Here is a 144,179-nt window from a genome sequence, read left to right on the forward strand (position 1 = left end):
AATATTTTGCAGTTTATTTATATTTTAAGCCAAAATCAGACAAATGTTTATGTTAAATTAAATAGCAAAAATTTACCCTAGGAACCGTTTAATTTTTTTTTTAGATTTATTAATAAAATACCAAAACCAAAGCATTAGCCGAATCCATTTTGTAAGAGCGGCTTCGTATCACTACAACAAGTTATCGTAGATAATGTTATATGTCCACTTATAGTTTGTATAGTAGAATGTATGAATTGTATATAGGTTTGTATACCGGGTGTAGAATTGGTTTACGAGACATAGGATTTTACATGTAAAAATAAGGAGATCCAATTATTGGCTCCCCTAATAATTTTATGGCAAAATGGTTAAAATGAAAGTTAGAGAGAATTAAAAGTACTGTCTAATTCCACTCTTTGTTTTTTTCTAACATCTTGTGGTACTGAAAGAAAAGCAAGAAAAGAGTTAAGACAAAAATACTAAAAAGCAGTACTAGCAATGAAATTTGACTTCTAAAATTATTTGTCGGGTGGTTTCACTATTATTTAATTTTCTTTTGATCTGCCCTTCAAATGAACTCGTACAGGACTACAGGACGAATGAAAAGGTATCTTCCATTAAATGTTCAAACTTCTCTCCAATTCTTCGAATTGTTTCTATGGCTGAAATTAGTCAGTCTGGGAAACCTGAAGCAAATGTTGCTTGGAAGTTTCTTAAAGAAGATCCTCCATAATACCATCTAAAGAAAGAAATAAAATTTCATGCATAATAGTACTTTTTAGGATTTTTGTGTTAACTCTTTTCTTGCCTTTCTTTCAGTACCAGAAGATGTTAGAATAAAACTAAGATTGAAATTAGACAGTAATTTTAATTCTCTCTAACTTTCATTTTAACAATTTTGCCATAAAATTGTTAGGGGAGCCAATAATTGAGACTCTTTATTTTTACATGTAAAATCCTATGTCTCGTAAACCAATTCTACACCCGGTATATTATGTACATACAGGATGTTTGATAAAAAAACGCCTCAACCCATAACTTTTTTATTTATTATCCGATTTCAATGAACAAAAAAACCGAAGATAGAAACAGGTCAGTCGTATAAAACATAAACTAAAGAATAATGTGTGGTACACTCTCATTGTATGCACATTTTTTTAGGATTATATGATAACCCTGTTAAGATATTAATTAAAACAAAACAAGAAAAAATTTTTTGTGCAAATTTATAGTTCTTTGTATTCAGTTAAAAGAAGATTTTCTTTTGATAAGGTTAGTGCATTTGTTTTGGTAAAAATTAAAAGATTTGCTCAAAATAATCCCTTATTCTCAAGAATTATTTTAGCAATGTTGCTCATTTATTCAAAACAAAAGCCAACAGGATCACTACTTGACTCTGTTTTGAATACAAACAATAACATGGCTAGAATAATTCTTGAGAATAAGGGTTTATTTTGAGCAATCTGTTTCATTTTCACCAAAACAAATGCACTAACATTATTTAAAAAAAAATCCTTCTTCAAATGAATATAAAAAGGTACAAATTTGTACAAAAAACTTTTTCTTGTCTTGTTTTAATTAATAGATATTAATTAAAACAAGACGACAAGAAAAGGGTTATCATAGAATCCTAAAAAAATATACAATATACAATTAATTAACGTTTTTTAAGACTTGACCCAAACAAACAAGAAAAAAGTTATTCAATATTCGTGCTCTGTCAGTTTTCAGGTATTCGGCCTGTTTTGCATCACTTGGTTAACGCCTCGTGCTTCAAATTTCGACCTCATACCCGAAAAGTGATCTGACAGCGCTATTCACATTAAAATAACTATTACGTCAAATTATTTCTACCCTATTCTGTGGTATAAAGTAGAAGTATAAGAAATGTGCTGGCGCATCTCGCCTTGTCGTTTCCAGAGAAGCTTCTTGCGAGTTTAAACTTACAGCTTTTACAATAAATTAGTAATCGGTAGCTCGGTGGCCGCATAGCTGTCGGAGACAGTGCTCCGAGGTCGCGGTCCCGGCGCTAGTGGGTTCGAATCCCACCGAAGGGGGAGGATTTTTTCGAAGGAAGGAAACTCCGCCGGGCCATGGATGTGTGTGTATGTCTAGTAGGGGCTGACGGTAGGGTGGTCGAAGGAAGAGCGACACTCTCCCGACACCACCGCGAGGTCAGCAGGGTTCAAATCCCAGGCCGGATGGGCCTCCCATGGATGTCGTGTGTTGTGGTATTCGTGTTGTGTCGTCCAGAAAAAGGAGAGGAGAAGGGTGGGCGTGGGTAGCCGGGGAAAGTACCCCGGAGCCCCGCCGCACCACAAAGGAAAAAATGAGAAACCAAGCCGACCGTAAAAGGTACCTGATAGGCCTGTTAGGTGAAAGGGGAAAGGCAAAAAAAAAAAATAAAAATAAATTAGTAATCATTAAATTCATTAATCAGTGTCTCTGAATTGGTTGTATTGCAGTGTGTGTGTGTGTGTGTAGCCAATTGCCATATGATAAACTGCGATGGCAGATAAAAGTTTACCAGGGCCGAATGTTCAAGTTCCGCTGTTTCATTCTTCCTCGAAGTCGGATAGAGCAGTTGACACGTGACAGCCTAAAAACGGCGCAAGCAAGGTAGAATTTGGTTATTTGAGAAAAAAATTTCGAACACTAAAAGTGCCGAAGAATTAACTAAAAATGAGAAATTATGGGTTTTTATATTTTCGCTGTAATAAAGTCAAGAGTCGGTCAATTCAATGTTCAGCCGCACTTTATTTATTGTTTGTTGCATCTAGCGACAACATAAAATTATTGTCTGGGTCTGAGAAATTAAAACTGCTCATTATTGGTAAATCAAAAAATCCTCGTTGCTTTAAAAACATAAAATCTCTTGTGTGGATTACGAGAGTAACAAAAAAGCTTGGGTGACGAGTGAAATTTATGAAAAATTGCTTTTAAAGTTAGACAAACTCTTTGCGGCTCAGAGAAGAAACATTTTACTGTTTGTGGATAACTGTCCTGCTCTTCCCCCTGCCATACAACATAGGCTGAAAAACATTAAACTTGTCCACTTTCCCCCTAATATGACCTCCATATTACAGCCAATGGACCAGGGCATTATCCAAAATTTGAAACACTATTACAGGAAGCGGGTTGTAAAAAAATGTTTGACAGATATGGAGCAAAATGTCCCTACGAATGTTACATTACTTGATGCAATTCGAGACCTCAGCAAAACATGGACTCTTAACGTGAAAGAACAAACAATCGTCAATTGTTTCCGGAAAGCCGCTTTCTTAAAAATGATTCACAAGATGTGGAATATTGGGATGAGGATGATGTTCTTCCACTGTCTGAATTAAAAGGCTTGTGGGACTCGTATAAAACTTTAACAAATATGAACCATGTAGCATTTGAAGATTATGTTCATGTCGATGACGCTGTTTGCACCATGAAATACCCCACAGAAGAAGACATTTTGGAAAGTGTCATTGACAGTCGTATCTCTAGTGGTGCTGGTATGTATTTTAGCAGCTAATCGCTTCCAACCTTGAATTTATTGGAATTTTTGTAGAATCAGTAGAATTAAAAATGATGACGACGACGATGAAGCGGAACAGGATGTACCAACCTTTGCAGACGTTTCTACTGTACTGGAAAAAATAAGAACATTTAATGAGTCTAGGAACAATGTTCCAGAGCGAATTCACAAATCACTCATTTCCATTGAAGATTTCGCTGAAACGGAAAGGTGGTCCAATACCACTCAAAAAAAAAAAAATTACCGAATATTTTCAAAGAAACATAATATACATTTTTGTAATTTGCCTCCATTTTGATTCTCTAATAGACATATTAACGAACGCGACGTCATCATCTGGGATGTCCTTACAGCCATTAATTGACGGAACATTTTACGAAAATTTTTAGGTTGGCAAAGCTTGATTCGTCATGCGTGTCAGTTTAAATTACAAAATGTGCAAAGAATTATTTATCAGGATTCATCAAGCAACAAATTCGCGACCGTATTTTTGCGAATTTCACGTATTTCAGCGGGCGTACATGAAAGATTATCTTTCATATTCGTGTTTTGTGGCAGAATTTGGATAAAACAAAAGGCGACTTTGAAAACTTGATCAAATTTTCACTTTTAAAATTAAGACATTACCAACCGCCACGAAAATCCCTAAATCGAGGAAAGTAAACATTTTTGTTTAAAAACGGCTTAAAAAGAGCAAATTACAAAAAATTGTATAAAAAACATGTTTCATAAGACTTTGAAGCACTCATTCTTTAAAATAACTCGTGACTACACCACTCGTTTTTTAATCTTTTGAATTCGTGCTTCAAGACTGATCTTATGAAACTTGTCTTTTAATATACTATTATGCTATGTATTCGATCAATCTTGATGCAATGCAAAATAAACTCCGTTAAAAAACTGTTTCCCTTAACGTATGGCGTAGCTTTATTGAATGCCAAATCATAGATGTCAAACGTCATTTTCTTATTCAGCGAACAAACAGTGATGTGAATTATTTCTTTTGCAAAGGGCAGTTATTTTTTAGAACTAACCAACGAGTCCTCCTGTTTGATGCGACAATTTAGCTTTTACTTTAAATTGATTGTACACCTGGAGGTGAAAAAGTAGAATAATTGTAGAAGAGTAGAATTTTATGGTCGTCTTGTTTCCAAGAGAGGAAACACGTTCATGACATTTTTGGTACCTGCTATCCTTATTAACAAGAAACAATTTTTGTAAATTAATTACTACAAATGTAAAGGTGCTAAAATAGTTACACTTTCCTCATCCGAGGATATATTGCAGTAATTTTATGTTTTCCTTGCCACATCTTGATGAAGAAAATGGAATTTCACCCGTACCAGATAAAAGTAATAAATGTACCCCCGGTGATCGGAGAAAAGCTAGAATTAATGACGAAGAGGCACTCAGGCAACAATATCAGCGGTGAGATCCATCTTTTGGCCACTGTCAACAGGCTAAAGAAACAGAAAGTGTACTCAACGATGGAGAGTTTGTGCAACAGCAGCCATCCAAATTCACCCAACTCACTCCACTTTAACAACTGCATTGCAAAGTAAGAGTCCATAACTCCTAAACGGAGGAAAATTGATCGAATTCCTACCACTGGCGGAATTGAAATAACTAGTGATTCGTTGAAACAGATTGTTGAGAAGAATGAAGATGGCAATGACAAATATGAGATGTCCGCGAAACATGTTGCCAGTCAATTGAGAAGAGAACACTTCCCATTAGAAGTTTCATTACTTTTTCAGGAAGAATTTCAACAACGTATAACTCGTGAAAGATCGCATCTAACATCCTTACAAAACAGTGGACAGAACAGAAGCAACAAAAGCAAGAAAACTCACACATGTGGCAGGAGACTACCTTTCGCAATACTCTTCCGACATAGTTCAGCAAGTATTATCTGATATTGATCAGTTTTGAAAGTCGTGAAGAAACATTTGAATTAATGACCAATAAAGAAATTCTCTTTTTTTTTAAATAAAGCATTATTTTTATATCATCACACCATCCATCAACCTTTCAAGAGAAATAGGTACTCATTTTTATGTAGTCTTCAAGAATTTCATAAACTGCCAATGGTACTTCTGGTAAAATTTTGAAATTGTACATTTTGGTATTTTGTACAAAAACAGCAGAGAAATGAAACTATCATCACTGGCTACGTATCGCAGTGTTACTTCCAATTTAGTTTTTGGAGATAACAACTGTTTCCGATTTTGTGATTTTTGGTGTTACTAAACTCACTAGTTCCTCAAACTGTGCAAGCGACAATCTCATAAAATGTTTGTAGGATTCAGAGTTTTCAGATGCTAGCTCGGTAAGCAGTCGGGAAAAACCATCCATATTCGCTTTTTCTTAGTCTTTTTGTTAGAGTTTATAACAAAATAAGCAATAAGAATACTACTAGCGCCACCTTGTGTGTAAACTATGTAGTGTAAGACCCTTCTTTACCTCTACAAAAAATATAGTTAGTCTGTTGCAAGCCATCATGAAGTTTCATTAGGTTATGGGCCCAGACCCGCAAATAAATCAAGTTTTTTCGAAGTTTATAATAGTGCACAGTCCACAAAATGTCGGGCAATTACTCAGTAAATGTGCCAAAGTTAAGGGGGCGCGAGAACTACGACGATTGGGCTTTTGCCGTGGAAAATTTTCTTATCTTGGAAGGCGTCGATTTGTCTAGCGAGCAAGCGCTAGACGAACAGAATGACAGAAAAGCCAGAGCGAAGATGATCATGACCATCGACCCATCCCTTTATGTGCATATTAAAGGTGAAATCACAGTGCGAAGTGTGTGGAATAAATTGAAGTCATTGTTTGACGACTCCGGCTTCACACGCAAGATTAGCTTACTGAGGAATTTAATATCAATTCGCTTGGAGACTTGTGATTCCATGACTAGTTACATCACGCAGCTAGTAGAAACAGCACAGAAGTTGAAAGGTACTGGTTTCGAGATAAATGATGAGTGGATTGGTTCCTTGATGTTGGCGGGACTTCCAGAGAAATTTAGTCCTATGATCATGGCAATTGAACATTCAGGGATGAAGATAAGTGCAGATGCTATTAAAACAAAGTTATTGGACATGGGTACAGATTTTGAGGTTAAATCGGAAGGCGCATTCATCGCCAGAAATTCTCACAAACGTTTTGGCGGCAACAGTAAGAATTATTATCATTCGAAGCAGCATGGCGGCAGTAATGGCGGTAACGAAACGCAAAGTCAACCATCTGTCGGTACGGATGTCAACAAAACAGCAAAAATAATTCGTTGCTACAAATGTAAACAGAACAAAAACCAATGTTCTGCAGAGAAAGGTAAGATGAACGCATTCAGTGCAGTATTTTTGTCTGGTGAATTTAGTCAAAACGACTGGTACGTTGATTCCGGCGCGAGTACACATTTAGTGTCAAATGCAAATATGTTAACAAATGTTTCATACCCACCGAAAACTAAAGAGATTATTGTAGCTAATCGAACAAGTATACAAGTTGTATGTTCGGGAGATTTGAAAATTACGACTGCAGTCGGAAACGAACAGCACGAAGTAAGAGTGGACAATGTTTTGTATGTACCTAACCTCACTACGAATTTGCTCTCAGTGAGTAGGATCATCGCGAACGGTAATAGGGTGATATTTAATGAACAGGGATGCTTTATTTACAACTCGCAGAATGTTTGCATTGGTGAAGCAAGGTTAGAAAATGAGGTCTACAGATTAAATATTGTTAAGTCTCAGCATGTGCTAGCGGCGTCAGTGAAAACATCCAGTACGACATGGCACAGACGACTAGGTCATATAAATGCGAATGACCTATGCAAGATGAAAAATGGAGCAGTCGAAGGTGTGACATTTCCAGATAAAAATGGTCAAATCGACAAATCCAGCTGTACAGTTTGCTGCGAGGGCAAGCAGACAAGGCTACCTTTCCCTTTAAGCGCAAGCAAAAGTCAGGAAGTACTGGAATTGGTACATACAGATCTATGTGGGCCAATGGAGAACAAGTCACTTGGTATGGCCAGATATTTTTTGATATTTGTGGATGACTACAGCCGAATGTGTTTTGTATACTTCCTACAGTCAAAGCATCAAACATTCAAGTACTTCAAGGAATTCAAGAAGTTGGTTGAGAACCAGAAATCAAAGAAAATAAAGAACGTAAGATCAGATAATGGAGGCGAGTTCTGTTCAACTGAAATGGAGGACTACTTGAAGCGATGTGGTATAGTGCATCAGAAAACAAATGGATATACGCCAGAACAAAATGGGGTATCAGAAAGATACAACAGGTCTATTGTGGAGAAAGCTCGCTGTCTGCTGTTTGATGCTCATTTACCAAAAAGTTTTTGGGCAGAAGCTGTAAATACAACCGTGTATATGAAGAATAGGTCACCAGCAGCAGGACTAGATTCTAACTCTACACCCTACGAAATGTGGACGGGCAGAAAGCCAAATGTAAGTCATTTGAGAATTTTTGGAAGCCCAGTAATGGTCCATATCCCAAAGGAAAAACGAAGAAAATGGGATAAGAAAGCAGGCAAGATGTATCTAGTTGGTTATTCTGACAATATCAAAGGTTATCGGTTGTATGATCCAGAGTCACGAAAAATCATTGTTGCCAGAGATGTTGTGGTCATGGAAAATGTGAGTGACAATTCAACAACAGCTACTTTGGTAGAAGACAAAGAGCAGCCTGAACCTGAAGAGGTAAGCGAGTTAGATAGCACAGATGTTGAAGATAATGTGAATGATGTGACATATATTCCCAGTGAGATGACAAGTGAGTTTGAAGACAGTTTGAATGAGTCCTCGGCTTCGATTGATACAACTGCTATTGCACAGCTAGACACTTCGAATGTTCCGGAGAAACGTGTTAAGCGAAAACCTAACTATTATGGTTATACAAACATGTGTGTGGAAGAAGTAACAGGTGAAGAGATTTCTTTCACTGAGGCAGTGACTGGACCCGAGAAAGTGGAATGGCAATGCGCAATGAGGGAGGAGTTGAAGTCTTTTAGTGAAAATGACACTTGGGAGCTGGTGGATAGACCAAAGGATGGCACAGTGGTAAAGAACAGGTGGGTGTTCAAAAAGAAATATGACAGTGATGGTGAAGTGCGTTACAGGGCAAGATTAGTTGCTAAGGGTTTTACGCAGAAAGAAGGCGTGGACTTTACTGAAACCTTTTCTCCAGTGCTGAGATATTCTACGCTAAGACTATTGTTTGCCTTAAGCGTTCAACTGAATCTTAATATGAACCACCTTGATGTGCCTGCAGCGTTTTTAAATGGTTATTTAAAAGAAAATGTATTTATGGAAATTCCAGAATGTTCTTCTGGTAATTCTTCTATTAATTGTAAGAATAAGGTGTATAAATTGAAAAGAGCAATCTATGGTCTCAAGCAGTCGGCTAGGGCCTGGTATACTAGAGTGGAAGAATGTTTGTTAAACTTAGATTAGAAAAAGTCCAAATATGAACCTTGTCTCTTTGTAAAATGTGATAATGATGTTAAAATAGTTGTTGCTTTATTTGTAGATGATTTTTTTTGTGTTTTATAATTGCCTGAGTTCTTATAAACAGTTAAAGACTGAACTTGTGAATAAATTTAAAATAAAAGATTTAGGCCAGATCAAACAGTGTCTAGGAATGAGAGTAAATGTTCAACAACACTGTATTACTGTTGACCAGGCGCAATTTGTAAATAGTATTTTGGATAAGTTCAATATGTCAAATTGTCATACTTCAGATACTCCAATGGAGAACAACTTAAAGTTGGAAAAAGATATGAATAATAATTGTGATCAAAAATATCCATATCAGCAGTTGATAGGGAGTCTTATGTACCTTTCTGTATTGACTAGACCGGATATTGCTTATAGTGTGAGTTATCTAAGTCAGTATAACAATTGTTATAAAGAATGTCATTGGAAGCATTTAAAAAGATTGTTAAGATATTTGCAGAAAACTAAACACTATGGTCTAGTATATAAGAAAAGCGATCGTCCTTTACATGGTTTTGTAGATGCGGACTGGGCGTCATGTACCTTAAATAGAAGGTCATATACTGGGTTCTGTTTCATAATGTCGGGATGTGTCATAACATATGAATCGAGGAAGCAAAAAACAGTAGCCTTATCCAGCACAGAGGCCGAGTATAAGGCACTATCGGAAGCCTGCAAAGAGGCTATTTATTTGCAGAAATTATTATCTGATATGTTAGCAAAAAATGTGTGTATGCCAATATGTCTGTATAGTGATAGTCAGAGTTCACTTAAGTTGGCGGTTAATCCGTTGTTCCACAAGCGCACAAAACATATAGATGTGCGACATCACTTTGTGCGTGAATGTGTGTTTGATGATAAAGTTAAACTTGAATATGTACCAACCTCCAATATGCCAGCTGATTTGTTAACAAAAGGGCTTTGTGTCAATAAGCATTATAAGTTTTTAAGTTTATTGGGTATATCGGAAGTGTGATTTTGTGTTTAGAGTGTTTTATGTCTATTTTTGTAAAAATGGTAGTTAGTTTATTTTGTTACGAGGGGGTGTTAGAGTTTATAACAAAATAAGCAATAAGAATACTACTAGCGCCACCTTGTGTGTAAACTATGCAGTGTAAGACCCTTCTTTACCTCTACAAAAAATATAGTTAGTCTGTTGCAAGCCATCATGAAGTTTCATTACTTTTTAGTGTTTAACATTTTAATTAAATTTTCTGCAAATATACGTAGAGTGCATTTTTGTAAAATGTAGTGGGGGGCACGGAATTTCGCACACCAATTTGTATGTCATTAAAAAAAAACTATCTAGTCTTAAGCTTTATGGTCATTATAATCAATCATGATATATGTGATCATGACTGATGTTTCACCTAAACTGTCACAAAACTGCCGCCAGTATCTCATTTTAATAAAATTATGTCAGTGAAATGTCCAATGTGTGCGAAATTCCGTGCTCGCCACTGTACACACCATAAAACTGCGCTAGAAACCCAATTTGGTCTGACCTTGCAAATCTAGTCAGCTGCTGACACTTCAGTGGCGTCTCTTGTTGTCGCGTCCATTTTAGTTTTCTTTTGCCTTGATTCCTCGTGTTTTCCTTTGTCGATTTGCGTTGTTGTTATCTAGTACTTCATTGATTTTTCAATACAAACCTATTATTATATTATAACCTATTGAGATTATCTTACGTACGTTTTGACGACGCATCGGTTATAAGATTTGACGTCATAACTGACGTCATATCCGTTACCGGCGGTATCTCATCTGTGACCGTGTTATAGAGCTGTGTATGTATATCTATCCTTGTCTCAGAAACTCGAAAACTGCACCTTGCACGTTGTACGTGAGCAGTTTGTTGTTTGAGGTTAGAGTGTAGAAACTATCGTAGTGAAAAATGAGTGAAAGCAGCGAATTAATAGAGTTGCAACTGAATCATAAGGGTGAAGTGTTTACATGTCTTGTGGACATACACACGGCAAATTCGCACAAATAACTATTATTGAAAGTTGGCTATTGTATGCAAATAGCGAACCCGTGTGCAATGAAACTGGTTAGCCAATCAGATACCTTCTAGCCTGTGCGCAATGAAATGATTGCACACAGTTGTAGTAACCATGGCCACCAATGTATGTTTTGTCCGCAGCTCTGTCGAATAATATTTGAAGTTTGAAGGGATGCCGAATATCGTATTAGCGTTTTTTTTTTGTGGTCGTCGGAAAAATATCGTGTACACCATGTGTTGAAAATTCGATTTCACACTCGTTTGTTTAAGCCACGCGCCTACGGCTTGTGGCTCAATTCTGCAAACTCGTGTGAAATCTTTCATTTTCAACTCTTGATATACAATATACTATTATTACTCATCGAATTATACGTTGCTTGGCAATTGAGGGAAGGTACTCAATTTTCTCATAAAGAGAAAATTAGATCAAGCTCTATTGGTCAATTTGATTAATTCATAACTAAAAAGCTTTTGCATCCTGAATATTTTTCTAAACGTTTTTTACCTTCATTACCATCAAGGAGTATACAGTTTCAATTTGATCCGCGAGTTCTGGGACACCCTGTATATTCATAGCTCTCATACTCAGAAATATGACTGGGGTGATGAAAATAATCGCAGCTTGAAAGGTCCCATTTCTAAAGGAAAAAGGCTTATTATAGTGCAGGCCGGTGGTGAAGTAAGCTTTGTGCAAGATGCTCAAGTCAGGTATGAATGCAAACAAATATTTTCTTTAATACACAGTCATCCTTTTTTTGTTAGGTAGTAAGTCTGGTGACTACCATGATGACATGAACAATGTTAATTTCGAGAGATGGTTGCGCACACAATTGATCCCAAATCTTCCGCCCAATTCAGTGCTCGTTTTGGACAACGCTTCTTACCATAATATTGTGGACGAGAAAAACCTACAACCGCGTCGAAGAAGTGTGAAATGATAGAATTCTTAGTTAAGAAAAAAATTGCTCATAAACCTAAACAAACAAAACCGGAATTATATAAGCTGATTAAAGAAAACAAAACTAAGTATCCAGATTATCGATTTGATAAAATTTTAAAAGAATATGGCCACGAAATATTAAGGTTGCCTCCATATACATAGTCCAGAATTCAATCCAATTGAAAAAATCTGGGATATTGTCAAAAACTGGGTTGCAACCAATAACACCACATTCACATTGAAGCATGTGGAGGAGTTGGCTAGAAAAAAATTTGCTGAAGTTTCTGATGATGTTTGCAAAAATACATGCAGAAATGTTGATGCAGAAAAAATATTTATTGAAAAAGGACACATTTTTGATACAGTCATAGATAATTTGTCATTCACCGTGAATACCGGGTTGTCTGATGAATCGGAAGATGAAGAAATCTCCAATGATGAGTTTAACATATCTGGGATAGTTCCGTTCGATTCTGATTCCGAGTAAGTAATTGTTAAAAATAAGGTAATAAAATTTTGAGTTTCAACAGTGTTGTTTTTTTATTAGCATTATAGGTGGCTGTGAAATTTTTCCCGGAAGACATAGATATACCATCTGAGCAACAATTACGGTTTGAGCTGGCAATAAATTCTGGTGACTTTTATGTCATGATCCAACGATAAAACCATTTTATAAATATTATTTATAAAAGATTACAAAAACCAAGACAGTTATTGTTGCTCACTCTGTAGTTCAATATAAAATTTTATTTACACTGACACTAGTAATAGTGCACTTTAAAAATTACCCTGAAACACCAAACTTTAATTCATGAACTTGCCTACGCGTTTCCACAGCGAAGCTGCCATTATCAAGACGATAATTTAACTGATAAAGAAGATTATCAAATATTAAGAAATGCACCGTATTTCAAAAATACCCTGTATAACGTAGACGACACGGATCTCACGGTGGTTAAATTTCACAGGTAATTGTTTTTTAAAAAGAGTATCAGTCGAAAATCTAACCTCGATATTGCTTCACTCAAAGGACATTGAGAATATGATTTTGCAGGTTTCCAATTAAGAGGACTAACATACTGGAATTATGGACAAAAGCTATACATTTTAAGCCCTCACTATCTACAGTTATTTGCAGTGAGCATTTCACTTCAAATGATTATACAAATTCCTTAACAAATTCAATGAAGATATGGAAGAAGGATGCTGTGCCAAGTGTTTTTAATTTCCCAAAACATCTTCAGAAGCAAATTTCAATAAGAAAACCATTTATTCTTCAGATTGAGATACCTAGGTACAGTTGCTAGTGTACTTTTATGTTTAACACATTTTTTTAGGAACCTTATGGAAATCTGTGATACATCTTACTTCTTGTAGTAATAGAAAACATGATACCCATCATACAAATGAAAAAACTACCAGACAAGTTGGTACTCAGACAACTGGTAATGTTTATTTTTCAAAATCTGCAACGCACCTAAGAATGAAAAAAAGGCTAAAAAAATTAAAACAAACGGTTAAACGACGCAACGTAAAAATTAACAACATGCATGATTTGGTGAAACAATTGCAATCTTATAACAATTCGTCCAATAACATTACGGAAGTTTTAAGAAATAATTTTGAAGGTTTTCCTTTAGAATTATTTCAAAATGAAGCCACCAATTCACAGATTACAAGTAATCGACAACGATATTCCCAACAAATGAAGGAATTTCCTCTTACTTTATATTTTTATTCACCAAAGGCATTTAATTTTGTGCGTAGCAAACTTTCCTTACCTCATAGCAGCACCATATGAAAATGGCTATCATCTGTCAACTGCGAAGTTCGTTTTCTCAGTGAAGTGTTGAATTTTTAAAAACACAGTCCCACAATGACTATTTAAAAGATGTCCTCATATCTGATTCGATGGAAATACACAAACAACTTGTTTATGATAAGCAAAGTGATAAACATTATGGATATGTAGATTTAGGTGGTATTGCTAACAATGAAACCTATTTAAAATCTCAAACAGGGGAGATTACTGTTAATGGACATATCACAAAATTTACAGTATGATGCTGCATCAGATCGAATTCTTGGATTTGAAGAATTAGTTGCTGGTGATGTTTCTGATAAATATGCAAATCGTGCCTTGGTTTTCATGTGCCATGGGCTAGTGCGACAATGGAAACAGCCTGTAGCGTATTATTTCTCAAATAATGGCTGCAGTTCAATAGAAATCACAAGGTATCTGCATGAGGTTCTCTTTGCTGCGAAACACGTTGCTCAGTTGGATATTGTTGCTTCAATATGCGATATGGGAAGCAGTAATGTGAAAGCAATGAAAGAAATGGGTGTATCAGTGGAGCAGCCTTTTTTTGTATTTGAGGAAAAGGAAACTTGCGTAATGTATGATCCTCCTCATTTACTTAAACGCACTATGGCATTATTTAGAGAACACAACCTGTTTTTACCTGTGGATGTGTCAGGGAAAATTGAAATTATGCAAGCGAAGTTTTCTGATGTGGTAGAGGCTTATCAAGTGGACCAACAGACTCCATTGATCTTCAGAGCCATGCATAAAATAAAAGATGTCCACCTACAGCCGAAATTACAGCACACAATGAAAGTCAGTCTTGCTGCTCAAGTGATGAGTAGAACAGTGGCTGCTTTTCTCTACAGTTTACTGAGCACAGGTACCATAGATCAGAGGGGTACTTATTCATATTGAAGTATAATTTCTGTTTTCAGGTAAAATGGAACAGAGAGTACTTGCTACTGCAACTTTCATACAACAGGTGGATCAGTTGTTTGACAGTTTCAATGGGTCTCGCCTTACTCCTGTTCAAGGCAAAGAACTGAAGTGCTGCATCACTGAAAACTCCACTCATATGCAGTATTGGAGAGAGGCATATAAAATGATGAAAAGTTGGAATTTCCGACGATTAACTAAACCAGGCAAGGTGAGGCGGGTGGGCTGGTTGGTATCGCTGAAGGCCATTCAGAAGATATGGGAGTACCTCCAATCTAAGAACATCAGTTCTCTCCGCCCTAGGTCGCTCAACCAAGATCCACTTGAGAACCTCTTCGGAGCAATCAGAGCTGGATGTGGCTGCAATGACAACCCAACAACGTCCCAATTTGTTGGAAGCCTAAAGACTCAAATTTTGAACAATCTGACAAAACAGAGTATGTCAGGAACAAACTGCCAGGCAGATGATGGCATGCTTTTATGTAATTTGAGATCTTTTTTAAGTGTAGGACTTGAAAGAGAGCTACTTTCCAAAGAAAAACAAATTGTCATAGCTGGAGTAGCACCACTAGATCCTGCAACTGAAGATGTTGAGTTAGATGCTGCAGGTGATGTCGATGATGACATCTCAAATGCTGTAGCTCTTGGCCACACTGGGATATTTTCAGTGGCATATGTGAGTGGCTTTATAGCCAAAAGGCTCACACAAACAATAGACTGTGTCACCTGCAAGGGCATGCTGTGTAGTTCCCCAGAAGAGTTGTACAATTTATTTATTACTTACAAGGAATGGTCAGAGGACCACCCAAGGCTAACATACCCTTCTGAAAACTTGGTAGTGGCGGTTGGAAAGGCCATTACGCTGCTGGAAAGCATACTGCCACGGCTGCGTGGACAGCCAGATGTGGGAAAGAAGGCTGCCGAGGAAATCAAGGACAAATTAAATGCCTCAGTCCTATTTTGTGATAGGCATCAAGAAGTATTCCTACCTCATTTAATTAAAGGGGTGTACCGTGTTGGAATTCCCTGGTGGTGCAAGAGGAAGAATGCCGAAATAAAATTGGATCGAAAAGAAAAGATCCTTAAAAAGAAAACTGCTCAACAAAAGAAGGTGCAAAAATTTGAACACAAGTAGTGCATTACTGTACTGTACCTGTCCTGAAAATATAATCACCAATATTATTTCTATATGAATTGTTTATACCTTTCCATTATAAATACAAATTAGTGTATTAATTAAAAAGGTTTCTTTTAAATTTCCCACGTTTTTGCTTCGTGGCGCCCTCTACGTTCACCTTACATTACGATCGGTCAGTTCATTAATGCGGATTGAAATTCACTACCTACTTGCCCGTCTCAAGTTGTCTCTGCTACATGTGACAAGAGTCTAGCGATCAAACCGTGAGGAGCCGAAGATTACGCCCGAGTGTTTACGAAACGATTCGAATTCTAACTAAACTCATTCATGGCGGTTTTGCTGTACTTTCAAAAAATATTTCTTCTCAAAATATAAATAAATATCATTTAAAAGCCTCCTCCAATAAAACTACATATTTAATTTTTTTAATTAAGATACCCATGTTTAACAACGAACATTAAAGCAAAAAGTGAATTACCCACCCAAGCCAAGGCGGGAAATTGAAGATAATCTCGACTGCTTTCTTGGCAACTGTATAAACACAAAAAAAAAAAGTACAATGCAGAACAGAAAAGTTATTCAGTTTTCCGCCTTCGATTATTACCGACGATCAGTATCGAATGTATTAACTTCTGTGATTTTGTGAACTACTAAGTTCAACAATTTGTTACTTATTAAATTTAAAGGTTGGTACGTTTTCTAGATTATTCATTCAAAAAATAATTAAAATTAGAATATTTTTCTCGAATAGCTTACAATGGACGATAAAACAACTTGCAAATGCTCAGTTTGCGAGAAAATATTATCTAAAAAATCAAATTTCCAAAGGCATTATAATAATATACACCAAGAAACAAAGTTACAAGAAATATTTATTTGTCACCATTGCGAAAAACAATTTAAGAGTAAATTTAATTTAATCAGACATTTTTCAACATGTTGAAAATATAGTGAAAGCAGATTCCAAGTGTCCAAAAGAGTTAAATGTGCGTTGTGTAATTATGAAAATTCTCGTCAGACTCTATTGCAGCATTATAATGAACAACACGGTGTAAACATATTCACAGGGTATATGGATTTTAGCAATTTTCACGAATTCGAAAAATGGAAAAATGAAACCGAAAAGTCCAATACTTCTAAATATATTAGATACGCTTCAAAAAAATCTGAAAGTAAAACTCATTACTATTATCGATGTCATCGTGATGGATTTTTTAAAAGTAGTGGGAAAAATATTAGACATCTTAAAATTATGGGTAGTAATAAAATTAATGCTTTTTGCCCATCCAGAATGGATGTTACTATAAACAATACAGATGGAGAAGTTTCAGCTAAGTTTGTAAAAACTCACGTTGGTCATCAAGTGGATTTGGGTAAAATTCCATTAACAAAATTGGAAAGAAATAAGCTTGCCACAAAAATTAGCCAGAAAATTCCTTTTGATGACATTATTAACGAAATCAGGGATACTGTCACAGAAGAAAAAATGGAAATAATGCATTTGTTGACACGGAAAGATCTTTTCAACATAGAGAAGTTATATAATTTAAATAATTCTGTGAGACACTCTAGTGATTATGTCAGTGTTGAGGCCTGGATCTCAGAAATTCAAATGTCTGCGATTCTGTAATAAGATTCTACAAGGAACAAGGACAATTAGATAGCCCATATTGTGAACTACGGACAGAAGATTTTCTTCTAATAATTATGAATGACGCGCAGTTGGAAACTTTAAAAAAATATGGTAGTGACTGTATTTGCATTGCAGTACTCACGGATTAAATGCATACAATTTTGTATTAACCACGCTTATGGTTCTAGAAGAATTGCTTGTTTATTTGCATTCAGTAATCGATCCGACAATGTTGTTTTTAAAATTGTTTTTACAGTACTAAGACAAGCTTTAGCAACTCCTCGAGTATTCATGTCAGATATGGCAGAAAATTTCTATATTGCGTTGTCTGATGTAATAGTCCAGTCAATAGAGACATAAAAATGGCTCCACCTTGCAAAAGGTACAGAAAAGTTTATACTTGGCAGGTATCTTCTATTAGGCATATTATTATTATTATTTGGTATGTTGGTTAACAGGTTGTACACCCAAACAAAAACCAACAGTAAACAGCGTTATACAATGCAACAGCTCAAAAAGCGACTGCGTACCCGTTACGGGAAACGCTCAATTAAACCTCTGAAATGCAGGTAATCAATCTCTTAAATTGTCCATAACTAATCACAAAAATATCGCACTCACTACAGCTGCTATTGAACAATGTGCAGGCAGTATAAAGAGGGGAACGATGCAGTATATTAGTAACTGCTCGCGGAACATAAAAAAAACGACCAGATCTAAGATTTGCCAGAGGCACATTGAAATAAATTTGGGATAACAAGAAGGGAGAATTAATAAAGCCGTGTATGATCTTATATAGAAATATCAGAAAGCTATCATTACGTCTCATATTGAGAAAACGCAGATTTGCCATATCATAAAGAACAGAATTAGGAGTACCTCTTGGAGGAAATTCCGCAATTAACTTGAACAGAAGATACTTGGCAAACTTCCTCTGAACCGACTCCAAAGCATCAACACCTCTTCGATAGATCGGCGACCATACAATTGAACAGTACTCCAATTTAGATCTGACCAAGGTAAAATAAAGTGCCCTTAAGCAACTCTCAGACCTGAATCGTTTGCACGATCGAAAGATGAAACCTAAAGTTTTGACTGATGATGCCACAATAATATCAACATGTTCATTGAAGGTGAATTGAGCATCAAATGTAACGCCTAAATCCTTGAAAGTGAAACACCTAGTCAATATTATTATTAATATTGCCGAGTTTGCGACCTTGGGGGGTTGTCGCTCACCCCGCCATACTGGACAATAGGGGTGGAAAATCACATTTCTGAGATTATTTCATTATCCGTGCGAGATACGTCTATCTAAGTTAGTATAAAAAATGTAGAGCGTACAATTCTCTACATTTTTTGTTCTTTATGTTTTTTTGTCAGATCAATAGTTTCGTAGTTACAGCCTGTGGAAATCGAGAATTTGTATTATATTTGTACTTTTTATTCTTTTCCACACCACCACAGAGGTAGAGCAATAGGGTGCATTTTTTTGTTACGTAGTGTCTCCGGTGGGCATAGTCTACGATGCAGTAGAAATTTACTGTTTTACTCTTTTTGATCTCTTTGTAACGTAGACGGATCCAAATGATCTGGATCGATCGGTTTAGATGAGCTGAATTCATCAGAGTTTATGAATTCGAGAATTCCTCTTGAGAATTTTCCTCTTGTTCCTCAGGGTCATCATCATCATCATCAGGATCATTTGGCGTTTACCTGTTTCATTAGTATACACGTTGGAGTCCGATATTCCCGTAGACGGACAAACAATAAATGCTAGATTTCTACAGGCTGTAACTACGAAACTATTGATCTGACAAAAAAAAACGTAAAGAACAAAAATTGTAGAGAATTGTATGTTCTACATTTTTTGTAAGTAGTTAGATACACGTATCTCGCACGGATAATGAACTAATCAGAGACGTTCCAGAATCTGAAGATCAAGACGAACAAATACCTGAAATCAATGAATTTCTATTTTGGCAAACGCCAGATGATCTTGATGATGATGATGATGACCCTGAGGAACAAGAGGAAAATTCTCAAGAGGAATTCCCGAATTCATAAACTCTGATGAATTCAGCTCATCTATACCGTTCGATCCAGATCATTAGGGTCCGTCCACGCTACAAAGAGATCAAAAAGAGTAAAACAGTAAACTTCTACTGCATCGTGGACTATGCCCACTGGGGACACCACATAAAAAAAAAACGCACCCTATTGCTCTACCTCTGTGGTGGTGTGGAAAAGAATAAAAAATACAAAAATAAATGAAATTCTCGATTTCTACACGCTGTAACTACGAAACTATTGATCTGACAAAAAAACATAAACAAAAAATGTAGAGAATTGCATGCTCTACATTTTCTATAATAACTTAGATAGAGGTATCTCGCACGGATAATGAAATAATCGCAAAAATGTGATTTTGCACCCCTATTCTCAAGAATGGCGGGGCGAGCGGCAAAACCCCAAGGTCGCAAACTCAACGACATTCATAATATCCCTGATAGAAGATACCTGCCAAGTATAAACTTAATTGACCTTAAACAGAAACAAACAAACATCTAAAATGTAACGCAAATATTGAAATTATCCCCCGCCAACTTTTGGCACTGTACACCGCGCTCAATAATGTCAGGGCTGATTTGTTCCATTTCAGCGCGAATTCTCTGTCATAAATCTTCTAAATTGTTTGGTCTGTTAAAGTAAACCCTTGATTTTAAATAACCACATAGAAAAAAAAATAAGTACATTAAAAATTAAATTAAATTTTTGAAATAAAATTTGTCCTTTTCTCAAAAAAATTGTTATGTAAGGTACCAATTTTTTCCATTCATCGTTTAGGTAGTAGGAAGGTCTATCAGATAGAGAAGAAAAAAGTGGGGGTTGTCATTTAAGAAAATTGGTGATGACGTCATAGCTCAAAAATGGATGACGTCATGAACAAGTGAAGTAACTTAGAATAAGCATTATTAAAAACAAAAATTGACCTGTTTCAGCGTTTTCCGCAAATGTCATTAGTTTTGAAGTTACTGAATTTATTCCATAAGTAATTTCCACACTGTATATAAAACTGAATGTCTGTTTGCATATTTTGTATGCAAATCTACAATTTTACTCCGATCTTGATGAAATTTTGTACACTTGATCTTCAAAACAAGAAGAACTTTACTGTCTACTTTAATTTTACAAAAACCAACCCCTACTACCATTTTCAACCCTGTTAAGAAAAAAAGACAGTTTTTTCGAGATGGAAATACCCTCACCTTCGCCGCTTCATCCCTATTTCATCCTCTGAGTATATCGTCACCTTCGCCGCTTGACACCCACAAAAAGCAACCCCTATTATCATTTTTAAGCCTGTTAAGCACAAAAAAAGTTTTTTCGAGTCGGAAATCGAGTTGCATTATATGTTCAGGTGTCATAGTTACATTTGGTTGTTTATAAAAGTAGCAATTTCGCAAAATGTGTTTGAATGATTGTGCTTTACCGGAAGATGTCTTAAATGAAGCAGAACAAGCTTCAAATAGCTTAATACCGGAAAAATCAAAAGGCAGGTATCTGAAATCAAACGAGACAATCAAACAATAGGAGGATCTAAATAAGGTTACAACTGAAAATAAAAGTGTTATGTTGGCGCATTTTCATGAATTGGTAAGTGATCATAGTGTTGGTTTCTTATCGTATTGATCTTTTTGTTTATACAGGGTGTAACAGAAATAGGTGCATTAATTTTAACTGGTAATAGAACTCGTCGAAAGGAACAACTTTTCTATCTACCATTTTGCCGAAAAACGATGTTTAATTCCAAAAAAAATTGGAGAGATTTTTCACTAAAATAGCCCTACGCCACTAAATACTGCAATGGCTAATTGAGATCAGCGCTAATATGAAAAAAACGTCAATTTTCATCCAGAAAACGTGTTTTAACGCCGAAATCGAAATTCAAACAAATCTACCCGTATAGCAAAAAATCCACTTCGTAAGAATCTGGTTGTTTCACGTTTTTAGGTAGCTTAGTTTTGGAGATATGAACGGTTTTAGGAAAATCTTTCCTACTTTTTTAAGCCATTACACAACGTTTTTCGCAAAAATGGCACAGAGAAAAGTTGTTCCTTTTGATGAGTTCTATTACCAGTTAAAATTAATGCACTTATTTCTGTTACTCCCTGTATAGTCGAAGAAAAAAGTAGTCTACAGTGTAACGAAGTTACTAAGAAACGCTCCCGGTGGCGGAAAAATTCCGTTCTTTCTCCGAGCCGGTGCAGAAAATTAGCGCGGAGCCAACTGCATTAACCGCGTCGACCGAATCCGCCCCGGAACCCGTGTTTCTTCCGGCCGACAGCACCCAGACTCCGCGCTGAGCCGAGCTCCCCCACCGCCCCAGCCGCGAGTCGCCGGCCGCGCGCAGCCCCACCGTGGCAATAAAAGGACCGCGCCGAGCCTGCAGAGCTCATTCCGATTCCGATCCTCTTTCCGCTTCTACCCTAGCTCCAGCACCGACTCCGACTCCGCTTCCGACCTAACCGACAACCCGCTTTCTCCTTTCTTCCTGGTCCGTTCCCTCCCATTGCGAGGGAACCCCGGCTTTCCCGCTTTCTCCTCTCTTCCTGGCCCGTTCCTCCCATTGCGAGGGAACCCCGGCTTTCCCGCTTTCTCCTCTCTTCCTGGCCCGTTCCCTCCCATTGCGAGGGAACCCCGGCTTTCCCGCTTTCTCCTCTCTTCCTGGCCCGTTCCCTCCCATTGCGAGGGAACCCCGGCTTTCCTGCTTTCTCCTCTCTTCCTGGCCCGTTCCCTCCCATTGCGAGGGAACCCCGGCTTTCCTGCTTTCTCCCTTTTCTACCTGGCCCGTTCCCTCCCATTGCGAGGGAACCCCGGCCTTCCCGCTTTCTCCTTTTTTCCCGGCCCGTTCTTTCCCACTGTGAGGGAACCCCGGCCATCCCGCTTCCTTTCACCCTCCTTTCTCCGACCGGAACAGGAAGAGCCAGCAGCGTCCAGGTCCGACCGGAACGGGAAGAGCCAGCAGCGTCCAGGTCCGACCGGGAAGACAGTAAGTACGAGCCGCGCCCTCCTCCGACACCCGCCCGGAACACTCCTCCAGGTCACGGACACCGTCCCCGAAAGGTTCCGGCGCCACCAGGTACCAACACCCCCTTTTTGTACATAGTGTAAATAAAGGCCCCCTTGTTGCGACACCTGTTTGTTTTGCTACCCCTTTTCCGCGCCCTGACAGCCGACCCCCGGACACCGTACGCTCCGCAAAGCTACCCCGGCCGTGTGGCGTCCCACCACAGCCGCAAGAAGGGACTGGCGCTCGAGGCATACCGCGACCGACCCGAACGGCGTCAAATCCCGTGACGTCACTGCCGCAAGTGTTCGTCACAACAGTAAAGTTTTAATTATTCGTCGTAAAAAGACAAACTTCATATTGAAATTACTGCGTTTATCACAATAGATGAAAGTAGAAACATAATTTTAAAACATTCTGAAATTTGCGGGCAAAGCCGCGGGTAAAAGCTAGTAGATCCATAAAGGTATTAAAAAAAAGTTAGTTTTTTTCAAATAATTAAAGTTTATAATTATTTTTAGGCAAAATATCTGCTAAAATGAGTGAATTGAGAAAGAGGCATAAAAATATAGACAAAATTAATGACACACCGATTATTGAAGAACAGGAAAGCAGCTGGATTGTACGTTCTTCAAGAGGTGATGATTTTTACACAATTGAAAATAGTGGAGTAACGATAGACAAAATTACGGTGTTATTTCGGAACCGGTAGCAAGAGGTCCGATTGTCATCATTTTTTTTTGTTAATGTCATGAATACAATATACTAAAACCTTTATAAGTTAAAAATTGACGCTCATAACGGGACACTCGAAAACAAAAAAAAATCCGAAAACTTGATTTGCATTTATTTTGGTGGTTAAAAAACTGAAATAAACTATTCTGACAATACTTTTTGAAATTATATATCTGACTTTGTTATGAGAACTCTTCAAATGATAATTGTGACGGGTATTGGTAAAAATATACAAGAAATATACAAGAAAGTAAAAATTCACAAATTTATTAAAAGTAGATAAACCGTGAGATCATTTAAATTTATACTTAGAGCAAGCTATGACTTTAAAATTATACTGGCAACACCACTGACACTTTGATTTGAATTGTCAAAGTGACGCTTCAAAATTCAATAGAAATTATGAAACGGCGAGTTAACAGTTGTATCCAAGCCGGATGTTCGATACAACTGTTAACTCGCAGTTGGATATTTTTTGTTGAATTTTGAAACGTCACTTTGACAAACCAAATCAAGATGTCAGCGATGTTGCCAATATAATTTTCAAGTCATAAATTTAAATGATCTCACGGTATAATAAAAATTAAATGTTTTCATCTGAAATAGTTGGTGGGCAATTGCTACACGTTTCCCCATTACCGGTGATGTCTTCATGATTTCAATGATACCAAATTTTTCCTTAATGTTTGAAAGGACTCTCAGTGAAAAATTATGTAAATTTATGTAGTGGTTATTGAATTAAAACGAAATATTTACCTGTTTCATTAAAAAAATTGAAATTTTTACAGAATGTTCTGCAGCGAGACACAATCATTCCTGAATTTTTTGAGAATTTTAGATCGATTAGAATTGGGTGTTTTCACTCGGGCGGTAAAAGAAAATTAAAGGGGCTACTAGTTTTTGAATTATGTTATTTCGAAAGTGGCCAATGGGGGTTTCTCTATTCGCAGGTGAAAGGTATATTCACTACTGCTACTCAGTTGATAGACAATGAAAATTTTCTTCAATAATGTTTTCATTATTTATTTTTATGATGAACACACAATTTCCTCGGAAACTAAAAATCTTAAGAAAATAAGCTGTTTCCTTAATTGAGAACATTTCTGCGATTGGTCACTTCTAATAATTCATAATTCGAGAACTATTGACCCTTTTAATTTTATTTTAACATTTTCGCTATTAGTTTCAAAAAAGGAACTTGTATGCAAAATCTGTCGCATCAGTTCTAGTCTGGGACACCTGTATATTCTTTTTTGTACCGTATATGCATTATTGCAATAAATTGTGTTTATCTATTTTTTTGCTTTAATGTTAATAGGTCGGTATGTTAGTTAACATCGGTATCGAACTTTAAACATATAAATAAATATATATTGAAGGGGGCTTTTAAATGATATTTAAATTTCTATTTTGAGTAGAAACAAAACATAAAGTTTATTAGTAGTACATACTTCATTTCATTCTTAAAATTCGGAACGTTTCGGAAACAGTCGAGCGTAATCGGGGGCTCCTCACGGTTTGATCGCTGACTCTTGTCTACGTGTGGCGGCATTGAGTTCGGGAGCAAGAGAGAAAGATATCGTGCGGCGTCAGCGGTGATACAAACTGGTCCCATCCCGTATTTACTTCTTGTCAAAACAAAAGTCACCTCGGATAATTGAGTCTTGCAATTTCTAATTAAAAGTGTTTAGTGGGATGTACGTATAATTTTTGTAACATAACAACACCGGACATCGGTGAAGTGAAGACAAGACAATACAAACTTATTGTAGGTAAGTAATCCTAATGTATAAATCATTCATAACAAATCAGTAATTAATTTAACTTATATTACTGTTTTAGAAGGTTTGCAAATTTAGATTTTTTTGTTAAGTATATTATTATATAGTTGTAGTATATTTCAATAAATTTCTGTTGCTTATATTAAGTAACTATTCAAGGTCTGAATCTGAAATCTGAACAAAGGATACCTACTGACAATTACGTACGCGAAATAAGACTTCTAATGTAATTTTTTTAAGTTCTTGAATAAAAAATTGTGAGAATGAGTGATGGAAGAAAGCGACTCAGTGGAGCTGTGTATAGAAAAAACGCCAAAATGAAAAAAGAAGAACAAGAACAGGTTATCAGTAAAACGATGAAAATTGACAGTTTTCTTAAAAGTGGAAGGAGAAGCAGAATTGTAAGATCAGGAACTTCAACCACATGCAGTGACACTACAATCTGAAAAAGATGAAACGAATTTCAACTCTGCGGCCCAACAACTGGGGTCTGTAATTGAACAATCTGCTTTAGAAAAAACGGATATGTATGTTTTTGACAAAGAGGCGGCAGAGGAATCATCAATAAGTATAACAATTGAAGATGCGTCTCTGTATCACACGTCAAGTACAAGTAATGACCAAGTGCAAACAACAGTAAATCTAAATAAAGATCCAGCTTTATGGAAAATTAACGATACTTTAAGGGAGATTATCGCAAGGTACGGCTTCGATCAAAACAAGTCTTGCGACTTCTCTAAAAGTGAAAAAATATATGCTGATCAGCGTCGTTTTTTGCCAGTGAGTATATTTCAAAGGAAAATGAAAAATAATGAAGTGAAAGACCGAAATTGGCTAGTCTATTCTGAAAGTAAAAAATCTGTATTTTGCGGTGCCTGTTTGACATTCGGTCCATTGCAATATAGAACTCAGTTCGAGAACGAAGGATTTAATGACTGGAAAAATGCAAACACCGAGTAGCTCAGCAAGAAAACTCTGCCCGTCATAAATCAAGTATCTTTAGTTTGAAAGCTAGAAGTGAGATTGATGGCCGACTTAACAATTTACTGCAGGTCCAGATCGATGAAGAAATTACTTATTGGAGAAATGTTCTGAAGAGAGTTGTTGCCGTATTGAAGCGACTGTGTTCAAGAGGCCTCGCTTTCAGAGGAAAAAATGAAAAGTTCGGTGATCCGCATAACGGAAATTATTGTATGATTTTGGAACTGCTAGCGGAATTCGATCCTTTTTTAGCTCGTCACACTGAACGATTTGGGAATCAAGGATCAGGGAGTACCAGTTACTTATCAAAGACAATTTGCGATGAGTTTATTCTCTTGATGAGACATAAAATCTTAAAACAAATTGGAACGAGATAAGAAGGGCGAAATATTTTTCCCTAATCGTCGATTCAACACCAGATATAGCACATGTGGATCAACTTACCCTTGTCATTAGATACGTTTTGGAAACAGGCGAACCGTGTGAAAGATTTCTCGAATTTTTGTCGTCAGTGGGACTTTACTTACTGGGAACGCAAAAGTAAAGTAAATTTACAAACTATTTATCTTCTTTTGGCAACCATTTATCAAAAATTAGTACAAGTATTCTTATATAGTTTAATATTTGTGATGAGAATACCAATTGTTTAGAAACTGTGCAGTCATTTTTAGAATCCAATGATGTTAAATATCAGTATCTTGCTTACTAGAAATTCGTATGCTGCTGTATGTAAGTATTTATTGATTTCATGGATTACATTATTTAGAAGCTCAGAAAATTTACTAAACTGGTTTAGTATAAATGTTATTAGTTTAGAAAATTTACTGGACAGGTTTAGAATGAATGTAATCAGTTCTTAATTTTTCATAAGATATAAAGTTCATTCACGTTGGATTTTCCCTGTCAAATTGTTGTCATGTTGCCAACCTGCACCTCTTTTACTAGTAATTTCCACATTATCGTGTTAGAGCGATTTGACATCTTTAATTTTGAATCTTAGTTTGACATGTGAATAAAGTCACAGATTTTTTCATAATAGTAGTTTATTTGACGAGTTTGAGTGTAAATTGGACCTTTTTGGGCACGAGTGGGTCATTTTAAAACGCGAGTGAAACGAGCGTTTTAAAGGCCAACGAGTGCCAAAAAAGGCCCAATTTACACACGAACGAGTTGAATACAACGTTTTTTTGTTCGACGAGCCCCTTAAAGGCTCCAAATCGCTTAAAACCTTTAAAATTAGCTTGACGTTTAGTTTTGACAAGTTGTGACATTTATCAAAATCCGTTCACATAGGAGAAAATTCTCAAATTCTGACAGTGTCGAACAAAAAGATTCTATTCCTATCCTGTGCCTGGTTAATTTTACCATGGCGGAAAGAAAAAAGGTTTTATTAACAGCTAATTTGAAAATTGCCTTAATTAAGGCAAGAACTAAAACATGCCTATCTCGACCTAACCTCTACAGTCTACGCATGACATTAGCCCGTATTGGCGACATACATAACTAAAATATTATTGAAGTAAATATCACACTGCCAAAAAATCAAATAATTTGACCTTGACGAGTAAAATCCAACGTGAATGAACTTTAGATTATTTTAAAAACAAAGAATCATTTTTTAGTCTTTTAATTCTAAAATACTTTCTTTCACCTTCTTTTGTCTGTATAGGGTATCGAAATGCAGAGGTCAGAAGGGGCGGCAAAATTTGAATAGCCTACTGGCGGCAAATGTGTTAATCCGCCACTGTATCAAACATTATTTTATTAAAGAAAATCATTCATTATACACCCAGTAACCCTAACACATAAATACGTTAATAATGCATTTTGAAAGTCATTTTCATATCGCTCCTGGGATCGAATCATTAGAAAACCGCACTTGCAGCATTGGTAATTCCGTGGTTATTTTCTTGCATTTCAAGAAAATCGCCTTTAAAGTTTTCATCGGTCATTAAAGACATTCTTTCTTTTCTTTCTTTTTGCAACAAATTTCACAAAACTTCTGATAGTATTTTTGTTGTTTATCTTAACACCATGACGACGTAGGTATAAAAGGCCCACCGCCTTTCATTACAAATTTTTTATAAACATAAATAACAATTAAAAAACGAAATTTAAAGGCTGAAGGTGGAAATAAAAGTTTGTATGCAACTCGCTTAGTAATTAATCTTTACTGGGCTTACTGGCTTATGGAGACTCGTTCCTTACGTCACACGTCCCACAAGTGCCAGCGCGCCCGTAAAGATTAATTTACTAAGCCCGTCACATAAATAACTATTGCATGTCTACAACCCAACAAACCGTTTTCTGATTAAACTAATAGTTTAGCCAGGAGAGCAGCGTTCCATACCCTTGCCTAACCCTCTATAATATTTTCTTTCAATATAATAAATAAAAAAATACATATGGTTTTTTTGTTTAACATGATACAAATGTTTAAATAAAGCCACTTTCTTTATTATTCTGGAAGATATTTGTATACTCCGTCCAGCGAGAGATTGGGAGATTTTAAAGGGGATAAATTAAACTAGCACCAAAATATTAATTTGTGACCAAACCGAAGACCCTAACTAACTAACTTAATCCCATAAATTTATTTTTATCTCGAATTAACTAAACTGTCTCCTTACATTTGTCTTCAAATTAACAGCAATCTAATTGCTCAATAAATAGTTGAGCACCTTCTATATGCCGCCCAAAATCAGTTTTGTTCTTAAATCATATACATTTGCACTAAAATAACCAATGTGTCCCTAAAATTAGTGATTTGTCACCAAATAACATATTCACGGCACTTTTTCCAGCACGTGATAACGATGTATATTTTATTCTGCAGTCGTCACCAGTATGGTAGCAGCAAATAATTTGCCAAGTTATCAAAAAATAGAAAGTGCTGATCATTTTATAGTTTTGATTCGCAAATTTAATGAAAAATGCACTGGAGAACGGGTGGGGACAACACCAACGCGTGCGTAGTACTTTATCATTCAGCTGACACCCGTTTACATCTGTTTTGAGCTGCAAATGCTGCAATATTTCGTTGTTACAAATTAAGCTTGTGTGTTTCTTTTGTCTCTGACTGTTTCTAATCTAAAACATGGAATCAAGCAGTTGTGAAGGTGTCGCAATTCCATCGACAAGTTCAGTAGCCGTGCAAAATGAAGTGCCTTTACTTTCTTCGGGCGAAGAGGGCGACTTGGAGGATGAGGCGGTTATGCTGCCAAAGAAAAAACGGTCAGACAATAAAGTGTGGATATTTGTGGAAAAGTTTGAGAGTATAAGGGATGCCGAAAAAGCCATCAAAACAGCAAATACATGGTCATCTTTGCGTAAGCATGAAGTAGAGGAAGGTATGAAAAAATATTATAGATGTAACAAAGTTAAACGTAAAGGACCTCAATGTGCGGCGCAGATTTACTTGCTTTTTGACGCAGCTTCGGATGCCGTTTTAATGTATCGTACAGACAGTGATCACGATCACGAATCAAAAACGCACTCTAATTATGGGTTGAGTCCTAAAGTCAAAGAAGAAATAAATAAATTATTTGACTTGCATCTCAGACCAAAAGCCATAATGAGTGCTTTAGCTAAAGTTGAAGGCATTAAACTGCCAAAAATGTCCCAATTACGAAATTACCTATATGACCAACGTCGCTCTAAATATGGGAAGCCAACCATTAGTCTCGGTGAACTAGAGGCTTGGTTCTCGTCGCATTCAACTGTTCCTGAAGATGACGATGAAGTTTATGTCCTTAGGTATGAGATTGAAGAAAATGATTCACCTAAATTTCGATTTGCGCTATCAACAAAATTTCTGTTGCAATTAGCTTGTGGTGTGAAAATAATTCATGCAGATGCCACATACAAGTTGGTGTGGCAGGGATTTCCAGTGTTTGTCATTGGAAGTACAGACAAAGATAAAAAATTCCACCCGTTTTGTTTAGGAGTGGCAACTTCTGAGGAAAAAGACGATTTCAAAATGTTATTTGAGGCACTAAAAACTAATATTTCAAGTGTATTCTCATGCAGTCTACAACCAGATGTTTTGGTTTGTGATGCGTCCGAAGCTATCCAGAATGCCTTTGTAGAAATTTTTGGTGCGGAAGTCACGGTGAGGATGTGCTGGGCCCACGCCAAACGAAAGATCCCAGCCCGCGTGGAACAAGTCACAAGAAAGGAGGTCCAGAAACAACTATTGGATGATGTAGATTCTCTGCAAGCAGCTACTGATCCTGAAATATTTAGCTTGGCGGCAAAAGCATTTCTGCTAAAATGGCACAGTGAGACAGATTTCATAAAATATTTTGAAGAACAATGGCTTATTCAGAACCGTAATTGGTATTTGGGAGTTAATCTAGGATCGCCGGCAACGAACAATGCCCTAGAATCGTTCAATAGAGTCATAAAAGACGAACACACTCTTCGTGAACGTTTTCCGATATCACGTTTTTTGGTCGTTGCTACCGAGATGGTAAATCATTGGTCTACGCAATATTCGAGTACCTCAGCTGAAAATAGAGTTTTTGCAACAACGCCAACGCTTGCCCTAAGAGAGTGGACTCGATCCTACCAATGGGCTAAATTGCAAAAAAAAGTTGTGTTGACACGTAGCGATGATGTTTTTAAGTACTATGACGTACCTGGTGGAAAGGCTGAAACAATCGAAGAATTTCAAAACAAATGGACAAACTTTAACGAGTACAAGAAACAATTGTTCAGCAAGTGGGAAGTGGCCTTGCCCCTAAATAGTAACTGGACAGATGGAAAATGTGACTGCCTTATGTTTTATAAACACTATATGTGCAAACATGTTATGGGATTAGCAATACGTCTCAAACTTACAAGTCCGCCACTTGAAGCCAAAAATGTGCCCATTGGCCAGAAAAGAAAGAGGGGACGCCCTACCAAATCTAAGCCGGCACTTATTATACAATAATAATAATTTAATTTTGTCATTTGTATCACTTATATTTTATTACAAATATATTTTGTATTTTGCTATAAGTAAGTATACTTAGTATTTGTTGCTTTCAGTACTGCCCTAATTTAAGGACCCTTAATAAATGACTTATAATAATATAAATTAAATAGGGGACGCTTCAAACTATTTTTTGATGTTTGATTTCTTCTTCTGATGACGAAACACATAAACCAAGGTTCATGTTCAAATAGTTTAATAATTACAATTTGGTGATAGATTATAGATATTCTGCAGGCACAGTCATTTGTTGAGTAACCAATTACATTTAGTGATGACCGGAAATAAATAATCTGATATTCGCATTGAAATAGTTTGGTGTACACAATTTGGTGACAGATTAGATATTTTTGAGACACATTAGATTATTTAGCAACCAATCATATTTAGTGGTGGCCGTAAATTAATAATCAGATATTCGTATTGAAATAGTTTGGTGCACCCACTTTGGTGACAGATTAGTTATTCTGGAAAGAAACTAGATTATCTTGTGGCTGAAAGGAGCTTAATTTGGTGCTTGATTAAATTATACCCGATTTTAAATTGTAGACTTGTAACCCAACACTACAAAATGCACTAGAATACATTAATTAGAGCATAAATTCAGAGGAAAAATTGTTACTACATACTTGAAGGTAAATAAATAAATAAATAAATAAATAAATAAATAAACAAATAATTTACGCTAGGTAGTACTTTCTCTGGGTAGAATTTAGGGATTTTTTTGTCAACCAATCTCTCGCTGGACAAACTATATTATTATAGTACAGGCCTGCCAAGATAGCGTGTCACTTGGCTGATGGATGCGTAGTGTACTGAAATCCCCCCCCTCCCCCCACAAGCGGAGCGTACTTGTTTGTTGTGTCTCGAGGTGTTTAGATCGTGTAATAGTAGATTACATACCGAGGTGGGAAGTGTTTTATTCCTGTCGAGAGCTAAGATAGTTTACCAAGGCGTAGCCGAGGTGAACTGATGCTCGAGACAGGAATGAAACACATTCCCACCGAGGTTTGTATACTATTTTATTCGGAATCATTACATTTTTAGCAAATAAACAATTAATTTGATGCAGTTTCATTTCTACTGTTTTTCGACTTTCAGTAAGTACGCCACTGTAAAAACCTTATAATAGGGCGGAAAGTGACCAATTACTGACCAAGAGAGGGAAGTAAAGATAAAAAGGAATGGTTAACTTTCCGCCCTCGTATAAGGTTAGGAATGTGCATATTACAATACGATTCCGAATAAAATCATAAACAGAGTAAAACGCTTCAAGCTTCAAGTGGATAGCATGTCCGAGCTGTTTAGCAGATTTGCTTAATTGAGTGTACCGTACCTACAACCCTCTCGCTTCCTCTATTGCGCATTTCAGCTGCCACGGTTTCTTGATCGCCCTGCACATATTCGGTACATGCCTACATATAATTTGGCGTACTGTTTGAAGTAATCTCCGAAAGTCCGATTTTAAGGTTAAGAAATCCACAAGGTGAAGAGTGAACCAAAGCAGAAACGATGGATTCGTCGAGAATAATTCACGGTGGACTCTTGGAAGGGAAAACAAACTGGAATACGCGGAAATACAAAATTTCCGCCTGTCGGAGAAGAGTCTCCGGAGTGATGGATGTTGTCCAAGGCAGGTCAGTGGCACTTAATGCAGTATCAGAAGGTGCTATCGCTGCCCAGACAGCGACGTATAGTGCTTGTATCTTCCTAAGGAATTCTGATTTAAGCCCTAAATAAACTGAACAAAGACCCTACTTAAAGAAATTTATTGTCATATTGTGCCTGTCAATCACTAGACGGTCTACGACAAATATTTTGAGTACTACCCCAAGTAATTCTTTTCTCCGAGACCGCCTAGTGATTGACAGGTACAATATCACAGTAAATTTCTTTAAGTAGGGTTTTTGTTCGGTTTATTTATGACTTAAGTCAGAATTCCTTAGGAAGATACAAGCACTATACAAAAGTGCATTGGAAGCATTCAACAAAGCAGACAGCAATATTTTGAATAATTTTTGTTACTATTTACATATGATTTTATGTGAATGTCGCTTCCAGCACTGTAAAAGTGTTAGAATAGGTATTTACATATTTCAAACAATATTTTTTGTTCGGATTCTTTGTTTATTATTTTACTTATGATAATTTTATACATTTCTCAAAGCCCAGGATCTGAAAAAATTAAGGTTAAAAAAATTTAGATCAAAACTTTTAATGGAAATTGTTGACACTAAAATTTGGAGGTAATACAACATTGTTGTCCGCCAATCAGATATTTCTTAGTTTTTCAACGGACCAAACAGTTCAGTCTTCTATAGGGGTATCAAAAATAACAGACGATAATGAACGCGATAAAGATCTCGTTGCTGATGAATGTGTTTCTCAGAGGTGGTTCGAATTGAGCAACATTACACTCTTGGAAAAGTTGAAGGCAATAAAAGTGTGGGTGTTAATGATTGCAGGAAAAAAACTTTTAAAAGAAGTCTTCCCGAGCAAATTAAAGTAAATGGTTTATTTAATTCATTAAATACATTGATGCAGCATACTTACGCTTTTAAGAGAAACAAGAAAGCAAGAAAAAAAAGATGTACATTCAGTGATGAGGATGTTAGTTTAAAAAAATTCATGAGGCATTTAGAAAGGCTTCACGCCAGTGGAAAAGAGGTAATAGAATTTTTTCCCTACGGTTAGAAATGTAGGCTGTGGATACCTCATTTGAGGTGAGAAAATTCAACTTTCTCGCTAAGGTAAGAAAGTTATCATGAAATGGTTATGGTAAAACTGTACCAAAATACAAATGTCAAAAGTGTCAAAAGTGAAATAAGTTATTGATAAATGAAAACCAATTCAATAAAGCAAGTTGGTAGATCAATCATATAAACTGGAAAATAAACAGATAAGCTAGGTAGGTAGATTACTTTACCCTGTTCATATCAAATTTTCGAACAAACGTCAAATCTTCAAATGCGATGACAAGTTAATTAAACAAATAACCCAGCCTACTATTCAATTCTCAAAATTTTCGTTTTAATCAGGAATATAACCATCTTTTTTTGACTTTTTTCAACAAAGTTGTGCCGGTAGGGAAAAAATAGTATTCAAACCTTGTTAAGAAAGTGCCCTTGCAGACCTTAGGCACTTGCGGTCTGCAAGAAAGCACTTTCTTATCTTACTATTTTTAAATACTCTAAAGGGAGTAAAGATAGGCGTCACGCACTTGCTTTATTTCGGAATGACACAAATTTTGAATTGTATATAACTGGTACTTCGCGGCCATACCGAAGTACTACTAAGCAGTTGTTGGAGGATACAGAATACTATCCGTGCCCCCATTGCAAAGTCCTATTGCGAAAAGATTATTTAAAGAGGCATGCGAGTTATATTAAGAAAATATATACACTATCATATAATTATACATAAACATGTATAATCGTATCACTATAACAACGTTAGTTGCCAGTAAAGCTTGTAACAAGCTACCCCCAGTTTTAGAGGAAATAATAAAAAACGTATACTCCTATGTAAGTGGCAGTTCAAAACGATCTGAACAACTAAGAGAAATTCAAAATTATTTTCAAGAAAGACATCTGAAAATGTTAAAACTTTCTGGCACTAGATGGCTAGCCACCCATCAATGTGTAGAATGGCTACTCTTAAACTGGGACGCTTTAGTTGCATATTTCAACATCGCTGCATTTGAAGATAATTTGGATTCAAATAGAGCCATTCTTGAACAGCTACAAAGTGTTGATTATAAGTTCTACTTTTTATTTTTAAAGTTTGTTCTGAACTAAATGAATCAATTTAACGCTTTATTTCAAAGTAGGCAGCCACTAATTTTCACTTTAAAAAAGAAAGGGAAACTTTATTTCTAAAAATCGAACAAAACTTCTTGTCGTTTTAAAAATTGATTACTTAAAAAACAATATGTTGCATCTCACGAATTATTTACCTTTCAATGAAATATTTGTGGGATTTGAATGCAGAAATTTATTGGAGACTTTGCAGCCAGAAAATTAAAAATAAATGATCTTAAATATCTCAGCATTTTATGTGTCAATGTGCGAAGAAATATTAAATCGCTTACCAATAGGCGATACTTGATTTGCAGAAATTGCGTATTTTGCACCCTCTATTGTTTTAGAAGTGGATAAGCGTAATCACAATTTACAACGCATTTGTGCTTTGAATGGAGAAACGTATCCTTCCAATTTGATGAGGTAAAAAAGAAAACACTTTTGAAATTAAATCCTGTTGAATTTTGGTTGGAATTAAAAAATGTAAAAGATTTTATTCACAATCGGTTAGTAACGTACAGCTTTTCTAACCTCTTAAAGGTTAGAAAGTGACCGATTACTCATGTACACATCAACCGGTCAGTAATGGTGAAAACAGGAGTCAGTAATGACTAATGAGTCGTAAGCGCTCAGTAATGAAACCCATAACTGACCTGTGGTGGCGCTACTGTCGCACCAATCGCGAAAATCTGTGTACAGTTGTGGAATTAAAATTTCGGGCACTATTTTTCTGTCACTTCAAAAAGTTCACTGTAAACTACCTTTTATTGTCATCATGACTAACATTTGACAATTAAACTTTTCTGTCGGTGACGCAGTCAGTTTGAATTTTCGCAAAGCCAAAAATATGCCAAGAGTTACTCTTTTCAATAAAGTAAGGGTGATACTTGATAACACTTACTGAAAATGGAATGTCGCAGAGACAGATTGCCGAAATTTTAAATTTACCCAAAAGCTCCGTAAATTCAATAATGCAAAAGTATAGACAAAGGGGAACGGTAGAGCGACAACCAGGTTCTGGGAGACATCGGATTTCTACCATAGAGGAAGACGAAGCCCTGGTTAACACGGTACGGCTAAATCCCTTCACAACTGCCATCAGTGCAGTAGCTGTTACTAACTTCCCCGGCTGCGTTAGGACGGCGCGTAAGCGTATAAGAAGCAGTGGTCTTAAAAATTACGTTGCTGCGAAAAAATTAAGACTTACGCCACACCACAAAGAGGCAAGCGTAGGATGGGCGTTGCAACATATCCTATATGACAGTGATTTTTGGAATAGAATGATATTTTCCGATGAGAAAGTTTTCCAATCGTTTTCAAATGGCCGTTTAAGAGTGTATAGGCCACGCAATTCGCGTTTTGAAGACCCATATATTCAGGAAACAGATAAAAGTGGTCATTTTTCTGTAAATATATGGGCTTGGATCTCTGCAGGTAGTCCTGGAGTAATGCTGCATGTAGTAGAACGCTTAACAAGTGACGTTTATATTAGGATTCTTGAAGATGTGATGATCCCGTCAGTGACGAGAATTATCCCCAACAATTTTATTTTTCAGCAGGAGAACTGTTCTGCCCATACCGCACGTAGAGTGCGAGCATGGATCGAGAATCATAATATAAACGTCCTTGACTGGCCCAGTCGCAGTCCGGACCTCAATCCGATAGAGAATATGTGGGGACTACTGATCCAGAATTTGCAACAACAACGTTTGGTGTTTCGGAACCGGGAAGAACTGTTGACTGCGATTAATAATACATGGCAAGCATTACCGCAAGGCTACCACAGAGATCTTTCCCTGTCTATGCCAAAACGTATTGCAAAGGTGATAGAATGGCGCTATGACAAAACACTAAAATTAATTGTTAAAATTGTTGATTAAACGATTTGTCTGTCTTAGGAAATTTATTAATTGAATTAAGTCATCGCTTTGATCTGTTACCTAACCGTTATTAGGTATGCCACAAATCACTATTTTTGAAAGTAAATAAGTCAAAATGACATAAACATGACAAGAGTAAAAAATGAGGTTATTAATGTAAAGGTTGTTTTAGAGTTTACATTATGAAAATGACACTATTGCCCGAAATTTTTATCCGCAACTGTACGTTTTTCTGGTATCGCAATTTGCTTTTCTCATGTAAAAGTGGACGAGATATTTTTCGGTGTACTATGTCTCATGCACGTTTCCTATTTTTGTTATACTGTCTGCGGTTTCATAGCGCCCAAACAAGACAAGAAAGAGTTGCAACTAATAAGCTAGCTCCAATTTCTGATATTTTTGAAGTTTTTGTCAAGGACATTATATTCCTAATCCTAACATGACTATATATGAAATGTTAGTTCCATTCGGGGGAAGGTGTTCATTCAGGATGTACATCCCGAGCAAACCCGCTAAATATGGGGTGAAGATTCAGATACTAGCAGATAGTCAAACACATTACATGCTAAATGCTGTATACTGTAAAAGCTTTAGTATGAGCAGACAAAACAACTCTCTCGCATCCGACTCAAGTTGTGCTCCGTATGGTAAAGTCAGTGGAAAACACCAACAGAAATATAACGGGGAACAATTGGTACACATCGATGGAGTTGGTTGATCAACTTAAAAAAAAGGCCTGGCCCATGTACTTCTGTTCACGGAAAAAGCATACAAGTCTTGAGAGAGATTTTTGCGATTTTTTGGTTGTGTAAATTTACTTGATGTTTGTTTCCATGTTTACCCATATTAAGTTATCAGGTAAGAATTTACAAACGAATTTTGATTATAGCAGACTTAAAATAACCCACAATAAACCTTGAAAATAAAGAATAAAACCTATAATGTTGATAACAGTAACATTAGAGGGGGCATTAAGTACACTTTTATTAACTGAAATCGAATTATTTCAATTACCTGCCACTGACAATGACAGTGACATCAGATAATAGTAAATCTGATTTACATAAGCAAAATGTAAGTGTATGCTTTTTCAATGAACAGAAGTGTAGGTACAGTAAAGAAAAATAAGAGAATGATTCCTCAAGAGTTTCTCCCCAACAGAAAACGTCCCATCGATTCATCAGAATTTGGATTCCAATCGGACAAAACCATTGTTTCCTACGTGCCAAAGAAAGCGAAGTCGGTTATATTGATATCCAGCATGCACGATGATAACACTGTTGATGAAGATACCAAAAAGCCTGAAATAATTTTATATTATAATAGCAGGTGTAGATGCTTTGGACGGAAAGTGCGCAAACTACTCTACATCTCGTCGATCTAGGCGTTGGCCTATGGCATTTTTCACTGTATTTTGAATATTTCTAGGGTAAATAGCCGTGTTATTTACCAATTGGCAAAATGTGTAGAAATATCGCGGTACAATTTCTTGAAACAACTGGGAATGGCATTGTATACCCCACATATGAGGCAAAGAATCTATAACAAAAATGTGCCACGCAAACTTCGCTCTCTGGGCGCAGATATCCTTGGGGTTATGGTTCATGATAATCCTCAACCAGGACAAGCCATAGAAAACGCCAAACGTAAGAGATATGCAATTTGCCCAGCAAAAAAAGACCGCAAAACGAGTACCTGCTGTGCGGTGTGTAATTTGCCCATTTGTTTGCAATGTGCCGTCAAAGTGTGCGAAAATTGCAAATAGGCCTTTCCTTGTAAAAAATGTGTTCTAAATATGTTAATTTAACATTATGTTGTGTTCAATATAAAAAAATTGTATTGAGATTATGGTTTTAAATTTTTTTTGTAAAGGGTCATGGTGACCCGTCAGTCAGTAGTATGACATCTGACATAGGATAAAGATATCCTTTAGTTCAACATATTGAATAACTTTCATAATCATAAATTAAAAATCAAAATTTTTGCACTGTGCGAGGAGTCACTGCTGATTTACTACATAAAGCTGGTCTTTTTTCAATTTCTTCAATTCTAATAACGAGTCATTAATTAAGAAATAAGGGTAATGTGAAGGCGGAGAAGACTGCAAAAAAAAGGGATTGCAAAGGTGGTTTAAAAAAACGTGTCGGAGCAATAAAGGGAAAGTTTAAAAAAACAAAAATTTAAACTTTATGAGGGGCCTTAATAGAATTTGAAAGTTCATTGGAATTCATGGTCTTTTTTCACTTTTGGTAATGAACAAAAATAACGAATAATAATTATTAACTGTTATTGTCATAGTTCACAGTAGCGCGTTCCGACTGCGTCTTTACCTTAGCTTTAACGCATAAAAATATGTGTAAAGGAATCTAGTTTAATTCTGAATTATAGATATTTAAATAATAAAGCACGTCTCATTTTTGCTGGAATATGTCCTACTTTTGTTGGTATCTTAATAAATCTTACGCGATATTCATTAAATACATATGAGATTTGACATAGGTTTAAAATATCCTTTGGTTCAATATATTTTATTACTTTCATAATAATAAATTAAAAATCAAAATTTTTGCACTGCAGAGAGCCACTGCACGCATAATATGTGTGGATCACCGACCGAATAGTCGGTGAATGTGCGCACTCGCATTGTACACCATGCTCTATCAATAGTTGGCCAACTTTCTTATTGAAAGGTAATTCCAACTATTTTTCGATCAATCTGTCGGCCGACTACAATCGCTTTAGTGTGCGCACTCACATAAGTCCTCATACTTATTAAGCAACCAACTAAACTGTCGGCCGATGAAAAGTCTGTAGTGTGGCCCTAGCCATAACAAAAGTTGCTAGTGTGTGGGAGCCCTTAGGAAACAAAAGTATCAAAAATTAAAAAAATCTGAATTCGACGATATTAATCACTTAATCAGTATTAGATAATTATAATGCCGAACTTAACGCCAGAACAGAAAGCGGTAATCACCACAAGGTTGAGGGATGGAGTATCAGTACGTGCAATTGCTGCCGAATTGAACACAAATAAAAATACAGTGCTAAAAACACAACCTAACTTTTTGTAGACCAATCGTCAAGTTAAATCAAGTTGTAATCTGAGACACATACGCAGGGCCGTGGCGTGCTATGATGCAGAGAGGCGGCCGCATCAGGCCGCACTGTAAGGGGGCGGCATAAACAACAAAATCAAAATACAATTTGAATCATTCAACAATTAATAGCTATTTGTGTATTAAGAGCGCAAAGTGATACATTGTCGATTGAGAGCAGCAGCTATAGGTCAATTTTTTGATATTTTCGTGAAAAACGCTAAAGAATCTTATACAGTTGGGGCTCTAACGTGTGTTGATGAAATGTTAGTGGGTTTTCGGGGCAGGTGCGCATTCAAAATGTATATTCCATCAAAGCCAGAAATGTATGGCATAAAAGTTATGGCTTTGACAGATGCTAGAACCAATTACTTTTACAACGCTTATACAGGTGTCCCAAAAAAAAGTCCATAGCTCCCTTATTTATCGGAGGATTTTAATTATCTATACACCAAATCAAATGGTTGTTAGTAGGCTACAAAACGGCTTAATAAATTCACGTATAGCTCCAAGGGCTTCAAGACTAAACTGTCGAAAAAAAATTTTTCAAATGGGATTACATACTTTTTTTTAGTAATTCTGATTGAGATTTTAATTCTGAAAACAACAATGTGTCACAAGTATAACTTCACATAAAAAAAATAACACTAACTTTTGAAACAAATGACGAGTACCAAGCGAAAGCTATCAAAATGCATTGCGTTACAATGTAATAACCAAATTAAGGTAGCTGGAAAAACAAATGACAAATAATAACATGTGAGATTGCGCAAATATGCCGCCAATGTTTAGCGCAAAACATAAAACATACGAGGATAGTAGCGTTTTTTTTATTTATTTTTTTTGTGAATTTTTGGTATTTAAGTGTATATTTGTTGCTGTAACTGTAAATTTGTCAGATTGTGTAAGGATGTTAGCAGGAACTATACAAAAAGTTAAAACTTACAGACAATCTGGATATGATCAACTGAAAATTGCTGCTAATGAGATTGCAGAAAATCTTCAATGCAGTACCGAATTTCCTGCCAAAACTGAAGTTAGAGCCAGAAGGAAAAAACGTCAATTTGACTATGAAGAAACTGATGAACCCTTAACAGAGGAAAATAAATTTAAAGTAAACTTTTTCATTTATATTCTGGACATTACTCTTAATTCTCTAAATGAACGATTCACGCTTTTGGAAACTCATAACAAAAATGTTCAGTTTTTATATGACATTTTAAAACTCAAAGATATAAATGACAAAACACTAGAATATTATTGTACCAATTACCAAGTCAAAGAAAACTTACAAATCTCTCACTAATTTCTACTGAATCTATATTGGCTGCCACCCTAGACTATACATCACTAATTGACGAATCACCGGACCAGCATGAGACACCATCAACGTCATTCGTTTCAGTATCCAATAATCCCATTTCTGAATCATTAACTAATAGAAAAATACATGCAAAATGTGTACGCCTGGAAAATCTATCCACTACTTCCAAAATATATATATAAAAAAAAAAAGGTTGAGATTTAAAAAAAAAACAGCACGTAGGTACTAGCAAAAATCGGGCTACGCAATATCGTGAACGATTAAAAATGGCCATAAATTTTGACATTAAATTATGAAGTAAAGTTTTAGGAAATGATGCAATTAATTTTTGTTTGACGCAACTAAAGAAACGTAATGTGCAAGCAAAAGGGCGTAGATACACCACAGACGAGAACATTTTTGCATCGGCACTATTTAAACAATCCGGAAGAGCATATTCTAAATTAAGACAAATATTCGGACTACCAACTCGAAAAACAATGATGGGAATGTTGAATAAAGTTTTCATTTTCCTCGTCGGGCACCAAAGCCTCTTTCATTGCCTCTCTATTAAAACAATTAATTAAGGAAGTTCAAAATTGCGGATTAAAAATTATAGCGACTATATGTGACAAATATACAAAAAAAAACAAATGGAAATAAGAAGAATTATTGTTGAAAATGATGAAATTGTCCCATTATTATTTGACCCACCCCACATGATTAAAGGAGTTAGAAACAACTTAATTACAAAGAACTTGATTTGGGATTGGAAAGGACATGGGAAATATCCTTTCGAAAGCACGGCAATTTTAAAAGTTATTAATGGTAGGTATGTAAAAAAAAAAACATTTTTTATTTGTTACTCAATTGTAAACGTCATTTTTTCACTACTAGTCTCAGAAGGCGTCATTATTGACTCTCGAACCGACCCCAGAAGTAGAATTTCTCTCCCAAGGTTAATAATAATTTTCATTATTAACCAAGGTCAATAATGAACAGCCGTCACCTAGCAACGAAAGATTTTCTTTGATTTTATTGGTTAACGTAGACAGTAGATTTTCAATTTTCATAGCAACCGTTGAAAAATGAGAACTCGGATCGTCGCATCGGACAAACAAATTTAATTAATAATTATTATTAGAAAGGGTTTTAACGGATCTAGTAGTGAAAAAAATAGTATATAAACCACGCTAGAGAAGACAATTTTAAGCCTCGCTTCTTTATAAACTACCTCGGGTTAAAAAAATGTCTTCTCTACCTTGGCGTATAATATACTATTATCGGAACTAAGTATTTAACTAATCATCTAATAAGTAATATTAAAATATCAGAGATTGTTCAATCAAATTATGACGGGAACGAGACCCAGATTTCAACAACAATTAAAGAATGGCTTAAGAATGCCAGCACCCGTACAAAATACGTAAAGAAACATTAATTATTTTTTTATTTGTTTGTTAATGACGTTTTATTTTTTATTTGTTTGCTAATGAGAATGACGTTTTATTTTTGTAATTTTCATTTTTGTTGAATAAATTTGTACAATATAACTTTGCGTTTCTGTACACACTGTACATTATTAAAAACGTGTAAATGACGTTTAGGATTATTACACTGTTTTTCTTTTGGTTTTCTTCTTTTGCCAATTGTATTTCACTATTTCTAAAAACTATTTCATATTTACGTCACTTTGACATTTAGTGAAATACAATTGACATAAGGGGAAAACCAAAAGAAAAACACTGTATTAATGCGCGTTTTACAAGACGTTAAAAAAAAGTATTCGTGACGTCAGATTTTTTTTTTGTGCGTGTTAATGACGTTTATCAGTGACTTTTAATAGACAATTAGCGAAATCACGTTACGTACGATGTACCGTGACGTGAGAACGTAGAAACGTACAATTTCACGTTACACGTTCACGTTTCTGCGTCACGGTATGGGTTGTTTGCGAAAAAACCAACGCAAGCGTTGAGCGTCAAACTTACGTTTTCACGTCACGTTGGCAATTGTTTCAACAAAAATTTGACGCTACCCTTAGAATCATACGTTTTTCGTGCGTTTGGATGTTTCATCGTTCGTAACAAAATGGAAAGTTGCAAAATAGCTGGTTCCAGTTGTTCAAACAACCAAAAAGTAAGTTTTATAACAAATATGAAAAGAAAGGTAGCTCGGTGGCCGCATGGCTGTCGGAGACAGTGCTCCGAGGTCGCGGTCCCGGCGCTAGTGGGTTCGAATCCCACCGAAGGGGAGGATTTTTTCGAAGGAAGGAAACTCCGCCGGGCCATGGATGTGTGTGTATGTCTAGTAGGGGCTGACGGTAGGGTGGTGGAAGGAAGAGAGACACTCTTCCGACACCACCGCGAGGTCAGCAGGGTTCAAATCCCAGACCGGATGGCCTCCCATGGATGTTGTGTGTTGTGATATTCGTGTTGTGTCGTCCAGAAAAAAGGAGAGGAGAGAGGGTGGGCGTAGGTGGCCGGGGAAAGTAGCCGGGGAAAGTACCCCGGAGCCCCGCCGCACCACAAAGGAAAAAGAAACCAAGCCGACCGTAAAAGGTACCTGATAGGCCTGTTAGGTGAAAGGGGAAAGGCAAAAAAAAAAAAAAACAAAAAAAAAAAAAACAAATATGAAAAGCGCTTTATGTTCACCATTGAAAGAGATAAATATCCTAGAATCTGCCATTGGTGTAAATCCCTTCCAGCTGGGTAAAGCTAAATGGGCAGACGTGTGTGAAGACTTAAGGAAAAAATATGGGTACATGGTATCACCCAGAACTCTTCGTGATAGAGTAGATACTCTGGTAAAAAAGTTCAAACACGATGAACTAAAAGCCAAAACGGGAACAGAAGAGCAGCGATCAAAGAGAGGAATTCTGCTAACAGAAATCATCGCAATGATTGAATGCGAAGAAGCACCTATTAACACCGAATTCGGTGCCAGTGAAAGAAGTGATGACCAAGAGGATCATCGTCAGGGATCTACTGCCAGTGCCATCAGCACTAATAAAAGAACCAGTGAAAGAGCGGCGGCTGATCAAGAGCGAGAAGTGGTATTCAGGCAGATTTATACCGACGCACCACCCGATCCAAATTCTGCACGGAGAAAACGTGCCAAGACCGGAGAAGAAAACCTCGTAGCAATTTAGTTACGACATGACACGGAACTTGAAAACCGTCGATTTGAATTAGATGCCGAAATAAAACGGACTGAATTAAGAAACGAAAGCAGAAGAACTGAAATGGACTTAGCCAGAGAAAAACGATTAGCGGAAGAAGCGATGAACACGCAAGAAATTTTGCGTGGGACGCAGCAAACCATGCAGATGGTTATGAAGATGTTTCCAAAAAATAATTAAATTTTATACGTACATAGGTAGTTTTAATAATTTATTTATTATAAAATTAATTAAGCAACTAAATTATAATTTGTATTATTACATTTGCAAATAAAGCTGATACATTCAGGCTTTTAACAAATTTCTATGGCGTTAAATATAATTCTAGATCTGGAGGATTACAACAAAAAAAAAGTTGAAACGACTTCTTCGCAAGCATGTATGGCAGTTTGTCAAAATAGCTGCGACCACATACTGTTCCTTTATATTTTGCATATATAACTTTTGATTTTTTTTGAAATCTAAAAATGCAAAGTTGAATAATTTTTCCGAAACCATACTCCACGCTAACACGGAGTGATGACATATCAGAATTAAATTCTCTTTGAGGAGTTAGAGGAGTGTGAATTGAATTTCTGAAGCCAGTTTTTATAAATTTCTGATTGGCGTAACCTGGATCGCCATAAAAAGCAAACCACGTACCGTCCTGCTTGACAAACTTTGTTTCCAGCTCCTGTAGTAATCCCGTAATGTGTAAGATTGCGGAATCATGTCGTTTTCCATTGACAGGACCATCCAAACGACCAATAATTCCATTGGGGAACATTACCGATTGATATTTAAGAACGTGTGTTTTCTTGTAACCGCTGTACTGTAGACGCTGATTATACTTTGGTCTGCATATACATCGTGCTGTACCGTCTATAAACCCAACAATATTAGGATAGGCACAACCTGATGCATTAATTAAATCGGCAAATCTTCGCAGACAGTCTGTTGTCAGCCACTGGTGACTGCAAAGACAGTAGACAAGATGTCGATACTTGATCTGGTAAGACAGTTTGCAATCCTGGAAAGCACCGTTAGGTCCCTATTAAACATACTCTCGAGTTCACATAATCGATTCGGATAACAAAACAAACAACTTTTCCGGACACGATTACGGTTTCTCCCATTCCGATTGCGCTTGCGGTGCACTATAAACACATCGGGCAAAACCACTTGTTTTAACTTTTTAGTGTTGCGGTCACCGTCTCCGATTACGTTTGCAGAGTAACTATAAATCAGGCTTAACGAAACCCATAACTGACCTGTGGTGGCGCTACTGTCGCACCAATCGCGAAAATCTCTGTACATTTTTCTGGTATCGTAATATGCTTTTTTCAGGTGGGTTTTTATTTATTCTTTATTATTATAATATTGCTTGTTTTATTAAATGATTGATTGTGAATAAAATAGTATACAAACCTCGGCGAAAGTCCATTCCTATGTCTCCAGAACTAGTTCACCTCGAGGGCGAGCCTCTCGGTAAACTATTGTTCTCTCGACAGGAATGGAACACTTTCCTCCTCGGTATGTAATTACTATTACCTACCCTCTCTAAAAATAGACGACAGTCCAGGTAACATCTTTTGCTCCTTATCACTGTGCGTTTAGTGCTCTTTGTAAGCCGACTGAATTTTTTTAAACATTGTGGAATTTTAGAGTTATATCTTGGGGGCCTTTGTGAACTATTGTAAAAACGTAAGTAATATTTGTTTATATATTTTGCATGCTAATAGATGTAGGTAATTGTCCATGTCATAAATTTTGCTCCATTTAGATAATTTTTTCTTTCAAACTGCCGTTGAAACCTAGAGATCTACAGGATGTCCCAGAACTGGCTCCCCAGAGAAAACAGGTATGTACCGACAACAAAAGAGACTCTAAATTGACTAAAATAAATTTTCTGCTAGCTCAAATTACCGAGTTACAAAGTTTTTAATTTCACCAATCCGGGAAGCTCGTCCTCAGGTATTACTAAAAAATCCGATCAGTTGCTAAACAACAACAAAAAATCTCTGATATCGCACAAATCAATGAAATGTTTGGGCAACTGGAATTTTGACGTTTTCCGATATAAAAATTCGTTGACGTTTATCTGTCATCGACACAAGACTTGACAATTGCAAAATTCGAAATAAAACAATAAAAATGGCGATTCCAAAAAGAACCATTTATTTAAATAGGTAACAATGTTAAAGCAGATGTTCGAAATGACCACCATTCATTTATATGCACAATTGTGCTCTACGTAACAAACTTCTTGTAGTAGCGTTAGTTATCATTTCTTCAGTAACTGAAACAAAAGCCTCCTGAATTCGAACTCTCAGATCAGCCTCTGAATTTATGGGCCGCCGATAAATGATTCAGATCTGGAGACCTGGCAGGCCAATGATGCGGTCCTCCTCGACCGATTCAGCGCTGTGGATATGGGCAGGGGACGATTGCGCCGATATGACCTGCTATAATCCGGGGTCTCTCAAACTACCTGTAATCCACAGGTACGATTGCGCCGGTACTAAATTTAATCCCTTAACGGGAAGGGTAATTAGGAAGGTACCTGTACCTGTTTGCAAATAAAGTAGGGGTAGTTGGGAATATTCGGATGTTTTACTAAAATCATTAGTTTCGTCCAAGAATATTGAAGTGATCGCTGGAATAAACGCTAGAATGGAGAACATGCTTAGTGAACGTGGCAAGATTCTTGTAATTTTCGAAAATTTTAAATTCCGTAATTGTGGAAGCACGGAAAAAGGTGTTGTATATATATTTTTTTTTTGTAAATAAATGGTTTGTTGAGAATCTTTTATATTATTTGGTTTTCATAATTGCTTTTAAACATCGTTGGGGCCCACCATTACCTACTACCTGTATTTTATTGAGGGGCTTACAGAATCAGGGGTGCGGCGCAATCGTGCCATCGGCTTAAAACAACTCAGGTAATACCGGCGCAATCGTCCTATAGCGGTGGATATTGGTTATCCAAAATTTCCTGAACGTTTCTGCTAAAATGTTTGAACCAGTCATTTATGCGATAAGCAAGATGTACAATTTCAAGTAAATCAGGTAGCTCCGCTCCAATGAACTGAGCATATCTTGCCCCCGTTAATCTCGCGGGGAATTCAAACGGTCTAATCTAGAGCCGGGGATTCGGAATTTTAATAAATGGAAGGATCCACCACGCTTATACTTGCCAAACGATCGCCCAATAGCCCAGTCCACAAATTAACAGAAAACCTATGTTGAAAACCTCTGAGAAATTATTCTCTTGGATTTTCCTCTGCCCAGATATGAAGGTTGTGATAATTGGAACAACCTTACCGGCAAAATAGCGACTCATCAGAAAACAGTATCCGTGACAAGAAGTGTGAAGCATCGTTTTGGTTTATTAACCATAGATAAAAGTCTCGCCTAATTGGATAATCCTCTGGCAGAAGATGTTGTACTCGTGTATAGTGGTATGGATGCCTCCTATTATCAGCTAGAACTCTCTGCACCGAACTCTTGGATAAACCCATTTCACGAGAAACTGTTCGAATACTCCGGGTGCCGTCTTCCTCAAAGACATTCAATACGGCTTCCTCGTGTTCGACAGTCCTTACATTTCTTGGAGCACCCCTAACTTCTTCTTCGAACTGGTTGCATCTGACCCGTTTCTCGACCCCGGGCGATTAATTTCAGGATTGTTTTGTCTTTGTGGAAATTGTCACGGTACAACCTTACTGCTTCACGTGCATTGTTCCCACATCGCGCAAAAGTAAGAATCATATCTACGTACTCAGAGGAAGAATACATGTTAAATGATACACTTGAATTAAATATCGCAGCGAAATTCTATAACAAATGTCAAACTGACGTAAACAATCATTCTAATAAATGTAGTGGACCAAATCAAATGGACAGAATTATAGAGGTTTACGGATAAAAAGGAAATCTAGGCAACGCAAAATTGCGATTATTCCACCTTAATGATGCTCAACTCTAATTGGTCAACTTCAGAATGTCTTTTCTCGGTTATCATTTGAGATAGGACTTTTTTTCTTCAAAATACATGTTAATATATTCGCCCTAAAGCTCCCTTTTTTCTCTGGGGAGCCAGTTCTGGGACACCTGTACAAATAGATCGCTGGGCGTATCCGTCTATATAGTTGTTATTTTTGTTCTTACAAAAAAAAATTCAGTTCACATTTTAACGACAAAATGACAACTAGACCATTCAAAACATTGGAGGAAGCCGTTGAGTATTTGTATTCGGAACAAATTGAAGCTGACGTCTTGGCTCTGCCACCAGAAGTTGACAAACTGACTGATGAAGACAACGTAGACGATGGTGATTTGGATGTACCTCTTGTTACCGATATATCCGGCTACGTGGAAATCAATATCCAGTCTTCTGATGATGACTTTGACAGTGAAGACGACTTGCCGCTATCGACATTTTCAATTTCTGTAGCCGGTCCTTCGACGTTATCAGGAGTTACCCCAACCAGAAAGAAGCGACGAAATTAAAAAATTACTAATGTGCCCAAGTGGACCAAAATGGAGCCAAATTATGCAGCACGTTCGAAGGGAGACATGGCCAAAACAAACTCGAACCATGTGCGATCTACACTGGCAGGTTTTCGCCCGTTAATATTTTTGAAGAAATATTTGACAAAGATTTGTATGAGTGGACAGTTCAGGAAACAATTCGATATGCAACGACACAAAAGAATAAACATCGGTATTCTGTGAGCGTGACGAGCTCAAAATATTTATTGGTTTTTTATTATTTACTGGGTACCAAACTTTGCCTAGTGAAAGGGACTACTGGTCTGAAGAAGAAGATTTGGGAGTGCCTCTGGTTCGGAATGCGATGAGCCGAAACGCTTACTTGGAACTAAACTCGCTTATCCATTTTACTGATAATGCGATGGCGGAGCAGAATATGACAAGACTTTCAAGATAAAACCATTAGTCGATAAAGTCAATAATAATTTTCGGAAATGGGGTATATTCCACGAAAATTTATCAATAGATGAAATGACAGTAAGATATTATGGACACAATTCCCTAAAGCAATTTATTCACGCAAAACCCATTAGATTTGGGTATAAGCTTTGGGCAATGTGCGGAGACGATGGATACTGCTACAACTTTTCATTGTATTGTGGCAAAGATACAACCACAGCTGCTACTGCTGATCCTCTTTGAACAAGTGTTGTAACGAAAATGTTATCCGTTGTCAACGAGTCACTTCGTTTATTTTGATAATTTTTTTAGTAGCCACGGATTTTTTTCCAGGCTGAATTCGTTAGGATTTCATGCCACTGGAACTATCCGTGAAAACAGAACGCAAAAATGCCACATAAAGCCGACGAAAGAAATGGAAAAGTTAAGCAGAGGTTCGTACGACTATCAGTTTGATGAAAACAATAAAAAAATTATAGTGAAATGCAATGACAATAAATGCGTGTTGCTAGCTACCAATTTCGACACTGTGGAACCACCAGCTTCCGTTCAACGGTGGAGTAGGGAACAAAAAGAAAGAGTATTGGACCCTCAGCCAAATGTTGTTTATAATTATAGTACGTACAGTCGATGGACAAATAAAACTGGGACAAAAATGACAATCACATAAGTTAAAATTTACAAATTTGCATCGTTTAATTACGGCTTTATCACAAATAGGTTAACTTTGGTATGACATATTGTATAGACACTGACAAATATATTGACAATTCAATGGTCTGATTTACACAGATTAAATTTTAAGTGTCCCAGTTTTATTTGTCCACCGACCGTACATGGGAGGTGTGGACCAACATAAGTGGCTGCTTGAAAAATACTCAATTGCAGTCAAAGGGAAAAAGTGGCATTGATGTTTGGTGACACGCGTTATTGACATGGCAGTGGTAAACGCGTATTTATTATACAGGCATATCAACGGAAAAAAGTCTATGAGTCTAAAAGATTTTAGACGAGAGAACGCCGTTTACTATTTAAAACTAGGCCATGGACAGCGGGTGATGAAAAAGCGACGTCTCAGAAGACGTCCGATTTGACAACACTGGACATTTTTTAGAAAGAAGGGAAAACAAGCGAAGATGCCAGTACGTAAATTGTAGAAGCAGACCTTTGACATTCTGTAAAAAATGCAATGTCTCTTTATGCCGAGACTGTTTTATGAAATTTCACCAAAAACAATAAAATTATGTATCTATAAATTTTGTTCAATTTGATTTTTTAATAAATATTTTCAAATATAAACAATACAGGGTGATTTACGAGGAATAATGAGCCTGACCAAATTCTTGATGCAACCAACATTACATTTTCGCAGCATACTTTGCAAAACTTAAAAAAAAAATTATAATTTGGATCCACGATGCCGATCAATCATTAACATTGTCACTTTTTGACAAACGTTACAAATTTATTACAAACTGCAAAATGTTCACTTATTCGAATGATGAGAAGACCGACATGATTTTAGTTTATGGAGAATGTTTGAAGAATGCATCTCTTGCTGCCCGTGTTTATGCCCAGCGATACCCTGAAAGGAGAGTGCCTTCTGACATGATTTTTAAAAGATTGGAGGGTCAATTGAGAGCTAATTGGCCTCCCGTTAAGTTATCAAAGCAAAGGGTAGCCACGGATGAGGAACACGAAATAGCAGTGCTTCAAATTTTTGAAGAGGAACCACATGTTTCCATAATTGCGAATGAAAATAAGTTTCATCCTTATCATATTACATTGGTCCAAGGGCTTAAAGAAACAGATTACCCTAAAAGACTGAATTTTTGTCGATTCGTTCGGGAACAAATCATATTGGATCAAACTTTTTTGGAAAATGTGCTCTTCAGTGATGAAGCATCTTTTAACAACAATGGGGGTGTAAACAAGCATAATTGTCACTATTATGCCCAGAATAATCCGCGCTGGATTCGCGAAGGACACTTCCAGACGGTTTATTCTACAAATGCTTGGTGTGGAATATTGGGGAACAAAATTATAGCACCATATTGTTTTCGCGAAAGACTAAATGGTCTAGTGTATTTAGATTTTCTGCAAAACATTCTGCCAATTTTGTTGGAGGAGATAGATTTACACAGAAGACAAAACATGTGGTTCCAGCAGGATGGCGCGCCCCCTCATTTCCACAGAGATATGAGACGCTATTTAGACACTGTGTATGCGAATAAGTGGATAGGTAGGGGTTCGATTAATCCTTGGCCCCCGAGAAGTCCTGACATGACTCCACTAGATTACTTTTTATGGGGAACAGTCAAAGAGCGTGTCTACCAAACACCTATCAACAGTAGAGAAGATCTCGAACATCGGATAACCCTCGCTTGTAGATCTATAACGCCAGCGATGCTTATGAGAGTGAGAGGATCTTTCCGGAATCGCATTGACGCTTGTGAAAGAAGTGGTGGGCAGCATTTTGAACATCTCCTTAATTAATTCACTTAATATTTATGTTCTGTTCGTTATTAAAAGCTTTTTGCGTTGGTATTTCAGTTACTTCTGTCTATGTCAAAAAATGACAATGATAATTCGGTCTTAAACAGCCAGAATAATGACATAACCTTACTTGACACAATTGCATCTACCTTGGAAAAGTTTCCTAATTTAATTATTGTGGGAGATTTCAATTTTCCCAACATTAACTGGTCTTCAAAAACTAGCGCGACAACTTCGAACACAGAACAGATATTTGTAGATTTTTTGTCAGAAAATAGTTTTTCTCAATTAGTCAATGAACCCACTAGGTACCGAACTTGTCAAAATCCATCTTTATTAGATCTGTGGTAAGCGGCGTTCCGCAGGGCTCTGTTTTAGGACCGATTCTGTTTTTGCTGTATACATGTGATTTATTACGTAGTATTGAAAACTGTTATTCCGCATATGCGGATGATATGTGGAGTAAAAAATGGCAGATTCCTCTAAATACGTCAAAATGTTGTGTATTACATTGTGGCATAAACAATCCTAAATTGGTTTATTTCATAAACGGAAGCGAATTGTTGGTTAAGAAATCTCATACCGATTTAGGAGTGATTGTTACAGATACATTAAGTTGGTCTGAACAGTGCTTAGCTGCTGCGGGTAGGGCAAGGAGGGTGTTGTATTTGCTTAAACACGTGTTTGACAATCCTTCACCAGATCTGGTATCCAAACTCTATACAACATACCGGGTGTCCCAGAACTGCCACATGATATTTTAATAACGTATTCTGGAGTGAAAATTAAGACTAAATTTGAAAGAATAAATGTGGAGGGCCGTAGGGTATTTAAATGGTAAACTATTGAAATTAACCAATCTTGTGAAGCTTTTTTCAACCTGTTTTAAGGTATATTAAGTAATCCGACTAGTTGCTAGGAAACAACTTACATTTACATTTTTCAAAATTCTTATAAATTTAGCTGGTCCACTGTACTTGACAGAAATGAAGTGTCAATGTGACATTATTTTTATAGTAGCTGCGTTGAGGCAGGCCACCCTAAGATCAAAGCGTAAATGTTGAGCTGACAAACGTTAATACACTCCTTAAAACTAGGGAAAAATATTGAGGTTCATGTTTGATTGGAATAATACCTTAACAAAAGCTGGTTTTTAAGCAGTGTAAAACAGAAAAGCAATATTGTTTTGTTTTTTTGGAATTAAAAAAAAGTTTAATAAACAATCAAAAACCATAACAGTTAACAATTCGTAGATACTCTTATAATAATTGCTCAAAATGACCTCCACGAATTTGAATACAAAGGCGTGCTCGTCTTATTAAGCTTGCTTGGGCGCCTTGAATCATTTGAGGTGTAATTGTTGCCAAAGCTTCATGCAATCTATCATCCAGTTGTTCTAAACAGTTCACCGGTTCACGATAAACATAGTTTTTCATGTCACCCCACAAAAAATAGTCTAAAGGTGTGAGATCAGGCGACCTAGCCGGCCAATTTATTGGCCCGCCACGTCCACGTCCTATCCAAGAATCAGGATATCTTCTATCAAGGACTTGTTGAGTTTGCCTTGTATAATGCACCGGAGCACCATCATGTTGAAACCAGGGATGTGCCAAGAATTGCTATGGTACATCGTCTAGAAGATCAGGCAATTCATCATTAAGAAAATTGGCATAGACTTCACCATTTAATCTTGGAGGAAATTAAAACGGACTAACCTGAAACTCTACAGTCGATATTTTATCTGATAATCGTTTGTTTATCAACACTTGCCAATGAATCTCCTAAAATCCCAGCCCACAGCTTGATGCTAAACCGATGTTGAAATGCATTAACATGAATTGCAGGTGGATTTTCGTCTGCCCATACCTACATGATAATTATGAATGTTGAATGTTCCGTTTCTTGAGAAAAAACATTCATCCGTAAATAAAATACTTTTTACAAAGTTGGGATTTGCTTCATGTTGTTGCAGTAACCATTCACAGAACTGCACTCTGAGAGGAAGATCTTCAGGCAAGAGATTCTGTACACGCGTATAATGATAAGCGTGTTGTCGATTATCCTTTAGAATCCGCTGTGTTGTGCTTTTTGAAATGTCAAACATACTAGCGACGCTTCTAATATTTAACGTTCCGTCTTCCTCAAAAGCCTGAAGAACAGCCTCTTCATTTTGTGGAGTGCGAGCCTCTCGTGTAACACCACCAACTCCTTTAATTTGAGGTACTAAATTCCCCGAATTCCTAGCCCGATTTACCAAACGCAAAAATACATTTGCAGCGTACGTGCAGTGTAAGCTTCTACGGCTGCGTAAGCACTTTCACCACATGCTCCATAAACTATGAGCATATCATAGTACTCTGCAGCGGCAAACATTTTCAAAACTGTTCACTTTTCGATTTTAAGAAAAAATATTACTGTCAAAATGACATTAAGAAATGTCACAATGTATTTATTATTCGATTACAGCGGACCAAATAATTCAAAGAATTTTATCGTATTATTAAAATCCATGGAAATGAAACAAAGTAATGAGCTTACCTAATAAAGCAATTAACAAAAGTCTTATGATTGGTCAGCGAAAAGCGCTTACAGTATAGATACTATAGGACCCTCGACATTCTTTCTTTCAATTTTAGTCTTGATTTTCACTCCAGAATACACTATTAAAATATCATGCGGCAGTTCTGGGACACCCGGTATATCCGACCTCACCTTGAGTTTGCTATTCCTGTATGGAGACCAAACTTGATCAAGGACAAGAACATTTTAGACAGGGTGCAACACGAAGTGACAAGATGGAATCCAGATTAAAGGAAACTGAACTATGAGCTCCGACTAGAAATACTTTCATTGCCTCCTTTATGCAGGAGACAAGACAGAGCTGACTTAATTCAAATGTTCAGAATTACACATCAATTGTTTCCGGGCTGTATGGGTGACTTCCTTGAATTTGCTCTCGATCAGAGACTTCGTGGCCACGACTATAAAACCCAAAAGGAATTTTTTAAAGGTGTGGTAAGACAGTCTTTCTTAACAAATCGAACATTCACCTTGTGGAACGGACTCTCTCCTGAAACTGTCAATGTATCCACTGTCCACGCTTTTAAGAGGATGTTGGACAGAAATTAATTTACATCTGCGTCTTAAATTAAGCCTTTTGCGTTATAGGTTTATCCTCCGCAAATATTCTTTTTTTTTTAATAATAATAATAATAATGGGAACGAAGACTAAATAAACGCATTAACAATATCAGACGAGATTTAGGTAGAATAACTCAATATTTAAAGGGTATAAATTCTAATCATCTAAATAACTGTATTCAATCGATTTTAAATAAAAACAGAATACATTGTTTAAAATATAACGAATATAATTAAACATTAATAGAAATTAAAGACACTTTATTACAGAAATTGAATATTTATTCTAAACGATTAAAAAGATATAAAAATAATAAACAACGGAAATTTGAAAACAAACTATTTAGAAATAATGAGAAGTTGTTTTACAAAAATTTAGCAGATAATACAACTCAAGATAATAATGGTATACCAAATATAAATGAAATTAAAGAATTCTGGTCAAAAATATGGTCAAATGAAGTTCAATTTAATAATCAGGCAGAATGGATTCCTAATTTAGAAAATGAGATACCAGATAGTAATAATCCACATCATATTCAAATTAGCCTTGAAATTTTAGTTAAAAATATTAATAGTTCACATAATTGGAAATCCCCTGGAGGTGACCAAATTCATAACTTTTGGTTAAAAAAATTTACTTGTATTCATAAATGCTTACTTGATCACTTTAACGGATTTATTAGAGAACCTAACACATTTCCAGAGTTTTTGGCCCATGGTATAACATATCTGAAACCAAAAGATTCCGATACTAAAAATCCATCAAAATATAGGCCAATCACATGTCTGCCTACAATTTATAAACTTATGACATCTTGCATTAAAGTAATAATTTACGAACATTGTCAAAAATTAAATATACTTAATGAAGAACAAAAAGGTTGTGTTAAGGAGTGTTTTGGTTGTAAAGAACAACTCATAATAGATACGGTAATAATGGAACAAGCTAGAAAAAATAATAGAAATATTTATACCGCATTCATAGACTACAAAAAAGCCTATGATTCAGTACCACATTCATGGTTAATTAAAATTCTTAAAATTTATAAAATTAATTTGGATTTGATTAACTTTTTATCCCATGTTATGACATTTTGGAGAACTACTTTAAATTTATCAATAAACAATACTAAATTAAACTCCGAGCCTATTCAAATTAAACGGGGAATTTATCAAGGAGATTCTTTAAGTCCTTTATGGTTTTGTCTAGCCATTAATCCTTTGACAAATCTATTAAATAGCACTGGATATGCTTTCAATATTAGACTTAATAATACCACACTATCCAAATTAAATCACCTTCTTTATATGGATGACATAAAACTTTATGCATCTAAAAAGAATCACATTTTATCTTTACTAACAATAACTGAAAATTTCTCAAATGATATTGGCATGAGTTTTGGTATTGATAAGTGTAAAACGCAATCAATATGTCGCGGTCATTACGAAAATTTAGAATATATAACTCAAGAAGGAGAAATCATTAAAAATTTAAATAAAGGAGAATTTTATAAATATTTAGGTATTAATCAATCAAATCATATTCAACATTCAATTATAAAAGAAAATTTAGAAAAACAATTTTATTTAAGAATTCAATCTATTTTAAAATCAAAATTAAACGGTAATAATTTAATAAAAGCAGTTAATACATATGCTGTTCCATTGTTGACTTATTCTTTTGGTGTTATAAAATGGTCCAAAACTAATTTACAGAATATAAATATTCAAACTAGAGTTCTCTTTACAAAATTTTGTAAACATCACCCCAAATCTGCTATTGAAAGATTTAATTTACCACGCGAAAATGGTGGTAGGGGTTTCTCAAATCTAGAAATTCTACAACATAATCAAATTGCTTCACTAAAAAATTATTTTCTCAATAGAGCTCGTGATAACACTTTTTTTAATGCTTTGGTTTCAGCGGATAAAGGTTACACACCTTTAAATTTAAGCGATAAAATAATTTCAGATATTGTTGAGCCAAATATACCTGACACTATAGCAAATATAAAACAAAAGTCTTTACATGGGAGATATTTTAAAGAACTAGAACAACCAGAAATTAATATTCAAGCTTCTCATGCATGGCTTAAAAAATCAAATATTCATCCTGAGACTGAGGGTTTTATATTTGCAATACAAGATCGTGTTATAAATACAAGAAATTATAAAAAACACATATGCGGATTACAATCGATCATTGATAAATGTAGGATTTGCGGAACTGAAGGGGAAACCATTGAACACATCATTTCTTCTTGCACCGTTTTGGCTCAAAGCGAATATAAAAAACGTCATGATATATTCGCAAAAATTATACACATGAATTTAGCAGTTAAATTCAACTTATTAAAGGATACACAACCACATTATATTTATAAACCAGAAAGTTGTTTGGAAAATGACGATTACAAATTATATTTTGATCGTACAGTTTTAACCGACATTCATATTCAGCATAACAGACCAGACATTACTATTTTAAATAAACAACAAAAGCAAGCATATCTTTTAGATATAGCTGTTCCAAATTCACACAATATAACACAGACATACCGGGTGTAGAATTGGTTTACGAGACATAGGATTTTACATGTAAAAATAAAGAGTTTCAATTATTGGCTCCCCTAACAATTTTATGGCAAAATAGTTAAAATGAAAGTCAGAGAGAATTAAAATTACTGTCTGATTTCAATCTTAGTTTTATTCTAACATCTTGTGGTACTGAAAGAAAGGCAAGAAAAAAGTTAACACAAAAATACTAAAAAGTACTTCTAGGCATGAATTTCTAATTCTTTCTTTAAATGGTATTATGGAGGATCTTCTTTAAGAAATTTCCAAGCAACATTTGCTTCAGGTTTCCCAGACCGAACAATTTCAGCCATAGAAACAATTCGAAGAATTGGAACATTTAATGGAAGATACCTTTTCATTCGTCCTGTAGTCCTGTACGAGTTCATTTGAAGGGCAGATCAAAAGAAAATTAAATATGTAATAGTGGAACCACCCGACAAATAATTTTAGAAGTCAAATTTCATTGCTAGTACTGCTTTTTAGTATTTTTGTCTTAACTCCTTTCTTGCTTTTCTTTCAGTACCACAAGATGTTAGAAAAAAACAAAGAGTGGAATTAGACAGTACTTTTAATTCTCTCTAACTTTCATTTTAACCATTTTGTCATAAAATTATTAGGGGAGCCAATAATTGGATCTCCTTATTTTTACATGTAAAATCCTATGTCTCGTAAACCAATTCTACACCCGGTATAATACAAAAATTAATAAATATTTAGAACTCTCCGTTGCTATGAGAAATCTTTGGTGTTTAGAAAAAATTTCGATTTTACCATTTATAATTTCAGCAACAGGAATAGTACCGCAATCTCTTTTTAAAAATTTAAAAATTTTGGACTTAGACAACAAATTGGTGGTTGAAATTCAAAAAGGTATATTATTATACTCATGTCATATCGTGAGGAAATTCCTTAACATTGACACAGAACATAAAACACAAAAAAGTCAAAATGTGGAGGCGAGACGCCGGTAATTATGTTGATAAGCACTGCACTATTACTTGATAGTATTATCCGTAATAGTGTATGTACTCCGGCAAAATTGCCGTGCCGCCGGGTGGAGGTGGGATACGAATAAAAAAAAATAATAATAATAATGATTGATAGCCATCGTGGATCCAAATTGTAATTTTTTAAAAAAGTTTCGCAAAGTAAGTGCGGAAATGTATTGTTGGTTGCATCGACAATTTGGTTAGGCTCATTATTCCTCGTAAATCACCCTGTATAATTAGATAATTACAATTCAACAAAATCAAAATTTTGGTTTTTTTTTTAACAATAAATCAAACATTAAACCCTCATCCGCCCGGAGGAGGCGAATTGTCTCCCAGAACGGCACAGGTGGTTTTTCCAAGAGGTGAGTTGTCTCCCAACAAGAGGCGAATTGTCTCCCACTTAAATTAACCCTATGCGGTGATAATCTTCGTATTTCTAGGTGAAGATATTTATTAAGTATTATTTCCAAATTCAATGCAAGTTTCTTTGTTTCGCTAACAAATATTTTTCTAAGTATTTATAGATAATCGATATCCTCATTAATTTTCAAAAAGACACTTCCGAATATATCAAACAAAAATTAATAAACATAAAAATAGTACCTAATGGAAGTTATAGTTTCTTTGATTTTGTGAAAAAGATGTCCTATTATTTCCGTTATAATGAACAAATAAATATTACTTATAAATATTTGGAGTACCTACATTTTTATATGTATATTTGTATTCTTGAAGTTGTTTTTTTTTTATTATAATTATAACTTTGAATATACAGCGTGTTATCTAGAATTTTTATTTGTTTGTTCCTCCTTAAAAATTATCTATCAGCTATTTCAATGCATCCAAGTGCAATTAGTGTACCTAGTCGTAATCCTAATGCCTTTACCTGAAGCACCGGAGACAACTCGCCTCTAACCCTTTTGCAAGACTTAGGCCCGTATTCATAGTCAGATCTCAAGCATTTGCTTGAGACCTTCTTGGTCAAGACGATCTTATTGCTTGAGATGATCTTATTCGGACCGCACATTCATAGTCATAAAATAAGATCATCTTCACCAAGACGATCTTGTTCAAGTTCATCTTATATCAAATAAGACCGTCTTGAATAAGACGGCAAATAAGATCATCTTATTTATATTTCGGGCAAGATCGTAATTTGAACCAATAATATTTCTTCTAATAAAATTATTATACCGGTATCTACAGATACACAAAATAAGTTGTTATAATTTTGTGCAAAAAGTGGTGTTTGGTGGTGTCATTATTATATCATTGTAAAATGTTTTCTCACTGTGGCAGCAAAGGTACTCGCCATTATACCTCCATGGAAAAAAAAATATTTTTAGAAATACTGAAACGATTCGAAATTGTTGAAAATAAAAAGAGCGATGGTGTTACGTTGCATCAAAAAGAAGAGGCTTGGAAAGATATTGCTGAAGAGTACAACAACAGCCGTGATGTGTTGGAAAATGTAAATTAAATATAATTACTTAGGTACCACTTTCGATTTTTTATAAACATTTGTAGAGGACAGTAATGCAGTTGAAAAAGCTGTGGTCAAATTTGAAACATACCCAAAGGGAAGCTATGACCAAAGAGCGGCAAAGTCGTTTAATGACTGGAGGCGGTCCTGCATCACCACCTGCACAACTTGATCCCGATATTGCAGCAATTGCGCCCGATTTAATGGTAACGGCACCTACATTGTTTTCGTCTAATATGTCGGAATCTGAACTTCTAGGTATTTTCAGTAAATTTTTCTTTTAAATATTATTTCTATTAAAGATACTTATATTGAATTACATAGAGGCAAGTGAACATATAGAGGAAGAAATTTATAGACTGACGGATAAAACGGATAAGGACGGAGAAAAAGTGACGAAAAATAATGAAGAACCAGAACAAAATACGGATGAAGAAATGCATGTTACAAAAATACGTATGTTTAACAACTACAATAATAACTAACTAAATTTAATAAATTTACAGAAAAGAAAAAGAATTCATCATCGACAGATAACTGTCTTAAAAAAAGGAGACTAGAAGAACTGACGCAGCACGAAAAAAAAAAGATTGACCTAAGAATAGATGAAGAAAAAAAGTTGGCAAAATTTCGGTACGAAAAGGAGATGGAAATTTGGGATTTGAAAAAACAACATTTGGTTAAATTGCAACAAATAGAAATCAGAGAAGCTGAAGCAAAAGCTACATTGGCAGAACTAATGTTAAAAAAATTTACTGAACCGAATTTATAGCTTAAATTAAATTACTTTGTAAATTTATATTTTTGAATAGGTAGTTTTTATTTTCTTTGGTGACTTAGATATTTTCAGTTTTTAAAATTTGTAATTTTACTTGTTATTGTTAATTTATTTTAATGGAATAAATTAAATCTGTGGCGGTCGTGAAAAAGTAGGTAAGTCGAAAATGTCAATTTTTCAGGGCAATGATTCAAAATTCCACATCATTCCTAAAATCCTGTAATTAAATAGAAACTTCTTTCTACCTGTACTTCCTTTCAATATAAGTAAATTTTAAACTGTGAAAATCTGAATTATTTAACTCCATGATTTATTATTAAGGTGTAAACATCGTTAACTCATTTTTGAAATTATTTGACTTACCTACTTTTTCACGACCGCCACAGAAATATAAACAGACAAAAATACACACCAACTCTAATTATTATCATTGAACAAACGTTCTATAAGAGCTCGGCGCATAGCTAAGCCTTCTGCCGGTTGCCACCGAGGTGGATCTACCGGAACTTCCTCCTCAACCTGTTGCATTTCATCTTCAGGAAGATCGTGGTCAATTACTATTGATAAGTTATGCAAAACAGTACACGCTACAATTATTGCCGTGGTACATACTAATTTGTTTCCAAGACCTCGTGATAAACAAGGAAATCTTCGTTTCCAGATGCCAAATGCCCTTTCTACTATTTGTCTAGTTCTTCTTTGAACTACATTATATTGTTCTTCTGAAGGATTGCGAGGATTTAAGACCGGTGTTAAAAGAAATGGCAAACATGGATACCCGCTATCACCCACAAGCGTTCCCGTTAAAACCCCAGTATTGTATCTTATAAATATTCTTGAATTTCTAAAAATTCTGCTATCATGCTCACTTCCAGCCCATTCAGGAACGATATCCATAAACTCCATCCGGGGTCCCACCACAGCTTGAACATTGAAAGAAAAATAACCCTTCCTGTTTCTATATACCTCGGCATGTCTTTGGAAGACAGTATTGGTTAATCTGACGTGCGTACAGTCAATGGCCCCGTCAATGCCTGGAAGACCAACTACTTGTCTTCCCCTAACCCCTAGGGCACGGAATAATCGTCTGTTCTCTGCTACTGCCTCGTTACTCCTAGGCATCCTAACATGTTCATGCATGAGGCTAGCAAGCAGAGTAGAGACTCGAAAGACAACTCGAGACACAGTTGGTTGCGACAGACTCATAAGATCACCAACAACAGTCTGCAGAAAATAGTACTTTGTAAAAATATTACAACAATTAGAAAACATTAACCTGAAAACTGGCTGTGGCGAAAAATCTTAAGCAAAGCAACAATTGCATAACTGGCTGTACTGGTAATCCCCGGTTGTTGTTTTTTGCCAGAGCATTTTGTATCAAAGGTAATATTCCGTGTAATACAGCATCCTTGCTAAATCGGTACCTTCGTTTGAATTCAACGTCTCGGTAAAATTCGAGTGGATTTAAAGCATCTCTAATGTAGCGCTTCGGAATATGATGTACACGGACTTCTGCATCGTCTTCTTCGCTATCTTCCGGAGAGTTTAATAAGAGCGGGTAATATATGTCAGCCATAATTACTAGTGACAGTTAAAGATTTTCCTGACAAATTCTTGAATAAGAACGTCTCAAGTCCACATCAGACTTGACTTGATCGAGATCGTCTTATTTGCCAAATAAGATCGCATATAAGAATGCTTATTTGACTATGAATATGATGTGTCTTGAGACGCGTCTTATTTCAAATAAGAACGGACTGTGAATCTGAAATAAGTCTATCTTCAAATAAGATTTGCTTCGTCAAGATGATCTTATTCATTTGAAAATAAGACCGTCTTGTTTGACGACTATGAATATGAAATGTCATCTTAAGCATTCAAATAAGATCGTCTTGATGAAGCAATTGCTTAAGACCTGACTATAAATACGGGCCTTAGGGCCAATTTCATAATAAAATTAAAGTGTCTTTAAATTTTTAAAGTCCCTTTATGTATAAGAAACAGTTTCATAATCGTAGGCTTTATTTTAATGGCGCGTTAACGTACCTTTAACTTAAAGTGACATTGTAGTGCCTTTAAATAATTTAAAGGAACTTTAAGTAAGCACACTGTGGAGCAAACATGACAGTTCGCCGTCTTGGATGTGCAGTCTGCAGTGTTAAAATTTGTGATTAGTATAAAAAGTATGGACGTAATGAACAATTCATCAAGTTCATCATCATCAGAAGATGAAGAATTTTTGTTTGTCAGAAGAACGAAAGTCTACAGACAAAGGAAAAATTACTTTGAACACTATGATGATCTCGATTTCTTTGACAGATTTCGGATTAGGTACAAAAGCAACTGGATGGCTTTGTTACATCAAATCAAAATTTGCTAATTTCTTCTAGCAATAACAATTCTTCCTCTTTTCTATAATTATTAGAGCGCATTCTCTTGGCTTTTGGTTCACTAGCCATAATTATTGAAAAATATAAATAGAAAAACGCAAAAACCCGCAAAACCGACAATGTGGCCAACAATAACCACACAATAACACAAAACAGAACCTTACTTTCTCACGTGGTTAACACGAAACAAAGACGCGTAGAAGTGGATACAGTAACAACGGAAGATTCAGGCATACCAACATAATGCTCGACGGTTGTCGGAATCGATAAAGGTTACTTTAGTTAAAAAATGCTGCTATCGTTTTATGAAATGCATTTCACTTTAGTGCTTACTTAAAGTGGACTTTATTTTAAAGTTCACTTTAACAAACAGGCCGTTAAATAAAAATATAGATCGGTAATCTTGCATTTTACGTTGGCAAATGTGCGCACGCGTAAAACGTCAGCTGTACAGCGAAAATGTCATTGTTGTCAGTTCTCTTGTCAAATCAGTTAGTTAGGTAGTTCGGTTAGTTCTACATGTACGAGTACGATATAGTATTGAGCTGTTCCTGTTAGTGATCTTTGCCTACTTTATTTAATATCAAGTATAATAACATGGCAATTCGCGGTCCAGCCGCTTCGGTTCAAATTGTTGAACCCTAATTTATTTTAAATGCGGTAGTAATTCCCAATGAAAATTGGAATCTTTACAATTTGCATTTTAACGGTGAATTAACAATTCTTCAATGGTTGGCAAAGCGTCGACTTATCAGAAATTCTTCGCTTTGCCCAACATGTCACATTCAAATGTCGTTTATTAAAAGAAATGACAACTGATAAATGGCGGTGGCAATGTCGGCTGTGCAAAGCATCAGCCAGTGTTCGAAAAAATTATTTTTTTTCGCATAGTCATTTGTCACTGCGACTAATTATTATTATTCTGATTTACTGCTGGGTAATGGATTTTTCACAAAATATCATTGCACATGAAGCAGAAATAGGACAGGGAATTATAACCATACTATGGTAGACTGGGCTTCTTTTTGCCGTGAAATATGCGAACAGCATTTAATGGATCACCCGATGGAGATTGGGGATTTAGATCAGAATGGCATGTCCCTCACTGTGGAAATAGATGAATCAAAAATTTTTCACAGGAAATACAACAGGGCAATGGAGGGAAGGACACAGGGTTTTCGGGGGCATTGAAAGGAACTCCGGAAAATGCTTCCTGGTAGAAGTTCCCGATAGAACGGAAGCAACACTATTGGGTATTATAGAAAGGTATTCAGCGGCAACGGTAAATTGCGCACAGCGGTCAAAAATCGAGAAAAGTATACCAGGTACTTGGGGCGGAGGGATTATCGACCCCCTCCAGAGTACAAGTACAGGTAGCACCCCTCGAATCCACTAATTACCTTAAATTTGAGAAATAGCCAGTTAATAGATTCCAGTGCAAGTGAGAAGTGGCTGTTTCAATTTATAACATGGAAACAATGTTGAGTGAACGGGGTAAAACCCTAATGGTTATAGACGGTGCAAAGTTTAGAAAAGGTAGAACACTCTCGTCGGGAAAAACGTATTGGCGTTGTAGTAACAAAAATTGCAAAGCAAACTTCTATATAACGAGCCGAAATGACATCATTGAGAGCAATCTCAATCATAATCATGATCCATCTGATATATATCGGCAAAAGATAAGCAACAGTGTTAAAAGGAAGGCTGAAGAGGATATATCTGTTAGACCAACCAAACTCATTCATAGGGAAATAAAAGGTAAAAAGTTTGTTTACTAAAAAGTTCCTTCATTTTCATTTAATTACTAGGTAATATGAACATACTAATCGCTTTTGCCTTTTTTTCTTACAGATGATTCCAATGTTTTACAACATTTGACTTTAACAGATATCGAATATATTCGGAAAAATATTTATAACGCCCGTCGAGCAAAGCTTCCACCATTACCAAAAAATTTGAAGGATGTTCAAGAAGCGTTGGATTCCATGTCCGTGAAAACGATTCACGAGGAAGAATTTTTGATTCTCAATGATCGCAAAAATGAAATATTGATCTTTTCGTGTTTTGCGAACTTAAAGCTTTTATGTCCTGTAGATACAATTTATGTTGATGGAACATTTGATTATTGTCCAAAATATTTTTACCAGTTATTTACTGTACACGGTTACAAAAATGGGCAGTATGTTCCTTTAGTATTTGCTTTGTTACCATCGAAAAAGACAGCAACATACACAACATTTTTGTCCCTTTTGATTAATGAGTGTTTAAAATTCGATTTTGTTTTAAAACCAAAAAAAGTTGTTGCAGATTTTGAGAAAGCCATACATTTGGCTATAAGAACAGTCTTTCCGGAATGTGAAATTGAAGGGTGTTTGTTTCACTTAAAGCAAGCTTGGTATCGTAAAATACTTGAGTTAGGTTTATCTGGTGAATACAAAAATTCAGTTTCACCAATAGGGAAATGGTTGAAATATCTGTTTGGTTTACCGTACGTAGCACCAGAAGACGTCGGTGAAGTGTTTTGTTTCGAGCTTATGTCTATGAAGCCTAAAAATTTTGCTGTTAGAACATTTTACTTATATCGACGAGAATTCTAAATTCCCTCCCGGAATATGGGCAAAAATGTCTCCATGCACGGCTCGCACAACAAATGCGTGCGAATCGTTTCATTCGCATTTTAACTCCAACTTTTCCACAGCACATCCTAATATTTTTCAGTTTGTTGAAATTTTGATTAGTTTTCAAACAAACACATACATAAAAATAAATTCCGCAAATCGGAAGAACAAACAGGTGTCTTCTACAATGCAGAAAAAGAAAAGCTACCTTGAGGAACAAATAGGTTTATTCCAAGACAAATCAATTAGTTTGTTAACATATGTAAAATCGGTAGCAGGGTATAATTTACCTAGCAGTTCGCTACTTTAATTTGTAAATTGTAAACAATTGTAACCACTTAATGTTTTGCAAAAATAAATGAGATGTATTATTCTTTAATAATCTTTAATTCCTGGTGTTTTGCATGCAGAAATATTTAAGCCTGACTTTAAAATGTTCCTCATTAAATTAGTGGAAGACAATCCCCTTGAGTGATTTACGATACTTGACGTGCAGGTGATTAAATGTGATGACAGGCCTAAATATTTCTTTATATACATAGGGTAAACAGCATAGTCGTTGGCACTCCTACAGTTATTGGCACTCATGCAAGAAAAGTGAATTTAATAAGAAAATAGGTGAGGGTTTAATTTTTTTCAAAGTTCCATTATGTAGCGACATCTATGATAAATTTATGTTGTTAGTTGTGACGTTTTTCATCCACCATAGCGTTCGCACTGGTTGAATGTGTGACACGTGTTTAAGTTCTGCCGTGCTAACGTTCAGTTTTACAGCCCTTTTACAATGGCGTTAACGTTACGTCGATGTTAAAACGTTAATGTTAACATTAGATCTAATTACATGTATTTCAGTACTTTTTATAAATTATTTCCGTTGGCTAATGTTAGAATGTAACGTTAAGAATCTAGAACATTTCTAGAACTAACGTTAACGCTAACAATATCATGCAACATTAATTTTCATCATAACGTCATTGTGAACGGTCCACAATGAAATACATGTAATTTTGAATTTCTAGATCTAACGTTAACATTAACGTTTTAACATCGCCGTAACGTTAACGCCATTGTGTATGGGCCTTTAACGAAATTTGTAAGGTTCTGCGCCATTGTTGGATGCGTTGTTCTTGTGCGTTATCAGACTCAAGAGGTTATTACTGGTGAGTAACAATAATTTAGACATTTATAAATGACAATGTGAGCTCAGTTGACAGTTTATTCTATATTTTATCGATATTTTGAGTAATGCCAATCACTGTATGAAAAAACGACCACTTTTTAGATATTGGCACATAGGTGCCAATATCTATATTATTGACTATAAAATATTTTTTGATAAAAATCATCTCAATAAAATACAATTTAAGTTATCTTGCTAAATTTGTTGAATTTTCGTGTCAACATCCGTCATAGACAGTGTTTGGCACCACTGACAATAACTGTTTAGTTGGGTGCCAATTACTGCATTCGTGAAATATTGTATAGGTGATCGTCATGCCGAAAGTAATTGAGGGCTCAAGATATAAGAGAAAATATAACCAAGAAGCAATATCAAAGGCTTTAGAAGACATATTAAATAATGGTGTATCAAAAAAAGCGGCTTCAAAGAAATATGGAATACCACGTTCAACACTGCAATTTCGATTGAGTCAAAAATTCACCAAAACAACATTTGGACCGAGTCCGATTCTTTCAAAGGAAGAAGAACAAATTATAGTTGATTGGGTTCTTCAGAGTCATCGAAAAGGTTTTCCGCGAAGAAAGGAAGACTTGCAAGTCAGCGTCAAATCATTTCTAGATGAGAAACCAAGGGACAACCCTTTCAAAGATAATATGCCGGGTGATGGGTGGTACAAAGCATTTTTGAAGAGACATCCTGCATTGTGTGAAAGAGTACCTGAAGCCGTGACTGCTGCCAGTTCGAAGGTTAGTGAAGCAAATATTCGAAAATGGTTTCTGGATATTGAAACGTACTTGAAAGAAGACAATTATTTCGAGATTCTAGAATGTCCCGACAGAGTTTTTAACGCAGACGAGACATGCTTTATGTTATGTCCAAAAAACAAGACTGTCTTAGCCCCTAAAGGTGCTAGGAATGTGTACGAGATCGATAATGCTCCAGCAAAATCCAATTTAACTGTCTTATTTACGTTATGTGCTGCAGGAGAAGTAACGCCGCCATTTATTATTTATCCATACAAACGTTTGCCTGCTTCAGTACCAGATTCGTGGGGCATAGGCATGAGCTCTAATGAGTGGATGAAAACTGAACTCTTTTTTGAGTACATAGCTAACGTTTTTCATCCCTTCCTTGTTAAAAAAGGTACAAAATTCCCAGTTATCCTATTTGTGGATGGCCACAGTACACACACGTCGTATCAGCTCAGTGATCTCTGCTCCCAGCTGAATATTATTCTAGTTTGCCTTTATGGAAACTCCACACGAATTTTACAACCGGCAGACGTATCCACATTTAAACCTCTTAAGTCTTATTGGAAGAAGGGTGTATTAGATTGGAGAAGGCAACATAATTCGGAGGCCCTCACCCAAGAGAACTTTGCTCCTATTTTACAAATAGTAATGAACACTTATGAAGCCTGAAATTATTCAAAACGGTTTTATAACTACTGGTTTGTATCCATGAAATCCTAATGCCATAGATTATTCAAAATGTCTGGGGAAAATAAATACAGACCCAATCCCAAAAAAAAATGAGGCTACTGCAATATCTTATTCAAGATTTAAAGAACTAGTGGGTGATAATTTAATTCGCAAACTAAAAACGGCCGATCCAGCAACTAAAGCGGAATCAAAGGAATTTTGGGTATTGCAAAAATTGTTAAATAAATACGGTTTAGCAACTGATGAAAACAACTCAGATGCAGTTGATATAGTTACCACAGAATTAGATGAATGTGACACAAATAATATTACCGACGAAGGATTCAACTTTGAAGAAATGCCAATAATCTTTCAAGGTGGCTCACAAATGTGTTCGCCCCTAAAGGAAAAATTATCAGGACCTCCTGTTGTTACAGGTGAGTTTGCTTTTATAGTTACAATTTTTCCTTGATTTAGATATTTGTGTATTTATTTCAGAAAATGAATTCGCGACTGAAGATTTATTTAATAAAGCAAATGAATTAGATGAGTCACGAATTAGTAGGCCTTTAAAGAAAGAATAATCGCCTACATTCTCTTTAGTGACAGAATCAGCAGTTCTCACAAATGATTTGTCAAATGAAGCACTAGGAAACATAAGTAATGCTTCGTCATTTAAAGATTATTTAGTATGGCCAGAGAGTCCCATCAGGAAAGGCAACAGAAATTCAGAGAGAATGCCTTTTGTACTAACATCTGAACAGTGGAAAAATTTGCAGGCAGAAAAAAGAGAAAAAAAATAATACAGAAAAAGAAAAGGAAGAGAGAAAACGCAAACGAATACAGAAGAAAGAAGAAAATGAGTTAGAAAAGTTGAACAAAAAGAAATTCAAGGAACAAACAAAAAACAATAAAAACAAAAGCAATAGAAAGTCTAATAGTGATTTGTTGGTGAAAAAAGTTGGGACATCTGACAAGACGGAGAAAGTTACAAATGATAAGAAGGATACCGAAAAGCAGATTCGAAAAAATGCCTTCAAAAAATTAACGTAATATCAAACATTCAAATAAATAAAGCTGTTGACCCTGATTTTAACGCGGATGCTAATGAGGATCTAGATATAATATCGAAAATCCAATTAAATGAAGCCATTGAGGCTGCAAAAAAAACTCTATTTGAAGAAAATGAAAAAGAAAATGACGAAGGCAAACAGTACGACGTTCGAGGAAATTTAATCAAACGGGGAATATGTTATATTTGTGTTCGTAGTATAAATGTTTCCTGTCATGGATTTAAATGTTCGATTTGTAATCGAACTTATCATGAATCTTGCATTAAAAATCATCGCCTTTTTGACATTTCAGTTGACGAAACGTTTACATGTAAAACCTGTAAATGTAAAAAATAAATATTTAGGTATATTTATAATTACAAAATACATTTTTATGACACTATCTAATTAAAGATACCTTACTATCCCACCTCCACCCGGCGGCACGGCAATTTTGCCGGAGTACATACACTATTACGGATATTACTATCAAGTAATAGTGCAGTGCTTATCAACATAATTACCGGCGTCTTGCCTCCGCATTTTGACTTTGTTGTGTATTATGTTCTGTGTCAATGTTAAGGAACTTCCTCACGATGTGACATGAGTATAATAATATACCTTTTTGAATTTCAACTACCAATGTGTTATCTAAATCCAGAATTTTTAAATTTTTAAAAAAAGATATATTATAAAAAGATTATTATTTACTTACTTGCCAGCTAGCCTTTACCTGTTCTGCTTACCACCTACGTCTACAAAGTACATACACTTTTTGAAACAGAAATAATTCGTGCCAATCACTGTCCGCCTAGGGGGGACAATTACTATCAGTCTAGTGCCAATAACTGAAATTTAGACAACTTTATACTCCCAAGGATTGTTTACTGAATTAATAGTGAAATTTCGGAAAATCACCTACTAGATATTGAATCTATAACAATTTTGAATGCCATGGTCACATCGCAGATCTGTTCAACATTATAATACAGCAGTTAAATATAAATAAAAGTTGGTCTAGTTCTTAAGGTGCCAATCACTGTACTGTTTACCCTATACCTACCTGAATTTAAATCCTCAACCCTGTCGAACCAACGCAAGAGGATTTGTGTGCAATTTACCGGCGTAAAAGGTCACTTTGGAATATACCTGCTTAATCCCTGACTGCTGTGCGCAATTTACCTGTGGCCGTATTCAGATGTTTTAAGGGACACTGTTTTGCTTATTATAACGGGTGACTATTAAAATTTTCACTTGGAGTTGGCTTTAAACGAGTTTTTATTTTTTCTGTTACTTCAGACACACGCAAGAACAAACGACAAATGGCAGTCAGTACAATTGAAACATAGTTTTGAAATGTCAAACTTGCCAGTGTCTAAGGTGCAACGGAAAACAAAGAATGATCCATAGCCAACCCTAAGTGAAAATTTTAATAGTCACCCGTTATTATTATTTAATGACATCTGCTTTATTTCTCTTGTAAATGTGCTTTGATTTGTAAAATAGGAGTACAGTAATACCTCGTTAATCCGAACATCCAATAGTCCGGATGATCCAGTAAATCGGACCTCCTATTTTTGCCATTGTGTACCTTGTAGTCCGGATATGACCAGTTTCAGTAATCCGGATTGTTACACTTCATTTAGAATAAACGGAATTTACTTGTTTTAACCTGTCTGCAACAGGCAGTATGCAATATGGCACCAAAGCGAAAGCACGTAACTTTAAACATAAAAGAAAAACATGAAATTTGGAAGAAACTAGAGTTTGGTGTGAGTGGTGCGAGTCTCGCAGCAAAATATAATGTTGGGACGTCGACAATTTCCGACATTAAGAAAAATAAATCGAAAATAGAAAAGTTTGTTGGCAATTGTTACCAACAAATCCGTACTAGGAAAACATTAAGGCAGGCGGAATACCCGGAAATGGAAAAACGATTATATAATTGGTTTCGCACACAAAGGTCCAGACATATTCCCGTTTCTTTTGTCATTCTCGCTGCCATGGCGAAAAAAATGTATGCAGAAGTTTATGGCAGGGACAACTTCGTAGCAAGTAGAGGATGGTTGTCAAAATTTAAATCTAGACATGGTTTGAGAAGACTTCGAGTTTGTGGAGAAAAGTTGTCAAGTAATGAACCTGCTGTTTCTCCTTTTCTGTCAAAATTCAAAGAGAAAATATTGGCACTAGGTGTCGTTCCTGCGCAGATCTACAATTGTGATGAATCTGCACTCTTCTGGAAAATGCTTCCCGACAAAACGCTGGTAGATTCTCATGAAAAGACAGCGCCTGGTAGAAAAGTTGCCAAAGAAAGGGTTACCTTTTTGTTGTGTACAAATAGTGATGGTTCACATAAAATAAAACCTCTAGTGATAGGAAAATCGAAACATCCTAGAGCATTTAAAAATGTGGATTTACCGGTCGATTACAAATCATCAAAAAATGCTTGGATGACGTCAGATATCTTTCGTGAGTGGCTCCAAAACTTTGTCAAACAAGTAAGAAGCTTCCTGAAAACTCAAAGTTTGGATGAAAAGGCATTGCTACTAATGGATAACGCCACATGTCATTGTCCAGGAGAAGAAAACATTGATACAGAGACGGGAGAATTCACAATTATGTTTCTTCCCCCAAACACAACTGCCACCATTCAACCTCTCGACCAAAACATTATTCAGTTAACCAAACTAGCGTATCGAAAAAGTTTGTTGAGTCATATTTTATCATCCGATGAAGATGACATTTCTAAGTGCATAAAGTCCCTAACTTTAAGAGATGCTGTCTTTTGGCTTTCCCATGCATGGCAAAGTATTTCCCCAGTTACGATATCCAAATCATGGAAAAAAATATTGAATTCTGAAGTCACTGATCACGACGAATATGAAAACGAAGACCATTTACCTCTAAGCGTTTTAAAATCACAGATCATTTCTGCAAGACAGGATATCCATTTAGTTTCTTCTATGTTAAAACAGACTGGAGGAGAAGTGTTGACAGAAGTTGAAGTACAGTCCTGGATTTGCGGCGATGAAAATATACTCCCTTTAGAAGAGAATAACCAACACGATTCCGACGACGATGAACAAGAACCAGTTAGAAGAAAGATTAAGAACGAAGAAGCAGTGAAGGCTTTAAATGTTGCCTTAGAGTGGGCGAAAGAAAATGATGTACCGCCTTCAGAAGTAACGGTTTTGCAGAGGCTTCACGAGAAGGCATTTTTCATGAAAAATGATAGATTGTATCAAACAAAAATTACAAATTTCTTTTAAATTACATACCTATATTATCATTCATAATTATGTATTCAATAGTTTTACTTGTTGGTATTCCTACTTTAATAATAAACATTATTTTACGTTCTAAATAACCGATTCTTGTGTATTTACTCGAATTATCCAATAATCCGGATTTTTTAGTAATCCGGATGCGTCCGGTTTTAATTAGTCCGGATTAACGAGGTACTACTGTATAAGTTTTTTGTTACCTACCTACAGATTTTCAGTTACCACTTTCACAAAATCGAGACTTACGTTTTTTTTTTTAATTTTTATCTGCCATTTTTATACTTTTCTCGAATCTACTGATTGAGTAGCCGTCGTTTTATTTTCTAACAATTTTTAAAAAAGGTAAGTAAGTTATGAATTAGAAATTAAATATTTAAGTTTTATACGCTCTACCTTTGTTGCCACTACAATGTTGTTCTGCGAAATTGAGATTAAAGGGGGCATTAGGTGTGGTAGGAAAATTCAGGTATTGTGAAGATACCTATACAAACCCTTTTTAAAATTTTGCATGGGTTTTTACATTCATCCCAATCAGAATTCCGAAAATGTTTTGAACAAATAACATACAAAATGTCAGTACGTTTTCTTGGAAACGATTAAATTAATTGTCCCATTTTTAAAATTTACAGTACCCCTTAATACGTGTACGATTTTTTTTTTTTTGAATAGAAGTGTACCTGTTTCAATTAAAAAAAAAATTTTTGTTCGACACTGTCAGGCTGACTGATTTACAAGAAAGCGCGCTTCCTCATTTCGTCCAATCTTGGAACAGGGATATTATCTTTACTTTATTGAAATAAGGTATTGGTAGCATGTTCGCAACTATTTGAATGAAGTACTGCTTCCCCAATGTAACTTGAGCTGTGAAAGATGGGTGCGCAAGGGTCTATAACTTTAATTAACTCTAATTTTGTCGCATTTCTTTGCTGCTTCCAGGACCTCTTTATTTACTTTGCGCATCCCTAACAGCTCAAGCTACAATGGGCAAGCTGTATGACAGTTAGGTACAAATTTTTGGATGCCAATTCCAAAAGTCAATCATAATGACAATAAAGCATAGACTATATCCATTTTTTTTAATTGACGTGGAAGTGACGGCCAAAATTCCGTGTCCGCAATTGTACTGTTGTATTAAAAAAAAAACGCGTACACCTATTATTTCCCTGTATAATTTTGTTGCCCTGGCGTTTATTAACATCATACTGTGACACTTAAGTTATTTAAAAATGCCAATACCAAAAGATTGTGAACAAGAAAAATAGGAATTTAGTGCAGTCTATGCCATGTAAACTAAATGCGGTTATAAATGCAAACGGCGCCACGACCAAATATTAATGGAATATTCAAATAAAATTATCTAAAAAGTTAGACATAACCTGTCTTATATTATAACCACGGCCTCCTAGATTCATAAGAGACTCTTATGAATCTAGGAGGCCGTGATTATAACTTTTGTCAAAGACAAAAAAACTTATCAAAATTGCTTACTTGATTTAAATGGTGTACCCGATTTTTTTTAATACAAGTGTAAATACAGTTGGTTGCAAAAACTGTCAAAATAAAATTGACACATTTTTACAATTTTTTCATAGTGTTAAACCTTCTTACGAGAGATAGGTTAGAATTAACGTCAAAATTCAATAACATTTTAAAAAATTTGATAGGTATTGTCAAGTAGACAATTAATTGACAAGTGGCTAAAACCAAATTTACATTAGGAAAATTTTCGTTTCCCGTTTTTTTTTTGTAACCAACTGTACATGAACGTTTCAATTCAAGTTTCATCTCTGTGTTTTGGAGTAAATATGGTCGAGACCCAAACGACGGTAATTAAATCACTATCTTTTTTGGTTCCATCTAAAATCCATCAAAAAGAGTAGAAAATACATATTCAATAATAATAACATTGACACAGAACATAAAACACAAAAAAGTCAAAATGTGGAGGCGAGACGCCGGTAATTATGTTGATAAGCACTGCACTATTACTTGATAGTATTATCCGTAATAGTGTATGTACTCCGGCAAAATTGCCGTGCCGCCGGGTGGAGGTGGGATACGAAAAATAATAATAATAATAGTAGAGATGGCTTCACTTGTAAACGTCAACTTCCCAATAAAGAACATGGATACACCCGAATTTATTGAAGCCCTTAATAATGCAGGAGGAGTGTTACTGGTATTAGTTTACTTGGTGAATATGAAGGTGCTCACACCCTTCAACTTTGATCAAGACAAGTTAAGTAAAAAACATCCCCAGGTGTTCAAGATTCTTACCGCTACGAAATTTCAATTGGCTATTCTTACAGATATTGCAAAGTCTGCTCACCAGTCACTCTCTATTATATGCGCCTGTGCCTTAAGCTCATTAAAACAATTCCAAATCGCATCTGACATTATGAATGAGCATATAGCACCCCTAAAATCAGATAGTATATTTATTCCATTATCAAAGAAATGTTCAACTTGGAATGTCAGTATACTAGGAGAACTTACATTACACTCAAATGAATCTAAAACTGCAAATAATCTTATATTGGAAATATCAGGACAACTGGCCACTGCAAAAATTCATGACCCACATCCTATCAGTCCAATGACATCAAAGATTCCCCCATCACCGGCAGAAACAACAGATCTTACATCATTAGTAAAACCAACTATGAAGCTGCCTAAGAGTATTGCAACAAAGACCGCTTCTCATTCCCAAGAGATTCTCCAAGATCCCTTAAAATTCCCTTCAGAAAAAGATACTTCAATTTTAGATACTAGCGACTTGACCCAAACAACATATCATCATCCTGTTGCTAATGAAGAAACCTCTTTGAAGAAATTTCACTTACGCAAACCTGATCCTAAGTTGGTCGCAAGGAAGCCAGACTATATAACTGATAATTATTATCGAGTATCAAACCGAATGATTATACTTGGTATGTCCGGGTACTTGCATCACAATTCCCAGAAGAAATTAAACGAGTTATCTTAGCAACTGTTTCGGGTGCTGATCTATCGCATTTGTTCCAATCATTTCCACAATTTTGGACATGGAAAACCATATCAGGTTCTGATCAGTGGTAAAATGAACTTGAAAATACCCTCTTTTGGAATATCGGAATATGGTGTGGACAAGGGCAGTATCAGGACACACTTAAGCAACTGAGTGACAATGAGATTCCGGAAATGCTCCATTCATTAATTAAATCCATAGAAGCTCTCAATAAGCGTGTTGATGCTATCAGTGCTCACCAATCATCGGAGTTCCAACAATCGCGGCTAGATATCCCTACATAAAAAATTGAGCAAATGGAGATTACACTGAATAGTAATTTACTATGGGGTGATCAAGAAGGACTGTTTAAATTGGTAACACTGAATTGTATTTTAAATCGTATAACAGGAGTAACTTTCGGTTGTTGATGGCTTGTCGTTGTTAATCCTATACCTACATCAGATATTTGTCAAATAAACAAACAAAACATATCCGGTTGCAGTGTTATAAATAACCGAATTAAAAAATTTTCTTAATTGTACTGCCAACTTAAACAGTCCTTCTTGATCACCTGGTAGTTAAAATTGCTAACACCAATAGTACGGTGCGATCAATTAAAAAATAAATCGAGTCGGCGTGTTACCTATGGCAACCCATGCTATAGCATAGGCTCCAAAGCAAACTCGATTTATTTTTTAAATGATCGCTCCGTATTAGTTCAGTTGCTGGAAGTTTTCCGAATATTGTTATGTCTGAGTGAATCAGATCAGTTCATCTCAGCTCACTGCGTTTGCAAAAGGAAAGCTACTTATGTAGCTACACATTATTATTCCATCTTTCTAACCTGTACAATCAACATCCACTTTAACTGGCAAATTTGGGCCAAACACAACAATGACGCCATTCTACTCGCTCTACGCTCCAAATTCAGCGTAGCAAAAGTGGCACGGGGTGTAGTAATTACGCATAATTACATACAATAAAACAGCAATTCTGTCAGGCGTAGTAGTTGCAGTCGTACAATTAAATGCACCTAATAACAGCGATAAATTTAACCCCACTTTTTATACATGTAATCACACAATAATCAAACACTTAGAAACTTACCGTTCAGTGATGGGTTGCTAGTTGTTTCAGGTGTTCTCTAGTGACTCCCAAAGCTGATGTCTCCTTTCGTTCGAATAGAAATACCAAATCCTGAATCATAACTCAACTCTCAAAAACCACACACAACGGTCAGTTGATCGGCACAGTTCATTCTGTAAAATACAACAGAATAAATAATACACACGTTCCGCAGAAACTTAGATTTTGCATTAACATAACCTAAAAATGGCGCTACACGCTTTACAGTTGCAAGCAGTAAATCTTAACCGTAAGCAAAAAAAAAACTAGTGCATGTGGGAGACTATTACCGTTATAATGAAAAATAACAAACAAAATGTGAAAAGAAAAACTTACAATTTCAATTGCGCCACTTTGACTGTTTGAAGTTTGAACACCAAACAAAAATAAAACGCACAATCAGAAACGCGAACGCGCACACGTGTAGTAGGAGCGCGTTCATAAAATATGGGCGAAGGTAGAGCACATGGTAGAGTGTGGAGAATATCACGTGACTGCAGTGTCACTCCGGCATTATGAACGGAATCGGGTAAACGCGTGTTTTTTGTTTTTGTAAATGTCAACATTGTTGTATCATGTTAATTGGTTGAGTTTTGATTTCAAACTGGTTTATTAACGTATAATACAATACAGAGTTATGCAACATACAATACAGAGTTATGCAACATACAATACACAATTATTATAATACCACCCACAATACATCGATCTAGTCTATCGGGTTACATCTTACATCTCCCTTTCTTTTATTTTACAAAACAAGCCTACCAACTACAGTATATATTTTAACAATAAGACTTATATGATAAACACAAATCAATCACTTATAACTTTAATTCTTATTTTATTTTACAACCTTGTCCTTTCCCATCTTTGATATCAAAATATTTGTTCCGTGTTAAAATAGCTCCATTTAGTAGCTGGATTCGATATGTCCTTGAGTGATGATGTTTATTATTTAAGACTTCAAGGATTTTTCCGGGTTCAAATGTTTTATTGTGTAACTTTACTCTGACATTGTGTAGGATATTTTACTCCTTGCTAATAGCTACTATATAGGCCGTGGGTGGTGGAGCATTCAGAGAAACACAACCGCCCAGAATAACATCTATTTACATACTGTTGAAAATAATAATACAAAAACTCTTGATAACCACATACAAAAACTAATCACTCTACACTCTCCCCTGCTATCCAAATACACTTTCCACTCAGAATACATAAGTCTCAAAAATACATAAGTCTCTGAGGTGGGCGCACTTCCCGTCTAAGACGCTTCCTAACAGGCGAAAACACCCCTGCTGGAGACGTAGCTTCCCGTTTACCCGGAGCCGACTCCACGCTTCCAGGTTCAGCTGGAGGTGCGGAAACTGGCAAACTACCCTCCAGTCTCAGTTTCCTGATCTGGTTGGTGTGCCTTTTCCAGATAGCCCCTGTCTCAATTACTTGGCACAAAAACGTACATTTTCCTATAATTTTTTTAATAATCGCCTTCGTCCAAACTTTGGTTCCCTTGTCTCCCCTGTAATCCCGCGTCATTACTTTGTCACCAACTCGCAACTCTGCCCTCTGTCGCCCCCCAAAATGAAATTCCTGAATACCTTGCTTCTTTTTAACCGCAAGCTCAACGTTTTCATCGCAGATCATATCAAAACGTGTGCGAATATTCCGACCAAACATCAGAAATGCAGGAGAAAACCCCGTAGTTGCATGTGCACAATTTCGATAATCGAATAAAAACTTATTAAGTACCTCATTCACATTAAAACTACTATTTTTAACAACTGCGAAAGCCTTCTTTAACGCGTTCTTTACTGTTTTGACGGCATTTTCGGCCGCACCATTACTTTGGGGAAAATATGGAGCAGATGTGATTTGTTTAATGTTAAATGCCTTTAAAAAGTCTTGAAATTCAGAACTTGTAGCGAGATTTGTAGCGTTATCGGAGACAATTAACCTAGGAATACCAAATCTTGCTATAACACTATATAACGCTGAAATTGTGAAACTCGTTGTGATATTCGTAGTGGGAAAAACTTCCACCCACTTCGAATGAGCATCTAAAATTACTAGGAAATGTTTATTTAAAAAAGGTCCTAAGTAATCGATATGAATACGACTGAATACTTCTTTAGGCCACTTCCAGTTATGCAATATGGTCTTTGCGGGGTGTTGTTGATTTTGCCCACAACCCTCGCAAGCTTCAACTACACGCTCAACATCGCGATTAATCCCCGGCCAAAAAAAATAAGATCTTGCAATCTGTTTCATTTTGACTACGCCCAAATGCGACTCATGCAGACTTAAAAGTAATTTTTTTCTTAACCCGGACGGAATTACTATTCTATTATTCCACCACAATAAGTTCTTATCCAGAGATAACTGGTGTCTAATGTTGAAATAAGACCACAACTGCGAATCTTTCTTAACCGAGCCGGGCCAACCCTTCTTGACCAAGTTAACCACCTTTGTTAAGGTATTATCTAAACTCATTGATCTTTTAATTTCGTCTAAATCAACATTCGCACTTATGTGGTTTACTGCTCCCTCGACAGTTTCCACCGAATCATGGTCATCGACATCGCCCTTCGTTGGTAATGCGCGTGACAAAAAATCGGCCGAATTCCTATCCGATCTGACATATTCAATTTTGTATTGGTAATTCGAAAGAATAATCGCCCAGCGCCTTAACCGATTCGCCGAATATTGTGGAATACCCTTAGTTGGGTGAAAAATTGCTATCAGCGGTTTATTATCCGTTACCAACGTAAATGGTCTACAATATAAATATTGGTGAAATTTTTTTAAAGCGAAAATAATAGCACATGCTTCTCGTTCAATCTGACTCCAATTTTTTTCACTACTAGATAGAGTTCGAGATGCATACGCTATGGGTCTTTCACTACCGTTTGGCATCACGTGCGAAATTACTCCCCCTAAACCGTAGGGACTCGCATCAACGGACAATTTAATGTCATAGTCTGGGTTATAATGAGTCAACACTTGCGCCGACGTTAGTATCTCCTTAATTTTTTTAAACTCCTTGGTCCACTTCCAAGTCGTTCCCTTTTTTAATAACTCATATAACGGAGCCAAAATTGTGGATAAATTTGGTACAAACTTCCCATAATAATTAATCATACCTAAAACTGATTTTAACTGAGTGATATTAGCAGGTATTGATGCTTGATTAATTGCAACGACTTTATCTCGCGAAGGATGCAACCCAACCTTGTTAATTCTGTACCCCAAATAACTAACTTCGTCTTGAAAAAAGGTACATTTACTTGGCGATACCTTTAATCCATTTTCACGCAAACGGCTCAAAACCGCTTCAATTCTTTGCACACTCTCCTGTTTATCCTTACCGCAAATTAAAACATCGTCCAAGAAACAAACTACTCCCTCCAAATCAGCCAACAATGATTCCATAATTTTCTGAAATTTGGCTGGAGCCGATGCTACTCCAAATGGAAGACGCGTATATTGATATAAACCCTTATGTGTTGATATCGTCACCAACGCTTTTGACTTTTCGTCCAGTAGACACTGGTTGTACGCTTGAGACAGGTCTATTTTGGAAAAAACACACGACCCATGCACCTTTGCAAATAGATCATTTATGCGCGGTAATGGAAATTTATCTATCTCTAACACAGGATTAATTGTTATTTTGAAATCACCGCAAATGCGTATACTCCCATCTTTCTTTAATACAGGAACAATAGGCGTCGCCCATTGTGAAAAATTCACCGCAGTTAGTACCTTTAATTTCACTAACCTATCTAATTCCGCCTCTACTTTATCGCGCAATCCGAATGGTACCGTTCTAGCCCGAAAAAATTTCGGTGTAACTTCCTCATCTAACAATTTCAAGGTAATCACCCCTTTGTTAAAGGTACCCAATCCCTCTGAAAATACATCGTCATACTTATTAACTAAATATTCTAAATTAGTCGAACTGAGATTATTAATTTGACTCTGTATAAACTCAATACTTACTGTACAATTTCATAAAGTCTCGCCCTAAAATAGGAACTCTCCCATTTCTGACTACAAATGACTCTATCTCTTTTACAACGTTATTGTATTCTATAGGGATTTGACAACAACCGATAGTATCAAGCTTTGCTCCATGATACACAAACAAATTACGTTTAGATGGTTCTAATGCTACCTCTTCAAGGTTACTCTGCCAAAATTCTTCCGAAACAACCGAAACGCTCGCCCCCGAATCGAGTTGAAACGAAAATTGTTTGTTAAAAATCGTTATTGGCAAATAAATGGGTTTTAAACCATCTGACTTAATACAAAAAATCGACTCATCCTGATCTTCCATATAGTTTTGGACCCTGTGTCCGTCTCTCTTCCTGGAGCAAACCGGAGCCAGATGACCTTGGACCCCGCATACATGACATTTGTAATCCTTGAACCGACAATCCTGTGCCATATGATTACCTCGGCCACATACTTTACATCGTTGCAGACTCTTAACCTCGCCTTTTGCACTTTTCTGGGCTCCTGGAGTGACTGAAGGTTTGAACTGTGGTTTGAACCTACTGCTCCCCTTGCCTTGTGACACCTTCAAAACTTCGGGTTCCAACTTAACTTGCACTTGTTGTTGAAGGGAATGTGTTGCCATTTTTCTGGAAGCAACACTAACGGCGTCAGCGAAAGAAACTGAAATCTTCTCCTCAAATAGCCGATCTTGCACCGGTCCTTTACCGAATCCCATGATGAACCGGTCACGAAGTGTCATATCCAGAACCGCTTCCGGAAATTCACTCTTACACGCCAGCCCTCGGAGTCTTGCTGCAAATTCAGCTGCACTTTCTTGAGAATTCCTCGTTGCTGCATAAAACCTCTGTCGTGCCACGAATGCGGATTCACACGTTTTAAAGTGTTTATCGAACAATTCGGTTAATTCTGTAAACGACTTGTCCTCTGGTGCAGTCGGGAGACACAAATTAAAAATTAGTTTGTATGCCTCTTCGTCTAGTGCTGTTAATAACATTGCACGCTTAAAGTTGTCATCCGTAATCGCGTTCACAATAAAATAATTGTCCATGCGCCGTTTGTACACTGTCCAATCTGACACTACCGGGTTAAATTCCCGCAACTGGCCATAGTATGATGACCTCGGCCCTTCTTTCGTCATTCTGACCGCCTGATCTCACTTCCACTGCTGAACGAGCCCGTAATAAATAATAATCCTCGTCGCCACTGTAGGATAACTTTGAACTACTTTGAACTCGTTTCGGTTTACTGTTCTTTTATCATAAAAATATTTTTGTTTAAGTTGTTTTTGTTTAAAATGGTTAATGGTGTCCATGTCAGGAACTTGGCTATCGAAATTTGGTAATAAGCCATTTATTTTGCGAGACATTAAAAGTTCTGCTAGTGATTTAATATTTTGATCGATTGGTGTGTTACGTAATTCTAGAAGACACAAATTAATATCTTTATCGTCCAATTCCGCTTTTTTCAGAATTTTTTTCATTACCTGGATATGTCTTTCGACCATACCATTTGACTGTGAATACAATGGACTGGAAGTGATATGTTCTATTCCCCAGTCTTTACAAAATTGTTGAAAGAATTCCGACATACCGGGTGTAGAATTTGTTTACGAGACATAGGGTTTTACATGTAAAAATAAAGAGTTTCAATTATTGGCTCCCCTAATAATTTTACGGCAAAATAGTTCAAATGAAAGTTGGAGAGAATTAAAATTACTGTCTAATATCAGTCTTACTTTTTTTCTAACATCTTGTGGTACTGAAAGAAAGGAAAGACAAAAGTTGACACAAAACAGTAAAAAGTACTACTAAGCATGAAATTGTATTTCTTCCTTTAAATGTTATTATGAAGGGTCTTTTTTAAGCAACTTCCAAGCAACATTTGCTTCAGGTTCTCCAGACCGATCAATTCCTGCCACAGAAACAATTGGAAGAATTGTAGAGAAGTTTGAGCATTTGATGGAAGATACCTTTTCATTCATCCTGTAGTCCTGTACGACTTTATTTGAAGGGCAAATTAAAAGACAATTAAATAATAGAGAAACCATCTGACAAATACATAGTATTTTAAAAGTCAAATTTCATGGCTAGTGCTACTTTTTAGTATTTTTGTGTTAACTCCTTTCTTGCTTTTCTTTCAGTACCACAAAATGTTAGAAAAAAACAAAGAGTGGAATTAGACAGTATTTTTAATTCTCTTTAACTTTCATTTTAACTATTTTGGCATAAAATTATTAGGGGAGCCAATAATTGAAACTCTTTATTTTTACATGTAAAATCCTATGTCTCGTAAACCAATTCTACACCCGGTATATTGAGTTCCATTGTCTGATCTGATTTTTTTAGGTATTCCGTGACGTGCAAAAATTGATTTTAAGATTTGAATAGTATTCTGGCTAGTTATTCGTGATAGTGGTTCTACTTCAATAAATTTAGAATAATAATCTACTACAATAAGATAATTTTTGTCCTTATACTGAAATAGATCTGTTCCTACTTAGTCCAATCAATAGGGAGTTTTACCTTGCAAAAGGTACAGAAAAGTTTATACTTGGCAGGTATCTTCTATCAGGCATATTATTAATGTTGTTGAGTTTGCGACCTTGGGGGGTTGCCGCTCGCCCCGCCATACTGGAGAATAGGGGTGCAAAATCACATTTTTGCGATTATTTCATTATCCGTGCGAGATACCTCTATCTAAGTTATTATGAAAAATGTAGAGCATGCAATTCTCTACATTTTTTGTTCTTTATGTTTTTTTGTCAGATCAATAGTTTCGTAGTTACAGCGTGTATAAATCGAGAATTTCTTTTATTTTTGTATTTTTTATTCTTTTCCACACCACCACAGAGGTAGAGCAATAGGGTGCTTTTTGTTTTGATGTGGTGTCCCCAGTGGGTATAGTCCACGATGCAGTAGAAGTTTTTTGTTTTACTCTTTTTGATCTCTTTGTAGCGTAGACGGACCCTAATGATCTGGATCGAACGGTATAGATGAGCTGAATTCATCAGAGTTTATGAATTCGGGAATTCCTCTTGAGAATTTTCCTCTTGTTCCTCAGGGTCATCATCATCATCATCATCAAGATCATCTGGCGTTTGCCAAATAGAAATTCATTGATTTCAGGTATTTGTTCGTCTTGATCTTCAGATTCTGGAACGTCTGTGATTATTTCATTATGCGTGCGAGATACGTATATCTAACTGATTACAAAAAATGTAGAACATACAATTCTCTACAATTTTTGTTCTTTACGTTTTTTTGTGAGATCAATAGTTTCGTAGTTACAGCCTGTAGAAATCGAGCATTTATTGTTTATCCGTCTAGGGGAATATCGGACTCCAACGTGTATACTAATGAAACAGGTAAACGCCAAATGATCTTGATGATGATGATGATGACCCTGAAGAACAAAAGGAAAATTCTGAAGAGGAATTCTCGAATTCATAAACTCTGATGAATTCAGCTCATCTAAACCGATCGATCCAGATCATTTGGATCCGTCTACGTTACAAAGAGATCAAAAACAGTAAAACAATAAATTTCTACTGCATCGTAGACTATGCCCACCGGGGACACTACAAAAAAAAAATGCACCCTATTACTCTACCTCTGTGGTGGCGTGGAAAAGAATAAAAAGTACAAAAATAACAGAAATTCTCGATTTCTACACGCTGTAACTACGAAACTATTGATCTGACAAAAAAACATAAACAACAAAAAATGTAGAGAATTGTACGCTCTACATTTTTCATAATAACTTAGATAGACGTATCTCGCACGGATAATGAAATAATCGCAGAAATGTGATTTTCCACCCCTATTCTCCAGTATGGCGGGGCGAGCGACAACCTCCCAAGGTCGCGAACTCGGCTATATTAATAATATGCCTAATAGAAGATACCTGCCAAGTATAAACTTTTCTGTACCTTTTGCAAGGTGGAGCCACTTTTATGTCTCTATTGACTGGACTAACTGTTTCCCACGGGTGTTCTGTTAACTCGCTTGGTATTAATGGTTCTTTAATATTTGAATTTCTGAATTTGAGACAAATTTCACAATTTAACACCAAGTTTTTTATGTCATTATTTATATTGGGCCAATAAATACATTGTCGAGCTCGGTATTGACATTTATCAATCCCCAAATGATTGTAATGTAGAAGATCATTTCTTTTTGCAGACTTTGTGGTACAACGGCCTTGTTGTTTTTAAAAATTACCTCATCTAATATGACTAGTGTTGCAATAATTTTTTTCTCTTTCTTCCACTTCTGAAATTGTTACAAATATTTTCTTCTTTGAATTTCCACTTTTGATTAAACTAGCAATATTCCTTCTTTGCTCTTGTCAGGATGTTTAATCAATTTCGAACACAGAATTTAAAACACTAACTTTATTATGAACGATGATTTATTATTTCCATACACTCGAATTACTCTTAACTCTAATTCTTAAGTCCACTCAGTCTTAGATTCACAATTTCTCTCCTCAACTTACTGTAACTCTCTTACTTTTATACTCATACATCCCCATTTCATTCAACCACTCACATTCATTCTAGCTCCAACGGCCAAAATTACTAATCCAATAACAATCGAATGTTTAAACTTAGAAACAATCCGTTGAAACCAACCGACTCTCCTAACCGACAATTTTTCTGTTAAATCTAATTCGTTCCGAACAATCTATTAGCATTCACTCATAACCAAATACACTTCTACATTTCCTTATGACTAACGGATTTTAACGAACTTCTATCGATGGTCTAAAAATTACAACAGTTCGGCCTTTCCTGACCTAATTGACGACCTCGTCAATGCCGTGACATAATTCCTCCACAAAGTCAATGTACTAATAAACTAGAAACTAACAACAAAGTTTTCACAAAAATAAATCATCTAACATGCCTACATTGAGAAAAGGTTTAGTTTTTTTTTTCTCATGCCTTGACAACTTCCTATGGACCCCTGAATTTTGATTTCAACTTCCTGCGTCGTCCTGTCCCTGTATTTGGAGCTTCACATCTTCCCAACTCCAAATTCTTCTCACTATACGGTGGATGTTCTTCTCTTAGATCTCCAGTTTCTCCCGTGGTTTCTCCCGTTACGACATTGCCACCTTCGTCACCTGCCATTTTCACTTGTTATAAATCTGGCACCCTCTTGCCTTTATAACACTCTCGCGACAACGTTACACAGCTCCTTAGCCCGTTTCGCACCACTGACACGATGCACGACAGTATGACAATCCCCCGTAACACTCTTTTTCACTTCACACCACTGAGATACTGTCTTCTAAACGATCTTCAACTTTTATCCCAACAACAATCTTGCGTTTTCCACCTCTTCAGTGTACTCAAAAAAAAAAAACTCGGTGAACCCGGCCTAGAAGTCCCGTTACTAGGCTTCACCCTCAAAATACGCCGATACGATACTCCCCACGTACCCGTACTCACTTTCCGAAATACACGTCAGAGTCCTGAACAAATCGCGAGATTCACCATTGAAACTTCAACAATTCACTTTTAGCTCTCTTCAAAACTATGGACGCTTCACAGGTAATATCCCACTCTATGGACGTTTCATAGGTAATATCCCATTCTATGGACGTTTTATAGGTAATATCCCACTCTATGGACGTTTTATAGGTAATATCCCACTTCTGATATTGTTGCAATAATTTTTTTCTCTTTCTTCCACTTCTGAAATTGTTACAAATATTTTCTTCTTTGAATTTCCACTTTTGATTAAACTAGCAATATTCCTTCTTTGCTCTTGTCAGGATGTTTAATCAATTTCGAACACTGAATTTAAAACACTAACTTTATTATGAACGATGATTTATTATTTCCATACACTCGAATTACTCTTAACTCTAATTCTTAAGTCTACTCAGTCTTAGATTCACAATTTCTCTCCTCAACTTACTGTAACTCTCTTACTTTTATACTCATACATCCCCATTTCATTCAACCACTCACATTCATTCTAGCTCCAACGGCCAAAATTACTAATCCAATAACAATCGAATGTTTAAATTTAGAAACAATCCGTTGAAACCAACCGACTATCCTAACCGACAACTTTTCCGTTAAAACTAATTCGTTCCGATCAATCAATTAGCATTCACTCATAACCAAATACACTTCTACATTTCCTTATGACTAACGGATTTTAACTAATTTACATCGACGGTTTAAAAATTACAACATAATGTTTGCCCGTTTAGCTCTTTCTAAAACCCGTTTTAGATTTCTATCATGTTCCTCTTGTGTTTTTCCATAAATTAATAAATCGTCGATATATGACACCTGACCTGGGATATCTTTAAAAATCTCTTTGAATTCTTTCTGAAAAATTTCTGGTGCCGAAACAATTCCAAAAGGGAGTCTGTTAAATTTATATCGACCAAAAGGAGTTGCAAACGTGCATACTTTTGAACTAGTTTCATTTAAAGGAATCTGGTAAAATCCTTGATCCGCGTCAACTCTACTAAAAACTGTCGCTCCGTTTAATTCAGTCAGCAGTTCTTCAATTAACGGAACTTGATAATGTTGTCTTTTTATGTATTTGTTTAATTGTTTTGGATCCAAACAAATTCTCAATTTTCCGGAGGGTTTCCTAACTAACACTAATGGATTAACCCAATCTGTAGGTTCATTTACTTTTTCGATAATTTTGAATCGTTCTAATCTGTTTAATTCTGATTTCAATGTTAAAGGAATTTTCCTTGCATTGTGAACTACAGGTTGAGCGTTCTCCTGCAATACAATGTTTTGTGGAGAGCCGAAGCATCCACTGCCACTGAAAACTTCTTTATAATCATTTAATATATCAGTAAGTGAGTTTACTGAATTTACGCGTTCTATTAATTTTAATTTTTGGCATGCATTTAACCCTAAAATTGCAGGTGCATTTTTGTCTGTTTCTACAATAAAAAAATCAAGTTGGCAATTATTTTCTTCCTGATTTACTTTGCATCTAAATGTACATTTACCTAGATTAGTGATACTATGTCCACTGTAATTTAGTAATTTAATTTTTGATTGTTTAAGAAAACTATCTTTGTCTGGAATTTTATCGAACAGTCTTTTCGGTATTAAATTTGCTTGTGCCCCAGTGTCCAATTTGAACTTGATTGTAACATTTGGGTTCTCTAATACCTGAATTTTCGCCGTCCAATCTTCTTGATCCTTGGCAGTCTTTTTCTCATTTCCTACACTCGCAATCGTGAATTCGGAGTTGTCAGAGTCACTGGCACTTTCTTGATTTTTTGATGCACTATTTCTGGCACTAATTTCTTTCACTGATTTTTTTCGATGATTCTTTGGATCTTCTTTCTTGCTGTCGTTCTCTTTTTGCTTGCACATGTTCGCGAAATGATTTAGTTTTCCACACTTGCGACATTCTTTTTCAAAATCCGGACATTCGTTGATTTTGTGATTTCTTCCACAACGGGTACAGTTGTTGATTTCTCTTGTTTCTGGGCTGACCTGGGTTGACTTTTCCCCGAAGCTCCCGATTTCATTTTTTTCTTGGACGTAATTTCATTGATGTGATTATTTTCTGTCCCAGAGTTCATCTGTTGCATTTGAGATTTCGTCATTTCTATCATTTTACAAATTTCGATGCATTTCTTCAATGTTAATTTTTCTTCCTGTAATAGGTAATTTGCTTCTAATTTGCTCTGAATTGATTCCACCGACGATTCTGTCGCGTATCAGGGACTCTTTCAGTGTTTCAAATTCACACGTGGATGACAAAATCTTGAGTTCCTTGATGTAATTTTCAATGGTTTCCCCTGGTTCTTGATTTCGAGAAAAAAATTTGTACCTTTCAAACGTGACGTTGCGTTTGGGCAGGAAGTATTCGTCGAATTTTTTAATTAGAATTTCAAATTTGTTGTGTTCATTTGGTTTGAAGTCAAATGTTGAGTGAATATCTATACACTCATCTCCTAAGGCGTGTAATAGGAGTGCACATTTTCTTCCTTGTGTAAGTTCTTCCCCTAGTGCGGTGCAATAAATTTCAAAATTGCGCTTGAATTTGTTCCATGGTTCCGCTAAGTTGGTTTCTTGTAAGTTAAATTTAGTTGGTAATTTAAGAGATTCCATTTTCACTTATTGATGGTTGAATTATTTATAATTTCTGTCACTTATTTGAATTTTTCACTGGACTGCGCCATGTATCCTGTTAATTGGTTGAGTTCTGATTTCAAACTGGTTTACTAACGTATAATACAATACAGAGTTATGCAACATACAATACTGAGTTATGCAACATACAATACACAATTATTATAATACCACCCACAATACATCGATCTAGTCTATCGGGTTACAATTGTCAACTCACATTTAATTGTCATCTATTTAACCACCTGCTTAAATGAGGATCAACAGATTAAAAATGCAATTTGACGAAAGAAAAAGAAAATTAATTATTTCTGGGGCAATTGGTTCTGCAAAAAAACGTTTTTCCCCTGTAAATTTGTTATCACCGGATTCAATACAGAAAGAGGAAGAAGAGAATATAAAATAAGTGTGGTTGCACAAGGAATACCTATCTTTAAGAATATGTTGAACGAGTCAAAAACCTGGTACTGATTTCAACGAAATGTTTCCCCCGTGGCAAGACTCGGATCAATTCGTTTGTTCATGGCAATCGCAGTCGAATTAGGTCTCCAGGTACACCAACTGGATTTCACAAGTGCCTATTTGAATGGTGAAATCGAAGAAGAAGTATTTATGGAGGTTCCAAGTGAATTCTACGACATACTAAATGCAAAGGAGTCACGAAACAAAGTGCGTTTGATTAGAAAGGCACTCTATGGCCTGAAACAATCAGGCAGGCAGTGATACAAGAAACTAGACGAAAAATTAAAACAACAAAAACTGAAACCATTGGACTCCGATCCTTGTGTTTATATCAATAAAGAAGACGGAAACATCGTGAAACTATGTTGACGACCTCATGGTCGCATCGAGAAAATTGCAACGATTAAAATCAGAACTGTCAAAGTCCTTCGAGATAAAAGATTTAGGTCCGTTGAGCTTTTATCCTGGCATAGAATTCACACAAGATGTCGAGAAACAAACAATTACCATGTCACAATCAAGGTACATCAAGGAAACCTTAAGTCGTTTCAACATGGAAAGGTGTAACAACCCCGATTAACCCGAATAAAAAGATGTCGAAGGAAATGTGCCCGAAAACCGAAGAGAAGAAGAAAGCAGTTGAAAAGTTACCATATCAGAGCCTCGTTGGTTCTCTGATGTATTTGGCTGTTTCAACTCGACCATACATCGCACACGCCGTGAGCATGCTCAGCCAATTCAACACAAACTTTAGGGAACAACACTGGAGAGCTGCGAAACGAGTACTGCGGTATCTGAAGAACACCGAAAATCTACGCTTAATGTTCAAAAAGTCTGGACAAGAATTTGTAGGTTATGCCGATGCAGACTGGGGTGCAAGTATAGATGATAGAGGATCGTAAAATTACGGCCGCTATTGTACGGTACCGTTTTGTAGGAAACCGAAGCTTTAGCGAAATTGAAAACATATCCTGTGTACACAATAGCGGCCGTAATTTGACGGCAAATGACGTCACAAAAAAACGTAAGTACACGTATATATCTACATATAAATGCCAGCGGTTTCCTACAAAACGGTACCGTACAATAGCGGCCGTAATTTGACGGTGGAGTAAGGTACGGCCAAGTACGGCCGCTTTAACGGTGGATTTTATTGTAAAGTAAGGACGACCACGGTACAGTAAAATACGGCCGCTCTCCAGTGAACATCAATACACAGTGAAAAGTGAAAATTGTGGTGTTTTTCAAGATAGATGATTTAGATCTGGCTATCCTAGTTTGTCTCGAGGACGAAGGATCATCCGAGGAAGAAACCCGAGGACAAGAATGTGATATTTATAAGAGGCGAGAGACGAAGGGTGCCTACGAAATTCTGATTGTCCGTCATCTGGTACCAAATGATACCAAATTCAAAGAATATTTCCGTTTATCACCAGAATTGTTCCATTACGTTTTGAACTTTAAAACCAAGCAATCGAATAAAAAAGCCGATTTCTCCAGAACAAAAACTCGGTATTTTTCTGAGGCAAGAACTATAGTATTGCTGTTATAACTTTTTATCTGCTCCGCCCACATAAATTGACCAATGAGAATCAAAGCCAGATTCAATCTGTATAATTTTTCATCACATTTACCACATAAAAATTTAAGGTTAGAATTTTGCTGTCAAGTGCACAATTATAATACATTCATTTTTGTTTTACACCAGAGTAGGCTATTTAAATTTTTTTAAATGTTGGTATCGGGGCTATGTCAAGATAACAAAATCAAAATTGTTGGAACTGCCAGTGTCAAATTTGACATTATTATTAAGTATTAAGGTAAATTAGTTTTAAATTTGTGCAATATTTACATTTATCACTAAATACACACATTACTGAGTCCTCGAAACTATGTAGTTAATTGTAAAATGATAATGCTTGGCTACATGGTCATGAATTTTGACAAGAAAGTGTAACCTCAAATATTATACATGATGTATATTGTCATTCAGCCACAGTCTTACCATACAACTCGCCAAATTTCCATAGCCTACTCTGGTCTAAAACAAAAGTGAATGCACTGTATTGTTTTAGGTTTTAAAAAATAAAATGTTATTAAGACAATTCGAATGTCAGAATTTTTTTTCTGCGTAAATCAGATCATCTTAACAACCTATTTGATTGGTAACTAAGAAGATGTAATGGGCGGGGCAGATAATTTAAAATGTTACGTTGTCCTTAGTTTAATAACAAAATTATTATGTTTCTACGAGATTGCAATGTCTAAACTATTTACGTTAATTAAGAATGTTAAGAAATTAACAATACAATCCATTAAAAAAAATCAAACATTAAACAAAGAAAATCAGAAAATAATTAGGATCAAAATAGCATTAATTGCTTTCTTCAGTGGACGTGGATGGTCCAGGAGAGGGTAAATAATTATTTTGACTATAAAATGCTAATTCTGCATTACCAATCAAATTCCCAATTTCTAACCTAAGCCTAACCTGCTCTTGGAGAGGTAGTTTTTTACAATCTTTGCCGTTGACGCGAAATATAAATCAGTCTCGTCTTGGGGTTCTGGCACACGTTGGGATCTACGAGTAGTGTCTTGCAGCAACTGGAGTCGAGCCTCGGCTGTGGAACTTAATTTCCGTTTTTTAGTCGAACGTAACGTGGCCATTTGGGGAGTGGTACTGGCAATGCTGGTAGTGTTGATCATTTCTGACGAAGATTCTCGCGAGTAGACGTCCTGGGAGAAACTATCTTCATCTTCATGTCTTGCCGAAGTTTCTTCAACAGCATACAGCACTTGTTTGCGACATATTTTGGCTGCCGATCTGGCTTATGTCTTCGTGCAAATCTTGACGCGGTCCTTCATCACGTGGAATATTACTTACAGTACTAAAAAGAATTACTTTTTGGCCTCCTTGCATATAAATGTCAAATTAACATTCAGATGACATCTCCTGCCGTGCGTAAAAATTGCCCAAATTGTTTACTCTTCAGATACGTTTATAAATTAAAATCTCTTTATTGCTTTCAACTATCATAAATTCTCATTTTTCTCCTTTGTAAACTGCCTCCTAACTGCTCTAAAGCAAAAAATAGCAGATAACCAACCGTTGCCCTAGACAACACATTCAAAGTGACATTTCTTGAAAAATTTGTCAAAACTGTCAAAAGCAAATGCGAAATCATTTTTAATAGATTTGGAAGCTTTGGGGACGTCGTTTCAAACAATACAGTTTTGTATGCAACTCGTTTCTGTGCAAATTGGGCTTTTCTAATTGCCCGAGAGGCCAATTTACACAGAACCTCGTTGCATAAATAACTATTATACAACGAATATATGTTAGCATCACCCTCGCTTCGCTCCGACGCGCGACGTAGTGAGCCGATCGACCTTCCCCGTCCTAACATCCGAAGACTACCGACGGCCCAGCCCGAGCGTCGATCGGGAGACCGCGCGAAAAATCGGGGAAGAACGATTATTATTCCTGCGAGTACCAATGTGAACTATTGTTAGTAACACCTCCTGTTCAAAGAAGCAGAATAAAGTGTTAAGTGAAGTCAAAGTTAAATTAATCTTTAACATCAGAAATGGGATTGTGTTCTTCATCTTACTTAATCTGCCTTCAGCCGACGTCATGCCAAAAGCGAAGAGAAAGCGTAATCCCGAAGCTCCCACTGGAAACCCAGTAGAGGACCAGGCTGAACAAGTAGAAATTGATAGGGAGGAACCAGGCCTTCCGCCTCCAAAGAGGAAAAGTGTGCCCTGGCAAGAAACCCTCCTCACGCTAATCGCAAACCAACAGGAGCAAATTGCGGAGTTGCGAAAATCCAATATGGCGGGGCCAACGCCCAGCACGTCCACCGACGGCATCCTGATTGCGCAGACGCCAGCACCAACGTCACTTACCACGTGGGCATCATTCCGCCTATCAGACTTTGACCCCGATAAAAGCAATTTTACCATCGAAGAGTGGTTGGAGGATGCTTCAAAACTAAAAGGAGAACTGGGTGCCAGCGACCTTATTATGATAGCAAAAGCAGGAGAGGCGCTGAGGGGCAGAGCATATCGCTACTACTGCGACTGGCGCCCGGTACGACGAGGTTGGGAGGATTTTTGTAAGGACTTGGGCGTTGCTTTCCCGGACCGTGAAACACCAGGAGTTCGCGCTTTTATGGCGGCTACCTTAAGAAGCAAAGACTGTGAATCGCTCAGCGACTACGGAAACCAGAAGCTTCGCCGAATTCATCGTTTCTGTGATGCGTTGCCGTGGGCGACTAGACTGAGTATGGTCGAATATGGCCTTGACCATGCAGAAGCCCAAGCCTCCATACGGATCGGACAGCCAGAAGATGAGCGAGAGCTCTTAAAACTACTCTCTGAAATTGATGGGCACAGACGCAAACATCAAACTGTGGTTGGCTCATGTTCCAGTGATGCGGTGGGAACAAAGAGCGCGGCGCGTTCAACAGTCCAACGACCCGGTATGTCAGGATCCTCTTTCCGCGGAGAGTGTTTTAATTGAGGCCGGGTTGGTCATCGCCAAGAAGACTATCGTGTGTAGCAGACAACTAAAAAACCCGTTGAAATTGAAAAGCCATAGAAGCCAACGGAGTCGAAGGCGTCTACCTGTACGTATTGTAAGAAGGTAGGACATATCGAGAGTAGCTGTTTCTTTAAACGCGGAAGACCCAAGAAAATGTGACTAGTCCGCAAAAGACGTACGTTGAACACTACACCGATCGCTACCGCGTTATGTAACCACGAAGCTGTTTCCTTGACCTACATCATCAACAGTGGTGCCGATATCTCAGTTATAGGCAGGGGCACAGTGGAAAAACTGCAAGCATCGATGTCACCGACCTTGCGAGTTATTTCTGGACTCGGGACAGAAACTATACCAGCTATCGGCACGTGCGAGATTGTTGTCGTTCTACCCAACGTCAGCATCGATGTTTTGTTTACAGTCGTTCCGGACGATGTAATGCCTTCCAATCTGGCTGCTATTATTGGTTGGGACGTGATTAGTAGGCCAAACGTATAAATCAAAAAGGGTACCGACGGCCTCGAACTTCATCATGACCTATCCAACACTGGGAATGTTCTAACTATCGAGAAAACTGGTGCTTTTGATGACTTACAAGTAACAAGGGTGGCCGAACGGGACCTAGCACGACTGAAACAACTCCTGATCAAGACGCAAAAGGCAACTCCAGACCATATCACCACGAGGAAGTTGACGATCACACTGAAAGATGATATTCCGGTAGCGTACCGACCCAGACGATTAGCCCATGCAGAAAGAACCCAAGTCAAAAAGACTGTGGCACATCCACAGGGCGGGAGAACCGCAACATAAAGACTGTGGTAGATCCACAGGGCGGGAGAACCGCAACATAAAGACTGTGGCACATCCGCAGGGCGGGAGAACCGCAACATAAAGACTGTGGCACATCCGCAGGGCGGGAGAACCGCAACATAAAGACTGTGGCACATCCACAGGGCTGAGAGAACCGCAGCATAAAGACAGGGCGGGAGACCGCAACAAGATAAAGACCGTGGCCCGTAGCGATACTATCATGAATTTTAACAACCATGATCACTACACGGGACTCGGGAGCAGTGAAACCCGATGACCATACTAAAGCATTATTGCTGTTTCAGCGTCAGATGGAGCGAGGCCGCCCAAGGTCAGGATAGCCGTGTTAGCATTACCCTCGCTTCGCTCCGCCGCGCGACGTAGTGGGCTGACCGACCTTCCCCGTCCTAACATCCGAGGACTACCGACGGCCCAGCTCGAGCGTCGATCGGGAGACCGCGCGAAAAATCGGGGAAGAACGATTGTTATTCCTGCGAGTACCAATGTGAACTATTGTTAGTAACACCTCCTGTTCAAAGAAGCAGAATAAAGTGTTAAGTGAAGTCAAAGTTAAATTAATCTTTAACATATATACCTATTGAAACTCCAGATACATAACTTTTTTATTGTTGAACGGTAAAAGATGATATGGTTTTGAATATTTTTTAGTTTCAACTGGATTAGCGCCATCTTGTGTGTTGTTACAGATCACTGCAAGACCGATATTATTGACAGCACGGAATGACTGGTATTCGTATTGACGGACTTCGATATATTCAATTACGTTCGATTTATAAATTAACCTAAGGAATGTGAACTTCCAATCAAAACGAAAAAGGTAATGTTGAATTAAACGTATCCTTGTAGTAATCCAATCCTTTATCTTTCCTAACTTAATTTTAGGTTGACAATACGAATATTGAAGGTTAAGAAACTAATCGAAGGAATTGCTTTGAATCACTCTTATCCTGACTCCTGTCTTTAGAAAAGCCTACAAAAACATTTCCATAGTTACCAGAATATATTCCTTTATTTATTGTATCTCAAGTTAATAAACAATTAAGTAAAAACGACAATTTAAATGCTTTATTTATTTAAGTTAACACAGGGTCATTATAAATAATTGTCCCATCGTAGATGGCTGTGCGCTATGCTTTAGGTGCGCCGCTACGCCCACTAGTTGTTACAAACATTTATAATGACCCCGTAGTAACATTAATTGTGCAATTCTGAACATCAGAAAATAGACACGGCATTAGCTGATTTACTTCAGTTGTGCTTTTGTTTGTTGTGTACCCAACTTCAATGCTTGAATCCTCTTGAATGGTGTAGGAACCAGAATGTACTTGAAATGCTGGCCTCTTTGACCCTGAAGGCCCGGCTTCGGTCATCATATGAGCCACGTCGATTTTTCTTTTTAAAGAATCAGCAACATAGCTTTCTGCCACCGTTCCACTTTTCCATCCGCCATGTCTCTTCAAAGTAAGAAGATCCCCTCCTCGATTAGCTAATAAGGTTGCAGAACTTCTTCTGAAGCAGTGTCCAGTGTATTGGCTAGGATTTGGCTAGGAATGTGGCAATTTTAGATGGGATGCTGCCGATATTGTTTATACCCACAGGCACAGCACAACACTTTCCTTTTTCATATTTTATGAACAGACGGTCGGCAATTTGTAAAAATAGTTGGACAGTGGCAACCCATTCTTCTTTTGTTATAACGAAAGAACGACTTACATTTGTTTTTGTTTTGGGGATTGTAATAACAATAATATCGTCTTTCTGTTGGATGTCTTTAATAACTATGTTAGTAAGTTCTTCGCGACGTAAGGCCCCAGACACTCCAATTATCAAAACGACCTAGAACAACGGTAAAACCAAATTTATTAGATTAGTTGTAGTTTGTTAATTTTAATTTTTAGGTGACTGTTTTGTTTTCAAACGTTTTTATAAAGAACTAAAAGCTTGCCTTCATAAGTAAAAAATTGTCATTGGGAGCCCGCGCGAGAAATGCAGTAATGTTTTCTACATCTAAAATTTCACTTTTTTTGGGTTTGTAATGCTCAGTTTGTCTTTTTATATATGTAATTAACTTGGCATATTTAGATATGTCGATATTTTTGTTCAACATGATACAGAACTTCAACATTGAGAAAATTGCCCAAAGACTCTTTTTATTTTTTTGCGCGATTGTACTCTATTTGGTTGTTTACCACGTCTGTTTCCAAGATGGTAAGCTCGTTGCTAACGATAAACTCGATGGTAAGTAATTTTTGGTGTTCTAGAACGGTAAGTAAAGTTTATTCAAAATTAATCGATTATTATAATAATTTTTATGTAGACAGAAGTTGAAGACAAGATGTGGGGGCACTTTCTGGGAACTCATAAAGCTCTTGTAGTCGGCTTTCCTTGGCGCTGCAATGAAATAGCATTAGCAAACTTGCCGCGACATTGGCATTGTCAAAATTTTCATACCCAGCATTTTCCTTGTCTTCTTGATTAGGTACACATTGAGGTTGTTGGTTTCGAAAATAATTCTTCATTTATGTAGACAGAAGTTGAAGACAAGATGTTAGCACTTTCTGGAAACTCACACGGCTCTTGTAGTCGGCTTTCCTTGCTGCTGCAATGAAACAGCATTAGCAAACTTGCCGCGACATTGGCATTGTCAAAATTTTCATACCCCGCATTTTCCTTGTCTTCTTGATTACAAATTGAGATCGTTGGTTTCGAAAATTATTCATTTATGTAGACGGAAGTTGAAGACAAGATGTTAGCACTTTCTGGAAACTCACACGGCTCGTGTAGTCGGCCTACCTTACCGCTGCAATGAAACAATTTTAGTAACAGACTTGCCGCGACATTAGAATTGTCAAAATGTTCATACCCCGGATTTTCCTTGTCTTCTTGATTTCATATTGAGTTCGCTGGTTTCGAAAATTCTTGATTTATGTAGACAGAAGTTGAAGACAAGATGTTAGCACTTTCTGGAAACTCACACGGCTCTTGTGGTCGGCATTCCTTGCCGCTATATTAGCGAACTTGCCGCGACATTAGTATTATCAAAATTTTCATACCACAAATTTTCCTTGTCTTCTTAATTACACGTTGAGGTCGTTAATTTCAAAAATTCTTTATTTGTGACGCACCCCACATTCAAAGTTTCTTCTACAATATCCACTTCGTTTTCGGAATCACTAATATCACTCATTTTACTGCTTGTTTTTCAACACAACTGGCGATATTTGCGCACAAAAACTGCAATGGCGCTAGTTGTTTGCAGATTGCCTTAGAAACGCGATACAAAAATCGACATTGTGGCAACACGATGTGAAGGGCGTCGTATCGCATTGCATTCTAGTTAGGAACGTTTTGTAATAAATATTCAATCGCGCAAAAAATCTCATAAGCATGACGAACGTTAATGACAATGTACGGATCTCAGACAATATTGGAGTCGTCGCAAGCTCCTCCTCCAAACAATTGTCTTCGATCCGTACATTGTCATTACCGTTCTTTATACTTAATATACTATTGTTTACCAAATCTGTAAAGTACGCCAAAAGAACATTTTCGGTGTAAATCTTTGCTCCTTTTTTTCGCACCACTTCGTAAAAACGTTAAATTGACCCTCATATCGAGCTCTGGATTTTTCTGGCAATAATTGAGCCAAAACATTTTGAGCCATCTGTCGCACTTCTGGGGGCGTACGGTTGGCTTCAAAAAAAACGGGAACTGTCAGAAAAAGTTCTGTCAAATTTCATTAAATTTGTATAGTTTGAAACGGTCTTTTAGAATTTAGGTTAAAAAACTACACTTATGTGTCAGAAATGTCAGTTATGCAAATACAAATACTACTGTCAAACAGACACAAATTGACATAAATTGACAAATTAAATTTCCAATTCACATTAGGTCAAATTTCATTTCCCGTTTTTTTTGAAGCCAAGTGTACCCGTAAAATTATCATCACTAGACATTGTAATTTCTAAGGGAGTAGTAACTAAGAAAACTGTTTTATTGTTTGACACAAGATACGTTTGACGTTTATTTTGAAACAAATGAATAAAAGAAAACGCGTGCATAGGTATTGCGATTGTTCAATTCCAAACATACCATTGAGCTTTATGTGACATTTGATGATTTTTAAAAATTGTCGGCCAAAAAGTTTAATACAAATCTTGTGCGTTAACCATTTCACAGCGCTCAATCATTAAAGCACTCCGCTACGCGTCGTGCTTCAAATTTATTTCGCGCTGTAAAATGTCAGTTACAGCGCACGAATGTAAATAACTATTAATGCATGGCTGTATGTTGTAAGTCGTAAACATAGGTACATTCGTTTTCCACTTGGGCAGCTATCTAAAAAGGACAATAATTCTGATCTTTTTTTGGCAGCTACGCCTGCTGACCCAATACCAGGTTTCCCTCGCTTGCGAATATAGTAGTCCCTAATTAAACCCAACGTTTACTGCAATCAGTATCTAAAATTACAAAAAATTATTAATTTCAGTAGTCATTTCATAATATGTATTTTTATTGGGTGCAACTGAACTGCATACAAAACTCATTAGATTTTTAATCCAACACTTGAACTGCGCTCAAGAAATTTACTCTACCTTAACTGACCTTTATAAACACCTAAACTGCGCTCAGTATCCAAAGGAATTCGAAAAATAGTCAAGTAACCAGTGATAAAAACACGAAAATGTTGTTGGGGCGGCTTGTCCAATTTGGTTTATGATGCTGCTTCCAATAATTCCGCCGACAAGTACCTACTTTCGGAACGTATAATTCTCAAACAATTGGTTAAATCCCATCACTCGACGTCTATTTGTCGCCATCCTGTGGCAAAACCCACAGGAGGCAACGTGGAACGAAGCAACCCTTCTAATGACCTGACTACCTTTTCCTAATCTGTGCGCAGTTCGAGTGCCTCCTTTTAATTTTATCCCCCATTTAACTTAAAAGCAACTGTTTTTTCTAGGTTTCTGGCTACCGGCGAATCCTTTAGATCATTGGCATTTCAATTTCGAATATGTCATTCGTGGATTGGAGTTATACTCGTAGTACGACAGGTGGCAAATAGCATGGTTGCAAAAATGCTTAATGTCATCATACCCCCACCATCAATGGATGATTTCCGCAAAATTTCTCAAAAATATTTATCCAGCTGGAATTTTCCTAATTGTGTAGGAGCGATAGACGGCAGGCATATACGAATAAAATCACCCAAAAACAGTGGTTCCCTGTACTTCAACTACAAGGAATTTTATTCTATTGTCATGCTTGCAATTGTCGATGCAGATTTGAAATTTGCTGCTATTGACGTTGGATCATACGGTCGGGAAGGAGATGCAGGGAAATATCTCAAAAGCAATTTTGGAACAAAAATTATAAACAACGAATTTAACATCCCTCCTCCACAAGCACTTCCGCAAACAAATACTGTTCTTCCACATGTCATTCTTGGAGAGGAAGCATTTGCTTTACATGAAAATCTGATGAAACCCTTTCCAAGGAGACAATCGATAAATGATCAGTCTAAAGCTGTATACAATTACCGTCTATTCCGAGCAAGGCGTACAACTGAAAATAGCTTCGGCATCTTATGCGCATATTTTCGCATTTTCTTTCAACCGATTGCTGTTGCTCCCGAAACAACTGATAAATTAATTACATGTGCTTGCATTTTGCACAATATCTTACGTGAAGCCAAAGTGCTGGCTCCATGTCAAGCTGCTTTGGATGATCCTATGCCTCTACCAACGCAAAATTTAATTCATCTTGTTAAAAATAATGCACGTGCTCGACACAACACCGCTTGACATTCGCGATCAATTTAAACTTTATTTCAACGGACCCGGCGCTATTGAATGGCAAAATCGTTACTGTAGAGAACATTGAAATAGAATGTATACTTCTTTGTTATTATAAAATAATAAATAATTCTCACCTGTTTTATGTAAAATTGCACCAACTTCATGCCATAATTTCTGCTTCAGTTGCATCTTCCTGTAATCCGCCGATTTTACATTATAAAGAGCTTCATGATTTCTCACAAAATCAATTACAATTTCATCTTGTTCACTGGACCAATTATTTTGTTGAGCCATTTTGAAATGCTAAACCGTACAATTTCTACACTGGAACACCGCACACACTAAAATTTCTACACCGCACCGGACAAAAACCTGCTAGCAATATCCCACCGTCGTAGAGCGGCCGCTTCAGAGAATACGGTGGGGAATTTCCAGGTAACGGCAGCCTCTAATGGGTCTGTCACAATAGTGTTAATGTTAGTGGTAATGTGATAATGTTAGTGGAGATGGCAATGGTGATGTTAGTAGTCCAGTGTTCACAATAATGTTAAGGCTAATCGGGATGACCAAGTGTGCGAGAGAGATAAAGATATCGGAAAAGTATTTAGCGTTTTTTAAAGAAACGGTATGACCGATTTTCAATTTTTAAACTGCAAGTGTCATAAAATATTACTTCAAAATGCGGCAACTTTTTACTTTTTTTATTTTTGATTTCATTCAAAAAAAAATATTTTTTTCTTCGTTGTTAAAAAAAAAATAAAAATCTGCTCAACGGCGCATGTGGGGGCCAACTTCTTAATGGCAAATCTTTTTTTATTTTTAAATTTTGACAAAAAATAACGCCCGAAACAGAAATATACGTTTTTCTTTGACAATCACATACCGACAATATTAAGTGTACAATAAAGATAAGATTGCACTCTTGCATAGGAAAAAAAAAGTGGAAATACAGGGTCATTAATCATTATAAATGATTGTAGCCGAAGCAAGCCATTCCTATTATATGTTATGAAATTTCTGCCGCTTCACTGTGAACTGTCAATTTTTGTCACTCTCAGTGTTATTTTTTAGGTGAAAAGTGGTGAAGAGAATTTTATTTATTTATTTATTTTTTTTTAATTAACGATTGAGTTGTTTTGCAACAAATTTTACTCTTGTGTGTAAACGGTGTGTTTTCACTTATTCAAACCATTTTGATCATTTTTTATATGAAGCGACAACCATACATTTTTACAACTGTACGTTGCAGCAAAAAATCAAGTGGCTCCAAATGTCACTGTCAACTAAATAATAATAATTATAAATAATAACTAAATAAATAATAATTTGAATATAAACATTCAAACTAGAGTTCTCTTTACAAAATTTTGTAAACATCATCTGCTATTGAAAGATTTAATTTACCACGCGAAAATGGTGGTAGGGGTTTTTCAAATCTAGAAATTCTACAACACAATCAAATTGCTTCACTAAAAAATTATTTTCTCAATAGAGCTCGTGATAACACTTTTTTTAATGCTTTGGTTTCAGCGGATAAAGGTTACACACCTTTAAATTTAAGTGATAATATAATTTCAGAGATTGTTGAGCCAAATATACCTGACACTATAGCAAATATAAAACAGAAGTCTTTACATGGGAGATATTTTAAAGAACTGGAACAACCAGAAATTAATATTCAGGCTTCTCATGCATGGCTTAAAAAATCAAACATTCGCCATAAGACTGAGGGTTTTATATTTGCAATACAACATCGTGTTATAAATACAAGAAATTATAAAAAACACATATGCGGTTTGCAATCGAGCATCGATAAATGTAGGATTTGCGGAACTGAAGGGGAAACCATTGAACACATCATTTCTTCTTGCACCGTTTTGGCTCAAAGCGAATATAAGAAACGTCATGATATGTTCGCTACAATTATACACATGAATTTAGCAGTTAAATTCAACTTATTAAAGGATGCACAACCACATTATATTTATAAACCAGAAAGTTGTTTGGAAAATGATAATTACAAATTATATTTTGATCGCACATTTTTTACTGACATTCACATTCAGCATAATGGACCAGATATTATTATTTTAAATAAACAACAAAAGCAAGCATATCTTTTAGATATAGCTGCTCCAAATTCCCATAATATAACACAAAAATTAATAAATATTTAGAGCTCTCCGTTGCTACGAGAAATCTTTGGAGTTTGGAAAAAATTTCTATTTTACCACTTATAATTTCAGCAACGGGAATAGTACCGCAATCTCTTTTTATAGCTATTAAGACAACAAGTGTTTTATAGACGATTTAAAAATCGAGATCGTAGTTTAAATCTGAGCAACCGCAGGGAGCGAGGATTTAATAGATCGAGATTTTTAAACTATAAAACACGCGTTGTCTTCAAGATTTTTTCTAACACTAACATCTTATCAGAAATTTTAATAAATTCAGAAATTATTCGAGGCGCGTCACAATATACAAAATGCGGAGGTTGCCGTGGGTACTATGGTAATAATATCAACAAATTTGGAAAAAAAACAATTTTCATCATTGAAATGTGCCAAAACGTTCCAGAAGAAATAAGAAAAAAAAGGCAATTTGTTACCAATGAAGTCTAAAAGTGCATACGAAAAGGCGTATGTTTCGTTTCAAGGCCGGAACAATAAAAAAAGCATCACGGAGGTAACGGAAGATGTCATTTTGGCTTTTCTTGATATGGGGTAAGTGTGTAGAACTTCATTAAAAGTTAATTCACACTACGGCAAGAATCATTTGAAGAAAATGTAAAGATTGCCAGTTTTCGATGGCCGGGCACTTGCATTGGATGAAACAGCAGAAGTTAAAGAAGAAGATGTTAAGAACAAGAGCACGAAGCTAATGTGGCAGTTCCAATTCAATAATTGTACTTTTCACTTTTGTGATAATTACTGTAAAAATGATGAATAAAATGTTACTTGAATAATGTGTGAGCGTATTTTATGACTCTATAAGATACGTTGCTATTGACGACGTGTCTTATAGAGAAAAGCGTATTTTATGGGAAACATAAGGTGTGAGCTCATATGCACCATAGAAACAGTATAAGATATTAGTGTTAGAAATTTTTTTTTAAATTCTGGATTTAGGGAACACATTGGTAGTTTAAGTTCAAAAAGGTATATTATTATTCTCAATACTCATGTCATATCGTGAGGAACTTTCTTAATATTGACACAGAAGATAATACACAACAAAGTCAAAAATGCGGAGGCGAGACGCCGGTAATTATGTTGATAAGCACTGCACTATTACTTGATAGTAATATCCGAATAATGAATGTACTCCGGCAAAATTGCCGTGCCGCCGGGTGGTGGAGGGTTAAGGAAATTAAATCATTTTTTGTAGTGGGGTACTGTTCCATTAAGAAAATGCTGGTGATAAAGGCGAATAGCTGGCTGTGTATTCTTGCCACACTCAAAATAAGCTTGTAGCATGTTGGTCATTTCATTTTTACTCGAAAGTTATGACAAATGCAATTTTTTACAGTCTAATAACTTGTCAAATTACTTGCGTAACAACTGCTCCAGCTGACAGGTTGCACAAAGTAACTAGATTTTTTAAAAATATATATTATAACGCTCTTCTAAGGACCGAAGAAAAAAGCGCTATAGCCGGGAAAGCGCTATAGCCGGGAAAGCGCTATTACCGGGAAAACCTTGCCGGGCCCTTTTTTACAAAATCGGAGCACTTATCGGAATGTTAGAGCTCCTGACTTGGATGAACCAATTTTTTAGTTTCCACCTCTTCATATTACGCGTATTGTATTTTTTTCCGGCTGGTTTATTTTTGTAATTTGCCTCCATTTTGATTCTCTAATAGACATATTAACGAACGCAACGTCATCATCTGCGATGTCCTTATAGCCATTAATTCACGGAACATTTTACGAAAATTTTTAAGTTGGTAAAGCTTGATGCGGAATTATCTTGTCATGCATGTCAGTTTAAATTACAAAATGTGTCAAAAATTATTTATCAGGATTTATCAGGCAGCAAATTCGCGACCGTATTTTTGGCAATTTCACGTATTTCAGCGGGCGTACATAGGTACTATGGCGGACAAATTCCAAAAAATAGTATAAAAAAAGCCAAATTTACACAAGAACGAGTTGAATACAGGGTTTTTTTGTTCGACGAGCCTCTTAAAGGCTCCAAATCGCCTAAAATCATCAAATAGTTATTTACGAACCATTTTTTAAAGCACGAGCGACGAAGGAGCGAGTGCCTTTAATTAAAGCGCGAATGAACGGAAGATGTCTTCACGCAAGTGGTTCGTACAATATTTTTGTACGAAAATTAAATTAAATTTTTTTGTTTTAATACATTAAACATAAACGAACATAAAACCAAGTAGGCAGTGATCTTTGGTTGTTGGAAACAATTGCTTCACTTGATATTTCAATTTTTGCAATAATTTGTGAATTTTGTAGGAACAATTTTCAACGATTATAAATCTTACCGTAATTTTTTAATGGACGAAAACCCAGGGAAGTTGTATTTTATGACCTAAATTTTATTATTATCAAGACAGATTTTTTTTTGAATGCCTCAAAGGGCCAGTGTTTTTTGCAATTTTTACATTCGAGTCGACCGGGAAGCACTCGTTTCGGAGCGAGCGTTGGATGTTGGAAGCGTTGCTTTCAAGGCTATGAGTACAAAAATTAACTTGACGTTTCGTTTTGACAAGTTGTGATATTTATCGAAATCCGTTCACACAGGAGAAAATTCTCAAATTCTGACAGTGTCGAACAAAAAAATCTTTTTGATTCAGTGTAAATCGATCAAACTCTTTTGTTAATTAATTTTTTTCATTGAAAATGATTTTCACGACATTTTATACACAAGTGGAATATTCGTGAAAACATTTTGTTCGGGAGAGAAAATTCCTAGAAATTTATTTTCGCAAAATCCATTTGTATTGTTTCTTTCCTGGTTTTAATTTACGTAATTTTACACCTTCCATCGGAGCGTTATAACCGGGAAATTGGAGTGTTACAACGAATAAAACAGTTCTTCCATGTTGGAATGTCCACCACCAATAGAGATAATTCCCCATACAGCACTATCGACCACTGCTAGTTGATTTAATTTAGGAATTGAGTTGCTTTGAGATAATTTCTCTAGATTTATGATTGGCTTTGGTTCAGCTTCACTGAACACACTTTTTTTTTGCAGTATGGACACTCAAATTTTAAATTCCATGCAGTTTTGTAGTCCCAAGATATTAATTTGAAGTACCCCTTCAACTTTTAAGACATTTGTTGGTTTTCTAGAGATCTAATCTCTCTAAGAAAGTGCTGACCACCAAATAAAAATCGGTCTGTTATGGTGTTAATAACAGGATCTCGACTGGGATCGTCGGAGGCAACCTCAACTTCTAAGTTATCATTACTAAAATAGTGTGAATACAAGTCTCACATATACTTTTGTAACTGCTCAAATTCCTTGTTTGTAACTCTTGATCAGTGCCAGACATGTGCGAGCGGTTCGATCAAAGAGAAAACGTATATTACTGTTTCGGACACTATTTTCTAACGAAAAAATTAAATAAAAATCGATTAAGCATTAGTAAATATGGCTTAATCGTCGCTGTTGACCACTTTTTGATTTTTTTTTGTTTTTAAAAAAGATACAATGAAAAATTTTTTAAAGGAAGAAAAAATAAAAAAAGTAAAACGTTGCCGCAATTTTCAATAATGTTTTAAAGACAATGCCCTTTTCAGATTACAAATTTTTCGCTTGGTTTCGCTAAAAACAGCTAAGTAAATCCCGCGCCATCTGTTGACCGAGAATCTCACTAAAACCTCATCCCGATTCGCCTTAACGGGGTTGATCCCAATTCGTCAACTGGCAAATCACCAACTTACATTTCATCAACACCCAATTGATCAACGCAACATAACCCCAACGATCCAACTAGACAAAGGTTAGTTTCATCAACTTTATTGTATTTGTTGTGGTTAAAAACGAGAAATGTTATGTTTTAGATAAGCCAACGGGAATCTAACATGGCATCGTTTATCAAGACACAACGAGATTGTCAAAAATTACTCTTCGAAGGCTACTCTTATAATATGATTAGACGTGGTAACAACGGCCAAAGGTATTGGCGTTGCGACGAAACAAGCATCAAGTGTAAAGGTTCCGCAGTTAGTGACAAAGCTGATAACGTTAAATTAGGCACACCACACACTCATGGTCTATCTCCTACACGTATAAATGTTAAAGTGATAAAACATAATATAAAAGAAGCCGCTGCACAGGGTAACATTACACCTCGAGATGTTGTTAGTGGAGCAATAAAAGGAATAAGTGACTCTGTCAAAACAAGTCTTCCAGAGTTAAGAAATCTTCAAAAGACAGTTTGTCGTAAACGAAAAGCAATTGGAATCAGTCCAGTGATTCCGCACTCATTAGCGGAAGTAACAATACCACAGGAGCTTTGTGCCACGAAGACAGAGAGAAGAGAAAATTTTATTTTAGGGGACACTGGTCCAGCAGATCCGAATAGAATTATAATATTCAGTTGCACTACTGATATTAATCGTTTGACACAATGTAAGACATGGGTGATTGATGGTACATTCAAATGTGCTCCTGATTTGTGGTATCAATTATGGGTAATACACGGAGTTTTTCACGAAAAAACTGTTCCACTCGTTTATTCACTTCTACCGAATAAACAACAAAATACATATGAACGTGCTTTAGAAATGATCTTGAACAAAATTGATGATGTTCGTCCTGGAACAAGACCTACTTGTCTTAATATTGACTTTGAGAAAGCTGAGGATAATGCCTTTAAACAATTAATACCAAATGTCAGAATACATGGTTGTTTTTTTCATTTTAGCCAATCCATTTGGCGGAAAATAAAAGAATTAGGCCTTGTTGAGAGATATAGAAATGATGAATATTTTAGAATGATTATGAAATCGTTTTCTGCACTTGCTTTTGTACCTTCTCAAGAAGTTATAACGACATTTGGGTCATTGGCTGATGAAATGACTGATAATTTTGGTGAAGAAGAAGCATATAATACCTTCATCGAGTATTTTGTGATGACGTGGGTAGGACGCCAATACCCTCGAAGAACCCCAAAGTTTGACATTGATATGTGGAATTGCAACAATATAACTTTGGAAGGATTACCACGTACCACCAATTCAGCGGAATCGTGGCATCATGCTTTTGCAGCAATTTTTAGTAGTCATCATCCTAATCCTTGTTGGAGGACTGTTGAAGGAACAAGTGAGAGTTGACTTTATTTGCACACGTTTGGAAGCTGGACAGACAATGCCCCTTTACACCAGAGTGGAATATAGACATGCGAATGAAAGGCTATTAGCTTTGATTACAGATTTTCAAAACCGAGACATTGGTGATTTCCTTCGAGCATGTAGCCATTGTGTCCACTTTACAGAATAGAGAAGTTTTGTTATTTTTTAATGTTTTTGAGAAGTTTTGTTATTTTTAAGTTTTTGAGAAGTTTTGTTGTTATTTTTGAGTTTTTGAGAAGCTTTGTTGTTATTTTTATGTTTTAGAGGAGTTTTTTTTTTGTTATTTTTAAGTTTTTTTTTGAGTTTTGTTCTTGCATTGAAATTGTTAATAGCTACCTATACACGTTATATGTTTAGAAGAATTATTGTTTTCTTCAAATTTAATATACATACTTAGTTATTTTTATAAAGAAATACAGTTTATTTTTCGAGACCTTTTTACAAAGTTTTCTACAGAGTACAAATAAATTAATTATGTTTTTGTAAAACAAATGGGCCGTATTCACAACGTTATTAAAGTTGCCGATAACTAAACTCGTGATTAGTAAACAAAAACGATATAGATTTATGCAGTTATAACCTGCCAGAAAGAGATGAATTCGTCACCAAGGTAATTAGTCATGAAATAAATTTAATAAGGGTGTCGTGATACGCCCCATTGTGCTTTTACAATTCGTTGATGAAAATGCTAATTGGTGAGTTGGGTCGTTGATATTTTAGTGAATTGATAAATTGGCTGTTGTGAAAGTGGGAGTTGACGACTTGTCTGTTGGTCAGTTGGGCTGACCCGGCCTTAACGGAATGTTACTCTTACAGCTGTCAACGTGGTGTGAACTGTCACTGCGCGTGCGTGAAATTCTCGATGGTGATTGGTAGATGTTAACGAAGATGTTAAAGAACCCGACATTTTCTGGATCTCTTAACATCGTTTCTAACATTAACATCACCATCACCATTATTGTGAACGGTTGAACGTTTCACCAATGTTCTGAAGATTAACATTCTGGCTAACACTAACATTAACATTACCATTTAACACTATTGTGACAGATACATAACGCTCTGGAGGAAACCACTGGCATTTATAGTCTTTCTAACTCGGGTTGAGCCAGCAATAAAAATAAACTGCGTACCCTTATTACCGCAATGCCATCATCCTCTTAGCTTTTAAATGAAGATAGATTTATACCGAAAACAGCCCTGGCCTGTTGCGCCCGGTGTACCTGGAAACGATCGAGAAAGAGCAAGAAAAACATCTGTCATTTAAACCATAAATTCATCTTCATTGTAAAGCTAAGAGGAGGTGGCACTTGCAGTAATGAGGGTACGCAGTTTATTTTTATTGCTGGCTCAACGTGAGTTAGAAAGACTATACAAGCACGTGTACGTTTTTTTGTGACGTCATTTGCCGTCAAATTACGGCCGCTATTGTACGGTACCGTTTTGTAGGAAACCGAAGCTTTAGCTTGGACTCAAGGGGGCGAACGATTAGCCGCGACCCGGGACGAATGAGGTCGAGTAACGGGAGCGCACGCAACGGGAAAAACAAAGGAACACTCTTACCCTGACTGCGGAATAAGTCGGGCATTTTTTTCTTGAATAAGCTTTTGCTTAAAAATATTGTTTAACTTTCATTAGTTTAATAAATTTGTTACAACTTCTTGTGTGGAAGTATCGAGTTTTATTCAAATAGTTAACAATTCTGTAATACGCAGCCGAAGAATAAAGAGCTGATTTTGGTAAGTGATAAAGTTATATGTCATTTGAAATATAATCATTAATCTAAAACATATAAATTATATTAAAATTATTGAAATGATAATCACTTATCAGAAGTGTAAGACTTGGTTTTTGCCCAAGGGCGTTATCCCTCAATATTTGATAATTAATCGATCAGACTCATCAATACACATTAAATTAGACAATCTCAGCTACAGTCATACGATAATCTACAATCGGACTCACCTCCACCTCATTCAGTCATTCAAATGGTGAAGCACAGGTCCGGACTCGGGTTTGCTCAATGGAACGGTACAAACATGTAAATGATAAACACCTGACACATCTGTCGCGAATCAAGGTCATACAGTGACTCACCCGGGGGATTCCTCCCCCTAGCTTCTATCATGATGAGGGGCGCGAACCACGGGCGTCGTCTTCAGAGCGCTATGTTCCGGGATTGCGTTGGATGTTCTAGTAGCACCTGTAATAGCCCCGTGTGCAGTTTGGGGTGCACAGCCCACCCGCAGCCTCCACAGAAGAAGGCCGCCAATGCTAGCGTGAGAGCGCGATAGCTCCCTTCCATACGTTACACTGTCCCCTCAGTACCTGGGGACCGGGCTGACCTCATAACCTTACAATCCGCAACGTATGATCTGTTACATTTGGTTGTCACCACCGGCCGTCTCTACCGACGCGCCCAGTCAACGGCCGTGCCGTGTCATGAGCCAAAGATGCCTCACCCGGACATCCGGTGCTCAGGAATTATACCATGGTATCTGCTCGAGGTTTTACGCATTGAGGTACTGATCTATAGCCCAGGTTGCCCAACCTGCTATCACCAAGTTACCGACACACCTGGTAACTGTATTTCTATTACCGGCTATCACTAGCCTAATTCACTGCACCACTTCCGGGCCACAACTATTCACCTGCCGTCACTCTCGTACTCGTACCTTGGACAGCCCGTCGGTTTCAGCTGCCAAGCCCACACTGTCCCTGTCTCGCCTGTCGAACTCTTAAAAATCACCCCCGAGTCAAGGACCTTTCAGAACATAATTTATGAGCCACATGTTTGGGGTGGAAGAGGTAGTTTTTCTGTTGCGTTTTTAAAATTCTCTTACAGAAGTATTTTAAAAAACTTAACACTATCTCACAATTATTCATTTATAAATACCTGAAATTTTTTATAAATAATCCTAGGTGCGTCATATACTAAATTAAATGCTGATTACCATTAGAACACTCCTGCTGCAGATGTATCTACGTTAAGTGTAAAAATGCAGCGCAATATTATTGCATACATTTTTAAGAAACGTATCAAGCAAATCGTTATTTATTAAAGAATTTTTTTTTTTAATTTGAGGAAATGTTACGATACTTGCCGAGATCTATGCTGGCAGTTCTTTGATATTCTCTAGAAAACTTTTTTTTCCAAGTGAGAAGTAGAGATCCCAATGAACACTCAAGCCCTTTGACAGCTATCAAGCGTATTCGCATGATAATTCTTGGAAAAAATTCAGGAATTTTGAGTTCATGAGTTAATACTGAGGATGAAGTTGCCGAAGAATACTCGTATGTTGTGGCAAAAGTTATGGAAGGAGGAAAGGTCCAAGATATAAATTTAGAAGAATCAAACTTGGGTCTAGGAGATTCAGGGAGTAGTCCAGAAACAACAGACGATGCACTAGAATACATAGCGGGTTAATTGGCAAAAAAATTTAAGAATGCTGTTGCAGATTTAGGCGATTTGACATATAAATTTAAAAGTGATCATGCTTATAATAATTTGGCGTCATGGGTGCAGCAGTTATCTTATGGCGGTTTAATAAAACCTAAATGTGAGTGGCTTGAGAAAATAAAAAAATGGAATACTTATTTTGAAAAATTCCATGGAAATTCTTTCCGTAAAGGAACAAAATGTGTTTTAGGATTATCAAAAAAAATTGCCAAACGGGAACGTTTACCTGTAGAACTGATTAAAACCTTTTGTAAATTAAGAACTATTATAAGAATAAATTTTCATAATGCAACCGCTCAGAATTCAAAATCGGTAAAACGAAATAGCTATTTACGTTACAAGACTGATAGTAACGTTTTTATGGACGAGCTAGTGAATTACAGGTACTTGTAAACTAGCGAGGCCATAATGCGTCTACCGGTCGTGTGACGTACAAGATTTTTTAGTATACTGAAACAATTATTATTCAACAGCAAATAGGTAATTTGGGATAATAATTTGAATAAAAAAAATTTGGCTTTGAAAAAGATTGCTATGCCTTGTTATTATGATAATTGATAACAAACGATTCAACAAAATTCAGTTTGTCGAAGTTTTTTTATGCGGTTTTTCATTTGCGCTGACTTCCTTTAATAAAATGAATTCTCACAAAGAAGAACCGAAGCAGGGTCAAGTTTTCTTCCCAGACCACCTTTTGAGGAAGATAGATACTGCGCGATCTAATTTATTGCCCCAAAAATCATCGGGAAGATATTTGAAAGAGTACAAGGGCTTTTGCAATTGGAGACTAGGAAATAAAGTTGTTGGAATTGATGAAAGGGTAATGCTTGCCTTTTTTGGAAGACCAATATCAGAATTCGAAACCCTCATGCTGGTGGTCCTATTATTCGATGATAAGGAGCTGCTTATTAATACACGAACAAGTGGATATTAAAAGGTTTGTTTCATCATTTTTTAACCTAAAATAATTACATTTATACATATATTGTATGACAAAGAAATCAAAAATATTATCGCACCTTGATGTCACCACATTTCTGAACCAAGCTGATGATGACACTTATCTACTTTTGAGGGTGATTATTAAAATCTATGTAGAACTTTTATGATGCCATTATTTCAAAATTTCAGGTTATATTAATTCTTGGTATCTTTGGAGGGTGCCGTCGGGAAGAACTAATCAATCTTACCATTGATGACGTTGAAGATCACAATAATTTCATTAAGGTGTGCATTCCCAAAACAAAAACTGGAATTAGTCGTAGTTTTGTTATAACCGAAGATGAAGAAGGATGCGATCCCTGTGTTACAGTCAGAAAATACATCTCTCTGAGACCTGCCTATCTTACAAATAAGCGATTATTGATAGGATATAGAAATAAAAAGTGTGTGGCACAAGTTGTGGGAGTGCATACAGTCGGAAATGCCCCTAGAAAAATTGCAGAATATTTAGGACTCGCTGATGCCAACCAGTACACTGGACATTGCTTCCGACGTTCATCCGCTTCTCTTTTAGTCGAAGGAGGAGGAGACTTAGGAACGCTCATGACGCATGGAGGATGGAAATCAGTAAATGTTGCAAGGGGCTATGTGGAACAATCAACACGAATGAAAACTAACATTGCATTCATTTAATGAAACTCGAGAGTTTACAACTACATCCAGTGTTAGTACCCCACACACAGCTTGTGAAACTAGGGATGGGACGTTTCGCCGCAGCCGTTTCGTCGCGGCCGTTTCGGCGCCAGCCCTTTCGCCACGGGGACGTTTCGCCGCGGCCGTTTCACCGCCATTTGAATCTCATCACAGCTGTCATGATAGATTCAATATTTACAGAGTATGCAACCCACATTTCTAGAAACTTGAATTTTATTTTAGACCACTACACCTTTTCCAATTGTAGTTCAGAAAGTAAGAGATTAATTTCAGAAAATATCAAATGTAGTTCAGATTAGTAAGATGTATTTCAGAATGTGTTAATTATATTTCAGAAATGTAAAATGTATTTCAGAAGGTGCTAATTGTATTTCAGAAAAATTAAATGAATTTCAGAAAAGGTGAATTGTATTTCAGAAAATATCATTTGTATTTCAGAAAATAATAATAAAATTAAAACATACGCAAAAACTGATCTTCGGGTTCTACAAGTTAGAAGCATTGGCGTTGTCGAACGAAGACTTCTTTACTTGGAACAAATTTTATGTACATAGATTTGGCAAAAGACAGAATTGTTCTCCTCGGTAATACACAATTATGATGCGTTCTGAAATGCAAATGATACTTTCTGATTTACAAATGATATTTTCTGAATTTCATATAACGTTTTCTGAAATACAATTTACCGATCTGAAATACAATTTACGATTTCTGAAATACAATTTACTAATCTGAAATACAATTGACGATTTCTGAAATACAATTTACTAATCTGAAATACAATTGACATTATCTGAAATACAATTGGAAAAGGTGTAGAGTGTATACCGGTCATTTTATTTATACATATCTACAGGCTGTTTCTGAAATAAGTACATAAATTTTAACTGGTAATAGAACTCATCAAAAGGAACAACTTTTCTCTCTGCCATTTTGGCGAAAAACGTTGCGTAGTGGCTTAAAAAAATAGGAAAGATTTTCCTAAAACCGTTCATATCTCCAAAACCAAGCTACCTAAAAACGTGAAACAACCAGATTCTTACGAAGTGGATTTTTTGCTATACGGGTAGATTTATTTGAATTTCGATTTCGGCGTTAAAACACGTTTTCTGGATGAAAATGGATGTTTTTTTCATATTAGCGCTGATCTCAATTAGCCATTGCAGTATTTAGTGGCGTAGGGTCATTTTAATGAAAAATCTCCATTTTTTTTTTGGAATTAAACATCGTTTTTCGGCAAAATGGTAGATAGAAAAGTTGTTCCTTTTGACGAGTTCTATTACCAGTTAAAATTAATGTACTTATTTCTGTTACACGTTGTATATTTATAATATATATAACTACGAACATTGCCCATACTTAGTCCTTACGTTTAGTTAAAAAAAACACAGGTCAATGAATATATGTAATCGAGTAACAATGTTACATCAAAATATCTACTTGACATTAAAAAAAAATCTCATGTTGTTTGAATTATTACTGTGATAAAATAAATTTTAAAATATATTCAACAGTAATATCCCAAGTGCATGAAAATAACCGATTAAAATTTGACGTTTTTTCAAAAGGTTTTGCTTAGAAATATGTCGTAGCACGAGGGATTTTGGGTGGAAAATTTACGAGAAATATTTATTAAGCAAAACGTTGCGACAAAAAACGTAATGAGAGTCATTGATAATCTATTTTTAATACCCCCGTTATAATTCCATTTAAAAAAATCTTAAGGGCGAGGTTACTTGTACGATTTGGTAAAGACAAAATTGGATAAGGATTAAATTGATTATTTTACAATAGGTAGGTACACAATAACAAATTTTCAGAATATAAAAATATAACGTTAACGTTCAGGTATCAGAGAACCCCCTGGGGCGTTGCGACGCAATTAATCCATTAATAAATAAATGACACTGACAAGAAACGCTAAAAATCCTCCTTTTAGTAAAGTTTATAGAAAAATAACTATAACAGGTAGCTAAAAAAAAATCAACAAAAAATGTATTTTAACTGATAATTTAATTCATGTATAAAAAATCCCATAAGCCGCGATGCATTTGTCACTTTGACATCGGATAAAGTTAGCCCTAACTTTGCATCTGGATAAAATGTGCTTAAACTTCCATGGCAAACTTTTTCGAACCTGATTATTGTTTTTTGTTATGATAACGAACCAACAATCTTAAACATTGACACAGCTTGTAATAAATTGACATGCAAAATGGCCAATTCAATTTTTCATAATTACCTACGTATCATTATTCATTAAATTATCTCATCGAATTACGCTCGAGGTTTTTTTCGTCCAGGATAAAATTTCATTTTTTAAACTCTAATTTGGTTTCTTTTTGGTAAATTGACTCCACAAACCACCAGATAAAAAAACTCGTCCTACGGACTCGTTTTTTTATCGGGTGGTTTGTGTCGTCAATTTACCAAGCAACCAAATTATCGTAAAAAAATTCAATTTTATCCGGACAAAAAAAGACCTCGTGTAATTACAGTCGAAAAAAATTGAAAATAAAAAATCAAGTAATCAAATTTGTAAACAATACAAAATCTATTCTGGTTGCTCAAAATTTCCTCAATGCTGTTGCAGACACTGTCGATACCTTATAGAAATGCCCACCTTTGCATTCAGTAAAAAATTTCGGGTTTTTTCCTGACATAGTCGCACTATCCATTTTCTTAAGTCTTTTTGGGTACCTGGTGGGGTCAAATAAACATTGTCTCGAAAGTTTCGAATAAATATAAAGAAATCCAATGGATTCAAATCTGGGGATGTAGCGGGCCATCGAATAGCTCCATGAGCACCCATTCATCGTTCAACAAAATGATTTAAATGATTTAAAAATACAAAATTCATGCGTGAATTATGTGGTATGGCGCCGTCCTGATGAAAAACGACTCTATTCAACTATAATGGTATCTCATCCAGAAAGTTGCTTATTTCGTTTGATAATAAATAATATGATATTTTGTTTGATTGAGACTGCTATCAATAAAAAAGGGACCCACATTCTATCTCCAAAAATGCCACACCACACGTTAACACTAAATCGTCTTTGGAAATTTTCTTCCACAGCAATATTATTATTATTATTATTATCAAACTGTTTTGAGCATTTAGAACAAACTTCTCTCTTGTTTATTTTGGTCACTTGATTTTTAAATTTTGTACATTTGCTCTTTAATTTCTTGACTTTTGTTTAATGAATGGGTATAGTTGTTTGCATTTATATATTCAGAAGACAAATCTCTACAATACTGAATAGAAAAAAATATACAGTGCTATTTGAAAAAAAGAAGCTGATGTTCATCTGTCAAAAACTGGACGCAAGAATTTTTTTTTTATTAAGTTGGTATTGAAGTGTTTTCAAAATTATTTCATTTGATGTGTCATTTATTCAAATCGGATAAAAAATAAGCAAGATACAGCATCAAAGGTTTTTCGTCAGTCACCCTGTATATCGCCAGAAATTTTTTCTTGCAGTCTAACACTCGTGTTTGTCGCTCAAAATTACCCTCGGGCTGGCGCCCTCGTGTAATTTTCTTGCTACAAACACTCGTGTATCAGGACTGCTCGAAAAAATTTCCGGCAATATATTTGTCCCTTGGTATATTATACAGCGTGTAACAGAAATAAGTACATTAATTTCAACTGGTAATAAAACTCATCAAGAGTAACAACTTTTCTAAATATTTTTTTTTTCGTAAACGTTCTCGTTAATGAGTTAAAGTTATGCTAAACAAAATTGCCGATTTGGAACAAATGATACATAGAGAAATTGTTCATCGAGTTCTGTTACTGGTTAAAATTAATGTACTTATTTCTGTTACATCCTGTATATGAAAATTGTTCAGAATTGTTGAGACGCTTTCCAATCGGGTCGACGGCTGACGTCATAGTGGTGGGAGCAAACAAGCGGACAGAAAGGCAAGATTGGGCCATCCTTATACGATAATGTGTAGTATCCTTGCCTGTTGGCAACGTAAGCTAGGCAACTTGTCTTACGCGTAAGGGCAAAAGCGCTCCAATGTGGATATGCTTTACACGGAATGTTACGGTTTCATGGGCCAATTTCAAGTGGAGTTACAACCGGGACAAACCACGTTTCCCATGGCAACGTTGCAAATAAAACCGATTTCAAGTTCGAATTGTCGCGCGATTTGCATCTGCTATTTGCAACTACCTATTGGACGGTTGTAAGCAGTTGCATTCTGTTCTGTCATTTTTACACCGTGAAAACGGCTGCAGCTAGGCAGGTCTTGGCCGCTTTAGTTGTGGATGAATTAGTTAATCGTGGTGATAGCGACAGTGACGAAGAAGAACAAAGGTTAGCAAGAATACCTTTTAGTATTCAGGAGATGTCGGAGAGAAATCTCTTCCAGAAAACACGCCTGGACCGTCGTGTTTTCAATTATGTTCTGGAAGTTCTAACACCAAGTTTGGAATGAAATACAAGGCGAGGACGTTTCGAACATCTCACACCTACGCATAAATTATACAGTGAGTTTTTTTTAAGACTGGCCATAGGGTTTTACATGCTAAATTTTCAACCCCCTGTTAACTTTTGTTCCGATGAAAATATTCAAACCATTTTTGGAATAAAGTTGAAAGATTTTTTAAGCTATCGGATAGATTACAATTCAATATCCCAAACTGTCGAAAAAGTTGTGAAAAAAATATTTAGGGCGCCGAAATAATAGTACGTCGAGCGGCCGCCAGAGTAGCGCCATTGTCGGCTCAGATTTGAAAATTTACAATGTTTTTGCCGAGTTCCCAGGTTCAAATCATGATTCATACATCTGGCGAAATTCAGCTGTACGGAATGCATTTGAAGAGGGTGGTACTTTTCCTGAAGGTTGGTTAGTTGCGGACTCCGGGTACCCCCAGGAACCGTGGATTATGACACCAGTGGCAAATGCAACATCACCGGCAGAACATTTGTACAATTCTGTGCACATTTCCACCAGAAACCCAATTGAAAGAACAAATGGTGTTTTAAAGAGTCGTTGGCGTGTTCTAGACCGTCCACTTGCTTATGAACCCGGTAAGGTCTGTCAAATAATTGTTGCTTGTTGTGTGCTGCATAATATTTGCATTCAGTACAATTTAGATGTGGATGATTTCGAAGATCATCCTCTCCCTGACGACTTACAACCTTGTCATGGGGCCATCCCTGGGAATTATATGGACATTCGTAGAGATCTCATTGCAAGACACTTCACTCGATAATTTAGGTTTTTTGATGTGTTTTATGCTTTCAATTTTTTTTCAGATACATATTCAGTTGCATAAAGTAAAAGCTGTTGTACAAAAAAACACCAAATGATTAATAATTTTCATTTATTAACCATTAAAATAACAAAACAGCAACAATATATTTTTAATTTATATTTAATTTTTTTCTTTTGAGTTCTATGCCCTCTTGTAATAGTTCTAGTTTTAATTTTTTTAAATTTATTAGTTGGTCTAAACGACTGTTCAGGTCGGACCGCATTTGTCGCATTTCAGAAACCAACTCTCCTAAGATTTGGTTGGTTTCTCTTTGCAAGGATGTCGTTTCCTCAGCTTCTTTTAGTACCGCCTCGATCGTCCTTTTTTTGCCTCGTCTGGGAAGTGGGGGTGGTTTTAGGATTGGCGTAGAAGATGGAGGTACTACAGGACTCGCTACAGGATTGGGATCTGGCCGATAAACAAAAAGTTCTAATGTTATGATTTTTAAACAGATTTATAATTATTTTTTTTATATTCGTAATATTTTTGTTAATTCCAAATTGTTTTCGTATGTTTATAAAGAATGTGTTGATGACTGAATGTTATTGGTGATTTAATTTTTTGTGTATCAATAAAACATGTAGTTCGAAATGTACATACCTTCATTTGTATCGACCGGGTTAAGGGATGAGGACGGAAGATCTACAAAGGGTGGCCTTTCGGGAATGGGTTCTAAATTATATTCAGTACTATTATTTAATTGTTCTACATAAAAAACGAGTGGAAAAACAGTGAAAAAATATCTGAAACTGAAAATATCAATTATTGCATACATACCAAATATAATCACATCTGGAATGTGAGCTGTGCTCGTCGAAGGACCGGGATTGATTACTGTAAGTAGAATGATAAAAAGTGCAAAAAATATTACTTATGTGACCCTACCTTGACGCCTGAAGGGGTCAACTCCACCAGCAATCCCCTCAATGCTATCGGTACCAATAAATTGGGAAAGTTTGGCATCGATAGCAGAAAGGGGTGTATTGGCTTCATTTTGACCGCCCCCAGTTTTTCGGCCCTCTCGCTTAACCGCGTTGACTCTATGTTTGGCCCTTGTCCTTAAATTCACTCCGCAATTCTGCTGCCGTCCGTACTGTGGGAGCCACAGCGTTGACAGCGTCTACCACCTGCTGCCATCCTCTGTCCCGGTGGAATTGAGTTAAATTCGGACCCTTGAGAGGACCAAACAATAGAGCCCTTCGCTTCTCGACTTCTTCGACAAGCACAGCCGTTTCTTCCACTTTAAAATTTTTTGACCTTTTCTTAACCCTAAAATGTGTCGTTTTACACATCTGCGATAAATAAATTAAAAACATTTTGTACTTACGCTTTATTTTCCATTATATTTCTTCGTTTGGTTTTGAAATTTTTAAATTTGATTCGCGCACCGCAAAATTAATGACAACTGTCACGTGATCGAGAGCAAATTTGCAACTGCACTGCCTCCCCGGGCAGTTTGAACTTGAAATTGGGTTGTAAATTCCGTTGCAAGAGAATTGCAAATATTTGCGCTACAACTGCAGTTTGCATCGCTAACTTGAAATTGGCCCATCAGTCGACGTTGTTGTGATTTTGTATAATTATATTTGGTGTTATTTGTGTTATTATTTATAAAAACTGTTAAAAATTGTTTCTTTAAAATGGTGCAGTCTTGTGCAGCTTACAAGTGTATTAATCGTGCCTCAAAAAATTCAAACGTGTCTTTTCACAGGTAAGCAAAAGTGTACAAGATTAATAACGGGTCAATATGCACAAAATTTAAAAAAAAAAACGATTGTTATAACTAAGAATAAAAATTAGCACAACTTATGACCGCATTTCCAGATTTCCAACAGATTCGAATTTAAGGAAAAAATGGATAATAGCTACTCGCAGGGAGAATTTTATTCCATCAAAAAGTTGTGCACTATGTAGCGATCATTTTAAAGAAAATGATTTTGAATATAAAGTAAAAGGAAATTCAAAGTTAAAAAAAGATGCTGTGCCATAAATTTTCAATTTTCCATCACCTATTACAAAAAAATCAGTCATAGGGAAAATACAAAACGGAAACCAATTGAAAATAGGTAAGTTGAATATAGAAATATTCTTTTAGAAAAATTGGTATAATTAATAAACCAATAATTACTGAGGAAACTGATGAAGTGCCTTTGCCATCCACTTCACAAAATTTTCTTCAACCACTATCCATAAAAAGGTAAATATGTTATTTTGTGTTTATATAAAAATCATTGTTTTATTTTTAGAAAAAGAAAGGAGCCCTCAAGTTATGGGGATTTCAAAAAAGAAGATTTAAAATGTCCGCTTAAGGCGGAAAGAATATGGATAGCTGGCAAAGAAAGAATTCGACGTCTTCGGAATAAATTAAAAATTATGGAAGTAAGGAATAAAAGACTAATGAAAAAAATCAAAACTTTAAATAACTTGGCTGAACATTTAAAAGAATCAAAAAAGATATCGGAAGACTGCAGTTTGGTATTTAATGTATGAAATTTTAGATTTTGCATACATTACATTTTCGTATAAATGTGCATGTTTCTGTAGAGAATACTTAGTTGCATTTTTATCTTGCTTGCACGTGTAGATAGGGGAAGTGGGCCTAAAATGGGGTATGTAGGTAAAACGGGATATCAGTGTTTAACCCGCAACGAGAGCTGGCAAACTACTCGTATTAGCACCTAATGCGTGTGTGTGGACGCTAGTGTTAGTGGTCTGCTGTCAAAAGTGCGATCCGCTTGTGTTTTAAACAGAGAGAGTGATTTTATTGGTTTCGGAAGTTGTGAATGTAATATTTAGTGTTTACGGAATAAGCTCCTGGAAGAGAACAACTCGTGGTCTTGGGTTGTTACTGCGCATCAAATTGTCTTTAAAGGTTAGTTAACAAGCGATGCAGGCGAAATTGCTCTGAAAGACATTTGTTTTTCACGCGGTAATTTTAAAAAATTTAAGACAAATGTCGGTAAAATGGGAAATTTTTACGCCTTAAAACGGGATAGTATCCCGTTTTACCTACACCGGCCCAGTATTTATTTTTATTTGTTTTCAGATGCCTTCCACTTATAAACGAAAAACCGACCGCCAATCTTGGTCCGAAGAAGCTATGTCTAGGGCACTAGAGGCGTTGCGAAATGGAACATGTGGTTACTTAAAAGCTGCTAAACAATTTAATGTTCCAAAGTCGACTTTAGAAAGGCGTTTTAAAAACAAAAATAAACAGGCACTTGACCATTCAAAACAACTGGGGAGCAGAAAATTAACGTTTCCAATGGAACTAGAGAAACACTTAGTAGATTATGTTAAAAACATGGAAGCTATGTTGTATGGACTAACAACAAGAAGTATTCGAAGTCTTGCGTATCAAATTGCTGTTAGAAATCTGTGGCGGTCGTGAAAAAGTAGGTAAGTCGAAAATGTTAATTTTTCAGGGCAACGATTCAAAATTCCACATCATTCCTAAAATCCTGTAATTAAATAGAAACTTCTTTCTACCTGTACTTGCTTTCAATATAAGTAAATTTTAAACTGTGAAATCGGAATTATTTAACTCCATGATTTATTATTAAGGTGTAAACATCGTTAACTCATTTTTGAAATTATTTGACTTACCTACTTTTTCACGACCGCCACAGAAATAATATCGTTCATCACTTTAATAATGAAACTAAGTTGGTAGGATGGCACTGGCTACATTCCTTTCTGAAGAGAAACAATTTGTCTCTTCGCAGTCCTGAAGCAACTTCTGCGGCAAGAGCGCAAGACTTCAACCGAGAAGCAGTTGGCTCATTTTTTGATATTTTGAAATCGCTCCAAGAGAAACATAATTTCCCGCCATCAAGAATATTTAACGTGGACGAAACAGGTATCACTGCAAACAACAGCTCATCGAAAGGTAAGAAACAGGAGTCTAATGTGACCAAAGTACGAGTATCAAGGACCCAATCCAGTAGCAGCGAATCCGACGTTGATGTGGAATGCCTGTTTTGCGGTAATAACTATTTTAAAAACCACTGCGGAGAAAGATGGATAATGTGCTGTCGTTGCGGCAAATGGGCCCATGATGAATGTGCAGGTGTAAAAAGTGATGATGATGACGAATTCACATGTGATATTTGCCTACAAAAATAAAGTTTTTGAAAAATATATTTTCTAAATAAATCTTATTATAGGAATAATTTTCCGTGTTAAATCCATATCCCGTTTTACCTCCAGCACTTTCCCATTTTACTGACACTGTGTAGGTAAAATGGGAAATTGCAAACATTTACTAATTAACCACATGTAGCTACTTGATTTTTATTTTAGATTGTTTTTGATGAATATATGTTTAAATCAATAACTATACTATAGCAAGATTTACTTTACACAATTTTACAACACTTATTTTTTTTTTATACATAACGTTAAACGTTAAGTACCCCATTTTAAGCCCACTTCCCCTACTGATGTATGTACAGTATTTCCAGTGATAGAATCAACTTTTTTGAATTCTAGTTATAAAATCTAATAGTAAAAACTACTAAATATGATACAGAAGATCGTAAAATCTTAGAATAATTATTATGTTGCTACCAGCCAACAATTTTCTCGCGCGCTGTCTTCCTACGTCGTTCATGCGCACAGACCATGGAGGTAGTATAAACAAGAGGGAGCACTATTTGAAAAAAGCGGAAATACCGCGTAAATGCGCAGTGCCATCAAGTGGTACTAAATGCAGAGCGCACCATGTGCCTTTCCAGTGGCGTAGTAAAATTATTTTCAATTTTTCTTGCCTAGGAACGTTTCCTTAAGAATGATTGTTTCACTGCGTATTATATACCTACTTTTAGGTCAAGACTTTTTGTGCGCAAAGTAATAAAACTAAATGTTAAATTACATATATAATTTATTGCCCTCTAAAATGTATTTGTTTTGTATGGCTATTTCTAATATATTCTTTATCATTTTTCGTATCCCACCTCCACCCGGCGGCACGGCAATTTTGCCGGAGTACATACACTATTACGGATAATACTATCAAGTAATAGTGCAGTGCTTATCAACATAATTACCGGCGTCTCGCTTCCGCATTTTGACTTTTTTGTGTTTTATGTTCTGTGTCAATGTTAAGGAATTTCCTCACGATGTGACATGAGTATAATAATATACCTTTTTGAATTTCAACCACCAATGTGTTCTCTAAGTCCAAAATTTTTAAATTTTTAAGAAGAGATTGCGGTACTATTCCTGTTGCTGAAATTATAAATGGTAAAATCGAAATTTTTTCTAAACACCAAAGATTTCTCATAGCAACGGATAGTTCTAAATATTTATTAATTTTTGTATTATATGTCTGTGTTATATTGTGTGAATTTGGAACAGCTATATCTAAAAGATATGCTTGCTTTTGTTGTTTATTTAAAATAATAATGTCTGGTCTGTTATGCTGAATGTGAATATCAGTTAAAACTGTGCGATCAAAATATAATTTGTAATTGTCATTTTCTAAACAACTTTCTGGTTTATAAATGTAATGTGGTTGTGTATCCTTTAATAAATTGAATTTAACTGCTAAATTCATGTGTATAATTTTTGCGAATATATCATGACGTTTTTTATATTCGCTTTGAGCCAAAACGGTGCAAGAAGAAATGATGTGTTCAATGGTTTCCCCTTCAGTTCCGCAAATCCTACATCGATTGTGTAAACCGCATATGTGTTTTTTATAATTTCTTGTATTTATAACACGATCTTGTATTGCAAATATAAAACCCTCAGTCTCAGGATGAATATTTGATTTTTTAAGCCATGCATGAGAAGCTTGAATATTAATTTCTGGCTGTTCTAGCTCTTTAAAATATCTCCCATGTAAAGACTTTTGTTTTATATTTGCTATAGTGTCAGGTATATTTGGCTCAACAATATCTGAAATTACATTATCACTTAAATTTAAAGGTGTGTAACCTTTATCCGCTGAAACCAAAGCATTAAAAAAAGTGTTATCACGAGCTCTATTGAGAAAATAATTTTTTAGTGAAGCAATTTGATTGTGTTGTAGAATTTCTAGATTTGAAAAACCCCTACCACCATTTTCGCGTGGTAAATTAAATCTTTCAACAGCAGATTTGGGGTGATGTTTACAAAATTTTGTAAAGAGAACTCTAGTTTGAATATTTATATTCTGTAAATTAGTTTTGGACCATTTTATAACACCAAAAGAATAGGTCAACAATGGAACAGCATATGTATTAACTGCTTTAATTAAATTATTACCGTTTAATTTTGATTTTAAAATAGATTTAATTCTTAAATAAAATTGTTTTTCTAAATTTTCTTTTATAATTGAATGTTGAGTATGATTTGATTGATTAATACCTAAATATTTATAAAATTCTCCTTTATTTAAATTTTTAATGATTTCTCCTTCTTTAGTTATATATTCTAAATTTTCGTAATGACCACGACATATTGATTGCGTTTTACACTTATCAATACCAAAACTCATGCCAATATCATTTGAGAAATTTTCAGTTATTGTTAGTAAAGATAAAATGTGATTATTTTTAGATGCATAAAGTTTTATGTCATCCATATAAAGAAGGTGATTTAATTTGGATAGTGAGGTATTATTAACTCTAATATTGAAACCATATCCAGTGCTATTTAATAGATTTGTCAAAGGATTGATGGCTAGACAAAACCATAAAGGACTTAAAGAATCTCCTTGATAAATTCCCCGTTTAATTTGAATAGGCTCAGATTTTAATTTAGTATTGTTTATTGATAAATTTAAAGTAGTTTTCCAAAATGTCATAACATGTGATAAAAAGTTAATCAAATCCAAATTAATTTTATAAATTTTAAGAATTTTAATTAACCATGAATGTGGTACTGAATCATAGGCTTTTTTGTAGTCTATGAATGCGGTACAAATATTTCTATTATTTTTTCTAGCTTGTTCCATTATTACCGTATCTATTATGAGTTGTTCTTTACAACCAAAACACTCCTTAACACAACCTTTTTGTTCTTCATTAAGTATATTTAATTTTTGACAATGGTCGTAAATTATTACTTTAATGCAAGATGTCATAATTTTATAAATTGTAGGCAGACATGTGATTGGCCTATATTTTGATGGATTTTTAGTATCGGAATCTTTTGGTTTCAGATATGTTATACCATGGGCCAAAAACTCTGGAAATGTGTTAGGTTCTCTAATAAATCCGTTAAAGTGATCAAGTAAGCATTTATGAATACAAGTAAATTTTTTTAACCAAAAGTTATGAATTTGGTCACCTCCAGGGGATTTCCAATTATGTGAACTATTAATATTTTTAACTAAAATTTCAAGGCTAATTTGAATATGATGTGGATTATTACTATCTGGTATCTCATTTTCTAAATTAGGAATCCATTCTGCCTGATTATTAAATTGAACTTCATTTGACCATATGTTTGACCAGAATTCTTTAATTTCATTTATATTTGGTAGACCATTATTATTTTGAGTTTTATTATCTGCTAAATTTTTGTAAAACAACTTCTCATTATTTCTAAATAGTTTATTTTCAAATTTCCGTTGTTTATTATTTTTATATCTTTTTAATCGTTTAGAATAAATATTCAATTTTTGTAATAAAGTGTCTTTAATTTCTATTAATGTTTCATTATATTCGTTATATTTTAAACAATGTATTCTGTTTTTATTTAAAATCGATTTAATACAGTTATTTAGATGATTAGAATTTATACCCTTTAAATATTGAGTTATTCTACCTAAATCTCGTCTGATATTGTTAATGCGTTTATTTAGTCTTCGTTCCCATTTTGGTAATTCTTTAGCTTTTATATTATTTGTCTGGTCAATTTCTTTTGAACCATTTAATCTGATAATTGTTAAAGCTCCACTATATATGATACTGTGTAATTTTCTAAAACTTGTCGTGTTATTTACAAATTTAGGTAAAATGAATTGATTTAAAATTTCAATCATTGCAAAGAATTTTTTGGAGCTTTGTTGTTTAGGTAATAGTGGTCTATTAAATGGTTCTATATGTTCAAATTCGTTCAGAGTTCTATTAAATTCATCTTCAATTTGTTCTTTAAAATTTTGATGGTAGTAAAAATTTTGATTAATAACATGTATATCATTATAACTCAAGTCTAAATTATTTATGTCGTTTTGTATCGTGTTGTTTGGTGTTGAATTACTTTGATAACAGAAAGAGTCATTATGATTTGGTAAACTTTGTAAACTTTGCGGTTCAACAGAATTTTCAACTAAATTATTAGAAACTTCATTATTGTCAGAATAATTAATTGACAATTCTAACTTTACATCATTTTTGATCTTTTCTAAAATTACCGAAGGGATATAGTTTTTCTTCATAATGGCTCTCCTCTGGTCAGCTAAATTTTGAATAGTAACAGGAAACTGGGGGTACTTACTTTGGAATGCTTTAAATAAATCAAGCCTGTAAGTACTCACAACATCCTGTAGTTTCGTGATCCGAAAATATTCCCGTATAATGAAAATATTCATTTCCATAGTCCATTTTTTGCGTTTTCTAACTAGTGTAGCACCATTAGAAGTATTTCTACATTTATATTTAATTCTAGTATTTAAATAATTATCAACTATCGCTCTAATTAAAAATATGGTGTGCTCATGGAAAGTATTTACAAATATCTCACCCAAGTGAGAACTGAAATATCCTAAAACTTCTATTATAATTTTTATTTTATTCACTTTAATTTTGTCTTCAATATGATATAATTTTTCTGTCACTTTCCGAATTACAAAAAGTTCAAAAATAATAAACAAACAATAACAACAAAAACAATAAGAACAAAAATAATAACAATAAAAACAATAAAATAACACCCAAACACAGAGAAAATTCACGCCGAAACCACCCACACGTAAAGCCGAAACTAAAATGGCTGAAATGCCCAAACTGCCCCCTGCTGGGCACGCCACTGGAAAGATCCCAGCAGAGGGCCAACAGTGTCATCAACGCTTGCGCGCAGTTTGAGAAGAGTCATAAAGTGGTACTATACTTGGGCCAACCAACAGATATAGTAATAAAACCGCCCCCTAGTGCCCGCGTATTTTAAATAGCAGCTTCCAATTGGCTTATTCAAAATGTGCGCAGATTTTCGAAAGCCTGATGTACATCCACAAAAAAAAAACTTGACGGCATCCGCCATCCGCCATCTCATTCGTTTTAACCTCGCTTCGGGAGTTTGACCACGTGTTTATACAGTGTCCAAAAAAAAAGACGAGTCCATAGCTCCCTTATTTATCGGACGATTTTAATTATCTATACACCAAATTAAATGGTTTGTTAATAGGCTACAAAGCGGCTTAATAAATTCACGTATAGCTCCAAGGGCTTCAAGACTAAACTATCAAAATATTTTTTTTCAAACGGGATTACATACCTTTCTTTAGTAATTCTGATAGAGATTTTAATTCTGAAAACAACAATGTATCACAACTGTAACTTGACATAAAAAAATAACACTAACTTTTGAAACAAATGAGGAGCACCAAGCGAAAAGCTATCAAAATGCATTGCGTTACAATGTAATAACCAAATTAAGCTAGCTGGAAAAACAAATGAGAAATAATAACATTTTGGATTGCGCAGATATGCCGCAAAATGGAACATAGACGATAGTAGCGTTTTTGGCATTTTTTTTTTTTGTGAATTTTTGGTATTTAAGTGTATACTTGTGACACACTGTTGTTTTCAGAATAAAAATCTCTATCAGAATTACTACAAAAAATATGTAATCCCATTTGAAAAAAAATATTTTGACATTTTACCCTTGAAGCCCATGGGGCTATACCTGAATTTATTAGGCCACTTTGTAGCCTATTAACAACCATTTAATTTGGTGTACAGATAATTAAAATCTTCCAATAAATAACGGAGTTATGGACTCGTCTTCTTTTTTGGGGACACCTGTATTTTTTTGTTTTCCTTGGCATTTTTCGATTTGTATTACAAAATAGTTTTTTTTCAAGACTTTTGGTTCTCCATTTGTTAGAAAGAACCTGCTTCATTGTGAAACAGGCTTCGGCGTATATCGTTCTACGCAACTAGACCACATCCCCTTTTTTTTATTACTATATCTGTTGGTTGGCCCAAGTATAGAGAGTGGCCGACTGATACCGCATCGAAAGCATTGACGGTATAGGGAATGCTCCCTCCTGTTAATACTACCTCCATGGCACAGACCAATTGGCGGATTGCAGTTGATTTGGGATTTGGGCCATTTGGGCCAAGTGATGGCCTGGGGCCTGTTTCATAAAAATAATAGAACTTGTCCGACAAGTACTTTACTACTCAAAAATTACAAATGTGACAAGTTATTGTTTCATAAAACTATAAGTGACTAGTGATTAGTGACAAGCGACAAGTACAGAACTGACAAGCAAATTTCCCTTAAATTACTAGCGTTTTGTTTCATAAAATGACAAGTCTCATAAAATTAGTTGGTTTTATTAGTAAAAACTGACAAAAAAAGTCAGGGGAGCTCCGTACATTTAAATAAATACGTACTTAAAAAATGTATTTTATGCTATTGGACAGTGAGAGTGATGACGATGAACAAGTCGAAATTGTAAGACGTCCCAGAGTATTTCGAAAAAGAATAAATTTTCGTTTTCAATCTTTTTTTGAATTTAATGAACGGTTCCGACTAAGTTTTGTGAAAATGGAAGTACTATCTAATGCGATTGGACATAGATTACAACACGAAACGCAAAGAAATTATGCTTTGAATGTACAGCAACAAATTCAAATAGCTCTGCATTGGTTTGGTACTGGTTGCCAATACCATAGTGTTGGCGACATGCAGGGAGTATCAAAAGCCACTGTGCATAGGTGCATTAAACGCGTTACGATGTCGATTAATCGCGTACTTGGACCACAACTCATACGTTGGCCAAACAATATGATGGAAGTAGTAAGAGGATTTAACCGAATTGGAGGTTTGCCATTGGTAACTGGTGCGGTAGATGGGGTCCTAATACCCATAGATGGGCCTAATGTAGGTGAGGAAGCTTTTGTTGATCGGTACGGAGACCACTCTATTAACGTCATGGCTGTATGTGGACCAGATTCGAAGTTTTACTTTATAAATTCAAATTGGCCGGGAAGTGTACTTGATGCAAGGGTTTTACGAAATTCGTGCCTTCAGTTAAGGACTGACAAATGTTAACCTGCAGGCCGCCTGTAATGTGCTCCTTCACTTAACAGTTTATCTGCAGACAGAGGACTGACAGTCTGGACTGGCAGTCTAGACTGTTGCAGGCCATACATTTCTTTACTTGAAATCTGCAGTCGTGCCTTTAGTTAAGAGACTGACAAATGTTAACCTGCAGGCCGTCTGTAATTTCGACGTACACGTTCAGTTTTCAGTTGAAACTATACGTTGTTTCAGAAAAAACAAAGTGCCAGAAAGTATCTCTTCAAATCGAAAAAATGTTTTAACTTTTTGTTTGCATAAATTTTCGATTTAATTTTCCACAAAGCAGGAGACTATGGTCTCAATTTTGCTCCTAGTATTCTACCAACGGAGAAATTCGTGACTGTACCGTCAAAAGTGAGGGAAACAATTTTGGCCCCACAATCATTAACCATCTTCAAGCAACCGTTGACTAAGTTGGCTTTTTCAACTGCAGATAGTCCATCCAATAAAAAATATGCAGTTGAGATTTTCCATTGGCTATTAAGTGCTACTAATAAAAATACCAAAGCCTCTTTAGCTTCGGGTAAAGCATCGGTATCTATATTAGTACCAACATCTACAAGACTTATATATTTTCCCCCATCCCATTGCACATGTTTTTTAATGCACATTTCATCCATTATTAACCCGCAAATTAGGTCTTTTTCATTTTGCCTCATTTTACCAACTTGCATCTTAATTGCTGATAAGGACTCTGCGGTGTACCCCGGAGAACCATCAACAGTTGCTAACCATTTTCGTAGGGTACTAGGGTGTGGCAAGCAGTTGCCAAAAGTCTTGCGCACGTAGTTGTAAGCATTTGGCGAATAGAAATGCAATGTAAGGGCAAAACTACGTAATTGAGGGGGAAACTTATTACCTGGCGATTTCTTTAATTGTCTCAGTAACAATTCTTTTTCAGTAAGAGGTATAGTTTTACATTACATTACATTACATTACATTACATTACATTACATTTAAATGGCCCAAAATTAATTAAAGGAATTCTGAAAAAAATAACATTCCACATCATAAACAACCCACATACAAAAATGAAAAAAGCTCTCGGAATCAGTTAATAACATGCTACATGCTATACTGTTTCCACCCATAGATTCGACTTCAAAAAGTTACTAAATCGCTACGTTTGAAAAAGTAGATTCTAGCGCGCAAATACTTAATAACGCAAGTACTAAATAACCACAAAAACGCAATAAAGAGGCGAAAAAACAAAATGTCAATCACCGTGAGTCACCTGGGGCCTGTTTCATAAAACTTACAAGTTGATAAGTGACTAGTGACAAGTGAATATAGAAATAACGACAAGTACCAAGGCGGTCTACATTTACCAGGCCTGGACACTGGCTGTGTTGCCACATTCCCTGGTAGGCCATTCCATGACCTACGGTGTTCCAAAAATTATGAAACGAATTCGACATTTAAAATAAATTTTGAAGTCCTTGGTCAAATTCGTCAAACTGAATTAAAAATGTCATTTAAGTGTTGCGTACCAAATTGCAACTCAAATTATGCGTCTTCTTCTTCAAATTACGTAGGTAGCTAAATACTTTTATTTAAGTTTCCATCAAATGAGGAAACGAAGCCAATTTGGAAGGTGATTTTAAAAATCGAAGAGTGAAGAATTCGCAAAAGTAGCCATGCTTGTGCTAAAGATTTTAACGGAACAGTTATTTATCAATGGGGACAAAATGAAGCGACTTGTGCCAAACGCGGTTCCAATAACTTCTAATTACGAAGAAATTACACTTTGGGAAGAAATAATCAAAATTAGTAATGACGACACAATCACTCGAGAAAATCTTTTGGTTTTAACAACGAATATTGAAATGAGACTGGGAAGCAAGTTACAAGAAATGGGATGGGATTTAGGCAATGGGGAGAACAAATTGTTATATTTAAGTTGGAAATGCCCACCTCGCGTTAGTTTATAACCAAACAGTTTCAATAGTCCGGAACACAGCAGAGCATCTGAAATATTATCACTTATCAGTAATGAGCACCGTTATTTTTCTGTCCCAAAGGTGGTTTTAAACTATATGTTACAATGCGATTACGCATTTTTGAACTGTCTAAAATTAGATCACTCATATTTGACAAATGTAAATACAATGACAGGTTTAGTGGATTTCGATTTTTTTTACTAAATGTTGGTGAAGCAATGTTGTCAGACTATGGTAGGCCATTCCATGGCACACTGTCTTTAGTCAGTGTCATGGCCTGGTAAATGTAGATCGCCTTGCAAGTACTATACTACATTTGTTTAGCAGGAAGAAACCAGGTTTACACAGCAAAAATTATAAATCGGCTAGCAGGATTGCAGGAGAAAAATGGCGCGAATATTTGAAAATGCCGAATATATATCTCAATTAAATTATTATCGCAGAATGTTATTCAATTTAAAAAATTGCATTATGTAGTAATTTTTTCTTCTAAATCACTAAAAGATTCAATTTGAAAAGAGGTAAAGCCTGTTTATATAAAAATTTTATTATAAATTCATATTCAAAATGTTGAGAGGTCTAGAAAAAATAACGAATACAAACAAAATATGTATAATAATAAAAATGCGGAGGCGAGACGCCGGTAATTATGTTGATAAGCACTGCACTATTACCTAGTAATAGTTAATGTACTCCGGCAAAATTGCCATGCCGCCGGGTCAGTATAATAAGAATATAATTGTCTTTGAAAAAATTGTAATTCTTTCAGCACTTTATGCAATTTTGATCGGCCCATCTTAGGAATTTCAGGATTAAGTTTAGTCCCCTCATGTACAGCATCAATTGTTGGCGGAATTTGTTTAAAAAAAAAATCATGCACAGTTTTCCTAATTAGATAGTTTGCATGATCATCTAATATTATTCTTTCTTCATGCTTCGCTTTTTTTGCTGGGCTGACATGTCCAGTTGAGTGTACTTCACCCAGAAGAATATAAATTGTAGACAAAGAGAAACCTGTGAATAATTATATGTTAAAGAATTTTTGTTTTTAGCAAAATCACAGTAATACCAGTATATGAAGCTGTCTTCTTTTTCTGTTCAGTTGCTCCAATATCTGAGAAATCCTTTACAATGTTTTGGTGAACATTATGTATGACAGTTTTTTTCTGGAAGAGTCAAATGACCTATATGGAACAAAATGAATCATAACATGCAATTTTCATCACTATAATTAATTATACCTGTTGGTAATTTTTGTCTTCTGGCATTTACTGTAGCAGAATTTGCAGCTAGTGCCTCCATGATACGAGGAAATAGGTCCACAAGACTGGTTCTTCGAAATCTTGAAATATATACAACAGTATATCATTTTGTTTTCTCCATGATACAACTTACCACGAAAACTGTAAACACAGCAAGGATTAGTTCTGACAAGAACTGGTTTTTAATAGACAAATAAAACGAACACAGGAGAACCAAAAGATAACCAAACCACGCCAATCTCAACAACGAATACCAATGACAGTTGTCAAGTGTCAAATGCTCAAATGATTCCCTCTGCACTGTTGTCAGTTTCATATCCTGCAAAATCCTGCGGATAATATTATTTATAATGGTTAAAAAAAAATTAACTTACTAAAATATAATACTTACTAAGTTTGGTGAACGCATGAACGCATGAAGAGTTTTATCCATTTCGATGTGAACAATTATATAATTTTTCCTACTTTACACGAACACAATGTGGCAACAACGCTTAAAATCTCATTTTATGCGATTTTATTAAAAATATCTCAAAATTTTTGAAACTGTAGATACCTACCAATTCCATTACGCTTTAAGAACATTACATTATAGTTTCTTTTTTTTCAGTCATAATTTAGAATTTTTTATTTTAGATCATGAACCCTAAACTTTGCTCGTGTAAACGCTGTTAGCCAATCAAATTTAAATACTCCCTACCACGATTTCCATCTAACAAGAGGATATACTATAATAATTTGTGTTTCATAAAATACTATTTACCACTTGTCAAACAAATGACAATTTCCTAAAATGTTATGGTGATTAATTGTTTTTTGACAAGAACTTGTAAAATTTTTGAAATGGCAAAAAACGCAGTGAAAGTTACTTTCCTAGAGGAAATCAATAAAAAAAACAGATTTTATTTGGAGCGTTAACACCCCAAGTGACTAAACAGACCAAGCAAAAGGCTTGGCAAGAAATTTACACCACGGCTGCAAGTTTAGGGGTAGTGAGTAGTGAAAAAAGCTGGACCTATGTAAGAGACACGGTGTGGCCCAATTTGCGCAAAAGAGCATTGGTGAGTTTTTAATTTTATTTTTCTGTTTATTTATTTTTGTATTGCCGCATGTTATTTCTAGGAAAAAAAGGATCATGCAACATCAACATTATCGTTCCGAAGCGGTTCGTCGTTTCTGCGAAAATTTGGAAAATTTTTGTGTTGTATTTCTAAATTATCCCCATCTCGAGCATAATTACAAAGCGCAGCACAACACTTGATTATATTTGCTGCAAATTCAGGTTGTACTCGCAGATGATTTAAACACGGAAACTTTTCTTTCAAAATTCCAAATGCTTGCTCTATTACACTTCGAGTCTGCCTGTGTCTTCGGATGAACTGAATTTGTGCAGGATCATTGGGATTTATGACTATTGGTGTTATAAGCCAGTTTTTCAAAGGATAAGCGCTATCACCAATAATATATCCGTTTTCAATAGGTCTCCATCCTGCTTCCATTCTTCTATACAAGCTAGAATTTCGTAAAACCCTTGCATCAAGTACACTTCCCGGCCAATTTGAATTTATAAAGTAAAACTTCGAATCTGGTCCACATACAGCCATGACGTTAATAGAGTGGTCTCCGTACCGATCAACAAAAGCTTCCTCACCTACATTAGGCCCATCTATGGGTATTAGGACCCCATCTACCGCACCAGTTACCAATGGCAAACCTCCAATTCGGTTAAATCCTCTTACTACTTCCATCATATTGTTTGGCCAACGTATGAGTTGTGGTCCAAGTACGCGATTAATCGACATCGTAACGCGTTTAATGCACCTATGCACAGTGGCTTTTGATACTCCCTGCATGTCGCCAACACTATGGTATTGGCAACCAGTACCAAACCAATGCAGAGCTATTTGAATTTGTTGCTGTACATTCAAAGCATAATTTCTTTGCGTTTCGTGTTGTAATCTATGTCCAATCGCATTAGATAGTACTTCCATTTTCACAAAACTTAGTCGGAACCGTTCATTAAATTCAAAAAAAGATTGAAAACGAAAATTTATTCTTTTTCGAAATACTCTGGGACGTCTTACAATTTCGACTTGTTCATCGTCATCACTCTCACTGTCCAATAGCATAAAATACATTTTTTAAGTACGTATTTATTTAAATGTACGGAGCTCCCCTGACTTTTTTTGTCAGTTTTTACTAATAAAACCAACTAATTTTATGAGACTTGTCATTTTATGAAACAAAACGCTAGTAATTTAAGGGAAATTTGCTTGTCAGTTCTGTACTTGTCGCTTGTCACTAATCACTAGTCACTTATAGTTTTATGAAACAATAACTTGTCACATTTGTAATTTTTGAGTAGTAAAGTACTTGTCGGACAAGTTCTATTATTTTTATGAAACAGGCCCCAGGCCATCACTTGGCCCAAATGGCCCAAATCCCAAATCAACTGCAATCCGCCAATTGGTCTGTGCCATGGAGGTAGTATTAACAGGAGGGAGCATTCCCTATACCGTCAATGCTTTCGATGCGGTATCAGTCGGCCACTCTCTATACTTGGGCCAACCAACAGATATAGTAATAAAAAAAAGGGGATGTGGTCTAGTTGCGTAGAACGATATACGCCGAAGCCTGTTTCACAATGAAGCAGGTTCTTTCTAACAAATGGAGAACCAAAAGTCTTGAAAAAAAACTATTTTGTAATACAAATCGAAAAATGCCAAGGAAAACAAAAAAATACAGGTGTCCCCAAAAAAGAAGACGAGTCCATAACTCCGTTATTTATTGGAAGATTTTAATTATCTGTACACCAAATTAAATGGTTGTTAATAGGCTACAAAGTGGCCTAATAAATTCAGGTATAGCCCCATGGGCTTCAAGGGTAAAATGTCAAAATATTTTTTTTCAAATGGGATTACATATTTTTTGTAGTAATTCTGATAGAGATTTTTATTCTGAAAACAACAGTGTGTCACAAGTATACACTTAAATACCAAAAATTCACAAAAAAAAAAAATGCCAAAAACGCTACTATCGTCTATGTTCCATTTTGCGGCATATCTGCGCAATCCAAAATGTTATTATTTCTCATTTGTTTTTCCAGCTAGCTTAATTTGGTTATTACATTGTAACGCAATGCATTTTGATAGCTTTTCGCTTGGTGCTCCTCATTTGTTTCAAAAGTTAGTGTTATTTTTTTATGTCAAGTTACAGTTGTGATACATTGTTGTTTTCAGAATTAAAATCTCTATCAGAATTACTAAAGAAAGGTATGTAATCCCGTTTGAAAAAAAATATTTTGATAGTTTAGTCTTGAAGCCCTTGGAGCTATACGTGAATTTATTAAGCCGCTTTGTAGCCTATTAACAAACCATTTAATTTGGTGTATAGATAATTAAAATCGTCCGATAAATAAGGGAGCTATGGACTCGTCTTTTTTTTTGGACACTGTATAAACACGTGGTCAAACTCCCGAAGCGAGGTTAAAACGAATGAGATGGCGGATGGCGGATGCCGTCAAGTTTTTTTTTTGTGGATGTACATCAGGCTTTCGAAAATCTGCGCACATTTTGAATAAGCCAATTGGAAGCTGCTATTTAAAATACGCGGGCACTAGGGGGCGGTTTTATTACTATATCTGTTGGTTGGCCCAAGTATAGTACCACTTTATGACTCTTCTCAAACTGCGCGCAAGCGTTGATGACACTGTTGGCCCTCTGCTGGGATCTTTCCAGTGGCGTGCCCAGCAGGGGGCAGTTTGGGCATTTCAGCCATTTTAGTTTCGGCTTTACGTGTGGGTGGTTTCGGCGTGAATTTTCTCTGTGTTTGGGTGTTATTTTATTGTTTTTATTGTTATTATTTTTGTTCTTATTGTTTTTGTTGTTATTGTTTGTTTATTATTTTTGAACTTTTTGTAATTCGGAAAGTGACAGAAAAATTATATCATATTGAAGACAAAATTAAAGTGAATAAAATAAAAATTATAATAGAAGTTTTAGGATATTTCAGTTCTCACTTGGGTGAGATATTTGTAAATACTTTCCATGAGCACACCATATTTTTAATTAGAGCGATAGTTGATAATTATTTAAATACTAGAATTAAATATAAATGTAGAAATACTTCTAATGGTGCTACACTAGTTAGAAAACGCAAAAAATGGACTATGGAAATGAATATTTTCATTATACGGGAATATTTTCGGATCACGAAACTACAGGATGTTGTGAGTACTTACAGGCTTGATTTATTTAAAGCATTCCAAAGTAAGTACCCCCAGTTTCCTGTTACTATTCAAAATTTAGCTGACCAGAGGAGAGCCATTATGAAGAAAAACTATATCCCTTCGGTAATTTTAGAAAAGATCAAAAATGATGTAAAGTTAGAATTGTCAATTAATTATTCTGACAATAATGAAGTTTCTAATAATTTAGTTGAAAATTCTGTTGAACCGCAAAGTTTACAAAGTTTACCAAATCATAATGACTCTTTCTGTTATCAAAGTAATTCAACACCAAACAACACGATACAAAACGACATAAATAATTTAGACTTGAGTTATAATGATATACATGTTATTAATCAAAATTTTTACTACCATCAAAATTTTAAAGAACAAATTGAAGATGAATTTAATAGAACTCTGAACGAATTTGAACATATAGAACCATTTAATAGACCACTATTACCTAAACAACAAAGCTCCAAAAAATTCTTTGCAATGATTGAAATTTTAAATCAATTCATTTTACCTAAATTTGTAAATAACACGACAAGTTTTAGAAAATTACACAGTATCATATATAGTGGAGCTTTAACAATTATCAGATTAAATGGTTCAAAAGAAATTGACCAGACAAATAATATAAAAGCTAAAGAATTACCAAAATGGGAACGAAGACTAAATAAACGCATTAACAATATCAGACGAGATTTAGGTAGAATAACTCAATATTTAAAGGGTATAAATTCTAATCATCTAAATAACTGTATTAAATCGATTTTAAATAAAAACAGAATACATTGTTTAAAATATAACGAATATAATGAAACATTAATAGAAATTAAAGACACTTTATTACAAAAATTGAATATTTATTCTAAACGATTAAAAAGATATAAAAATAATAAACAACGGAAATTTGAAAATAAACTATTTAGAAATAATGAGAAGTTGTTTTACAAAAATTTAGCAGATAATAAAACTCAAAATAATAATGGTCTACCAAATATAAATGAAATTAAAGAATTCTGGTCAAACATATGGTCAAATGAAGTTCAATTTAATAATCAGGCAGAATGGATTCCTAATTTAGAAAATGAGATACCAGATAGTAATAATCCACATCATATTCAAATTAGCCTTGAAATTTTAGTTAAAAATATTAATAGTTCACATAATTGGAAATCCCCTGGAGGTGACCAAATTCATAACTTTTGGTTAAAAAAATTTACTTGTATTCATAAATGCTTACTTGATCACTTTAACGGATTTATTAGAGAACCTAACACATTTCCAGAGTTTTTGGCCCATGGTATAACATATCTGAAACCAAAAGATTCCGATACTAAAAATCCATCAAAATATAGGCCAATCACATGTCTGCCTACAATTTATAAAATTATGACATCTTGCATTAAAGTAATAATTTACGACCATTGTCAAAAATTAAATATACTTAATGAAGAACAAAAAGGTTGTGTTAAGGAGTGTTTTGGTTGTAAAGAACAACTCATAATAGATACGGTAATAATGGAACAAGCTAGAAAAAATAATAGAAATATTTGTACCGCATTCATAGACTACAAAAAAGCCTATGATTCAGTACCACATTCATGGTTAATTAAAATTCTTAAAATTTATAAAATTAATTTGGATTTGATTAACTTTTTATCACATGTTATGACATTTTGGAAAACTACTTTAAATTTATCAATAAACAATACTAAATTAAAATCTGAGCCTATTCAAATTAAACGGGGAATTTATCAAGGAGATTCTTTAAGTCCTTTATGGTTTTGTCTAGCCATCAATCCTTTGACAAATCTATTAAATAGCACTGGATATGGTTTCAATATTAGAGTTAATAATACCTCACTATCCAAATTAAATCACCTTCTTTATATGGATGACATAAAACTTTATGCATCTAAAAATAATCACATTTTATCTTTACTAACAATAACTGAAAATTTCTCAAATGATATTGGCATGAGTTTTGGTATTGATAAGTGTAAAACGCAATCAATATGTCGTGGTCATTACGAAAATTTAGAATATATAACTAAAGAAGGAGAAATCATTAAAAATTTAAATAAAGGAGAATTTTATAAATATTTAGGTATTAATCAATCAAATCATACTCAACATTCAATTATAAAAGAAAATTTAGAAAAACAATTTTATTTAAGAATTAAATCTATTTTAAAATCAAAATTAAACGGTAATAATTTAATTAAAGCAGTTAATACATATGCTGTTCCATTGTTGACCTATTCTTTTGGTGTTATAAAATGGTCCAAAACTAATTTACAGAATATAAATATTCAAACTAGAGTTCTCTTTACAAAATTTTGTAAACATCACCCCAAATCTGCTGTTGAAAGATTTAATTTACCACGCGAAAATGGTGGTAGGGGTTTTTCAAATCTAGAAATTCTACAACACAATCAAATTGCTTCACTAAAAAATTATTTTCTCAATAGAGCTCGTGATAACACTTTTTTTAATGCTTTGGTTTCAGCGGATAAAGGTTACACACCTTTAAATTTAAGTGATAATGTAATTTCAGATATTGTTGAGCCAAATATACCTGACACTATAGCAAATATAAAACAAAAGTCTTTACATGGGAGATATTTTAAAGAGCTAGAACAGCCAGAAATTAATATTCAAGCTTCTCATGCATGGCTTAAAAAATCAAATATTCATCCTGAGACTGAGGGTTTTATATTTGCAATACAAGATCGTGTTATAAATACAAGAAATTATAAAAAACACATATGCGGTTTACAATCGATCATCGATAAATGTAGGATTTGCGGAACTGAAGGGGAAACCATTGAACACATCATTTCTTCTTGCACCGTTTTGGCTCAAAGCGAATATAAAAAACGTCATGATATATTCGCAAAAATTATACACATGAATTTAGCAGTTAAATTCAATTTATTAAAGGATACACAACCACATTACATTTATAAACCAGAAAGTTGTTTAGAAAATGACAATTACAAATTATATTTTGATCGCACAGTTTTAACTGATATTCACATTCAGCATAACAGACCAGACATTATTATTTTAAATAAACAACAAAAGCAAGCATATCTTTTAGATATAGCTGTTCCAAATTCACACAATATAACACAGACATATAATACAAAAATTAATAAATATTTAGAACTATCCGTTGCTATGAGAAATCTTTGGTGTTTAGAAAAAATTTCGATTTTACCATTTATAATTTCAGCAACAGGAATAGTACCGCAATCTCTTCTTAAAAATTTAAAAATTTTGGACTTAGAGAACACATTGGTGGTTGAAATTCAAAAAGGTATATTATTATACTCATGTCACATCGTGAGGAAATTCCTTAACATTGACACAGAACATAAAACACAAAAAAGTCAAAATGCGGAAGCGAGACGCCGGTAATTATGTTGATAAGCACTGCACTATTACTTGATAGTATTATCCGTAATAGTGTATGTACTCCGGCAAAATTGCCGTGCCGCCGGGTGGAGGTGGGATACGAAAAATGATAAAGAATATATTAGAAATAGCCATACAAAACAAATACATTTTAGAGGGCAATAAATTATATATGTAATTTAACATTTAGTTTTATTACTTTGCGCACAAAAAGTCTTGACCTAAAAGTAGGTATATAATACGCAGTGAAACAATCATTCTTAAGGAAACGTTCCTAGGCAAGAAAAATTGAAAATAATTTTACTACGCCACTGGAAAGGCACATGGTGCGCTCTGCATTTAGTACCACTTGATGGCACTGCGCATTTACGCGGTATTTCCGCTTTTTTCAAATAGTGCTCCCTCTTGTTTATACTACCTCCATGGTCTGTGCGCATGAACGACGTAGGAAGACAGCGCGCGAGAAAATTGTTGGCTGGTAGCAACATAATAATTATTCTAAGATTTTACGATCTTCTGTATCATATTTAGTAGTTTTTACTATTAGATTTTATAACTAGAATTCAAAAAAGTTGATTCTATCACTGGAAATACTGTACATACATCAGTAGGGGAAGTGGGCTTAAAATGGGGTACTTAACGTTTAACGTTATGTATAAAAAAAAAATAAGTGTTGTAAAATTGTGTAAAGTAAATCTTGCTATAGTATAGTTATTGATTTAAACATATATTCATCAAAAACAATCTAAAATAAAAATCAAGTAGCTACATGTGGTTAATTAGTAAATGTTTGCAATTTCCCATTTTACCTACACAGTGTCAGTAAAATGGGAAAGTGCTGGAGGTAAAACGGGATATGGATTTAACACGGAAAATTATTCCTATAATAAGATTTATTTAGAAAATATATTTTTCAAAAACTTTATTTTTGTAGGCAAATATCACATGTGAATTCGTCATCATCATCACTTTTTACACCTGCACATTCATCATGGGCCCATTTGCCGCAACGACAGCACATTATCCATCTTTCTCCGCAGTGGTTTTTAAAATAGTTATTACCGCAAAACAGGCATTCCACATCAACGTCGGATTCGCTGCTACTGGATTGGGTCCTTGATACTCGTACTTTGGTCACATTAGACTCCTGTTTCTTACCTTTCGATGAGCTGTTGTTTGCAGTGATACCTGTTTCGTCCACGTTAAATATTCTTGATGGCGGGAAATTATGTTTCTCTTGGAGCGATTTCAAAATATCAAAAAATGAGCCAACTGCTTCTCGGTTGAAGTCTTGCGCTCTTGCCGCAGAAGTTGCTTCAGGACTGCGAAGAGACAAATTGTTTCTCTTCAGAAAGGAATGTAGCCAGTGCCATCCTACCAACTTAGTTTCATTATTAAAGTGATGAACGATATTATTTCTGTGGCGGTCGTGAAAAAGTAGGTAAGTCAAATAATTTCAAAAATGAGTTAACGATGTTTACACCTTAATAATAAATCATGGAGTTAAATAATTCCGATTTCACAGTTTAAAATTTACTTATATTGAAAGCAAGTACAGGTAGAAAGAAGTTTCTATTTAATTACAGGATTTTAGGAATGATGTGGAATTTTGAATCGTTGCCCTGAAAAATTAACATTTTCGACTTACCTACTTTTTCACGACCGCCACAGATTTCTAACAGCAATTTGATACGCAAGACTTCGAATACTTCTTGTTGTTAGTCCATACAACATAGCTTCCATGTTTTTAACATAATCTACTAAGTGTTTCTCTAGTTCCATTGGAAACGTTAATTTTCTGCTCCCCAGTTGTTTTGAATGGTCAAGTGCCTGTTTATTTTTGTTTTTAAAACGCCTTTCTAAAGTCGACTTTGGAACATTAAATTGTTTAGCAGCTTTTAAGTAACCACATGTTCCATTTCGCAACGCCTCTAGTGCCCTAGACATAGCTTCTTCGGACCAAGATTGGCGGTCGGTTTTTCGTTTATAAGTGGAAGGCATCTGAAAACAAATAAAAATAAATACTGGGCCGGTGTAGGTAAAACGGGATACTATCCCGTTTTAAGGCGTAAAAATTTCCCATTTTACCGACATTTGTCTTAAATTTTTTAAAATTACCGCGTGAAAAACAAATGTCTTTCAGAGCAATTTCGCCTGCATCGCTTGTTAACTAACCTTTAAAGACAATTTGATGCGCAGTAACAACCCAAGACCACGAGTTGTTCTCTTCCAGGAGCTTATTCCGTAAACACTAAATATTACATTCACAACTTCCGAAACCAATAAAATCACTCTCTCTGTTTAAAACACAAGCGGATCGCACTTTTGACAGCAGACCACTAACACTAGCGTCCACACACACGCATTAGGTGCTAATACGAGTAGTTTGCCAGCTCTCGTTGCGGGTTAAACACTGATATCCCGTTTTACCTACATACCCCATTTTAGGCCCACTTCCCCTATCTACACGTGCAAGCAAGATAAAAATGCAACTAAGTATTCTCTACAGAAACATGCACATTTATACGAAAATGTAATGTATGCAAAATCTAAAATTTCATACATTAAATACCAAACTGCAGTCTTCCGATATCTTTTTTGATTCTTTTAAATGTTCAGCCAAGTTATTTAAAGTTTTGATTTTTTTCATTAGTCTTTTATTCCTTACTTCCATAATTTTTAATTTATTCCGAAGACGTCGAATTCTTTCTTTGCCAGCTATCCATATTCTTTCCGCCTTAAGCGGACATTTTAAATCTTCTTTTTTGAAATCCCCATAACTTGAGGGCTCCTTTCTTTTTCTAAAAATAAAACAATGATTTTTATATAAACACAAAATAACATATTTACCTTTTTATGGATAGTGGTTGAAGAAAATTTTGTGAAGTGGATGGCAAAGGCACTTCATCAGTTTCCTCAGTAATTATTGGTTTATTAATTATACCAATTTTTCTAAAAGAATATTTCTATATTCAACTTACCTATTTTCAATTGGTTTCCGTTTTGTATTTTCCCTATGACTGATTTTTTTGTAATAGGTGATGGAAAATTGAAAATTTATGGCACAGCATCTTTTTTTAACTTTGAATTTCCTTTTACTTTATATTCAAAATCATTTTCTTTAAAATGATCGCTACATAGTGCACAACTTTTTGATGGAATAAAATTCTCCCTGCGAGTAGCTATTATCCATTTTTTCCTTAAATTCGAATCTGTTGGAAATCTGGAAATGCGGTCATAAGTTGTGCTAATTTTTATTCTTAGTTATAACAATCGTTTTTTTTTTTAAATTTTGTGCATATTGACCCGTTATTAATCTTGTACACTTTTGCTTACCTGTGAAAAGACACGTTTGAATTTTTTGAGGCACGATTAATACACTTGTAAGCTGCACAAGACTGCACCATTTTAAAGAAACAATTTTTAACAGTTTTTATAAATAATAACACAAATAACACCAAATATAATTATACAAAATCACAACAACGTCGACTGATGGGCCAATTTCAAGTTAGCGATGCAAACTGCAGTTGTAGCGCAAATATTTGCAATTCTCTTGCAACGGAATTTACAACCCAATTTCAAGTTCAAACTGCCCGGGGAGGCAGTGCAGTTGCAAATTTGCTCTCGATCACGTGACAGTTGTCATTAATTTTGCGGTGCGCGAATCAAATTTAAAAATTTCAAAACCAAACGAAGAAATATAATGGAAAATAAAGCGTAAGTACAAAATGTTTTTAATTTATTTATCGCAGATGTGTAAAACGACACATTTTAGGGTTAAGAAAAGGTCAAAAAATTTTAAAGTGGAAGAAACGGCTGTGCTTGTC

General features: G+C 35.6%; 1 protein-coding gene, 5 long non-coding RNA genes and 2 pseudogenes across 7 annotated transcripts; 3 read left to right on the plus strand and 5 right to left on the minus strand.

Moving 5' to 3' along the window:
- Window positions 1-32,472: 32,472 nt before the first annotated feature.
- Window positions 32,473-77,237, minus strand: LOC138137253 (uncharacterized). Its single transcript, XR_011161664.1, has 3 exons — window positions 77,083-77,237; window positions 76,729-76,880; window positions 32,473-38,004 (listed from the first exon to the last, which is right to left on the minus strand). It is a non-coding gene; the product is annotated as an uncharacterized lncRNA (long non-coding RNA).
- LOC138137254 (uncharacterized) lies at window positions 59,989-60,365 on the plus strand. Its single transcript, XR_011161665.1, has 2 exons — window positions 59,989-60,115; window positions 60,168-60,365. It is a non-coding gene; the product is annotated as an uncharacterized lncRNA (long non-coding RNA).
- Window positions 77,238-77,973: 736 nt separating the features above from the next.
- On the minus strand, window positions 77,974-81,970 carry LOC138137024 (uncharacterized). Its single transcript, XM_069056328.1, has 3 exons — window positions 80,749-81,970; window positions 80,528-80,657; window positions 77,974-78,268 (listed from the first exon to the last, which is right to left on the minus strand). The coding sequence occupies exons 1-3, from the start codon at window positions 81,902-81,904 to the stop codon at window positions 77,974-77,976; spliced, it is 1,581 nt and encodes a 526-aa protein (XP_068912429.1). The 5' UTR covers window positions 81,905-81,970.
- Window positions 81,971-87,507: 5,537 nt separating this feature from the next.
- On the minus strand, window positions 87,508-88,963 carry LOC138137025 (uncharacterized; annotated as a pseudogene).
- A 3,795-nt stretch (window positions 88,964-92,758) lies between these two features.
- On the plus strand, window positions 92,759-94,403 carry LOC138137026 (uncharacterized; annotated as a pseudogene).
- A 1,076-nt stretch (window positions 94,404-95,479) lies between these two features.
- LOC138136873 (uncharacterized) lies at window positions 95,480-95,794 on the plus strand. Its single transcript, XR_011161467.1, has 2 exons — window positions 95,480-95,556; window positions 95,622-95,794. It is a non-coding gene; the product is annotated as an uncharacterized lncRNA (long non-coding RNA).
- A 1,164-nt stretch (window positions 95,795-96,958) lies between these two features.
- LOC138136872 (uncharacterized) lies at window positions 96,959-98,238 on the minus strand. Of its 2 annotated transcripts, none has more exons than XR_011161465.1 (5): window positions 97,793-98,238; window positions 97,603-97,743; window positions 97,399-97,539; window positions 97,191-97,335; window positions 96,959-97,130 (listed from the first exon to the last, which is right to left on the minus strand). It is a non-coding gene; the product is annotated as an uncharacterized lncRNA (long non-coding RNA). The 2 variants fall into 2 exon arrangements; XR_011161466.1 differs by having other exon boundaries at window positions 97,191-97,338.
- A 33,719-nt stretch (window positions 98,239-131,957) lies between these two features.
- Window positions 131,958-133,331, minus strand: LOC138137437 (uncharacterized). Its single transcript, XR_011161733.1, has 4 exons — window positions 132,826-133,331; window positions 132,672-132,772; window positions 132,500-132,614; window positions 131,958-132,444 (listed from the first exon to the last, which is right to left on the minus strand). It is a non-coding gene; the product is annotated as an uncharacterized lncRNA (long non-coding RNA).
- Window positions 133,332-144,179: the final 10,848 nt, after the last annotated feature.

The sequence above is a fragment of the Tenebrio molitor genome, chromosome 8 (assembly GCF_963966145.1).
Source record: "Tenebrio molitor chromosome 8, icTenMoli1.1, whole genome shotgun sequence".
In the NCBI taxonomy this organism is placed as follows: Eukaryota; Metazoa; Arthropoda; class Insecta; order Coleoptera; family Tenebrionidae; genus Tenebrio; species Tenebrio molitor.

Excerpts from the sequence above, each read along its gene's own strand:
- LOC138137024 (XM_069056328.1), bottom strand. The coding sequence starts at position 81,904 with ATGACGAAAGAAGGGCCGAGGTCATCATACTATGGCCAGTTGCGGGAA. Across the intron at positions 80,658-80,748 it reads AGACTTTATGAAATTGTACA|AGGGATTGGGTACCTTTAAC; the intron begins GTAAGTATTGAG and ends ATGTATTTTCAG. Across the intron at positions 78,269-80,527 it reads GTAGAGGCGGAATTAGATAG|GGGAGACAAGGGAACCAAAG; the intron begins GTTAGTGAAATT and ends GCGGGATTACAG.